The sequence below is a fragment of the Gorilla gorilla genome, chromosome 4 (genome assembly GCF_029281585.2).
Source record: "Gorilla gorilla gorilla isolate KB3781 chromosome 4, NHGRI_mGorGor1-v2.1_pri, whole genome shotgun sequence".
Lineage (NCBI taxonomy): Eukaryota > Metazoa > Chordata > Mammalia > Primates > Hominidae > Gorilla > Gorilla gorilla.
This window is the reverse complement of record NC_073228.2, coordinates 155,503,094-155,646,407: the sequence shown is the minus strand read 5'-3', so window position 1 is coordinate 155,646,407 and position 143,314 is coordinate 155,503,094. Positions and strand designations below refer to the sequence as shown.

At 44.4% G+C, this 143,314-nt stretch overlaps 3 protein-coding genes, 3 long non-coding RNA genes and 1 pseudogene across 13 annotated transcripts in view; 4 read left to right on the top strand and 3 right to left on the bottom strand.

Annotated features, from left to right (window-relative positions):
* Positions 1 to 25,072, bottom strand: part of G3BP1 (G3BP stress granule assembly factor 1) — a 33,370-nt gene extending 8,298 nt beyond the window's left edge. Inside the window, exons 1-6 of one of the 6 annotated variants that reach the window (XM_019027503.4) lie at positions 24,904 to 25,072; positions 10,249 to 10,392; positions 6,611 to 6,692; positions 5,960 to 6,133; positions 2,788 to 2,878; positions 1,467 to 1,563 (exon numbers count right to left, since the gene is read on the bottom strand). In XM_019027503.4, coding sequence (XP_018883048.1) covers positions 1,467 to 1,563; positions 2,788 to 2,878; positions 5,960 to 6,133; positions 6,611 to 6,692; positions 10,249 to 10,343 — 539 coding nt within the window. In that variant the 5' untranslated portion in view covers positions 10,344 to 10,392; positions 24,904 to 25,072. Of the gene's footprint in view, positions 1 to 1,466; positions 1,564 to 2,787; positions 2,879 to 5,959; positions 6,134 to 6,610; positions 6,693 to 10,248; positions 10,393 to 24,277 lie in introns of all 6 variants that reach the window. The other 5 variants (XM_019027500.4, XM_055386260.2, XM_055386259.2 and 2 more) reach the window with 5 other exon arrangements.
* Positions 25,073 to 25,430: 358 nt separating this feature from the next.
* On the top strand, positions 25,431 to 31,981 carry LOC101140892 (large ribosomal subunit protein P1-like; annotated as a pseudogene). Its single transcript, XR_010133640.1, has 3 exons — positions 25,431 to 25,626; positions 26,168 to 27,592; positions 30,585 to 31,981. The product of XR_010133640.1 is annotated as a large ribosomal subunit protein P1-like (transcript).
* Positions 31,982 to 38,222: 6,241 nt separating this feature from the next.
* Positions 38,223 to 54,110, top strand: ATOX1 (antioxidant 1 copper chaperone). The gene is made up of 4 exons (XM_004042855.5): positions 38,223 to 38,358; positions 45,157 to 45,232; positions 50,490 to 50,660; positions 53,973 to 54,110. The coding sequence occupies exons 1-3, from the start codon at positions 38,353 to 38,355 to the stop codon at positions 50,612 to 50,614; spliced, it is 207 nt and encodes a 68-aa protein (XP_004042903.1). The 5' UTR covers positions 38,223 to 38,352; the 3' UTR covers positions 50,615 to 50,660; positions 53,973 to 54,110.
* Positions 54,111 to 71,309: 17,199 nt separating this feature from the next.
* Positions 71,310 to 85,851, bottom strand: LOC134758605 (uncharacterized). Its single transcript, XR_010133969.1, has 2 exons — positions 85,645 to 85,851; positions 71,310 to 72,220 (listed from the first exon to the last, which is right to left on the bottom strand). It is a non-coding gene; the product is annotated as an uncharacterized lncRNA (long non-coding RNA).
* Positions 85,852 to 86,596: 745 nt separating this feature from the next.
* Positions 86,597 to 102,331, top strand: LOC109026925 (uncharacterized). Its single transcript, XR_002005978.4, has 4 exons — positions 86,597 to 86,673; positions 94,831 to 94,992; positions 101,814 to 101,960; positions 102,189 to 102,331. It is a non-coding gene; the product is annotated as an uncharacterized lncRNA (long non-coding RNA).
* Positions 102,332 to 106,690: 4,359 nt separating this feature from the next.
* SPARC (secreted protein acidic and cysteine rich) lies at positions 106,691 to 131,702 on the top strand. 2 transcript variants are annotated; one of them, XM_004042854.5, is made up of 10 exons: positions 106,790 to 107,179; positions 117,928 to 117,997; positions 119,456 to 119,518; positions 120,893 to 120,980; positions 122,415 to 122,536; positions 124,322 to 124,442; positions 126,532 to 126,665; positions 127,625 to 127,773; positions 129,902 to 130,050; positions 130,539 to 131,702. In XM_004042854.5, the coding sequence occupies exons 2-10, from the start codon at positions 117,941 to 117,943 to the stop codon at positions 130,565 to 130,567; spliced, it is 912 nt and encodes a 303-aa protein (XP_004042902.1). In that variant the 5' UTR covers positions 106,790 to 107,179; positions 117,928 to 117,940; the 3' UTR covers positions 130,568 to 131,702. The 2 variants fall into 2 exon arrangements, with proteins under 2 accessions (XP_063562000.1, XP_004042902.1); XM_063705930.1 differs by having other exon boundaries at positions 106,691 to 107,179; positions 129,902 to 131,702.
* A 7,007-nt stretch (positions 131,703 to 138,709) lies between these two features.
* LOC129533394 (uncharacterized) lies at positions 138,710 to 141,859 on the bottom strand. The gene is made up of 2 exons (XR_008679605.2): positions 141,729 to 141,859; positions 138,710 to 140,125 (listed from the first exon to the last, which is right to left on the bottom strand). It is a non-coding gene; the product is annotated as an uncharacterized lncRNA (long non-coding RNA).
* Between the last annotated feature and the right edge of the window lie 1,455 nt (positions 141,860 to 143,314).

Sequence of the window (143,314 nt, the reverse complement as noted above, 5' to 3'; positions counted from 1 at the left end):
CTTAACTGGAATCCATTTGTTTGGCAAATTCTGATAAGCAAATGAATCAGGACATCAAAATGAACCAAACCACTTTATGGCTGGAATCCCACAACTATTACAATTCACTTAGCATACAACATCAGAAAAACTCTCAAAATAGGCTGGGGGAGGGGGGAAAAGAAAGTTGCCGTTCAATGGGTATAGTCTGTTTATAAGGTATATAAAGTTATCTTCAATAAAATTTGTAAGGTGAAAAGTCCTAGAGATCTGTCATAGAACCACATCTATACAGTTAACACTACTGTACTTTACACTTAAAAATGGTTAAGATGAAAAAAAGGTTAAGATGGCAAATTTCATGATATGTGGCTTTTAACACAAACACACAAAAACTCTTTCAAGCACATAAGGAATTTGGGGGAGAAAATATATTAGTTATGATTCAGAATACAATTCTTAAAATTCCACATAAATCAACCAGGAATGCTGTTAAAACTGCAGAGGGGGCTGGGCACACACCTGTAATCCCAGCACTTTGCAAGGCCAAGGTGGGCAGATCACCTGAGGTTAGGAGTTCCAGACCAGCCTGGCCAATATGGCGAAACCCCATCTCTACAAAAACACAAAACTTAGCCGGGCATGGTGGCGTGCGCCTGTAGTCCCAGCTACTCAGGAGGCTGAGGCAGGGGGATTGCTTGAATCCAGGAAGCGGAGGTTGCAGTCAGCCAAGATCGCGCCACTGCACTCCAGCCTGGGTAATAGAGCGAGACTCTGTCTCAATAGAACAAAAACAAACAAAACTGCAGATGTTTTGCCTCCTGAAAGTCTAATTCGGTAGGTTTGCAGTGGGATCATGAATCTTCGTTTTCAACCAGCAACCCAAGTGAGTAACCTGATTAGTTCATCACACCTTAAGAAACACTGGAAAACACCCTTCAGGCACTGAATATTAACATTTAGTATCACATGGTAACAAGTAAATATGGATTTCTATTGCTATCAAACACATTTCTGTTCCAATCACAAGGGGGAAAAAACCCAAAGGTATAATGATGCACTTACTAAGGTAATGAAATTCTTTATTGCTACTTAACTCACATATTGGTATTTATATCAATTTATGCCCGATCTCTAATTAAATAGGTCTCTGTCCACTTCATATTCCCTCAAAGCATTTAATACCTCAATACATTCAACTCTTGATAAACAATATGCAAGTTTTCACTTAACACCAAGAAAAAACCAAAAAGAAACTGATACTATTTAAACTAAGCAATAGTAGATTGCCTTCATAGTACAATTTACTATTAACAAACAAGTTACATATTTTTGTTTAGTCAAAATTACCAGAAACAAAACCATTCTTCTGAGAAATTATTATTTTGAGGTAATTCTCAGAATATGTAAATGCCCTCCAACAAAGGGAAAGACTAGACAATGCAAGTTCTTATGCAGCCCCGGACATGTGAACAAAATCTTCTTACCTGACAACTGCCTGATCATAGAAAGTTCCAGAATCATCAGGTACCACCTCAGGTGTTTGCTGTCTTTCTTCAGGTTCCTCTACTTCTTCTTCAGACTCTAAGTGAGAAAAAGATATTTAAAGTAATTTGTACTTACTGAATTCACATATACATTCACTTTCGCAATGTTCACAAAACAGTGAAGAAAAACATATATAAATAAACAAAGTGGGACAATTTGGTAAAATCATGGCACTGACTTTAAGGACAGAACTAAGGCTTTTAAGAACAGACTTTTTTTGTTTTTTGTTTTTTGAGACGGAGTCTCGCTCTGTCGCCCAGGCTAGAGAGTGCAGTGGCGTGATCTCAGCTCATTGAAAGCCCCACCTCCTGGGTTCACGCCATTCTCCTGCCTCAGTCTCCCGAATAGCTAGGACTACAGGCGCCTGCCACCACGCCTGGCTAATTTTTTGTATTTAGTAGAGATGGGGTTTCACCGTGTTAGCCAGGATGGCCTCGATTTCCTGACCTCGTGGTCTGCCCGCCTCGGCCTCCCAAAGTGCTGGGATTACAGGCGTGAGCCACTGCGCCCAGCCTGAAGAATAGACTTTAAGGCTACTGTAGTGTCTTGGTTTTTAAGAGCATGGAGCCTGATGCAGGCTCTGTCACCTTACTGGCTACGTGACATTAGCCAAATTACATTAGGCAATTATATAATGCAGGCTCTACCACTTTACTAGGCAAATGATTGCTTACCTGTAAAACTGTATTACAAAATAAATATACTCTCAGCCATATAAACAACACTCAATTCTACTATTTTGGAGAAAATTTTCCTTAAGTCTCTGTGTCTACACATCTTCCATGCCTACCCTTTCTTCTAGACTGTCTTTCAAGAACATTTATATAGCAAAGAGCTTTGGAAGAGTATCTCCCTCCAGCACAAAGAGTAGTCATGTTTACTGCCTGTTGTAATAGATCTGGGTTCCCTAAACTCAGTGTCCCATGCCTTTAACACAACCCACTGCAGTAGAAGTATCACCTAGCCTTCTCCATGATATCCTATTGGTAAATGTGGCAAAAATACTACTACTGTCCCTGTGAGTTAGCCTGTCTCCTTCTGACCTAAGAGTCTTATGTCTTCTACTAACATCCATGATATAAGCTAACCTGTTAGCAGCTTCAAGTAGGGTAAAACCTCAGACTCTTCATATACCATAATCAGTTATTAATGAAGAACAGAGTGTAATGAAAACAGCAAAGAAACCTATAGTCTCTTAAGGGCAATCGGATGCCATTAAAAAAAATTTAGACAAGTAATTTAAAGTATTTCACTACTTACCCTCCTGAGGCTCAGTGACAAACCCACCAAAGACCTCATCTTGGTATCTGAAGATATCATTGTGAACATAGAATTTATTTGCAACAGACCCCTGCAATGCCAACAGAAAGTTTTAATTTATTCAACAGACTTTTAGAAAGTCAAATCACTCTACACCATTGGTGACTGGGACAAGTCTGCCTCCATGAGACATCTGGCAATGTCTGGAGACATTTCAGTTTTTGTTGTTGTGGGGTTCTGAGACAGGGTCTTGCTGTCAGCCAGGTGGGAATGCAGTGGGCCACCACAGCTCACTGCAGCCTTGACATCCCAGGCTCAAGCAATCCTCCTGCCTCAGCCTCCTAAGTAGCTAGGACTACACGGGTGTGCCACCATGCAAGGCTAATTTCTCTTTTCTTTTTTTTTGAGTAGAGACGGGATCTTGTTATATTGCCCGGATTGGTCTTTAATTCCTGGGCTCAAGTGGTCCTCCCGCCTCAGCATCCCGAAGTTCTGAATTATGGGTATGAGCCAGCATGCCCTGCTGACATTTCAGTATTCTCTACATGGAATGCTACTGACAACTTATAAGGTTAGGGATGCTGCTAAATTCCCACAATGCACAGGACAGGCTCCTACAACAAAGAATTAGTTGATCCAAAATGTCAACAGTGCCAAGACTGAAAATGCCCACTCTACAATAGCCGGTAAAAAGACTACACTCACATACATTTTGTTTGCTCAGAACACTTTACCTCACCACAAGATAAAAATCCAAAAACTGACAAAGCTCTAAGTATGTAAATGCCACAGCCCACACCTCAAAACATTATAAGGCAATCATATCCCAGATGGGCACAGTGGCTCATGCCTGCAATCCCAGCACTTTGGGAGGCCGAGGCGGGCAGATCACCTAAGGTCAGCAGTTCAAGACCAGCCTAGCCAATATGGTGAAACCCCATCTCTACTAAAAATACAAAAATGAGACAGGCATAATGGCCCACACCTGTAGTCCCAGCTGCTAGGGAGGCTGAGGCAGGAGGATCGCTTGAACCCGGGAGGTGGAGGGTGCAGTAAGCCCAGACTGCACCTCTGCACTCCAGCCTGGGCGACAGAGTAAGACCTTGTCTCAAAAAAAAAGGCAATCATATTCCTAACTTCAGCAGATACTTAAAATTCCCCAAGTCTGTTTCCAAAAATATTGATATAAACACTCAAGGGTAGTGCAGCCTGAAAAAGATTGCTCGCAGTAGGTATAAGACACACCTGAGTGCAGATCCAATTATATAATTCATGAGTTATTCAGTTTCTAAGGCTGTTACTCCTCTGTAAAAAGAGAGGTACCAGCTAGGCACAGTGGCTCACTCCTGAAATCCCAACACTTTGGAGAGCTGAGGTAGGAGAACTGCTTAAGCCCAGGAGTTTGAGACTAGCCTGGGCAACAGTGAGTTTTTTGTAGAGTGAGTCTCTACAAAAGCAGAAACAAAAATCAGCCAGGAATGGTGGCCTGCACTTGCGGTCCCAGCTACTTAGGAGGCTCGGGTGGGATTATCATTTCAGCCCAGGCAGTCAAGGCTGCAGTAAGTCATGATCCTACCACTGCACTCCAGCCTGGGTAACACAGGGAGACTCTTATCTCAAAAAACAAAAAAGAAAGATATCAACATATACCTCAATACTCTCTGTATTAAATGAGACAGTTTATATAATAGTGTATTATACTAAGAAGTTAGATACTTCCTTTAAAAGAAAAAAACTGTAATTAAACCTGTAATTGACAATCATACTCCATGTGATTCTTTGCATATTTAGAAGTCTACCACATCTTTACATTTTAATCTAAGCCTTCCTCTAAAAATTATGACTATAATGGCTTCATGTAATTTTGCACAGACAAAAAGTTATCTCATATTCAAAGGTTAAAAGATTTTAGGCGTTTCAGGTTTGCTATCCTAAAAAGAAAACTTAAGATTAATGCTAGAGAAAACAATGATTTAATCAACAATTTCTTACTATGCCATTTCTATATACATGCTTAAGCAGACAGGATTCCTAACCTTGTTCAGTCTAGACCAATCCAGAAGAAAACACAAATGCAATCATTCAACATAAACCTGTCATCCTTTCATAAGTATAACTAAAAAGAACCAGGCCTCCTTGAAGGAACAGCTGATTCAGGAATAGGGACTGGGCCAGGAACAGTGCAAGATGAACCTGGAAGATATTATGCCATAAGTGTTCAAGAAAGATAAAAAGATAGAGAATCTCCCATCCTTCATTTACAAATCAAAAAGAGAAAAAATAAGGCTGGGCATGGTGGCTCACACCTGTAATCCCACTTTCGGAGGCTGAGGCAGGCAGATCACTTGAGGTCAGGAGTTAGAGACCAGCCTGACGAATATGGTGAAACCCCATTACTACTAAAAATACTAAAATCAGCCGAGTGTGGTAGCACACGCCTATAGTCCCAGCTACTCGGGTGGCTGAGTCAGGAGAACAGCCTGAAACCAGGAGGCGGAGGTTGCAGTGGGCAGAGATGGAGCCACTGCACTCCAGCCTAGACGATAGAGCGAGACTCCGTCTCAAAAAAAAAAGAGAGAGAGGAAAGATATTTAACTTTACAGTGGCAAAACCTAACTAATCAAAATTCATATCACAACTAAATGACATAATATGCCTAATGTGAAGCACTGAATGACACCCATAAAGCATCCTACAAAAAAAGTGTGCTCTTCAAAAATGTCAATGCAATAAAAAAAACAAAAGATTAAGGAACAAGTGCAGATTAGAAGAGACTAGAGACATGATAGCTAAATGCAATGTGTAATTACAGATTCCATGTTGGACAAGGAAAAAAAATTACTGTAAGACATTATTGAGATAATTTCCAAATTTTAAAAATGGATTATAGATTATATTGCATCAACATTTCCTGAATTTGATAACTGTACTACAGAATGGAAGAGAATTATTCTTAGGAAATGCCCACTAAACTATTTTAGAGAAAGAATTATACACATGTGGGCAAGTGGTGACAGCTGCTCTAGGTAAGGAGTATATAGGAGTTACTGTACTATTATTCCAAGTTTTCTGTAAGTCTGAAATTTCAAGTGTTTTTAAAGATATACACAACAGTTCATTGTTTCTTTTTTCATGTATTGGATCACTACAAAATAATCCTTCCTACACATACCTCAGGAGCAAGGACAAACGTTTGCATGAATCTCCTCAAAGCCTGGTTGTTGTTAGAGAGAAGCCCCATCACCTGGACTACCACACCATCATTTAGCGTGGCATGAGCATCAACATGGCGAATCTTGGTGTGGCAGTTGGTGAAGTTTTGTGACATCACTTTCCTGTGGATTTCCTTAAAAAAAAATAATAATAATAATAATCAACTGTGAATGCCTTAAAATTTAAATAACCTCCAACTAAAAAAACACTTCCAACACAAGAGAAGGTGCATATTTAAATTACAGGATACGCAGACTGAATTTTGATGTTTCTTTGTATACTCTATTCCCAGTGACCGCGCTTGAGTTTTTTAAATAACTGTCCTGAATTAACACACTTTTCAAAGTTTAGAAAAGATGATCCCCATGCTAAAGCCAATTATCTTCCAACACACAAAAGCTTTAGAATATATCATACAAAATTAACAAATCTGACATCACATAAGTATTTCAACAAATATATTAATCAAATAGTAATAAAACACATCAACTTTTACTAAAAAGTTGAGAAACTGGATCTTTATCAGCAAATCTATTAAGTATGATCCACTTCAATTTTATGAGTTATTTTCTACCTGCTTAACAGCCTAAATAAAGCTTGAAATGCTTACTTTCTGTCCGTAGACTGCATCTGCTGGCTTTCCATTTGAATCCAATCCCCCATGGACATAAGAAGAGTTCTTTCCATAAAATCTGTAAAATGGGAAGATGATTTACTTGTCATCTTCAAGTATCTTAAGTTTATTTTTCACGTCTGATACTGGCAAACTTTTTTTTTTTTTTTTTTTTGCAACGGGGTCTCATTCTGTCACCCAGGCTGGAGTGCAGTGATGCAAACATAGCTCACTGCAGCTTTGATGTGCCGGGGCTATGATCTTTGATGTGCACAATTTTTTTTTTTTTTTTGCTCTTGCTGACCAGGCTGGAGTGCAATGGCACCTCAGCTTCCCAAAGTAGCTGGAACTACAGTCACATGCCACCATGCCTGGCTGATTATTTTTATTTAAGTAGAGATAAGGTCAACTATGTTGCCCAGGCTGGTCTCAAACTCAAACTCAAGCAATTCTACCTGCCTTGGCCTCCCAAAGTGCTGGAATTATAGGTGTGAGTCACCGCGCCTGGCCCTGGCAGAAACGTTTTCTTTTTCATCTTTGTATGCAATCATCTTTCTATCCCCTACATGCCACTTGATCAACATTTGCTGAATGGGAATGGATTTGGTTCCAGGTTTCAGTGTAGGATGATACTGTTGGGAAGGATCTTGTAGTTTCATGTCAAGATGGCCACCAATACATAAGTTCCTATTTTCACTCAGGAAGAAAATGTGCGGTAAGGCTGGAACAGCTATCTTCTTCATAGACTTCAAGTGTCCTTTTATTAATGTATCTGAGAATAAGCGTGAGCAGTTCCCCTTAGACACCTAGCTCATGCAAGTGTTTTAGAAGTACTTTTTAACCATTTCTGCTGATGCAATTAAGAATGTCAAAGTCAATTCCTCATGGTTTTCACCCATCTATGTCCTCCTTTGATCCATTTTCATTAAAACAATATTCCACCAGGAAAGCAACACACCAAAATGCTCTAATCCAGGGATAACCACTATTAAGATTTGACATTTGTCTTCCAGATAAATACATTTTTTTTTTTTTAAGACAGAGTATTGTGCTGTCGCTCAGGCTGGAGTGCCATGGCATAATCTTAGCTCACTGCAACCTCCGCCTTTTTTTGTATTTTTAGTATAGAGAGAAGGCTTTGCCATATTGGCCAGGCTGGTCTTGAACTCCTGACCTCAAGTGATCTGCCTACCTCAGCCTCTCAAAGTGCTAGAATTACAGGCATAAGCCACCATGCCTGGCCTATGCTTTTTTCTTTTTGTTATGTTTTATGTCAGTTTTATTCTATGGGGTAGAAAGAAATTAACCAAATATAAAAATACAAAAAAAGGCTGGGCACGGTGGCTCACACCTGTAATCCCAACACTTTGGGAGGCCAAGGTGGGCAGATCACCTGAAGTCGGAAGTTCGAGACCAGCCTGACCAACACAGGGAAACCGTCTCCACCAAAAACACAAAATTAGCCAGGCGTGGTGGCGCATGCCTGTAATCCCAGCTACTCGGGAGACTAAGGCAGGAGAACCACTTGAACCTGGGAGACAGAGGTTGTGGTGAGCCGAGATAGCGCCACTGCACTCCAGCCTGGTCAACAAGAGCAAAACTCTGTCTCCAGAAAAAAAAAGAGCCAGGCATGGTGGTGGTGCGCACCCATAGTCCCAGCTACTCAGGAGGCTGAGGCAGGAGGATCACCAGAACCCGGGAGGCAGAGGCTGCAGTGAGCTCTCACCACTGCATTCCAGGCTGGGTGACAGAGTGAGACTCCACCTACTAAAAATAAATAAATAAATAAATAAATAAAATATACACACACATATACACACACACATATAAACTTAGCTGGGCATGGTAGTGCATGCCTGTAGTCCTAGCTATGTAGCAAGCTGAGGCAGGAGGATCACTTGAGCCCTGGAGGTCAAGGCTGCAGTAAGCTATGATCTCACCACTGCACTCCAGCCTGGGCAACAGAGTAAGACTGTCTCAAAAAAAAAGAAAGAAAGAAAGGGTAAAAACAGCTTTGAGACTTGTTTTATCACTTAATAGTCACGTGCATATGTACCTGCAAATTTTTAACCCCTCTGAGTGTATCTGCAAAATGAAGTTAACTCTCTTACAATGCCCTACCTTTCAGTAAAGATTTTTGTAATGATCAGGAGGAAATGAGAAAAAATGTTCTGGAAATTTTAAAGCCTTAAAAAAAAAAACCCAATTACACCTGTAATCCCAGTATTTTGGAAGGCTGAAGCAGGCGAATTGCTTGAGCCCAGAAGTTCAAGATCAGCCTGGGCAACATGGTAAAACTGTCTCTACAAAAAATTAGCTGGGCATGGTGGATTGCACCTCAGTCCCAGCTACTCAGGAGGCTGAGGTGGGAGGATCGTCTGAGCCCAAGAGTTCAAGGCTGCAGTGAGCTGTGACCTTGCCACTGCACTCCAGCCCGGGAGACAGCTGAGACTTAACTCTCTCTCTCTCTCTCACACACACACACACAAGATATATTCCATTGTCAGAGCAATGTCAAAACCAGTATTGAAAACATTCATAAATTTTATTTTATACCTGATAATCATGTGGTATCCAATATGCAAGCTGGTCAAGGTGTACAGGAAAAAATAGTTCTGGTCCAGCAAATACACATTTTGAAACTTCTATGAAATTATTCTAACAAGTCCACATAAATAGACAGTTTTGTATAAAGCGACATTGTAAGAGAAAATAATAGAAGCAATCTATAGATCCATCATTAGGAGATTAAAGTACACTACCTCTCTATAAAAAGCCGTGTAGCCACTAAAATTAATGGGATACAAGTATTACCCTGAAAGATGACTCCAGATTATCAAGTAAGAAAGTTAAGACAGTATATTAAAACATGTTTCTATATATGTATATAGAAAAATTGTTTCTGTGGTTTTACTACTTTCATAATTTATCTGTGTTCTAATTTTCAATAAGCATGCATCATTTCTACTAAAGACACTAATTTTTTAAAGCACATCAACACAAAAGTATGGTATTACAGGAACAGTCATGGATTGCCTTCAATACATTCTTATTTTTTACATACACCTCAGCTCCAGCAATCTTTAATACATTCTTAGTAAATAATGCATGACTATACCTTTACATTTCAATTGTTATTTTCCAATAATGTACAAGTTTGGATAACTTAGTTTAACTTTCAAAAATTATTTTTTGGGGCTAGGCGCAGTGGCTCACGCCTGTAATCCCAGGACTTTGGGAGGCCAAGGCGGATCAATCACCTGAGGTTAGGAGTTTGAGACCAGCCTGGCCAACATGGTGAAACCCCATCTCTACTAAAAAAAAAAAAAAAAATACAAAAATTAGCCGGGCATGGTTGTGGGCGCCTGCGGTCCCAGCTACTCAGGAGGCTGGGGCAGAAGAATCACTTAAACTGGGGAGGTGGACGTTGCAGTCAGTCCAGATCGCACCACTGCACTCCAGTCTGGACAACAGGGCGAGACTCTGTCTCAAACAAAAAATTGGGGGATATTTATATGTAAATAAGTATTATGCAACAACCCTACAAAGCATAAGATGATGAGTGGGAGAATCTCAAAGATAAGTACCACATACTAAAAGACAGCATTAGATGATGCAGGAGAAAAACGTCTTACCTATGCAGCATGTCTGGGGCCTGGTTCAGCAGTGTGTAATACTGTCTCACAAATTCCCGCCCGACCAGCAGGGGACTAGGCTTCTCCATCACCATTGCTTTGGTCAATTCAACCTGGGGGGAAAAGAGTCAAATATGTCCAAACCTGAAGGATCAAACACAGGGGAAAAGACCGAATCATTTAGCTGAAACCAACTCAGAGACAAGATCATTTCAGCAAGTCGTTTAAAACATGAACAAACATCATAAAAACAAACAGAGCCCATACAGACCAGATGAGATTTTATACAAATGTATTGCAATCATATGAATACAAAAGGGGGAATTCATTACGAAGAATTCATCATTATCCCAAATATTCAAGACGTAAGAACCTCAAAGGTATATATTTCCAACATACCTCCCACCATAATTTTCTTGTTTTGTTTTTGAGACAGAGTCTCTCTGTTGCCCAGGCTGGAGTGCAGTGGTGCGATCTCGGCTCACCACAACCTCCACCTCCCAGGTTCAAGCGATTCTCCTGCCTCAGCCTCCCTAGTAGCTGGGACTACAGGCAAGCGCCACCATGCCCGGCTAATTTCTGTATTTTTTAGCACGGGATTTCACTATGTTAGCCAGGCTGGTCTCAAACTCCTGACCTCATGATCTGCCCGCCTCAGCCTCCCAAAGTGCTGGGATTACAGGCGTGAGCCACAGCACCTGGTAATTTTCTTAAGTTATTAAACCCAATTAAGAGTGTTCCAGTTGTAAAGTTACAAGCACATTCTTATTTGAGGCAATATTAGATTCAAAGGCAATAATCTTAAACAACATAGTTTTGACATCCAGGGACAAACTATCACATTTTCTGGCCCATCTAAATCAGATAAACTTTTAGTATAGCATCTTTTAAAAGCAAACTACAAGACTAAAAATTCTAAATATGCTTACTACTTCATTCTATCATGTAATAAAAAAATTTCAAAATAAAATGGGGAAAGTTAACAAACAAGATGTTTATACTCAAAATAATTCCTACTGTATCAAAATTGTGATAATGTAAAATTAACACCTTTGAATGCCAAGAAAGGCACCTGTCCCATAAGAAGTCCAGTTATTGTAAGCTATTACCAAAAAACACTTTCTGAATAAAAAACCTGCAATAAGATCATCCCAGCATTTCATTCACGGGGGAAGAGATAAAATTATCCCAAACTTAAACATACAGGCAAACAGAGAATATATACAGATTTAACTACCGCAGAAAAGAAAGAAAAATTTTAGCTGTTTTTTTTTAAACAGGGGTAGACAAAATAGATTGACTTTGGTTGATCCATTTCTAAACAAGCAATTTGTGAAGATATATTTACTCTCATCTAGTTCCATCTTTGCATTATTCTTGAATACCCCAATTAGTATTTATTTCACCAATGCCTGTTATTGTCCCCAAAACTACAGCCACTAAGATCAATATGAAGAAGCTTCCCAGTCATACTAGGAGTATTTTGCCTTCAGGCATGTGTATTGAGCATATCAGTAACAATCTAGATCCTAAGTCTTAGACTAATGTACTTTAAAAGTTGGCTGGTCACGGTGGCTCACGCCTGTAATCCCAGCACCTTGGGAGGCTGAGGCAGGTGGATCGTTTCGTCATTAGTTTAACATTTTAACAGTTTACAACATTTTGCAAATTAGGGTCTCAATTAGCATTTAATTTTCCAAACATTCTACTTTGAGTTGAGACTGTCAACTTCAGAAACATGCAACAGCTGTTAGTCAAACCAAATTTTCAACACTCTTGTACTGAAGTTAAGTTTCAACATTAGATTTGCCTCAAATACGCTTATAGTTTCCCATTTACACTATAAACAGTTCCATTTAAGTGGCAGCTGGCTCCTAAAGTCACTCCTTTAATGTAAATAAATATATTATCTATTGATAATAAATATCCAAAGAGCTCAAGGGAAACAGTAGCAGTACTTTTTTTAAATTCCACATGACTAAATATGTACTTCCTTTTAGTAAAAAAATGAAAGTATATTGCTTCACTATTTTAAAAAAATCTAAGTCCTAAATTAAAATAATCAAAGGCTTCACAAATTCTACATTAGTTATGGTCAGATAAAACATACTGAATGAAGAATACAAACTTTTTCCCAAATATTAAGTTTTTTAAGAGCAGAGACCATTTCTTACCCAACGTTTTAGCCCCAAAACTTAATGTCTGACACATAACAGACACAATTTTTTTTATTCAACCTTCTCACACAAAGGGAAGAGGTTAGAATTTTATACTAGCAGAGCTGATTTCTGACCATCTAACTATCAAAACTGACTTAGCAGGTTTTCCAGCATTTAGATTAAGATAGCAGACATAACACTGTTTAATTACTAAAAAATGTTGTTTGAGATTAGTCTGGGCAACAACAAAGCAAGACCCTATCTCTGAAAAAATGAAGAAAAAAAAATTAGCTAAGTGTAGTGGCACATTCCTGAAAGTCTCAGCTACTCAGGTGGCTGGGGCAGGAGGAATGCTAGGGCCCAGAAGTTTCAGGCTGCAGTGAGCTATCATCATGCCACTGCACTTCGGCCTGGGTGCCAGAGCAAGACCCCATCTCAAAAAAATAAAGTATAAAAATAAATATAAATATAAATAAATTAAAAAATGCTGGCCAGGTGTGGTGGCTCACACCTGTTAATTCCAGCACTTTAGGAGGCCGAGGCGAGCGGATCGCGGAATCAAGAGATCGAGACCATCCTGGCCAACATGGTGAAGCCCCATTTCTACTAAATATACAAAAATTAGCTGGCCGTGGTGGCACGCGCCTGTAATCCCAGCTATTCGGGAGGCTGAGGGAGGAGAACTGCTTGAACCCGGGAGGCGGAGGTTGCAGTTAGCTGAGATAGCACTACTGCACTCCAGCCTGGGCGACAGAGCGTGACTCCATCTCCAGAAAAAAAAGAATGTTTAGGTAAGTTCTTCACTGATCAAAGATCACACACTGAAAGTTTAGCGAGTAATTTTGTTATTCTCAGTTAAAAAAAAAAATTGGGGCTGGCGCCTGTAATCCCAGCACTTTGGGAGGCCAACAGGGACAGATCACTTGAGGCCAGGAGTTTGAGATGAGCCTGGCCAACATGGTGAAACCCTGTCTCTCCTAAAAATACAAAAAATTAGCCAGGCATGGTGGCAAACTCAGGAGGCTGAAGCATGAGAATCACTTGAACCTGGGAGGCAGAGGTTGCAGTGAGCCAAGATTACACCACTGCACTCCACCTTGGGTGACAGAGCAAGACTCTGCCTTATAAAAAAAAAAAAAATCTGTTTATTTGATCATTCACAGCAAAAAAAAGAAAGAAAATGTAAATTTTGGCAATTTGAATCTATATAGTGTAGTAAACCCTAAAAAATTGTCATCTCTCTGAAATCTTCATCTTTTCTGGACCAAAAATAAAACACAAGCTATGAGAAATGTGAACATAATACCTCTTGAGAAAGAATTCTCACTCTCTCAATTCTATCAAATCTAAAAATAATTAAAGTAAGCAAATTTAAACAGATTAGTCACAGAAAGGCTGGGTGCAGTGGCTCAGGCTTGTAACCCCAGCACTTTGGGACACCAAGGCAGGCGGATCACGAGGTCAGGAGTTCAACACCAGCCTGACTAACATGGCGAAACCCCGCCTCTAATAAAAATACAAAAAATTAGCCAAGCATGGTGGCATGCGCCTGTAATCCCAGCTACTCAGGAGGCTGAGGCAGGAGAATCGCTTGAACCTAGCAGACAGAGGTTGCAGTGAGCCGAGATCACGCCACTGCACTCCAGCCTGGGCGACAGAGCGAGAGTCCATCTCAAAAAAAAAAAATGACTCACAGAAAAGACAGTGTTTTTGCCAGTTACTAATCCACTGTGACAGATATTTTATGAAATCTATGAATTACCTCTGCGGGGGAATAATTTTTTTTAAAAATGTATGCATTATCAATGAAAACACATGCTAATATCAGAGGGGAAAAAAAAGAAAATATATGCTAAAAATTTCCAAGATTCTCCCTCATTTATAAACATTCTCAGCACACTAAGTCCTTTTCTAAAGATGTTTTGAACATTTCTACAACTATGGACTTTGGCTGTTCCTAATATAACAGCATACACCAATGGATGTTGAAATATAAATAATATTCTTAAGAATGATATACACTGATACCAGTAAGATCTAGAAAGATCATATTATTAAACATGACCTTGAGTTTACCAGTTCTAACTGAACCATCCAAATTTAAGACAAAGTTTAAGAGTTGTCAAAGGCTACCTTTAACATGAGTAAAATATGACAAATGAACTTTAAAACTGAGTGTTATTTTTAAATAGTGAATAAACATTTCAAAGACAACAAAAGGAAACCCCCAAAATTTATTTAACCAATTCTCACTAGGGAAAATTCTCCAACACCATTCACTTGCTGTGACCTTAAGCTAGTAACTTAATCTCTCTCACCTCAATTCTTCTGTCTGTAAAATTAAAATCAGAATTATAACAATTAAGTGCCTGACAGCAGGAAATAAATGTTAGCTATTATTACTATCAGTATCAAAATTATTAACTATAAAGAAGAAAACCATTTCTACATCCCACTCTCTTGTGTCACCTGGATGGATATTTTCCTTATTTTCCTAGAGATTAAAATGGTTAATTTCCTAAAGTAGTTTAAAAAAAAAATCCCAAGCATTTAACATAAAACTGTATCTACCTTTTGGATGAACTACAGTTGCGCCTTCAACAAGGTGAGAATTAGGGGCATGGATAGCCCAGAGTTGAAAATCTGTGTATAACTTGACTCCTCAAAATTTTAACTACTAATAGCACACTGGTGATCAGAAGCTTTACCAATAATATAACCAATCATTTAACTATTTGTAGGTTATATTATATACTGTATTCTTACAATAAAGCTAAAGAAAATAAGAAAATCATTTGCAAAATACATTTTCAGTATTGTATATGTTTATGCTGTCTGTTTAAAAGACAAATCGTCTCTCTGAAATGACAGGTAACCACAGCTGCACACCTCAACCTATGGTACAGATCAAGCAATTTAATATTTCCTTGTAATGTCATAACTTTTCTGTTTCTTGGGAGTGCTTTCAGCATCATTAGTGATACTTCATATGGGTCCCATGGTGTTATTCAAGGCTTTCAGTATTGTACTAAACATGATGAAAACTACTCATTGAAGAGAAATCACTTTTTACTGCATCCAAATTTACTGGAGAGAAGAACTGCTCACATAAAGATGATTAGCATCACACAGTGTTGTAAGCAGATACTTGCAACACAAGCACATTGCAATATTTACAGGAGGTGGCTAGGAAAAAAATTATAGTACAGTATATACTAAAGTTCATTTTATGCAGTTATAACTTAATACTGTATCTTTACATTTGTTTACATTTCTCTTGACTTCAAATGGTGCCCTGAATGGTCTCAAAGTGTTTGTGTGGGTTCATTTTGATAAATTTTAACTCTGTAATAGACTTGTGTATATTTTACAGTAGTAAATAACAGTATCCACATACATTTTATGCATTCATGAAATACCTTTCTCTTAATTTTTTTTATTATTTCTAGGCTATTCAGTTGGTGAGCTTTTTCAAATTGTTACAAATCTCCAAAAAAAATTTTCCAATATATTCATTGAAAAAAATCTGCAAGTGGACCTGAGCAGTTCATACCCATGTTTGTTCATGGTTCAACTGTACTACATTAACTTTCAAATTTTCCACTTGATCTCAAGTTTCCAGATTGCAAAGCAACTCCAAAGAAACTCCCCGTCAATAATTGTGCTGAAGTTAACAGAAAAACGTTAAGGGTCTAAAGAACTATGAGCATTATCAGCCGGGCGCGGTGGCTCACACCTGTAATCCCAGCACTTTAGGAAGCCAAGGTGGGCGATCATGAGGCCAGGAGATAGAGACCATCCTGGCTAACGCGGTAAAACCCCGTCTCTACTAAAAATACAAAAAAACTGGCCAGACATGGTGGTGGGCGCCTGTAGTCCCAGCAACTCAGGAGGCTGAGGCAGGAGAACAGAGTGAACCCGGGAGGCGGAGCTCTTGCAATGAGCCAAGATCGCACCACTGCACTCCAGCCTAGGCGAATGAGCAAGACTCCATCAGCTGGTGGCGGAGGGGGAAATAACTATGAGCATTATCCTCCAATTTTTAACAGACGGGCAGGGAAACATAAAGGCAGACCATACTCCACCTGCATTTTTAATGGCAAAGCTCACTCCAACAAAATAAAAAGTAGCCAAATGCCTTCACAGCCCATTTTCAGTGCCAGTTTTATAATAAGAAAATATAATATCATATAATAAAAGATTAGTAGAATGTATATAAACCTGCATACAAATCACTAAAAGAGTAACCCAAGAGAAAAACAGGCAAATGAAATGGAGCAGCCAATTCTCAGAAAGTACTAAATGGACAGCAAACAAAACAGAGTAAGTAACCAGGAAAATGCAATTAATAAAATCACCTCTCACAGGAGATACCTTACAAGGGATGCGCCAAAGTATTAAAATCTCAGTCAACACCAAACATTGGCAACCAAGTAAAAAAAAAGAGCCTACAGGATTGCTGAAGATGAAGTCTCAACTGGTACAACCACAGTGGAGAACAATTTTGCATTATCTAATAAAATCAAAAACACTCTGATGAAAATCTAGCAGTTCTCTTCTAGGTACATATACAAAAGAAACTCACCCAAGACAAAACAAACTCACACAAGACAAAAACAAATAACTGCCACCTTATCTGTAAAGTATAACACTGATAACAATCTACATGTCCATCAAATAAGGAATGGATATTAAGTTGTGGTTTATTCGCATTAGGGAAACCTCTATACCTAAGACAACCATATGAGAGCACTTTTAAGATTGAAAACAACTACTATTAATAGTGTCAGCTTAACTGAAGTGAATCAGGACTGTCCCTGGCAAACCAAAACATATGTCACCCTATTTATGCCTGCCAGAAAGCGAGCACATAACTCAAAAACATTATTAAAAAGAAAAATCAGTTGCCAAATATGTACTGTGTGATAACATTACATATATTTAAAGGTGTTTTTAGTATACACAAATACCAGATACCGTACATAGATACACAGGCTGGACATAAAGAGACAAATGGATCCATGAAACAGAATGGAGTTCACTAACATATCCACACGGACAACTATATATTTCCAAGAAAAGTGCGAAGACAATTCAGTGGAAAAAGTATACTCTCTTCAACAACTGGTACTGAAACAATTAGATATCATACGGAAAAAACAAAAAAAAACCAGAACCTCAATTCATGTCTCACACCACATACAAAATTTAACTCAAAATGATTCAGTGTAATCAAAGTGTAAAACCCAAAACTGAACTTCTAAGGAAAACTTGCATGACACTAAGCAAAGATTTTAGACACACCAAAAGCAAATGAAGAAGAAAGCGAATTGATCACGTAGACTGCCTCAAAATCAAAACCATCTGCCCTGCAAAGACACCATCAAAAGAATGAAAAGGCAAGCAGGCAAGCCACAGATTAGGAGTAAATATTTGCGAGGCATTTACCTGATTGACTGACTGACTGATTTTTTTTTTTTTAGAGGGAATCTTCCACTGTCGCCCAGGCTGGAGTGCAGTGGCGCTCACCGCAACCTCCACCTCCCAGGTTCAAGCAATTCTCATGCCTCAGTTTCTCAAGCAGCTGGGATTACAAGCACACACCACCACCCCCGACTAATTTTTGTATTTTTCGTAGAGATAAGGGTTCACCATGTTGCCCAGGCTGGTCTCGAACCCCTGGCCTCAAGTGATCCACCTGCCTCGGCCTCCCAAAGTGCTGGGATTACAGGTGTGAGCCACTGCACCCGACCCATATCTCTAATTTTTAAAATACCTCTATCCAGAATATATAAAGTACTCTCATGCCTGTAATCCCAGCACTTTGGGAGGCCGAGGAGGGCAGATCACCCGAAGTCAGTAGTTCGAGACTAGCTTGGCCAACATGGTGAAACCCCATCTCTACTAAAAATACAAAAATTAGCCGGGTGTGGTGGTGGATACCTGTAATCCCAGCTACGCAGGAGGCTGAGACAGGAGAATCACCTAAACCCAGGAGGCAGAGGTTGCAGTGAGCAGAGATGGCGCCACTGCACTCCAGCCTGGGCAACAAGAGCGAAACACTGTCTCAAAACAAAAAAATTAATAATTAAGTAACCAATCCCATAAAATATGAGCAAAAGACTTAAAGATATTTTGCCAAAGAAATTATATGAATGCCAAATGAAAAATGCTGATCACTAGCAATTACAGAAATACAAATTAAAACCTGTGAGGTACCACTAAACACCTGTCACAATGACTAAAATTAAAAAGACTGACCATACACAGTTAGCCAACATACTGGCAGAACTGGAACCCCCCAAACATCGCTGGTGGCAATGTAAAATGGTAAAACCACTGTGGAAAACAGGGAGTTTCTTTAAAAGTTAGGCATACATCTACTACATGATCTAAACATTCCCCTATTAAGTATTTACCCAAGAGAAATAAAGGCGTATACCCATACAAAGACTTGTACACAAAGTTCAGAAGCTTTATTTGTAACAGTCAAAAAGCTGGAAACACACAGCTTTTGCCGTGTTTCAATGCCCACCAACAGGTAAACCAAAAAATTGTGATATGCCTACACAACAGACTAGCACTGAGCAATTAAAAAAAGAACATAATGTATTTACAAAAAAATTCTAAGAAACGCAAAGTAATCTACAGTGATAAAAAGATCAAGGATTTCCTGCAGGGAGAAGGGTGGGAGGAACAAGCAAGAAAGAGGGAAAAGGGACATGAGAAAACTTTTGGGGGTAATGGATAGGTTCACAACCTTGATTGTGGTGATGGTTTCGTAGGTATACCTTTTTTTAAGAGTCTCCTGTGTCGCCCAGGCTGGAGTGCAGTAGCATGACCATAGGTCACTGCAGCCTCAAACATCTGGGCTCAAGTAATCCTCTCTGCTGCCTCAGTCCTTTGAGAAGCTGGGATTACAAAAGGTGTCTGAAATTATCAGGCAGTACATTTTAAAAACATGCAGTTTATTGTCAATTATACCTCAATAAAGCTATTTTTAAAAATTCCCCATCAATAAAACAGCCTGGAAAGATGTGAAAAAGATCCCTGGAAGGAAGGGAATGGAAGCCCGTATAGAAAAAAAGGAGTCTTAAAGGGCAATGCAAAATGTCAAATGTTAATTCTGAGTACAATAGTATTTAAGTGGTCTTTTTACTTTAATAAAGTTGTCAAAAACACCAAGGAAAAACAGCAAGTGTTTGTGTGTACTAACTTGAGAATATATTAAATTTTTGTAAATTTTGTTTCAGGATTATGTTATGTATTCAAACATTTGATATCTGGTTCTCTAAATCGTGGGAATTTAGAAACAAAATCTTTTCCCAGAACTGGAGTAACAAGAATACAGAAGCCAACATCTGTGCTTAGAGCAAGAAAAGTATCAACATCACTGGGCCTACTGTCAATCTATTTTTCCAAACTCTTTGCATTCACCACCTGTCACCTCCCTTCAAAATTCTTCCTGACGCCTCCTTGGAGAAATGGTTGATTCTGGACCTGAGACAGGCAAAATACAAGATAAGCCTGAAATACCTGGTAATTAATGAAAGAAAAAACATGCTTTTAAAAAACAGAAAAGATAGGGAAGTGTCAAAAGGACAAAGGAGCCAGAAAAAAAAAAAAAAAAAAAAAGCTGGAACAACATGAACAACAAAATAATCTGTGGCCAGCACAGTGGCTAACACCTGTAATCCCAGCACTTTGAGAGGCCAAGAGGATTGCTTGAGCCCAGGAGTGTGAGACAGCCTGGACGATATTTTATAAAAATGTAAAATAAATAATAATCAAAAATAAGTAAACATCAGCAAGGATAATTGTGGATTACAACCCAAAGAATAAAATTAATATCCGTGGTCTATAGTGATATAAATGAAAAAAAGAAAAAACATGAAGAATACACAAATCTTCCTCACAGAAAATTTATACTGTAGAAGGAATGAGGGAAATAAAAAAAATCACCATTAGAACCCCAAAGTAATAATAGCTGCAGACGAGATCCATTAAAATGCTAAAATTAAGGAGGGGAACTTTACTTGCATGGCTTCGAAGCATCTCCCCCAAAATAATAACAGTAGCTTTAATATACGTCCACAAATTCACATTCTCCTCCCTCTAGAAAGTAGAGCCTAATTCCCCTCTCTCCTTGAGTGTGAGCTGGACTTGGTGACTAGCATCTAAGGAATCGTATGTAAAGGGGAAAAAAACACTAACCTGACAGATACCACCTGAACCAAATCATCAGGTTAAATTCAACCAGTTATATATTATGGACCCCGAATCTGATGTGATAAGGGTAATTTCTGTGGTATTCTTCCCCCAAAAATCCGTAACTTCAGTCTAATCCTTAACATCAAATCCAAATGAGATCAAGTGTCATGGTCACGCAAGACAAAAGGAAAGACAGAAACTGACACAGATCAGGAGACTACATACAATGTGGCATCTTGGACTGGATCCTAGAACAGAAAAAGGACATTAGTAGAAAAACTAAGGAAATCCAAATAGTCTTTCATTAACAGTATTTTATCGATGTTAATTTCTCAGCTCTGTTAAATGTACTTCGATTACATAAGATGTTAACAGTGGATAATGGGTATTCAAGACCTCTCTATTGCAACTCTTCCACAAATCTTACTTTATCTCAAAAATACCGTTTTCCTGAAAGAAAAAAAACTTCAGGAATCAGAATACTTAACAACTATCTTTTATCTTAGTGTATCCCTTCCCCACTCCAAAGTTAAAACCTACTCAGGTTCACAATTTAAAAAAATCTTTGTTCTTTCTCATCACGTGAAAAGACATGTTACAGGTAATACTAATGCTCATCCGCAAAATTCTTAAACAGATCAAGACAGGTGGATACACTCCAGGGAAATCTAGGCAACCTCAGTGCAGAAACAAGGGTGTACTTAAGGCACAGCCTATGGCTTTGCATAAACAGCATATGGGAGAAGCCTGCAAGGGCAGGCAGGTGTCACATTCATACATTCCAGATTCAAAATCCCTCTAAGATTTTTTAATTAAGGAAATAAGCTGGCTATAGTACGCTATTAGGTACCACATGCTTTTCAAAATAGTTTTGACAATTCGGTTTCAGAGCTCCAATTCACTTTTTAGTAAAAGTATGGTAATACCAAAGATGTGTGAAACCACTCTCTAAATATGCAGAGGGTTACACAAATACATAATGATGCTTTATATAGCCAGTGAAGTTAACAGCCACCAAAGATTACATCCCTACTAAGCAGATGTGTATACCATCCAGGAAGCCAAATTTCTGTCAATCATCTTTAAACTTTACTTTTGATTAAGTACCTAAGATACAACACACATACCAAGAACTTATTACATGACAGACTGGCCACCTGACAGAAGAGGGACTCTATCACAAAGTTGCCTAAAGACCTTATTTACTAAGCTACAGGCTGTGAGGGCAATTTTTTTGAAATTGCTTTCCACCTTGTAAGACAGAATATTAAGACAATATTCGTGTGTGTGAATTATTCCTACTCTTAACCCTATCACCTGGCTTGCAACTTGACCTTCCCAACTAAAGACAGACAGGATGTCCAAGAATACTTTAAAAAAAAAAAGTAAATAGCTGATTTCTGAGATATAAAATTATAAACCTAGTGTGCCACCACATTGTGATCACCAACTACATGTAAGATAATAGTTGCTGAATCTAAATTCAACTCCAGGACTTGTACTGGAGTACTGGAAGGGCAGTACTGCACTACCAGAGATTTTTCCCACTTGCTTTTGACAAATTACTGGGGGCCGGCGAGGCTTTCCTTTTTTTTTTTTTTTTTTTTTTTTTTTTTGACCTACCTACTTCCACAATTACCCATTCTTCTTTGTAAAGTCAGTAATAGTTTCGTCCAAGGAGGCCAAAGCACAATATAATTAAACAAACATACAATGCCTATTTAAATTCTGAAAGTTAAAAAAAAAATCAATTTGCAAAATGTTAAAAGACCAAGTGGGCAGTTTTATCAGACTGACAAAAATAAAGAAAAAAATATAAAATTGGCTTTAGTCACAAATGTAAGCTTTATGTTAAATTTTATCTTTTAACACTAGCCCCATCAGTCCTAAGGACGATATAAAATTCACAAACTTTTACAAAAACTTAAAACTGCCTTCTGCCGTTCACTTTCTATGCAAAATACTAGAACGAGTGGGAAAAAAAAAACCATAAGTTACAAAAGAAAAACTGCTCTAAGTAGGTCACAAACATTACCAAAATCTCCTAATGTTCCCCTGGTGCAGTGTCAGCTCAGGAACAGCAAACTGAGTTAAACAAAGAACTGTCTACTTTTCCACCTGTAAGAGGTACAAAAGCTTAGACTTTTGTACCGGTAAGCAGCTCCAACAAAACTGACGTATGACTTGGTAGGGATGTAGGGCAGCCTTGCCAAGCCTTACATTACCACAATTTGCTTCAATTCACTTGTTCCTGATAAATGCACAAGTAATCAGTTAGAGCACCAGTTTGTGAAATAATCACGTAATTTTCATGTTCCTGCCCAAGTGATAACCATTTGCCTGAGGCCAAGAACTGTATTTTTTTTAATATTTTAAGTAGAAACTAACGAAATTTTCCCTCAATAATGCGTAAGGTAATTTCATTCTATTTTGCCTCAAGCAGTAATAAAATTAGCTGGACTCAAGCTTAAACAGTTTAAATGTAGGTCATTCTAGTGTTTTTCCATTTGACAACTTAAATTGCTCAACTTTAAGTCTAAGTTAAAATGCTAATTCCATAGTTAACCAGTCTTGTAAGGGCAAGTAACCGGAATCGCCACACCAGGAAAGTTCCAAGTAAATGTTACTTGGAACATTGTTATAATACTGTTATAGAAACATGTTTATAGAAAGGGTTTCTAGAACACGATTATAGAAATGTTTATGTTTATAGAAGTGTTTCTATAACATAGAAGATTTATTTCACTAAGCCAAGGAGTGTGTTGGCTTTTAAATAATCTAAAAGATGGTAACTACTAGAAAAATATAAGCTCTAGTCCCTGAAGAAAAGCATCTTGTTTCTGCATATACACAAGAACCCAGCAGAGTAAATGCTAAATAAACGGAGTGTACACAAACTTTCATCCACAGATCTCGACTGTCACAGTTGTTTTTTTCCAACACATCTCCAACACCAGTAATTCATCCAGCATGACACGCTCCACAGAGGTCAAATGTATACTGTAACTGGGCGCCAACCTTTCTATTCCAATTCCGTATTTTAACCCACAGATGCTAGTGAGATCTTAAACTCGTCGCTTTGCACCTCATTCCCTTCAACTATAAAGTGAATCTTCTCAAAGTCTTTCTGCAAAAGTCTCCTCCAATTAAAAAAAACGTAGAGAAAAAAAAATTCAACGTCTAAAACCGGAGCCTAACTTCCCGCTGGCGGGAATTTCCCATCAGCAATCTGAGTTTCAAACTCGATGAGGAACACAGTCCATGTTCATTTGCACTTACTCATCGTTTTCCCTACCTTTTTCCAGAAGCTACGGTGGCGGCACATCTACCCAGGGCCTGTACAAGTACACGTAGAAAGGAAGCCCAAACCCTTTTCCTTTGTCACATTCCCACTTCCAACCCTTGTCTCCCTGGAAGCCCAGAACTAGCCCAAGTACAAATGCCGCTGCAGCCTTCTCGGCAGGTGGCCTTTTGAGGCTGATGCTGCCCCGAGGAACAAGTGCTCTGGGGGCAAAGACTAAAAACAGGCTTGGGAAAAGGGGAGCTCGGAGTCAGAGGGCCCGGCGTCAACAAATCCCCGCCCTTCCCGTGCGTGCCTGTGACCCCGCTCTCCAGACCCGTGCCTTGGGCCGCTAAGGAAGGAGGATAGCCGTACCCACCTCGCCAGCTCACTGCAAGAATCAAATGAAAGGCAGAAAAGTGGCTCCACACAGTGCCGGACACACAGTGAGGGCGTGGAAAGAATACTGGTTGTTACTACCACTCCGTGCACTCGCTGCTCCCTCTTTGCTCTCTGCAAAACCGAAGGCACTTCTGCGACGCGCGGACCGCAAGACTACAATCAGACTTTAGTACTGCCCACACCCTAAACGAAAGCCGCCTCCTGGTCCGAACCGACTGGATCCCTTGGCCAGGGGAGGAAAAGACGCCGCGGGCGCGTGGCGGAGAGGGTGGCGGGCGGGAATCGCTGGGCGCGGGACCCCTGGCCTCAGAGACCGCCCTGGGGCCCAGGCGGCGGCCGCGGCTTACTCCTGCCCCACGAGGCCGTTGGACGCAGCACGCGCACGCGGCGGACACGGCCACGCGCCCCAGCCGGGAGGGGAGGGGGAGCGAGGAGCCGCCGCGCGCCCGTCCGTCCGCTGAGCGCGCCTGCTGCCGTTGGGGTGGGGGTGGGGGACGCGACTGGCGCGGCCGCCGCAAGCGCCACTCAGACTTCTCCCTCTCACAAGTGCTGCGGCTCGGCTTAGTCCTCTGGCCTCCCTGCCCCGCCCACACCCCGGCGTACCTACGCGGCTGAGCTGGAGAGGAACTAGCTCTGCACCACAGCACCAAGGATGGCACAAACCCCTCACGCAACTGCGTCCGCACACACGCGTGCTCCGCCGCCGGTCTATATAACTGCCACTCACCCTAACTTGTTGCGGCCAGGTCGGGCGACGGGATGACCAATCCCGACCGCGTCCTCCGGGCTCTTCGAACAGTAATTGGGCACTGACTCGGGGATGAAGGCGTGGCTCTTGATTGGCTTTGACTCATGCCTATGAGACTGTGAGGATCTCGTTTCCCTAGTAACAGATCGGCACTAAGAGAGACCAATAACCGAAAAGTACAATAGAAAGGCGAGTGAGCAGTTCTTTGACTGATACTCAAAGTAGCCAATAAATGTGTGGGGCTGCTCTTATTCGTTAACACGTCTTCCCCTGGGCGGAGATCCGTTTTCCATGCAGGAGCGGTTGCGCCACAAGGTGGGGCCCGTGTACTTTGGGGAAGTAAACCCCTAGCAACTAGGAGGCGGGCGTCCGAGAGGCCAAGACAGCCTGTGGCCAATCGCAACGCCGGAAGGAGCTGATAGACACGGAGGTTGCTCTGCTCGGAAGAGACCGAGCCCCAGGGCCGCCGTGTCCTCTGGGCGGTTGTGAGGCTGTGCAGCCTGCGGCTTCTGCCCTCTTTCTTTCCCTGACTGGTTGGGTCCGGCCTCCGAGGCCTGTACCCCGCCTTTTCCGAATAGGTTTGTACCTGGCGAACCAAGTAGTAAAGTTTCCCGGGTTATTTTCTTTTTATTACAACTTTTTTCTTACGTGCGGCGGCCAAGGGCCTTGCTGCTCTCACCATTACTCAGCACTGCTGCGGGGCAGAGGAAGGAGGGTCGTTCCTGCGCCGCCCGCAGGCTCCCGCCGGAAGGTCGCCGGTGGAAGGCCTGAGAGTGCGCCCTTCCGCTAGGCGCTTCTGGGCGGGCGCTGCGAGGCGGCCGCGGGCGTGTGGCGAGGCTCCCTTTGTGGCAGCTGAGGCACGGTGGTCCGCGCGTGCTCCAGTGGAGTGTGGGCCCTCGCACCACGTCCCGAGCTGCACCACTATTGTTCAGCCTCGAATTGCCGCGGGTGGGGGCTTATTCTCGTCGCTACGCCTTTAAAAGGCAACTCGTCCTCTCCTCCTGGCGTTTCAGGCACTGGCGGGGCTACAACTCAAGGCTGGCCGGCCCTATTTCTATGGAAATAGCTTTGGTTCCCAGCCGTCCGGCACAGACACGCCCCGGTTTGTTCTCGTTCCAGGCATGTGACCAGGGTCTCCCGCGGAGTTTTGCTGAGAATTTTGGAAATGAAGCATGTGGAGCGCCTGTGTCGGGTGAAAGAGGCCGAGCTGAAGGAGCACGGGCGCCGGCCTCGGCCTCTGGGGAGCCGTGCCCGCTTGCCTCCCTGCGCGGGGCTAGCCCGAGCCTGGAACTCGGGAGGCCCAGGAGCGAAGTGAAAGCCCCTTCTGGTCCCCTAGGGCTCCACTCCCGCAGCAGCCCGGCTCCGTCGGCGTCAGTGGAGCCCCAGGCCCGGGTCCGAGATGAGCGAGACGCTGCTCTGGCTCGCGGTCGCCCGAGCGCTCCCAAAACCAGGGAACAGGCCCCAGGAGAGAAGCCCCTAGAAGTTTCCTGGAGCAGGGAGTCTCCTGTTTCCTGTTAGCTCTGCAAAGGAATCTGGACTTTATTCTGAGGGCCTTGGAGAACCCCTGCAAAGTTTTTTAAAAGGTGGACTAAGAGATTGGCATTTCACAACATGACTCTCCGAATTGAAACACTAATAAGAGAAGATTGGCGAAATTTAACATTTACAGATTAGTAATTTAACCCAGGTGACTCGCGATGAGGGACATGGCTACCCTTCACTTTTGGAGGGAGTTTTAAGTGATACAGATCTTTTTGCCAAGCAATTTTTTTTTTTTTTTTTTTTGAGGCGGAGCCTCGCTCTGTCGCCCTGGCTGGAGTGCAATGACGTGATCTCGGCTCACTGCAACCTCCGCCTCCTGAGTTCAAGCGATTCTCCTGCCTCAGCCTCCCTAGTAGCTGGGATTACAGGCGCGCGCCATCAGGCCCGGCTAATTTTTTTGTATTTTTAGTAGAGACGGGGTTTCACCATGTTGGCCAGGCTGGTCTCGAACTCCTGACCTCAGGTGATCCGCCTGCCTCGACCTCGCAAAGTGCTGAGATTAACAGGCGTGAGCCACCGCGCCCAGCAGCAATTTAAAAATCTAATAAAATTGTGTATATCCCCCAAAACAATAATGTCACTTGGTTGATAACCACATTTGTTTACAAAGGGATGTGCCAAGACTTTCACTGCAGCTTTGTCAGCATTGCTAGAAGATTTAAAACCCGAACACTTAATGTTCATCAATTGATAAGCTGTTTAACAGTGATATACACGTAATATAGAATATTATGCAGCATGCCGAGCGCGGTAGCTCACGCATGTAATCCCAGCATTTTGGGAGGCCGAGGTGGGTGGATCACCTGAGGTCAGGAGTTTGCGCGACCAGCCTGAGCAACATGCGAAACCCCGTCTCTACAAAACAAATTCAAAAACTAGCCGGGCGTGGTGGCACACGCCTGTAATCCCAGCACTTTGGGAGGCTGAGGTGGGAAAATCACTTGAGCTCAGAAGGCAGAGGTTGCGGCAAGTGGAGATCTGCACTCCAGCTTGGGCACCGAAGTAAGACTCTGTCTCAAAAAAAAAAAGAAAGAAAAGAAAAAGAATTTCGTCTTTAAAAAAAAACTCTGCAGAGTTACTAATAGTCATTGCAGAATTGTTTGTAGTAGAAAGAGCCAGAAAACAACCGAAATATCTGGCTGAATGAAACTGGTTAGATAGAGCACTACAAAACAGTATACTTACAGTAGACTGTCATGCAGCCATACAGAAAATGGGGTAGATCTACTTGTATAGTTATAGAGCAGTCGCCAAGAGATATCAGTAAATGAAGGAAGCAAAGTGCAGAATAATGGGAAAAGTATTCCTGGGTTTGTATAATAGAGGAAGAGGGATAGCATGGGGTGATTATGTCCATTAAGACATATGTATTGCTTTAGTTATCTGCACTACACATTTGTTCCCATATGTTTTTGCTGTTATACATGCATAGGTTATGTCTGGAAGGAGTCACAAGAAAATGTTAATGAATATTAATGATTGCTAAGGGAGACGAACTTTGTCTAGGACAGCAGAGAGTCTTAGTTTTCACTGTGTACCCTATAGTACTGTGTGATTTTTTTTTTTTTTTTTTGAGACAGGGTCTCACTCTGTCACCCAGCAGGAGTTCAGTGGCACAATCATAGCTCACTGTGACCCCGAGCTGCTGGGCTCAAGCAATTCTCTCGCTTCAGCCTCCCCAGTAGCTACAGGCCTGCATCATTGTACGTAGCTAATTTTTTTTTTTTGTAGAGACAGGGTCTCAGTTTGTTGCCCAGGTTGATGTCAAATTCCTGGCCTCAAGTAGTGCTCCTGCCTTAGCCTCCCAAAGTGCTGGGATTATAGGTGTGAGCCACCATGCCTGGCTGTGTGATTTAAAAAAAAAAAAAAATGCCCATATTATTATTTTAATTAGTGTTAGGTATAGATTTTAATAGTGATATGAGGAACTATAATATAGAAATTTTGATCTTTAAAACAAAAGGGATGTAATACATTAGGCCTTGTAGGTAGGTATATGAGAGGGGTGTTTTGGGGGGGGGGTTTCTTGTTTTTGAGACAAGGTCTCGCTCTGTCACCCAGGCTGGAGTGCACTAGCAAGATCACAGTTTACTTCAGTCTCAACCTCCTGGGTTCAAGTGATCCTCCTACCTCAGCTTCCCAAGTAGCTGGGACCACAGATATGTATCACCAAGCCCACCTAATTTTTTAAATTTTTGTAGCGATAAGGTATCACTGTGTTGCCCAGACTGGTCTTGAACTCCTGGGCTCAAGCAATCCTCCAACCTCAACCTCCCAAAGTGCTGGGATTACAGGCGTGAGCCACTTCACCCAGCCTTACAAGAGGTTTTGAAAATGAGGTATCCACGTTTTAATTCACCTCCCCAAAAACTGCTAACCTCTTTGCCTTTTGCTCCTTACCATGCAAAGATCATACAAAGATCCAAGCCAGGTGTGGTGGCTCACGCCTGTAATCCCAGCACTTTGGGGGGCTGACGCGGATGGATCATTTGAGGCCAGGAGTTTGAGACCAGCCTGCCCAACATGGTGAAACCCCACTTCTACTAAAAATACAAAAATTAGCCAGGTGCCTGTAATTAGTTGCAGCTACTCGGGAGGCTGAGGCAGGAGAATTGCTAGAACCTGGGAGGCAGAGGTTGCAGTGAGCCAAGATTGTGCCACTGCACTCCAGCCTGGGCGACAGAGCAAGACTCCACCTCAAAAAATAAATAAATAAAATAAAAATAAATAAAATAAAATCATACAAAGATCCAAAGAGGCCCTTTACTGGCTTAGAAAGGCATGCCTAATTGCATTCCTCCCTTCTTTGGCATTGTCTCTTGGCAAATACATCACCTCCTCAGACTCTGTGGAGCACTGACCGTGCGCCAGGTACCTTGCTAATATTCTTTCCAAGAACGATCTCATTTAATATTCACAACATCCCTATTTCCTATTTCTCAAGTATGAAAACAGGCTCAGAGAGGGAAACAACTTGCCCTTGGTCACATAGCTAGGGCTAGAAGCTGGGACTCTCTGACTTCAAGTCCATGTTCTTTTACCCACTCTCAATACTGCCCAGAGAAGGAAGATACAGTTATGAATGCAGAAAAGGGGCATAGTCTTCTCAGAAACCCCTGAAAGGCTGGGGCTTTTCCTTCAATATCTCAGGCATGACACCAGATAATGCGGCATAGACAAATTTCGAAGTGATTTGAGAGTTCTGGAGTCCATGGCAAATCTTGATCATCTGCAGCCAAAGCTCTTTGCAGAAGGTTCTTTGCTGCACACTCTGGTACCGCATATTAGAAGTCCTCACTTTCTGTGGCTTAGAAGAGGAATAAATAGCATATATATCAAGCACCTATTATGTGACAGTCACAGTGCTAGTTACAGTTTTTCAAGTCATCCTTACAAAAACTCTGAAGTATTAACTCTTTTACAGACGTAGAAACTATGGCTCAGAAAGGCTAAATGACTGGCCTATAGCTGGAAGGGGGCAGAGCTCAGAATCAGACTCAGGTTTATGTCACTTGGAATTCAAAGCCCAATAAGGAAAAAAGAAACAAGAATAAAATATACATAAGACCTCATCTAAGGCCAGGCCCAGTGGCTCAGGCCTGTAATCCCAGCACTTTGGGAGGCCGAGTTGGGCAGATCACTTGAGGCCAGGAGTTCAACACTAGCCTGGCCAACATGGTACAACCCCGTCTCTACTAAAAATACAAAAAATACCGGATGTGGTGATACATGCCTGTAATCCCAGCTACTCAGGAGGCTGAGGCAGGAGAATCACTTGAACCCAGGGGGTGAAGGTTGCAGTGAGCTGAGATTGTGCTGCTGCACTCCAGCCTGGGTGACACAGTGAATGAGACTGTCTTAAAAAAAAAAAAAAAAAAAACTAATCTAATCTTCAAACAGCTCATTTCAACAGATAGGGAAACCAAAGCAAAAAGAAGTTAAATAATTGTTCAATCATGACATTGTGAAAAATGATACTTTGCCCTTTCCTCAGTTGCCACCAAGGTGCTTGGTCCTTCCGACGAAGCTAAGGCCACATTGGGGTGAGGCCGTCACTTCATCCAGCGACTAGCACCACCTCTGGCAATGTCAGCCCCACACTCGCCCGCGCCATGGCCTCCATCTCCGAGCTTGCCTGCGTCTACTTGGCCCTCATTCTGCACGATGATGAGGTGATCATCATGGAGGTTAATATCAATACCCTCATTAAAGCAGCCAGTGTAAATGTTGAACCTTTTGGCCTGGCTTGTTTGCAAAGGCCCTGGCCAACGTCAACATTGGAAGCCTCATCTGCAATGTAAGGGCTGGTGGACCTGCTCTAGCAGCTGGTGCTGCACCAGCAGGAGGTCCTGCCCCCTCCATTGCTGCTGCTTCCGCTGAGGAGAAGAAAATGGAAGCAAAGAAAGAAGAATCTGAGGAGTCTGATGATGACATGGGCTTTGGTCTTTTTGACTGAACCTGTTTTATAATGTGTTCAATAAAAAGCTGACTTTACTGCTGTTGGTCTTGCCCATAGTTTGGGAATGTGCTCTGCAAAAATGGTCTCAGTTTTGTAATGTTGGCTTTTAACCTATTCTGCCATGACACAGGCTGGTTTTGCCTGCCGCCGTTGCCTGATGTGAGATCTTGGACAATCCTGATGCCAACAAGAAGGCACCTCATGGTACAGTGTTGAAAGCTGAAGTGGGGTGGCAGGAGGAAGGATCAGAGCAGATCCTTTGTCCAAGTTACGTATAAACTTGATAATTATCAAGTATTATAAACTTAATAGAGTCACCATGCCCAATTTTTAATTGTGGTAAAACATACAGAACATAAAATTCCTCTTTCTAACCATTTTTAAGTGTATAATTCAGTGGCATTAAGTATATTCACAATGTTGTACAAGCATACTCAGAGTTCTTAACTGTTGTCAACTAATCAAAAAATATTTTGAATACTTTAGGAACTGAAGTTATCAAGTTTATAATACTTGATATAAATATCAAGTTTATAATAAGTGATAAACTACACTCTTTATACTGATAGACTACACTGGAGGTGGAGGGTAATACAGACTTCAGCTTTAGAAAGCCTCCTGGGTAATTACCCTATACAACCCTGCCTAAGAATTTTGACCTATGCTGAATGTTGACTGCTACATCCCAAGGTTGTAAAGCAACAAGACCTAGCTATGTAGTGTCTCAACAAATGCTTGGAAGTTTTACAGTAACACTGAAGGAGTACAGAAGCTAAACCATTAAGGTCCCCAGTTACACAAAGTGGATAAAACAAGATTCAAACCTGTGTTCCAAAAACTAAGAGCTTTTTTTGTTTGCCAATTAATAATAGCATGAATGGAAATTTTGACTTTTCAGGCTTGGATTTATATAATAAACTGTGGGTATTGTGTGTTCAGAGTAGCTATTATGTGCCAGGCACTTGGCATATGAATGAGTCTTATCCTTACCTCCATCAGCATTTAATAGATAGACATTCAGTGATGAAAAAAAAAGAAAAAGAAAAATGATACTTTGCCAATACCAAATGTTGGCAAGGGTGTGAGAAATAATTACTCTCATATACTGCTAGTACAAAATATAAATTAGCATAGCCTTTCTGAGGGTAGTTTGCTAGCATCTAGTAAAATTTAAAATCCACACACCCTATGATGCAGAAATTCTACTTTTTGGTATCTACTTTGAAGAAACACTCCCACATGTATACAGAAAGCAAAAATGTTATTATAGCATTGTTTATAATATGGCAAAATAGTCTGTTTTTTATGGAATAGCTAAATTTACTGTAATATATCCATACTAGAAAAATTTTTGTAGCAATTTAAAAGATTGAGCTAGTTCATGTATGTGCATATATGTGTGTGTTTATATTCAAATATTTTTAAAATATTTATATATAAAAAACACAAATTTCCAAAGCAGATTGATAATTTTAAAAAGTGTCTTGCAAATTATGTATAGTATATCATATATGCTTTAAAAATACCAACAACTGGCCAGGTGCGGTGGCTCACGCCTGTAATCCCAGCACTTTTGGGAGGCTGAGGCGGGTGGATCACAAGGTCAGGAGTTCAAGACCAGCCTGGGCAACATGGTGAAGCCCCATTTCTACTAAAAATACAAAAATTAGCCAGCCATGGTGGTACATGCCTGTAGTCCCAGCTACTCAGGAGGCTGAGGCAGAAGAATTGCTTGAACCCGGGAGGCAGAGGTTACAGCGAGCCAAGATCGCACCACTGCACTCCCGCTTGGGCAACAGGGCAAAACTCCATCTCAAAAAAAAAAAAAAAAAATATATATATATATATATATACCAACTATCCATTCAAGTATGTTTATTAATGTTTGTAAATGCATTAAAAAAGTCAGGATGGATATACAGCAATCTGATAGCATTGCTACTTCTGTGGAAGAGAGTGATATAAGGGTTTTTAAGAGATTTTCATTTTATATGTATCGTTTTGAAAGTTTTTTACATTAAGAAATTTTCCCCAGATGTGGTAGCTCATGCCTGTAATCCCAGCACTTTGGGAGGCCAAAGTGGGTGGATCATTTGAGGTCAGGAGTTTGAGAGCAGCCTGACCACCATGGTGAAACCCCATCTCTACTAAAAATACAAAAAAAAAAAAAAAAAAAAAATTAGCTGGGCCTGGTGGCGCATGCCTGTAATCTTAGCTTCTCAGGACGCTGAGGCAGGAGAATAACTTGAACTCAGGAGATGGTAGTTGCAGTGAGCCAAGATCATGCCAATACACTCCAGCCTGGGCAACAGAGCAAGACTCCATCTCAAAAAAAAAAAAAAAAAAAAAGAAAGTTTTCATACTGCTCACCACAGCACGATGAGCTACGTCTAATTATTATCTTTATTTTACAAGAGAAGAGACAGAGTCAGAGAGATTAAATGCCTGAAACAGCAAGGAACTGAACGCAGGTTTGTCTGGGTTGTCTCATTAAACACATCTTTAGAAACCTGAAGCCCCAGGGGTACAGAGAACAAAGGAGGAAGAGGACAGCATGGCAGATGTTCCCTGACCATTGGCTGCTATGTTGGGAGTCCACTAAAGAGTGCTGGGGACTATGATGGCTTCTAAGATGATCACTGTCCCCTCACATGGCAGAAGGGCAAAAAAGGCTTACGGTACTCCCTTCAACATCTTTTATAAATTCTCTAATCCCTTCCATGAGGGTTCTTCCCTCATTACTTAATCACTTCCCGAAGGCCCCACTCCTTAATACTATCACATTGGCAATTAGGTTTCAACATACGAATTTTGGTGGGACACTTTCAGATCAGTGCCATTCTATATGGTGACTCTTCCTCAAACCAGGTGCTTGAGCAAAACTAATTTGCACAGAGCCACTCCTCCAGCTTCAACCCACTCAGCCAGTTATGGGCATATCACAGGAGAAATAAATCTTCGTCGTTTTAAGCCATTGAGGCTTTGGGATTGTTTGTTACTACAATATTACTTGGCCTATCCTGTCAGTTATAGACATGTTTCCAGATCTTTCAGTTTTTCAGGAAATATTAAAACTCTAGGTTATGTGACTCAGTGTTCTTTTTTTAAAACATTTACTAATAGTACGAAAACTTTCGGTCTTGCTTAAAAAATACAATGGAAATATTCTGAGGACTTTAACTGAATAGGTTTCACCCTTTTTATTATCATTATTATTATTGAGACAGAGTTTCGCTCTGTTGCCCAGGCTTGAGTGCAGTAGCGCGATCTCGGCTCACTGCAACCTCCACCTCTGGGGTTCAAGCGATTCTCCTGCCTCAGCCTCCCAAGTAGCTGGGATCACAGGCACCCACCACAATGCCCAGCTAATTTTTGTACTTTTAGTAGAGACGGGGTTTCGCCATGTTGGCCAGGTTGGTCTTGAACTCCTGACCTCAAGTAATCCGCCTGCCTCTGCCTCCCAAAGTGCTGGGATTACAGGTGTGAGCCACTGCACCCGCCCATCACCCTTTTTAAAAACTTCTTTAGGCCAGGTGCAATGGCTCATGCCTGTAATCCCAGCACTTTGAGAGGCCGAGGCAGGAGGATTGCTTATGAGAGCAACCTGGTCAACATGCCAAGACCCCATCTCTACAAAAACATCCAAAAAAATAGCTGGGTGTGGGGACATGCTCCTGTGGTCCCAGCTACTCAGGAGGCTGAGGTCAGGGGATCCCCTGAGCCCAGGAGGTCACAGCTGCAGTGTGCCATGTTCACGCTACTGCACTCCAGCCTAGGTGACACAGCAATACCCTTTCTCAAAAAATAAAAATTAAAAACTATTTAGAATTTTTATTTTTAAAAATGTTTTTCCTAGTCTTGTAATAAGAAAGCAACTAATTTTACATGTCAGTCTAGAAATAAATAAATTATTTATTTTTATTTTGAGACAGGGTCTTGCTGTCACACAGGCTGGAGTGTGGTGGCACGATCACGGCTCAGTGCAGCCTTGACCTCCTGGGCTCAAGTGATCTTCCCACCTCCGCCTCCCAAGTAGCTGGGAGTACAGGTGCACAACACCATGTCCAACTAATTTTTAAATTTTTTGTAGAGACGAAATCTCGCTATATTGCCAGGCTGGACTTGAAGCAATTCTCCTGCCTGGGACTCCTAAAGTGTTGGGATTACAAGCATGAGCCACCATGCTCTATTTTTTAATTGTGGTAAAACATACAGAATATAAAATTCCTCTTTCTAACCATTTTTAAGTGTATAATTCAGTGGCATTAAATATATTCACAATGTTGTACAAGCATACTCAGAGTCCTTAACTGTTGTCAACTAATCAAAAAATATTTTGAATACTTTAGGGACTGAATAAAATGTGTCTGTAGACCCAGTTCTGCCAGCATGCGGCTCTGCAGGACACCATGCTCCCTCTCCCAAGCCTGCAGTCCACGCTCCCTCAGCTTCCACTTCATAGCCCTTCTCTTCTCATGCATGCCTTGGCTGCTCTGAGGGCCCTTTCAGCTCAGAATCTTTGGTCCCAGATAAAGGGTCCGTTGGTGGATAAAGCAGTGAGGCAAGTAGTGTATACCTGTGTTATGATACAAAAAAACAGACACTTGGTTTCCTGCGGTGGGGATATCGGGGAGCAGGCAGCAGCTACAAAACCTTTCTTTGCAAAGAATTAAACTCCTCAGCATCTGTCAAAGAAAGGGTCATCCCAGGAGGCTGGGTCTAGAAGTAGATTATACCAGGAAGAACCCACCATCTATACATGCCTACAGTGTGCACATTCCTGTCCTTGCAACAACACTGTCAGCCAGAAAGCAGGGATTCTATATGCCCATTTCCCAGGCTCACTGGCTTAGTGATGGCTCATTGCCTATAATCCCAGCACTTTGGGAGGCCAAAGTGGGCGGATCACGAGGTCAGGAATTCGAGACCAGCCTGGCCAACATGGTGAAACCCTGTCTCTACTAAAAATACTAAAAATACAAAAATTAGCCGGGCATGGTGGTGGGCGCCTATAATCCCAGCTACTTGGGAGGCTGAGGCAGGAGAGTTGCTTGAACCCAGGAGGCAGACGTTGCAGTGAGCCAAGATCGCGTCACTGCACTCCAGCCTGGGCGACAGAGCAAGACTCCATCTCGGGCAAAAAAAAAAAAAAAAAAAAAGCAAAGAAAGAAAAGGATTGATATGTACTATTAAGGAATAATCTTTTTTTTTTTTTTAAATACAGGGTCATATTCTGTCACCCAGGCTGGAGTGCAGTGGTGTACTTATGGCTCAATGCAGCCTTGACCTCCTGAGCTCAAGTGATGCTCCCACCTCAGTCTCCTGAGTAGCTGGGACCACAGGCATATGCCACCACACCCGGCTAATTTTTGTATTTTTTGTAGAGCCAGGGTTTCACCATGTTTCTTAGTCTGGTCTCAAACTCCTGGGCTCAAGTGATCCTCCCACTTAGGCCTCTCAAAGCAATGGGATTACAGGTATGAGCCACTGCATCTGGACCAGGAATAATCTCTAAGATATTTTATAAAGTGAGAAAAGCAGGATGCAAAACTGCGTATAGTATGCCTTTTGTTTAAGAAGGAGAGGTCAAGGTAGGAGGAAGACCTACTTTTCACTGTACGCTACTTTGTGTTATTTGAAAATTAAACAGTAGGCACATTGGGATTCCACCTGCAAATCCTACACTTATCCAAGATAACTTATAGTAACATTGGCTGTGGTTCATTTCATGCTTATTTTAATGTAAATACACGGAATGTATGTATGTATTTATGCAGGAACTACAGTCTGGCATATTTTCTTCTCCTCTTTAATAGGTCTTTATTTGTGATCTTTAACAGATCTTTATAAAGCTGTCTTCTCTTTAAATTGCTGTCTCTAGGCTTAGCCATACCCCAAACCCATACCCCTAATTCTCTAAAACATGCCATGGGTGGTTCGCCCTGTGCACTGTTGCCTTTGGGAAGGATTTCCTTCCCTCATGTCCACTCTCCGCCTTCCCTCATGGCAATCTAGCTATCCCTAGCCCCAGGGCACAGTTGTACCCAGGACTACCAAGATGCTAAGCCTTGCCCGTACGGGACCTAATGTGCCAGTACCGTCTTTCCCTCTCCTCCTCGCCCCCTTCCCTTCCATCTTTAGGGAATTCCTGGCAGGTTGGGTAGGGGATGAATGGTTCAGGAGTATCTTGTGAGCAGCGGAAGACCCAGTGCCAGGGAGGCCAACAGAGGGCCTAGCAATTAGAGAATACTTATATATATTTTTGGTGCCTACCATGTGCCAAGCAATGTGCTAATAAGTTTGCATACATTACATGTATTCCAACAATACTGCAAAGTAGGTTTCTTGGAGGGAACCATGTGTCCTTGTTTGCCTGAAACAGTCATGGTGTTTGCCTGTTGTCCTGGCAAAATTATTAATAGCATCTCCTTTCTCTAGCAAAAGGTTAAGATAAAAAATTGTATAGTGACCTTAACTGTCCCCATCTTATACGTGAGGATATTGAGGCTTAGAGAGGTAAGTTCATCTGCCCAGGGTCACATGGCTAATAAATGATAGGGCTGAGATTAAAACTCTAGTCAGTATGGCTCTGCTAGGGACTGAACTCTGACATGGACATGAATTGTGTCCCCGCAAATTCCTATGTTGATACCCTAACCCCCAATGCGACTGTATTTAGAGACAAAGCCTGTAACAGGGCGATAAAGGCTAACCGAGGTCCAGATTATTGCCTTCTCCCCAGGCCGCCTCTCTTCCACAACCGCCCCCACCCCACTGCAGTCAGGGCCCTTCCTCCTCTGTCACGACAGCTCTGCTAACCCTGCACTATCACTGCCTGCGTCCTTCGCAGCCTCCTGCTGCTGCTTCTCCCCCGCTGCGTCCTCGTTGGCTGGCGCTCAATAAAAATTGACTCGGTGAATAAATGAGCGAAACTGTCCTTTTAGGGATGGATGGATGTCCTGTTCAAGGCGGTGCCCTTCTCTGGCATTCCCTAACACAAGCTTGACCCGAAGTAGGCGTTCTGAAAAAGGCCGACAGTCGATGGAGGCCAACGCAGCGCCCCTCTCACCTCCTCTCTTCGTCCAGGCCGGGTGACTACGGGCCCGGCCCGCGGCAAGGAGGCGGCGCGGCCGGCCGGGATCAGGACTGGACGGGGCGGGGCCTCCCTCGCGGCCCGGCCCGGAGTGGGAGGGGCCTCCGGGACCAGGCCTCTAGCGCGCACTCTCGGAAGCGCAGCCGAACCCGCCCTCCGAATCCAGAGAGGCGCGGCTGCCACCGCCGCCACACCGCCGCTGCCTCAGTCATGCCGGTGAGTGGTTGCGCCGTCCCCGCCACGCAGACTTGCAGTCCCGGGTTGCTTCTCGGCTGCACAGCCGCTTGACCGGATGCTGATCTTGAAGGGCTCAGGCGGCGGCCGGAGCCGCTGTTGTCCCCTAGCTTACCCCACCCAGCCCCCAGCTTTTGCGACCCTTCAGAAAATGGGATCCGAAGGGAGTTTAATCTGGGAGCCAGGCTTCAAAACGTCGGAGCTGGAAGGCCTCCAGGGGCGACAAGCCCACACCTTCCCTGCGTACACGGAGAAACAGAACCAGAGAGGGGGCAGGGGGTGGGGGAGTTGGTGGCCAGCGGGAACTGAGACGCCTAGTCCCTGAGCCTTCTTCCTGGCTGCCCTGCCCGCGGAGCTGGCCTGAAGGAGGGCGGTGGGGGAGGCTCTGGACAAGGGAGTGGACCCGGTTATTTCCTCACGGACCGGGCAGGTTTTCAGAGGTTCATGCTTTTCTTCATTTCCCTGCCCACTCTGGCCTACTTTTCAGATCAACTCTGGGCGACACTGAATGGAGACACTTTCTCAGCCTGAACCCATAAGCCCCAGAGAGGTTCAGGAACCGCCCCCCCGCACAGTCACCAGTTGCTCAGTGGCTGTGTCTGGGAAGTCAGTCTTAGCCTGCCTTTGCAGATCACTCAGTCTTATCACATATATTGTTGCTCGTGGCCTCGTTTTTTATATAAAGAATTGAGGCCTTTGGCAGATAAAAATATAAAAAGCCCAGTAACTTATTCCAGGTCGTGTTGAAGTTGGCAGAGCCAGGATTCAGCTCCTTATCCTTAGGCTCCCCATCTCTCCAGGCCTGACCACATGGGAGGTGCCAGGCAAAAGCAGTCACACCGGCTTGGGAAGATGCTCTGATCTCAGTTGCATCTTGGTTAGGGTCATGTGGTGTTTAGCATTTTCTTCAGGGTGCCTAATTCATGGTTCTGGGCCAGGTGGATACCCAGAGGTATCCCACAGTTGCCATGTGTCTTTGCATCCTGTCTTTAGGGAGCTGGCAGGTGAGCCAGAGGCCCCCCTGGGCAGAGCCACTGACATCTCAGGTGTCATTTCCCATGGGTCTTGCCAGGTGCCTTGAGACAAATCCTCCAACAACAAAGTATGGATAAGGAATATGATAGAATCAGCCCTACCAGTTGAGCAAGTCAGCCTGTGGCAATGGTAGAAGACAGTATTAATTGCCCTGGGGCTTGGGGAGTGAAGGCCACCAGGATTTTTTGTGGGGGGTGGCAATGAGGAAAAGGCTAGCTTGATCATCACTGTATTCTGTATCTTCTGGGGATTTAGACAAAAAACCCTCTGGAGCAGATGATGGGAATGAGGAGGGCACTTGGCACCATGTACCACAAGATAACAGCTGAAGGAAGGAGGGTGTTAGTCAAGGGATTTCCTCAAAACTGGAAAGGGAAGAAAAAAATATATCTATATACACATACTGGAAGGGGAAGAGTGTGTTACCTGAGAGTTTTCTCAGACAAATGCCCGAGAGCACAGGGTTTGGAATCCCAGAAACCTCTGAAAATCTGTGCCCCAGCTTGCCAACTGGGTGACCTCAGGCAAGTTACTTTATCTCACTGCCTTGATTTCCTCATCTGTAAAATAGGGACAAAAACTTTGACCTCACAGGACTGTTGTTAGTATTAACTGGAAAAATGCCAGTAAAATATGTCACACAGCCACTGATATATCTAGTCCCCAAGAAATGGTAGCTCCTGTGTAGACGTAGGACAAGTGGGCTAGAGCTATAGGCAGGTGAGGCCGGGCATGGTGGCTCACGCCTGTAATCCCAGCACTTTGGGAGGCCCAGGCAGGCAGATCACTTTAATGCAGGAGCAGGCAGATCACTTTAATGCAGGAGCTTGAGACCAACTTTGGCAACATGACGAAACCCTGGCTCTACAAAAAATACAAAAAATTAGCCAGACGTGGTGTCCCGTGCCTATAGTCCCAGCTACTTGGGAGGCTGAGGTGGGAGGATTGCTGGAGCCTGGGAGGTTGAGGCTGCAGTGAGCCGTGATCATGCCACTGCATTCCAGCTTGGGTGACAGAGTGAAAGTGAAACCCTGTCTCAAAAGAAAAAAAAAAAAGAAAAGGAAGGAAGGAGAGAGAAATAAAAGAAAGAAAGAAAGAAGAGAAGAGAAGAGAAAACTATAGGCAGGCAGCTTTCAATCCCATTTTAACAAGATCTCAGTGGTTAAGCATTGAGGTTTTTTAGGCTGACTATGTTCAATTCAGGCCCTACTCAGCCGAATCACCGTGAGTGTGTGAACTAACCCCTAAATCTCAGTTTCCTCATCGGTCAAGAAGGGATAATAATAGGCCAGGTGCAGCGGCTAATGCCTGTAATCCCAGCACTTTGGGAGGCTAAGGCAGGCAGATCACGAAGTCAGGACTTCGAGACCAGCCTGGCCAACATGGTGAAACCCCGTCTCTACTAAAAATACAAAAAAATTAGCCGGGCATGGTGGCGGACGCCTGTAGTCCCAGCTACTCGGGAGTCTGAGGCAGGAGAATCGCTTGAACCCAGGAGGCGGAGGTTGCAGTGAGCTGAGATCGTGCCACTGCACTGCAGCCTGGGTGACACTGTGAGACTCAGTCTCAAAAAAAAAAAAAAAAAAGAATCATCCCACTTACTGACTTTGAAAACCTACTTTAAACCTACTGGCTTTTAAAATCTACCCATTTTATAAGTGTTTATAAAAGACCCCAGAGGCCATGAGGAACTAGAACTACCCAGTTATGCATCTGGTGGTAGAGCCAATCTTGAGATTCTCGTATAAAGAAGTGATTACTCTGTCCATGAAATAAATTTTCCATCACCCTCAAATTTATTTTTGCCCCTCAGAGGTGGAGGAGGAGAGCACTGAACTGTAATGTTTATACCCAGAAGCTGGTTTCTGGCTTCTGACCTTTATACTGTGGGGGATGGGACCTACTCCCTGTAGTCAGCGACAGAAAGTTTCAGGTATCTGTTGACTTTAGGTCCTTGGGCAGCAAAAAAACTGTGCTCCCTAAAAATGTGTTTCTAGTTTCAGAGCTTCTGCTGAGAGTCAGGGTTATGAGGGCTGGCGGTGTACTTTGCTTTTCCAGAACCAGCAAGATTTCCCTGGAGCGAAGAAAGCCTAGGTTCATATTCCATACTCAGTAGTTATTTGCCACATGACTGCAAGCTACCTAGTGAACTCTTGGGAACTTCACTTTCCTCCTGAGTGAAATAAGATAAATAGCTCTCTTTCCAGGCTCAGTGAGGACTAACTTAGATACTGTATAAAGAGAATTTGACATGTAATAGACAATCAGTAGATTTAGCTCTTATGTTGATCTTGCAAACCCTTCAAAGCTTTGGCTCAGTATATGAGTACAAACCATAGATGAACTGATTTTCTGCTGGTTATCCTAGAGCAACACTCAGCAAACTTTTTTTTTTACATGGCCCAGATAGTAAACATTTTAGTCTTCACAAACCATAGGGTCTCTGGTACAGCTACTGAACTCTGCCATTCTAGTGCAAAAGTAAACAAATGAGTTTGGCTGTAGTTTTTTGTTTTTGTGTTTCTTTTTTTTTTTTTTTTTTTTGGACAGAGTCTCGCTCTCTCGCCAGGCTGGAGTGCAATGGCATGGTCTTGGCTCACTGCAACCTCCGCCTCCTGGGTCAAGCAATTCTCCTGCCTCAGCCTCTTGAGTAGCTGGGACTACAGGCGCATGCCACCACTACCAGCTAATTTTTGTATTTTTAGTAGAGACGGGGTTTCACCATGTTGGCCAGAATGGTCTCCATCTCTTGACCTCGTGATCCTCCCGCCTCGGCCTCCCAAAAGTGCTGGGATTACAGGCATGAGCCACCACACCTGGCCCGATTTGGGCTATGTTTTAACAAAACTCTTTGTAAAACAGGTAGCTTGTAGTGTGCCAATCCATGTTCCAGAGCATCATCATTTTTTTTTCCAAAACAATTTTTTTCTTTTAAATTAAATGGAGCCATGATCTCATTGTATTGCCCAGGCTAGTCTCAAACTCCTGGGTTCAAGTGATTTTCCTGCCTCAGCCTCCTAAGTAGCTGGGATTACAGGCACCTGCCACCATGCCTGGCTAATTTTTTTTCTATTTTTAGTAGAGAAACAGGTTTTGCCATGTTGGCCAGACTGGTCTCAAACTTCTGACCTCAGGTGATCCGCCTGCCACAGCCTCCCAAAGTGTTGAGATTATAGGCATGAGCCACATTGCCCAGCCTAAAAAAACTTTTTAATAGAGGAGAGCATCATCTCAGACTGTAATGTGGGGAGGAATGACTTGGGTGTCTTGTTAAAATGAGGATTCTGATTCCGGACTTCTGGGAAGGGACCTGAGATTCTGCATTTCTGACAGGCTCTCAGGTGATGCTCATATTGTTGGGCTGAGGACCACATTTTAAAGACAAGATTTTGTAATACCTACTACAAATCCTTCTTTCCAGAATTTGTTATTGTTGCTGTCTGTGAATAGTCAGGAAACAAGATGAAAAAATCAGAGATGTTTAGAAGAAAGGAAAGACTGACTATTTTCTTTAAGGCAGATTTTGCAGATTTGGCCGTAATAAAAGGAGTGGTTTACTAGTCACAAAGTTCAAACAGTCTGCACTGGAAAATCGAGCTGCTTAATTCTTGGTCTTCGTTTCCTCTGTAGAGCACAGTGACAATCCAGACTCAGCGGTGTTTAGAGACTTGGAAAGAGTTTGAGAAGCCACTTAGCCACTTTATTTTCAGGTTTGTAGTTTTGCCTCCCGGTCTCTCCCCAGTAGGTTAAAAATGGGGAGTGGCAGGGCCCACTCCACATCCACAGAGTCAGTTGAGGCAGGTGTCTGGGAGTTGCACTTTCCACAAGGTCCCCAGATTCTTCCTATGCACACTAAAGTTGAAAAAAATTGAGTTAGCTAATACCCTTTTGGTATAGATTAGGGAACTGGAGCCCTTCTGGAGCAGAGATTTTGCCTGTGGTTTTCTAGCAAGATATATCACTACACCCAGGATTCCAACTGAGGTAATAGACTTGAAATATTTTGAAGTGCTCCATGAAAAATGTAGCCATTGATTTTTGAAGGGAAACAGGAGAGACAAATGGAAGAAATTAATGATCCAATAGCTAACCTTTTACCCAACGGAACCTAGTACTAGGCTCTAATTTCCTTAATGTGTTAGTTATCTATTGCTCCTTAGTAATTATCCCAAAACTTTGTAGTATAAAACAACAAATATATTTATAGTAACTCACACAGTTTCTGAGAGTCAGGAATTTGGGAACAGCTTGGCCTAGTGGCTCCAGCTCAGAGGCTCTCATAAAGTTGCAGTGAGATGTTGGCTGGAGCTGCATTCATCTGAAGGCTTGACTGGAGCTGGAGAATCCACTTCCAAGATGGCTCACCTCACATGCTTGTTAGCTCGAGGGTTCAGTCTCTCACTTTGTGGACCTCTCCTTGTGGTTGCTTGAATATCTTTGTAATTTAGTAGCTGACTTCCTCTAGTGCAAGTGACCCCAGAAATGGAGCAAGACAGAAGTCACAGTGTCTTTTATGACATTGTGATAGCTTCAGAAGCCACATAACCTCACTTCAAGCCATATTCTATAAGACACACAGACCAACCCAAGACATTTGGAATGGGATTACTCAAGGGCATAAATACCAGAGGCAGAGATCATTGAGGCCATCTTGGATGCTGGCTACCGCACTTAAAATCCTGTGTTCATCCCATTCACAAATCTAGAGAGGGACTCTTACCCTCAATTTTCAGATGTGGAAACTAAGGCACAGAGAAGTAACATATTGATGATCATGCAACTAGTAGTGCCAGAGCTGGTATCTGAAGCCATATTTATCTGATTTCAGATGGTCTCATTTCCAGAGATTTTAAAATAAAGTATTGGTATAAGTAATCCTTGTGCAAAAGCAAAGCAAAAGATCCAGAAGTTCAAACCAGCCATGTCAATTATCCATTGACTCAAAAATATGTTTTAAGCACCTACTCTGTCCAGGCACTGTTCCAAGTATTAGGAATCCAGTAGTGAACTGAACAAAACCTCTGTCTTCTGGGAGCTTACCTTCAGACCCTTGATCTGTTAGATATCCTAGAGACTGTAGAATGTAGAGCTTACATGAAGACTAGGAGCCGGGGATCCCTTCCTGCCTGGCCTCCAACCCACTGGGGAACCCAGGCAATCCTTTCTTTCCCTGGACCCAGATGCTGCCTCTGAGAATGCAGCCCTTGGATGAAAGCAGAATCACCTGGGGTAATGAGTAGACATAACAGATTCCCCAGCCCAGACTTGCTGACCAGAACCTGTAGTTTTTGCAAGCTGTAGGTGACTCTAGTGCAGAAAATAATTTTCTGGTTCATAAGTGGGCCCACCAGATGAGCATTGCTCAGAGTATGGGGGCCCATCCCTGTCAGAGTTATTGGTGGCCCTGAGACAAAGCTCATAGCTCAAGAATCAGTGTTTTGAAGGTAGGACTAGGAAAAAGCATTTTAAACTAGATCTCCAGGTGATTCTATTCACTATGTGCCAGACACTGCTAAAGGATTTATAGGGATGATTCCATTGACTACAACTTGTGAGGTAGAAACTCTTAGCTACTCTATAGTTGAAGAGACGGGCTCAGAAACAGGCTTCTGATGAGTCTGATGCCAACCAGGTCCTGCCCAGTCTCTCTGTCTTGTGTCTTGACCCTGAGTGGGCCTGTCTGCTGGCACTGTGTGGGGGTCACTCTACAGGGCTCGGGTCATGGTCCCCCTGTGTTTGTTTCAGAAGCACGAGTTCTCTGTGGACATGACCTGTGGAGGCTGTGCTGAAGCTGTCTCTCGGGTCCTCAATAAGCTTGGAGGTGAGTGAGTGGCCCTGAGTTGGGTGCACTTATGCCATGTTCAGATGCATGCAGATGTTGCAGGAGAGACTTAGGGTTAAGCTGATCATAACAGTAAAACTAAAATATATTGAGTACTTAGCATGTGCCAACTACTCTTGTTATTTTCTTAGTGGCTTATGTGGATCACATCATTTAATCCTCACCACGGCCATTTCAGATAGTTTTTTTTGACTAGCTCCATGTTAAACAGGAGACAGCTGAAGTTCAGAAACATTAAGTAACTTATCTGGGATCACATGGTCAGTAAATAGCAGAGCTGGGATTTAGCCAAATTAACTAGTACTGCCAGGAGTAGTTCTGGAGCCATGGCAGTATTAGTTAATATGTTGGTCATCTCCAGTGTGTACTGCATGACACATCTGAGTGTCATTTTCTATTGATTTTTTTTTTTTTTTTTTTTTTTGAGACAGAGTTTCGCTCTTCTTGCTCAGCCTGGAGTGCAATGGTGCAATCTCGGCTTGTCGCAACCTCCGCCTCCCAGGTTCAAGCAATTCTCTTGCCTCAGCCTTCCAAGTAGCTGGGATTACAGGCATGCACCACCACGCCTGGCTCATTTTGTATTTTCAGTACAGACGGGGTTTCTCCATGTTGGTCAGGCTGGTCTCGAATGCCTGACCTCAGGTGATCTGCCCGCCTTGGCCTCCCAAAGTGCTGGGATTACAGGCGCGAGCCACCCTGCGCAGCCTCTATTAAGATTTTTTAAATGGGGCTGGGCACGGTGGCTCACACCTGTGATCCCAGCATTTCGGAAGGCTGAGGCGGGCGGATTGCCTGAGCTCAGGAGTTCCCGAGACCAGCCTGGGCAACATGGTAAAATGCCATCTCTACAAAAAATACCAAAAAAATTAGCCAGGCATGGTGTTACATGCCTGTACTCCCAGCTAATTTGGGGGGCTGAGGTGGGAAGATCGCTTGAGCCCGGGAGGTTAAGGCCGCAGTGAGCCTAGATCGTGCCACTGCACTGCAGTGGGGGCAACAGAGCAAGACCCTGTCTCCAAAAAAAAAAAAAGAAAGAAAAAAAGGAAAGATTTAAAAAAAGGTAAAAATTTTTTAAATTTTGTCTTTTTCTGTTTCTTTACTTCAAAAAAAAATTTTTAATTAATTTTGAATCACTCACATGCAGATTTTTTTTTTTTTTTGAGATGAAGTCTCACTCTGTTTGTTGCCCAGGCTGGAGTGCAGTGGCATGATCTCAGCTCATTGCAGCCTCTGCCTCCTGGGTTCAGGCGATTTCCAGTGAATTTTTGTACTTTTCATAGATACGGGGTTTCACCATGTTGGCCAGGCTGGTCTTGAACTCTTGACCTCAAGTAATCCGCCCGCTTTGGTCTCCCAAAGTGCTAGGGTTACAGGCATGAGCCACCGCACCTGGCCACATGCAGATATTCTTAAAGCACCTCTTTTGAACAATCAGTCTCATCCAGCCTTGTCATTTTACAGCTGGGGAAACTGAGGCCCAGAGAGGACTGGGATCTGGTCCTGGGACTGAGTGAGGTAATAACTGAGTTGTGATCAGAGTTTTGGCAATGCCAGTGCTCAGTCAGCCTTCTAAGATTTTTTCTTTTCTTTTTCTTCCACATGAACTATCACACAATCTTCTAAAATTTTCTTTTTTAAAACCCTAAATAATAATGACATTAAGTTTTCAAATGGCTTCCACATGGATGTGATCTCATTAGCAGTCCTCTGAGCTGTACTTTCCATCTTTGGAATGGGGATGTTGATGCCAGTGTCCAGGAGGTTAAGTGACTTGCCCATAGTCCCGCAGCAAGTCAGTGGCTGGCCTCTAGCCCTGTAAACTGGGATCTTAATCTGAAAGAAACTGAAACAGTGGAAAGAACCTAGCTGCTGACTTGTCATGTGACTGTGGGCCCTTCTTTCTCGGGCCTAGGTTTCCCCAGCTGTGGTATGGGAATGTATATCTTGTATGTCTGTATCAGCTTTTGCCGTTGATGATGCCTTTTTTTTTTTTTTTGGAGATGGAGTTTTGCTCTTTCACCCAGGCTAGAGTGAAGTGGCATGATCTCTGCTCACTGCAACCTGCTCCACTCTGCCCCGGGTTCAAGCGATTCTCCTGCCTCAGCCTCCCAAGTAGCTGGGATTATAGGTGCCTGCCACCACGCCTGGCTAATTTTTTTTTTTTTTTTTTTTTTTTCTGAGGCAGAATTTCGCTCTTGTTGCCCAGGCTAGAGTGCAATGGCGTGATCTCAGCCCACTGCAACCTCCACCTCCCGGGTTCAAGCGATTCTCCTGCCTCAGCCTCCTGAGTAGCTGGGATTACAGGCGCAGGCCACCATGCCCGGCTAATTTTGTATTTTTAGTAGAGACGGGGTTTCTCCATCTTGGCCAGGCTGGTCTCAAACTCCTGACCTCAGGTGACCTGCCCACCTTGGTCCCCCAAAGTGCTGGGATTACAGGCGTGAGCCACCGCGCCCAGCCTGTTGATGCTTTAAAAATGAAACTGTACAGGAGCTCCTCAAATACAAAGCAGCAGGCTCTGGATGAAGTGGGGATGGGCCTAATTTCGTCTGACAGCTCAAAGACACCTACCCATCCCGGGAACTTCATCCAGGCTGGAGTGCAGTGGCGCAGTCTTGGCTCACTGCAGCCTCAACTTCCCAGGCTCAAGCCATCCTCCCACCTCAGCCTCCTGAGTAGCTGGGACTACAGGACCACACCTGGCTATTTTTTTGTTTTTGTTTTTGTTTTTTGTAGAGACAGGGTCTTGCTTTGTTATGCAGGCTGGGAAACCATATGTTTTGTTTGTTTGTTTGTTTGTTTGTTTGTTTTGAGAGGGAGTCTCACTCTGTCTCCCAGGCTGGAGTGCAGTGGCGTGATCTTGGCTCACTGCAACCTCTGCCTCCCAGGTTCAAGTGATTCTCCTGCCCCAGCCTCCCGAGAAGCTGGGATTACAGGCACATGCCACCATACTGAGCTAATTTTTGTATTTTTAGTAGAGATGGGGTTTTGCCACGTTAGCCAGGCTGGTTTTGAACTCCTGACCTCAAGTGATCCACTCGCCTCAGCCTCCCAAAGTGCTGGGATTACAGGCATGAGCCACCACGCCTGGCCAACCATATGATTTTTAAGGCCCCTTGCTGGAAGATCTGCCTTTGAGGTTCGGCAGGTTTCTCCCCATCTTTTCCTACTGTCCCTACTTGGGTGGCCTCTTGAGAAGGGTCAGGAGGGTTTTTTGAGTTGCTTATGGCCCTAAAAGAACAGTGGTAGGGCTGAGGAATCACAGACTAATGGCATCCTTGAGCTGGAAAGGCCACAGGAGCTGGCCAGCCCTGACTCCTTCATGTACAGATGAGGTAGCTGAGGCCTGTGAGAAGCAGGACCCTCCTCCCACCAACTCCCCGCCCATGGTCACCCAGCAAGTCAATGGTGAGGCCAGGCCTAGAACCTATCAAGAGTTTTCCTTTCTTTTTGCACTCTTTTGTCAGAGTAAAACTCTGGGTCCTCCCATGTGCTGCTGGGGAGCTGTAAATTGGCATAGCCATTTAGGAGGGTGATTTTGCAATGTCTATTAAACATTCAAAATGTGCCAAATATCTGTTGCCCCACAATTTCCATTCTGTGAATTCATGGTATAACAATATTTTTATAAGTGTTTTAAGACAAGTTCAAATATGTTTACTATAACATTGTGATAGTGGTGAAAAATTAGAAGCATCCTCAATGACCTTTAACAGTGGATTAATTAAGTGGATGTGTGGTACGTCCACACTGTGGAAGATTGTAGCTTTTAAAAAAAGAATAGGGCTGGGCACTGTGGCTCACGCCTATAGTCCCAACACTTTGGGAGGCCAGCGCAGGTGGATCACCTGAGATCAGGAATTCAAGACCAACCTGGCCAACATGGCGAAACCCCATCTCTACTAAAAATACAAAAATTAGCTCAGTGTGGTGGCTCATGCCTGTAATCCCAGCTACTCGGGAGGCTGGCTGAGGCAGAAGAATCGCTTGAACCCGGGAGGCAGAGGCTACAATAAGCTGAGATCGTGCCACTGCACTCCAGCCTGGGTGACACAGCAAGACTCTGTGTCCAAAAAAAAAAAAAAAAAAAAAAAAAGGACCGGGTGCAGTGGCTCACACCTGTAGTCCCAGCACTTTGGGAAGCCAAGGCAGGCAGATCGCTTGAGCCCAGAAGTTCAAGACCAGCCTGGGCAATATGCGAAACTCTGTCTCTACATAAAATACAAAACTTAACCAGGCGTAGTGGCATGTGCCTGTAGTCACAACAACTTGGGAGGCTGAGAAGGGAGGATCACCTGAGCCCGGGTATTCAAGGATACAGTGATTTGTGATTGTGCCACTGCACTCCAGCCTGTATAACACAGTGAGACCCTGTCTCTAAATAAATACATAAATAAATAAATAAAAATGAATAAAAGAGAAAAGTAAAATATTAGCAAGACCTGTTTATATAGTGTGATGCGATTTGGAGGAATTATTTTTCATTTGTCTATCTGGGACAAAGTCTAGATAGAAGCCAGACTATTCACAGTGATCTCTAGGGGCAGGATCAGTAGGGGGCCTTACTGCTTCTACTTTTATTTAGAAATGTTTGCTTTTTTGAAGAAAAAAAAAAAGGTGTCTATATTACTTTTGCAATTAAAAAAAAAAGGTGGCTGGGCACGGTGGCTCATGCCTATAATCCCAGCACTTTGGGAGGCCAAGGCGGGCAGATCACTTGAGATCAGGAGTTTGAGACCAGCCTGGGCAACATGACAAAACCCTGTCTCTACTAAAAATACAAAAATTAACCAGGTGTGGTGGCATACGCCTGTAATCCCAGCTGCTCCAAAGGCTGAGGCATGAGAATCACTTGAACCCAGGAGGTGGAGGTTGCAGTGAGCTGAGATCATGCCACTGCACTCCAGCCTGGGCAACAGAGTGAGTCTCTGTCTCAGAAAGCCCTAGTATAGAACAGAGATCAGCACATGGGCCAAATCCTGCTCACAGCCTGTTTTTGTATGTTCAGGAATAGAGTTATAAAAAAATACACAGAATATACAACAGAGTCTATATGTGACCCACAATGCCTAAAACATTTGCTTTCTGGCCCGTTACAGAAGAAGTTTGCCAATCCCTGCTCTAGAGGAAAGGGCAAGGGTGGTTGTGAGTAGTAATTTAGAGCCTGAACTCTTCCTTGCTGTAACTGGGAGGGTCTGTGCTTCCTCTCCCCATACCCCATTTCCTCTTCCTGCAGGAGTTAAGTATGACATTGACCTGCCCAACAAGAAGGTCTGCATTGAATCTGAGCACAGCATGGACACTCTGCTTGCAACCCTGAAGAAAACAGGAAAGACTGTTTCCTACCTTGGCCTTGAGTAGCAGGGGCCTGGTCCCCACAGCCCACAGGATGGACCAAAGGGGGCAGGTGAGTAAGGCCCCAGCACTTGCTGAACAAACCTACAGCTCACACCTCTCATCAGAGTGAACACCTTGGCCTTTGAGAGCTTGAATGGAGTGGGAGAGCCCTCTGGGTTCTTTCAATCCACTGTCCACCTTCTTTGGAGTGGTTACAAATATTTTATTATTGTCTAATGCAAATCACAAGTTCAGGAAATTCTTACAGACCCTGTGAGTGGACAGAGCACTGTGTAATGTCTCCCAGAGTCCTCTTTTGGACTTGAGGGTTGCAGTTCATGGTTAGCAGGGTTTAAGTTTACAGTATATGACCCTAAGCAGTGCATCTTTGACTTCTTTATTTGTTCATTGGTTTGAGACAGTGTTTCACTATGTGGCCCAGGCTGGAGGGTAGTAACTCTTCATAGGTGTGATCATAGTGCACTATAGCCTTTAACTCCTGGGCTCAAGTGATCCTCCTGCCTCAGCCTTCTAAGTAACTGGAACTATAGGTACATATCACCACACATGGCTCTGGCTTTGATAAACTGACTGTCTCATCAGAGTTGACACTTATGCCTTGGGCCTTGTTCTCCTGTGCCCTGACCAAGTGAGTTAATTCAGACTGTGCCGCTCTCTCTACTTGAAACTGTTGTCAGCTTCCTGAGCATGCCCTCTGTCCAGACTGGTACAAAAACAATAGCATGTTTGAGCTAGATGTTCCCTTCACTTTTATGTAATCCAGTGATGCAGTAAGGGGCACTGTGCCAGCACTCTTCGCTCTGGAACCAGGCAGACCTTACTCATTGATCCAGCCACAGTCTCAGCAGGGCACTCCTGGCTGCCACTGCCCATGTAGTGCATTTGACTCGTGAATTACAATGATCGCCACACCTCTGATGTGGTTTGGTGCCCTGACGTGACTGAGAAAAATGAGGCCAAGAGAGGGGAAGTGATTCAACCAAAGTCCCACCCTGGTGAGTAGCAGAGGCAGGAAGAAAGTCAGATATCCTGAATCGGAGTTCTGTAACTGTTACTGGTGGCATTGTCCCTGTGAATGGGCCCACAGAGACCCCCCGGACAGAGGCTAGCCACAACTGACTGGTAGGTCCTCTTTGAGGATAGCCTCCTTCCCAAAGGCATACATTTGGAACCTGAGTCATAGCAGTGTTCTGTGTATGTGGTAACATCACATGCAAGTCACAAGATGTCAGATGCATCTGTTTTCGTCATGCACTTTCCATCCATAGTTAGAACCCATATTCAGGAATGAACCCAGGATGAATAATGAGGAATCTAGGATTCTAATTCCAACTCTCCTCATTTCACACTGACTTTGGGGACTTTTTACATTACAGAGATTTGGTCTTCCCATCGGTAAAATGGGGCTAAAACCTCCAACCTGCTTTCCTGTCTTGTGGGGACTGCTGTGCAATCTCTCCACATATGAAAGCTTATCCTCTAGGGAAGTAAAACATCAGCGGTTTCCAGCATGTTGAAGAACAGTGTTTCTTACATCATTCCTCCACCCCTAGGGTTTTGTAGGGAGGGTGAGTGGATGGGGCTTTGGACCCTCCATAGCTCCCAAACAGTCCTGTGTCATATTGGGCTTCCTGTAAGACTGTATTTTATAAAAACGCTCTGTAACAAGAAGGAATGGAGGCAGAGAAGGAAAAAAATACTCTTCCTGAACTAGCTATATACATGGGGGAGCCCTAATGCACACATCTTGGATTAGAAACTCCAGGCCTGGGCATATGAATTTTTTTAACTAAAAAAGTAATATCTGTTGGATGTAAACCATGTGTAGCTTAATGTGTTTTTCTCATAGAAAACATGTTTTCTCATGTTATTTTATTGAGATGAAATTCACAAGACATAATAACTATTTTAACCCATTTATGCTGAATATTGCAGAGTTTTTTATGTGAAAAATCAAACCTTGGTGATGAACAGTAGGATATAAATAACTCCTGCAAGCTTAGCGTTCCAATAATGGAACACTAGGCATAAATGGGTTAAAGTCTATCATTCAGTGGCATTTGGTGTGTTCACAATGTTGTATGACCACCATCTCTCTCTAGTTTCAAAATTTTTTCATCATCTCAGAAACACACCCTGTATCCATTAAGAAGTCACTCCCCACTACCCATCTCTCCATCGCCTGGCAGCCATTAATTTGCTTTCTGCTACTCTGGATTTGCCTACCCTGGACATGTCATATAAAAAGAATTACATTATATGTGACCTTTTTGTGTCTGCCTTTTTCCATGTAGCATAATGTTTTCAAGATTCAGTCAAGTCATAGCATGTGTTGTAAATCATTCCTTCCAATACTTAATAATTTTCATGGTACTTTTAATCTATTTTAGATTTTTTATGATAGGAAGTTTCAAACATGTGTAAGTAGAGTAATAGAATGAATCCCCAAGTACCCGTCACTCAGATCCAACAGTTAGTATTTATTTCACCAAGGCCTGTTATTTTTTGATAAAAGTGCTCTGTGACAAGAAGGAATGAAGGAAGAGAAGGAAAAAAACTCTTCCAGAGCTATCTGTATCCACGTGGGGGAGCCCTAATGCACACATCTTGGATTAGAAACTCCACTGTCCTCATTGTTTCATCTGGGTGATGAAACACCCATATTATTTTGAAGCAAATTCTAGACATCATGCCCACTCCCTCCTGCCCAGATTATTCTGAAGCAAATTCTAGACATCATGCAATCTTACCTGTACATATTTCAGTAACCATGTATTGTTTGGAAAGGCTCCTGGAAATTCAGATGCACAGTGCTCAGTAAGAATCACCCAATAAGCCAGCTTTAGTCCACATGCTCAGGCAGCATGTCTTTGAAGTCTGTTTTAAGAGGCTCCTCAGTGACCGATTTGAAGCCAGGCTTGGGAACCTCAAAGATAGAGTGTTTATTGGTTTTGAAGTCACCTTGATCATCTGACTCTTGGCAGATTTATTTGCCATGATTTTGTTCATTGCCTTTCCAACCTGTAACAGGATAGAGAGTGCTGTTGACTGGGTATCCTGGCAGCCCTGGAAATTCCCCAGAAGAGGGCTTTGGCAGTGATTGGCTTAGCAAGGTTAATGCGTTCCAGCCAACCTAAGTATAACAGACTTCATGGGAGCAGTGTGCAGGGCTGGACACTGGGTCTCTAGTCCTGCTCCTGCATCTGCACCCTGCGTTTTCCACCTCACCCCTGCCTTTTAGTGCAAGACTCTTAGTGCACCCCTGCGTCACCCGTCTGTTAGTGCATTTATTGCCTTTGCAATATCGCTATGTCCACACCAGATGGCACCTTTGTTCCACCTAACTTTCCATCTTTCCTAGGATGTTGATCCTCCCGCTGGCTTCCAGACAGACCTGGGACTTGGCGGTCATGCCGAGTGATGGTGTTCCTGCGGAGACCCTCAGTTGTCCTATTCCTTCCTAGCTTCCCTGCAATAAAATCAAGCTGCTTTTGTTGGAGATGTTGTCTTGCCTGGTCTTGGTGTTGCTTGCTCACATGTAAGTGGTTATGCTTACTTGGGTTGGAGTTTTGAGAGTTCCCACCTGGGAGTCAGACACCCTGTAGATTCTGATTCTTTGCTGTGTGATCTTTAGGAAATCACTTCCCCTCTCTGGGCCTCATTTTTTCCTCACCTATAAAGTAGAGGCATTGACCCAGAACAGTGATCCCCTTTCTTTTCACCAGTTTCATAGACTCTATATTTTGAAAAAATTTGTCTATCAAGTGAATTGCACAAGAGATTATCAAATGTTAAACAAGTGGAATAATAGGAAGAGGCTGTGGAGACAAACTGCCTGGGATAGAGTTCAAGCTCCAGTACCTCCTAGCTGGGCCACTTAACCTCTCAGTGTCCACAGACAAAATGTGATGATAGCATCTACTGCAAATGGTGGTTGTGGGGATTAAATGAAATGAAACATGTAAATTAATTACAGCTGTGATTGCTGGTTAAAAAATCACTCAGAAAATATTAGTGATTCATTTTTGGCTTTTTGTTTGTTTGTTTTGAGATGGGGTTTCACTCTGTCACCCAGTCTGGAGTGCACTGGCGCAATCAGGGCTCACTGCAGTTTTGACCTCCCAGGCTCAAGCAATACTCCCACCTTAGCCTCTCAAGTAGCTGGCACTACAGGCACATGTCATCATGCCCAGTTAACCTTGTTTTTTTTTGAGTTTTTTTCTAGAAATGGGGTTTTGCTATGTTGCCCAGGTTGGTCTTGAACTCCTGAGCTCAAGCAATCCTCCTGCCTTGGCCTCCCAAAGTGGCCTTGAACTCCTGCCCTCAGGTGATCCACCTGCCTCGGCCTCCCAAAGTTCTGGGATTACAGGCATGAGCCACTGCACCTGGCTGCCACTCATTTTTAAAATATTTCATTAGTCAAAAATCTGTCAAAATGGCCATTTGAATTCCAGTCAGGCTAAGTCAGGCTGAGACTAGTCAGGTTGGAATGCAGTGGCATGATCATAGCTCACTGTAACCTCTAACTTCCGGGATCAAGTAATCCTCCTGCTTCAGCCTCCTGAGTAGATCTTATGTACTCTTAAAAATTTTTTGAGGATCTCGGCTGGGTGCAGTGGCTCACATCTGTAATCCTAGCACTTTGGGAGGCCTAGGTGGGTGGATTACCTGAAGTCAAGAGTTTGGGACCAGCCTGGCCAACATGGTGAAACCCCGTCTCTACTAAAAATACAAAAATTAGTCGGGCGTGGTGGCACATGCCTGTAATCACATGTACTCGGGAGGCTGAGGCAGGAGAATCACTTGAACCCAGGGGGTGGAGGTTGCAGTGAGCCAAGAATGCACCACTTCACTGCAGCCTGGGTGAAAGAGTGAAACTGTGTCTCAAAAAAAATTAAAAAATTATTATCAAACAGTTTTGGTTATGTGGGTTATACTACATTAGAAATTAAAACAGGAATTTTTAAAACAAAAATACCCAGGCACACATCCCATTAGTCATTAGGACTAGATGAAGTCACTGCATTCCTTTAGACTCTAGAAAACTTTACTGTACAATTGTTAAGGAGGAAAAGGCATCTTACAGAAGCTTTTAAATTGAACCTCTTGTGCCTTCTGAAAGGCTCTTGGGGGTCACATGTTGAGAATCACCACTTTAGCCATTTATTGGGCACTTACTGGGGACCCAGGGCTGCTGGAGACTGGAATAAGATCTGGCTCTGCACTTGACCAGCTCAGACATGGAAGCAGCCACCTCATCTATCTCATGGACAGTTTCCTCATCTGCCCAATGCATAATGCCTGCACCTCGGGGAACTGAGTAGCCAGAAATAACACTTTATTTCAACTCTAAACTGGTTGCAAGCATAATTTCCATCCCTTTCTATCCCATTATGAAAGTACTAAACAAATCTCAGGGCCATTTCTGCCTTCGTGGCCCCTCCGGGGTGCAGGGATCCTTCCCAGCCCACCAGGTAAATGTGTTTCTTGACCACCAGATGGCAGTGTCTCCTGGACTTGACCATCCACAGAGACGTTTAAGACAGTTTCTTCTAAAAAAAAAAGTTTCTCTGGGCTCTGAGAGAACAAACTTGAGGATTTTTTCCATTTTCAATTGCCCTAGGAGGTCTGGCTGGCCCACTGGGAACGCCCAAGAGTTGAGACACTGGTGTCTCTTACAGTGAGTGCTTCTCAGAGGGGTTCATTTCCTTTGAGTTCTCTCTATACCACCACCCCCAGCTGAAATCCAAGTTTCTAGCTGAGGCACTTGGCTCTGTTCTTCCAAGGCCACAGAGGCATTAGGGAAGCTCCCACGCCTGCCATCAGCCCAGCTGGCTGTCCACGGAATGAATGAATCACACAGCGGAGCTCAGGCTTCTGCAGGAGTGGGGGTGGGGAGCAGACGTGGCCACATATTTCTCTGGGGCTTCCCCGTGCACTTGGCCCCAGCCCACCCTTCGAGGCTTTCTCACTCCTCGCTGCAGCCAGCCAGCCCGCTCCTCAGGTGCCTTGCTTTTGTTCATGCTGCCCCCTGTAAGCGGAATGATCTCCTCCACCAGCCTCCCTTGTCTCCATATACAAATTCCTTTCCCTCCCTTACATACCATAGCCTCCATGAAACCTCTCCACAGCTGGAAGTAATTTATTTCTCCTCTTGGCCCTCGAAGCATTTATCTCGCAAATTTCAGTGTTGTGGCAAAGCTTTCTGTCCACGTATCTTTCCTGGCCTCGAGGATCAGCCCAAGTGTCTGTTCCCTCTGCACACAGAGCGAGCACTTAGGGGATATTTGATAGATGAGTAACGGCTACTATTTGGGGGATGCCTATTTAGTGTGTCATGCCCTTGCATTTATCTCATTCCATCCTTACCTAGACTCCATAAGATAGTGAGCTAGGACAGACCCTCACACATGGTAGATGCTCAGTAGGTGTTGGTCCAGATAATTTGACAAAGGAAGAGATTGTCTCTTCTAATCTTTCTAGCAGGTTTATATTTTTGTCAAAGATTCCTGGTTGTGAGTACAGCCTCCCCTAGGGTGTTCCCAGTAAACAGCCCTTGTTTCTGGGCTTGATGGGGTGAAGCTCCCACCAACTTTGCCTTGTTGACCTACCCATTTGCCTGGTGGCCAGAGCCCGGGCTTGTCCAGTACCCACATTACCATGACTGGAGAGAAACCACCTGGCCCTCAGTACAGGGTGAAGCCTGGGGGCTGTATTTGGGGGAGGCTTCCTTCCTCACAGTGGTGTGAGCCACAGGGGGAGCTCTGGCCTGGCCTGGCTCCCCATCAGCGTGCTGAGTGAGCTTGAGCAAATCTTTTGAATTTTGAAGTGGTGTGTGTGTGTGTGTGTGTGTTATTGTTGTTGTTTTTCTTTTTCTGAGACAGGGTCTCTGTTACTCAGGCTGGAATGCAGTGGCACAATCTCCATTCCCTGCAACCTCCGCCTCCCGGGCTCAAGCAATCGTCCCACCTTAGCCTCCCAAGTAGCTGGGACCACAGGCACACACCACCATGCCCAACTAATTTATATATATGTATTTTTAGAGACGAGGTTTCACCATGTTGCCCAGGCTGGTCTCAAACTCATGTGCTCAAGCGATCTGCCCACCTCAGCCTCCCAAAGTATTGGGATTACAGGCATGAGCCACCACATCCAGCTGAAGTTTTTTTTTTAACTGCTTTTTTGAGGTGTAATTTCATTCAATAAACTGCACATATTTAAAGTGTAAACTTTTTTTTTTGGCTATCTCCTACCTAAAGAATAAAGTGTATAATTAAGATACATACATATCTAACACACACAAACACACACACTCTCGAAACCATCACCACAATCAAGATAGTGACCATATTAATCACCTAAAAAGTTTCCTGGCACCTCTTGGTAATCCCTCCCACCCTCTCCTTGCCCCCAAGTAAGCACTGATCTGCTTACTGTCACTATTGATTAGTTTGCATTTTCTAGAGTTTTATATAAATGCAATCACACGGTATGCTCCATTTTTGTCTAGCTTTTTCATTCAGCATAATTATTTTGAAATGTTATCTTTTTATCACTGAGTAGTAAGTATTCCGTTGAATGAATATACCAGAAGGTGTGATTCATTCCTCTGTTGAAGGACATTTGTTTCCAGTTTTTTTAACTGCTCTGGTGCTATCAAGCTTTCCAAGGGCCCTACAGGGCACAAGGGGAAGTCTCAGTGAGCTGGCCTCTTCCAAACCAACACACCCAGACCCAAACCAAGGCAGCTTAACTCATCATTTTATTTGTATCTTTTAATTTATTTTTATTTTTTAGAGATGGGGCCTTGCTCTTTGGCCCAGGCTGGAATGCAGTGGTGCAATTACGGCTCACTGCAGCCTTAAACTCCTGGGTTCAAGTGATCATCCCGCCTTGGCCTCCCGAAGTGCTGGGATTACAGACGTGAGCCACTGTGCCTGGCCCAACTCACAGTTTTATCTACTGGGCTTCCTCCTACAGCCCCAGTGGTACTAAGCCAGGTTCTGGACTTCAGCAGATCCGGATTTAAATTCCTTCACCACTTAAAAACTGTGTGACCTTGGGAAAGTTCCTGATTCTTTTGTGCAACTCAGTTTCCTTATCTGGAAAATGGAGGTCATAACAGTACTCTGACCATGGTGAGAATTAAAGATCTTCATGTGCCTCATTCTTGATAATGACATTCCACAAATAAAACTTTCTGTTTGGCCAAAAAGTCACAATTATACAACTAGAAGTTTGAAAACTGAAGTCTGAAAAATTTCAGATCTAGATTCTTTCAACCCTGGCAGATTAAGAAAAGTAAAATGGAACCTCAAGATTGTGCCGTGTGGGAGGTGAATGGTTGTTCAGGTCACCGCCCTCTCCATGACTTTCGCCTTTAATTAGTGCCAGTCTTTAAAAGACCCAAGTCTGTAATTTCTTGGGAGTGCCCATCAGAGCTTTTAGATTTCCATGTCTTTAAGGGCTGTGGCCACTTAGTTTAAGAAGACAAGTTTTCTAATCTGCTTCTTCGGAGAAGGAAAGTCTTCATGTCCCTAGGTAAATCTCATGACTGCTGACTAGGGCCTTGCAATAAAATCAAAGCCTCTAAAAATAAGGATGTCACCTCCCATTGGTCTGTTTATCATGGACTCCAAGGATCTAAATCCCCGGATGCCTAGAAGTAGGCTGTATGTTGCATAAGAATGCTGGCTCTGCAGATAAACAGACTGTTTACCAGATGTGTGAGCTTGAGCAAATAGCTTAACTGTCCAGGACAAATTAGCTGGGCATGGTGGTAGGTGCCTATAGTCTCAGCTGCTAGGGAGGCTGAGGCAGGAGGAACACTTGAGCCCAGGAGGTGACAGCTGCAGTGAAGTATGATCACACCACTGCACTCCAGCCTGTGTGACAGAGCAAGACACCATCTCTGAAAAATAAATAAATAGAACTGTCCAGGACCTCGGTTTTCACACCTGTAAGGTGAGAGTAATACCTTCTTAGGGTGAAGTGAGATGACGTGTGCACATAGAAGGAGCTCAGTTTCGCTATTGTTATTATCATTGTTGGATCTTAGGAACAGGTGTCCCCATGCCCTCCTTCTGATGGGTGGTCCTTGAGCCTTCCTTCACCTGCACAGCAGCCCTCACCCTGAAAGGGAGCACTGCGAGCTGCTGGCTCTGCTCTGGACAGCTCTGTCAGGGGAAGTTCTGATGTTGAACCCACCCTTATCTATCTCCCTGGCAGTTCTCTGGACTGGGGCTGGGTTTGTCTTGATATGTGGGGCATCAGCCTAGCCCTTCCCTATGGTGGTTCCTCAGAGGCAGGTCTTTCCCTTTGTCCTCACTACTACTCCCTTTCTGCTCTACCTCCCAAGGCAGATCCCAAATTCCCTCCCTCAGCCATTCCTTGGAGACAGAGTTTTGAATGAGCATGACCACCTGGTCACTAGTCCCTTTGTTGATGCCTTTTTGAGAGTGGAAGCTGAGAAAACATGGAAAAACCAAACCATTCTGGGCCTCCACTGATCCTGTGCCAGCTCACAGGGTTCCTGCCTTAGTAAGGCGAGAGCTTACCGAGGGAAGTTACTGAAGGATGGCTGGAGGTGAAAGGTTAAGGCTGGGAGCACAACCTGGAATCACACAGAGGGAACCCAGGTGGGCTATACCCTCTCTTCTTATCTGGGGAATGTGGCTCTGGATGGTACCTACATTGGAAGTAACGCAAATAAAGCACCCATCGTGGTAGGAGCTCAACAAAGCCTGTCTTCTCTGTTATGTTTTTGTTTTGAGACAGGGTCCCACTCTGTCACCCAGGCTGGAGTGCAGTGGTGGGATCATGGCTCACTCATTACATCCTTTACCTCCTGGGCTCAAGTGATCTTCCTATCTCAACCTCCCAAATAGCTGGGACCATAGGTGCATGCCATCACACCTGGCTAATTTTAAATTTTTTTTATGGAGATGTGGTCTTACTTATGTTATCCAGGCTGGTCTCAAACTCCTGGGCTCAAGCAATCCTCCCACCTCAGCTTCTCAAAGTGCTAGGATTACAGGCGTCAGCCACCGCACCTGGCCTGGCTTCTCCATTTTACACCTTTGAGAACGTGTCCCTGGATCTTACAACTTTGTAAAAGGACTGAGCCTGCTAGGGCAGGCTACTTCCAACATCAAGCCTGGCTCCTACGCTTTCCTCAGTCACTGCCCCTTCCAGAGTCCAGTTTGGTGACAACCCTCATTGAAGCACTGGTTTGTGGGTATGTGACTTCTTTTTTACCAAAACAAAAGCTGTGCCTCTCCCTATGTTCCTACTAATTAGAGAGGCCACTAAAGCCATTGAGATGGCAAGGAGGGCTGGAGGTGGAAGGTTAAGGCTAGAAGAACAGCCCAGAGTCTCCAAAAGCTCAAATTCACCACGCCCCACCACCCACTACCCTGAGAGCTGAGAAACCCTCCTACTGCCACCTCAAGCCTCTGCCTCTGCCTCTGACCAAACCTCCAGAGATGTCAGGGGCCTTGGGAATTCCAGAGTGTTAGAACTGGACAGTCCTTTTGAAATCAAAAGTCCTACTGCCTCATTTTTTTGTTGTTATTAATGCAAATACCTAATTTACTATGATATTACAGGATAACTGTAAAAAAATAATTTTATTTGTGTGACACCCTCCCCCATGGTCTCCATATGACAAAGAAAATTCTCTCTTACAATTTGGAGTATATCCTTTTTAGGCTTCTGTAAATAAATACAATATAAGTAAAGCTAAATGGTGATATATGGTAGTGTTTCATATAACTCAGGTTCCAGAGTTAGTCTAGCTCCATATTTTATTGACAAGTTATGTAACCCATCTAGCCCATTGTTTCCTTAACAGTAAATTGAGGATAATAGCATTTACATCATAGGGTAGTTCTCAGAATTAAATGAGATAATCCAGGGAAATCATTTTGCACAGAGGGTAGCATGCTGTAAGCACTCAATAAGTGCTAACTAACCATTTTATTAGTATCAATGTTTTATTACCCGCTTCTTTCACTAACTGAATAGTTAATGGACACATTTTCATATCAAATTTTATTTCATTTCAGAGCAACATTGATCCCATTTTTAAAAAAAAGACTTTTAATTTTTTTTTTTTTTTTTGTAGAGATGAGGGGTCTCACCATGTTACCCAGGCCAGTCTTGAACTCCTGGGCTCAGGCAATTCTCCCACCGTGTCCTCCCAAAGTGCTGGGATTACAGGTGTGAGCCACTGCACTCAGCAAATTTTATTTTGGAATAATCTTAGATTTACAGAAAACTTGGAAAGATAGTACAGAGAGTTTCCATATATCCTTCACTTAGCTTCCTCTGATGTTAATGTGTTATATAACTATGACATATTTGTCAAAACTAAGATCTAATTGGTACATTGGTACCAAAGCTCCTTGGCACATTGGTTTTTGTTTTGTTTGAGATGGAGTCTCACTCTGTTGCCCAGGCTGGAGCGCAGTAGAGTGATCTTGGCTCAACTGCAACCTCTGCCTCCCAGGTTCAAGCAATTCTCCTGCCTCAGCCTGCCTGGCTAATTTTTTTTTCTTTTTTTAAGACGGAGTCTTGCTCTGTCACCAGGCTGGAGTACAGTGGCACTATCTCGGCTCACTGCAACTTCCGCCTCCCTGGTTCAGGCTATTCTCCTGCCTTAGCCTCCTGAGTAGATGGAATTACAGGCATGCACCACCATGCTCAGCTAATTTTTGTATTTTTAGTAGAGACAGGGTTTCACCATGTTGGACAGGATGGTCTTGATCTCCTGACCTTGTGATCCACCCACCTCGGCCTCCCAAAGTGCTGGGATTACAGCCGGGAGCCACCGTGCCCGATCTAATTTTTGTATTTTTAGTAGAGATGAGGCTTTGCCATGTTGGCCAGGCTGGAATCGAATTCGTGACCTCAGGTGATCTGCCCATCTCGGCCTCCCAAAGTGCTGGGATGACAGGTGTGAGCAATTGCTTGGCCGGTACAGTGTCAACTGGACTCCAGATGTTATTTGGATTTTACCAGCTTTCTCATAAGTGCTCTCTTTCTGGACACAGATCTAATCCAGGGTACCACATTGCCTTTAGTCATCGGGTCTCCTTCATCTCCTCTGACCTTTGAGAGTTTAGCAATCATTTCTTGTTTTTCATGACTTTAATAGTTGTGAAGACTATTGGCCAAGTATTATATAGCCTGTCCCTCTAATTTGGTTTGTCTGGCATGTTTCTCACGATTAAACTGGAGTTGGGGGAGGAATATACACAGAGGTAAAGTCTCCATCTTATTTCATTGTCTCAGGGGGTGTATAGATACCGACATGATCTATTACTGATGATGTTAGGGTTCCTGGAAAACTCTCAAAGATCAGAGAAGACTAAGAAGACCTGATGACTAAACCCGATGTGGTACACTGGATTGGATCTGTGTCCAGAAACTTACCACTTTTCCCTTTTCATTCTCTATTCTCAGGAAGCAAGTCACTAAGTCCAGCCATATTCAAGGGTGCATATGGAAATAAACTCCACTCCCTGAAGGGAGAAATATGTTGTCTGGAATTCTAAGAAGATTTGTCCCTTCTTGCCCATTTAAGTGACTGGAAAATATTTATTGCCCACAAAAATACTGATTTTAGTGGCTGGAAAGCATTCCACTGTGCAAATGCACCTTAATTTGTTTAGCTAATTTATACAGAGTGGTGCATGTATATAGTTCACCGGCACTACACATCAATTCCAACCTCTTTCCTGTGTGCTTTCCCACATATGAGGCTGGAAGGCCAAGCCCCACGTGAACCTAATTTCCTGGTAGTTAAGTTTCTCATTAAAATTAGGTTTTACTGGCTGGGCGCAGTGGTTCACACCTGCAATCCTAGCACTTTGGGAGGCCGAGGCAGGTGGATTGCCTGAGTTCAGGAGTTCGAGACCAGCCCGGGCAACACAGTGAAATCCTGTCTTTACTAAAATACAAGAAATTAGCTGGGCATGGGGGCATAAGCCTGTAATCCCAGCTACTCGGGAGGCTGAGACAGGAGAATCGCTTGAACCCAGGAGACGGAGATTGCAGTGAGCTGAGATCGTGCCACTGCATTCCAACCTGGGTGACAGAGCGGAACTCCATCTCAAAAAAAAAAAAAAAAAATTAAGTTTCATTGATTAGGTTCACTCCTGCTAGATTTGGAAGGTGGAAATCAGGAAAAGCCATTGTCCCACAGATTTTGGCTGTTCCAGCCCAGCATGGAGACATTGGTTATTTGGCAGCAGTGTTCCCGTGTCTAGTCACTAGTTTCGTACGTGTTGAGAGGTGCTGGTGGCTGTGGCTTCCTGACCCCTTGGATCACAGCCATGGCAGTGCCTACTTGAACTTCATAGTCCAGCAGCCACCCTCTGCTTCCCTGCCCTCTGATGGGGCAATGTGGCTGCCCCTCTGGTAGCCAGTTCACCTATACTGCTCTGAGAGTCATAATGCTGGAAGCTCAGCCTCAGCCCCTTCCTCCTGCCCTTCCAATCCTTTTGTAAGCACCTGATGAAGTCCCTTTCTGAGCTCAGGTCGTGCCTGTGCCCCACAACTGAACTCAGATGGATAGAATGACCTATTAACAGGTTGTTTCCAGAACTTATTAAAGTGTATATGGTCTGGTATCAGGTAACTCAGTATTTCCTAGGAATAAAATCCTACAAGTGGAACTGTTAGAGCCCTTTCACTGTGCATATGGCTAAAGTAAAGCAACAGAGAAGTGCCAGGTACTTGTCTGAGTTCACATAGGGAAATGGGAGCAGCTTGGGGTGCTCTTTCCATTAATTCGTGCTGCTTTGTCATGGTCATTAAACACCCCAGGCCTGGAGTTTTTCAGGTGAAAAGGACCAACTCAGTTTATTCAAATAACTTGTGAGAGAGACTGCTAATTTTCTATTCAAAAGTCTTTCGGCCGGGCACAGTGGCTCATGCCTGTAATCGCAGCACTTTGGGAGGCCGAGGCTGGCGGATCACCTGAGGTCAGGAGTTTGAGACCACCCTGACCAACATGGAGAAACCCTGTTTCTACTAAAAATACAAAATTAGCTGGGTGTGGTGGCGCATGCCTATAATCCCTGCTACTTGGGAGGTAAGGCAGGAGAATCGCTTGAACCTGGGAGGTGGAGGTTGTGGTGAGCTGAGATCGCGCCATTGCACTCCAGCCTGGGCAACAAGAGCAAGACTCCATCTCAAGAAGAAAGAGAGAGGGAGGGAGGTAGGGAGGGAGGGAGAGAGAGAGAGAAAAAAGAAAGAAAGAAAGAAAAGCAAGCAAGCAAGCAAGCAAGCAAGCAAGCAAGCCTTTCATCCCCTTTTCCTTAGTAATTTATGGCTGGGCACATTGGAACCTAAAATAAAGACGACATTCCCTAGGTTCCTGTTCCCCTAAGTGTAACGTATAACTAAGTTCTGGCTAATGCGATGCAAATAAATTCCAGAAAGACTCCTTAAAATGAGCTGATGCAATTAGAAGGCCCTCACCATTCTTTATTCTTCCTCCTGCCTGAAATAAGGATGTAATCTAGTAGCCGTATCGGGCCATGATGTCACCTTCCTTAGCACTTGAAGCCATGGCCTAAGGATAGTACCTGGGTCTCCAAAGATTATTCTTCTTATTATTATTAATTTATTATTTTTTAGAGATGGGGGTCTCACTCTGTTGCCCAGGCCAAAGTGCAGTGCTGAGGGCATAGCTCACTGCAACCTCAAACTCTTGGGCTCAAGCGATCCTCCTGCCTCAGCCTTTAGAGTAGCTGAGACTACAGGTATGCACCATGGCACTTAGCTAGAAGATGATGGATTCTATACATAAGCCTTAAACTATTTCCAGATTTTGTTTCTATGTGAGAATGAAATAATCTTCATTTTTGTTACAGCTACTGTTACTTTGAGCTTACTGGTATATACATACAGCTGAACCTAACACTAACTGATACATAAGCTTGTGCTTCCCTGATTTCTTCCACCCACCTGCCATATGCTTGCTTTCATTTGCCCATAATACCAAGATACGCAGGCCTAAAGTCAAGACTGGGATCTGCAGCAGTTGCTTTCACAAGGTCCTGGTTTTTTTGGGGTGTGTGTGTGTGTGTGTGTGTGTGTGTGTGTTTGTGTGTGTGATCTTGAGCCACTTTAACCCCCTGGGTCTCAGTTTCCACAACTTTAAAAGGAAGGGGTTAGGCTGGACATGATGACTGACGCCTGTAATCCCAACACTTTGGGAGGCCAAGGCAGAAGGATTGCTTGAGGCCAGGAGTTCAAGACCAGCCTGGGCAACATAGTGAGACCCCCAACTCTAAAAAAATTTTAAAAATTAGCCAGGTGGTGGCACCTGCCTGTAGTCCTAGCTACTCAGGAGGCTGAGGTGAGAGGATTGCTTGAACCCAGGAGACTGAGACTGCAGGAAGCTATGATCACACCACGGCACTCAGCCTGGGTGACAGACTGAGACCTTGTCTCAATAATAATAATAATAAAACAAATAAAAGGAAGGGGTTGGTCTAGATCAAAGATTGGCACATGACAGCCTGCAGGCCAAATCAAGCCACCATCTGTTTTTGTAAATAAAGTTTTATTGAAACACAGTCATATTCATTTATGTATTATCTATGGCTGCTTCCACACTATAACAGCTGAGTTGGAGAATGGCAACGAAGACCATATGGCCCACATAGCCTAGACCGTTTACTATTTTGCCCTTTTCAGAAGAAAATTTGTCTATCCATTGTTGCGGGAAGTCACAGACCCTGAATGGAGAGACCGGCTGAAGCCGCGGCAGAAGAACATAAATTGTGAAGATTTAATGGACATTTATCAGTTCCCAAAATTAATACTTTTATAATTTCTTACACCTGTTTTTACTGCAGTCTCTGAACATAAAGTGTGAAGATTTCATGGACATTTATCACTTCCCCAATCAATACCCTTGTGATTTCCTATGCCCGTCTTTAATCTCTTAATCCTGTCATCTTTGTAAGCTGAGGATGTATGTCACTTCAGGACCCTGTGATGACTGCGTTAACTGTACCAATTGTTTGTAAAGCATGTGTGTTTGAACAATATGAAATCAGTGCACCCTGAAAAAGAACAGAATAACAGCAATTTTCAGGGAACAAGGGAGATAACCATAAGGTCTGACTGCCTGCGGGGTTGGGCAGAATAGAGCCATATTTTTCTTCTCACAGAAAGCCTATATAGATGGATGTGCAAGTAGGAGAAATATCACTGAATTCTTTTCCCAACAAGGAATATTAATAATTGATAGCCCTGGGGAAGGAATGCATTCCTGGGGGGAGGTCTATGAATGGCTGCTCTGGGAATGTCTGTCTTATGCGGTAGAGATAAGGACTGAAATATGCCCTGGTCTCCTGCAGTGCCCTCAGGCTTGCTAGGATTGGGAAATTCCAGCCTGGTGAATTCTAGTCAGACTGGTTGTCTGCTCTTGAACCCTGTTTCCTGTTAAGATGTTTATCAAGACAATGCATGCACAGCGGGACACAGACTCTTATCAGTAATTCTAATTTTGCCCTTGACTTGTGATCTTTTATTGCCCTTTGAAGCATGTGATCCTTGTGACCTACTCCCTGTTCGTACATCCCCTCCCCTTCTAAAATCCCTAATAAAAACTTGCTGGTTTTGTGGCTTGGGGTCTCCATCACAGTCCTACCAATATGCGATGACACCCCCAGAGGCCCAGCTATAAAATTTCTCTCTTTGTACTCTTTCTCTTTATTTCTCAGACTGGCCGACACTTAGGGAAAATATAAAGAACCGAAACTGAAATATTGGGGGCTGGTTCCCCCAATAATCCATGGTCTAGATCAGTGATTTCAAACTGTTCTACAGAGACCTAAGGCTCTGTGAAGGTACCTCAGGGAAAAGGGAGGAACTGAGAGTGGGGCTCCAACCCCTGGCATCTTCCTACCAAGACTACACCTCTTATTTGTTGAAATTAACTAGTTGAGGCCAGGCACAGTGGCTCACGCCTGTAATCGCAGCACTTTGGGAGGCCGCGGCGGTGGATCACCTGAGGTCAAGAATTCAAGACCAGCCTGGCCAACATGGTGAAACCCCGTCTCTACTAAAAATACAAAAATTAGCCTGGCATGGTGGCATGCACCTATAATCCCAGCTACTCCAAAGGCTGAGACAGGAGAATAGCTTGAACCCGGGAAGCAGAGGATGCAGTGAGCCAAGATCACATCACTGCACTCCAGCCTGGGCAACAAAGAGTGAAACTCCGTCTCAAAAAAAAAAAAAAGAAAGAAAGAAATTAACTAGCTGGATTTTATTTAAATATTTTATTATGGAAGTTTCCAAAAATATCTGAAAGTAAAGTGAATAATATCATGAACCCCATACACTCATCTCCCAGCTTGAAGAATTACCAAGTCATAGCCGGTTTCAGTGCATCTTCCACTGCCTGCCCCCACCCCACACAGGGTTATTCTGAAACAAACACCAGCATCATTTAATTTTATTATTGTATTTCTTTTTTCTTTTCTTTCCTTTCTTTCTTTCTTTTTTTTTTTTTTTGAGATGGAGTCTTGCTCTGTTGCTCAGGCTGGAGTGCAATGGCGCAACCTTGGCTGACTGCAACCTCTGCCTTCTGGGTTCAAGCAATTCTCTTGCCTCAACCTCCTGAGTAGCTGGGGCTACTGGCGCACACCACCACACCCGGCTAATTTTTGTATTATTGTATTTCTTCTGAGAGATAGGATTTAAAAAAAAAACCTATCCATCATGACACCTAAAAGTTAATACAAATTTCTTAATATCATAAAATATCCAGTGCTCAAATTTCCTCTATTGTTATTTATTTATTCTTTTCTTAAGCCCTTGGTTTGGTTTGTTCAAATCAGGATGCAAACAAAGTGCATACATTGCATTTGGTTGATGTTTCTTAAGTCTTTTAGTCTGTAGCAACCCTACTCCTGCCCTTTTTTTGTTTTTCTCCTTGCAAATTATCTGTTGAGGAAGTTGGGTCTTCTGTGCAGGAGGGTCTTCTGTAATTCTGGATTTTACTGAGTGCACCCCATAATGCAATGTGTTCCTTAGTCCCCTCAAGTTCCTGTAAAATGGCGGTTAGGTTTATACTTCATCAGAACCACCTTTGATTTTTTGCTGACAATCTTTCATAGACGGTGCTATGAAATCCTCTTATATCATATCAGGCAGCACATAATATCTGCTTGTCTTTCTGTGTGTAATATTAAGATGGATGGATGGATTCAGATGTTGTCAGCCTAGTCCACCCATTATAAACTCCCCATCAGCTCTTCAACTCATGGTTTTAGCAAACATTGATGATTATTGTTGCACCCATTATTTTTTTAATCACAAAAGTCATACATGTAGGCTGAGAATGGTGGCTCACGCCTGTAATCCCAGCACTTTGAGAGGCTGAGATGGGTGGATCACTTGAGGCCAGGAGTTCGAGACCAGCCTGGTCAACATGGTGAAACCCCATCTCTACTAAAACTACAAAAATTAGCTGGGTGTGGTGGCACACGCCTGTAATCCCAGCTACTCAAGAGGCTGAGGCACAAGAATCTCTTGAACCTGCGAGGCAGAGGCTGCAGTGAGCCAAGACTGTGCCATTGCACTCCAGCCTGGGTGACACAGCAAGCCTCTGTCTCAAAAAAAAAAAAAAAAAAAAAGTCACACATTTAAAATTGTAAAAAAAAACCCCCAAATATCCATCCAAAGGAGACTGAAAAGATAAAAGCAGTAATTATATCACACTATATTTATACATCAGGCAATATAGCAGTCAGAATTTAAAATCTAAATATATCATTTGGGGAGGCATACATATGTGTTAAAAGTACAAAAATATGTATAGGAATGATAAACTCCAAATGTAAGGTATTGTTTACTTCTTTTTGTATGGGAGAATGAGGAATAGGACTGGGTTTCAATTATATATATGATTCAATCATATATATGTATACACACACACACACACACATATTTTGTTTATTAACAGAAGTCTGTCTGAACTATTTATTGCAAAATGTTAAGATTTGTCAAAGCCAGAAGGTGTTAACTTTATCTCTACAGTTTCTTTGTATGTTTAAAATATAATTTTTTAAAAAAGGACTTGACTTATAAACGTGGCAAATATTGCCAACTCAAAAGGATGCATAATAAAAAATACATTCTGTTCATTTCAGAACCATGGTTCTCCTCCTCGGAGACACTGATTATTACCCATTTCGTATGCATCTTTCAGGAATTGTCTATGTAAATGAAAGACTTAATACCCAAAAGAGCTGCTCCTTTCAGAAAAACCACTTTAAAACATTTTTCATTTTTCGGGACTTGCTCTATTTCCTAGGTGCAGTGATACGATCATAGCTCACTGCAGCCTCAAACTCCTGGGCTTGAGCAATCCTCCCACCTCACCCTCCTGCATATTTGGGACTACAGGTACATACCATGCCCAGCCAATTCAGAAAAACCATGAGCCATCTTTACACACATGGACATCTGACTGCACCCACCCATGTGGGAGGCAGCCTATAGACTGCGGCCTTCCATTTGGAGAGTCCACTTTGTGAGCTTTTATTTTGGAGACTCACTGGAAACCAGTCTTTGTTTTCCCTGTCAATGGACCTGAAGCTATCTGGTTAGCCTTTTCTTTTTTTTCTTTTTTCTTTTCTTTTCTTGTTTGAGATGGAGTCTTGCTGTCACTCAGGCTGGAGTGCAGTGGTGCGATCTTGGCTCACTGCAACCTCTACCTCCTGGGTTCAAGTCTCCCAAATAGCTGGGATTACAGGTGCCTGCCACCATGCTTGGCTAATTTTTTTTTTTTTTTAGTAGAGACAGGGTTTCACCATGTTAGCCAGACTGGTCTCGAACTCCTGACCTCAGGTGATCTGCCCGCCTCAGCCTCCCAAAGTACTAGGATTACAGGCATGAGCCACCATGTCCGGCCTGGTTAGTCTTTTCTGATTGGTGATCTCATAGGCCTTGTCTGTTAAACTAGCGTCAGCTTTGGGGAGTGGCTGCTTATCTCTTCAAGTTTCCTCTCCAGGAGGAAGGGTTACTAGGATCAATTTTCATATGCCAAACTATCTGTATTTAAGTCAGACCACCCCAAGTATATCCTCCCAAGTTTGGTGAAAATCAGCCCAGCTATTTTCTTATGATGGAGTAGACAAGTCACAAACTTCATTTTATTATGTGGACAAATCCCCCCCTGCTCTGACCTTTGGGGGTGGGGGAAAGAGAGAGTAAAGAACTTAAAAAAATGAGAGCACACTCAGTTCACTGTTCTGTACTTGCCTTTCCCCCCGGCTTTTTACTGCACCTTGAGATAGTTTCATGTTTCGTATCAGTTCATATGGTTTTGCCCTCGTATTTAAAGTACAAATACTGGCCGGGTGTGGTAGCTCATGCCTGTAATCCCAGCACTTTAGGAGGCCGAGGTGGGCAGATCATGAGGTCAGGAGTTCGAGACCAGCCTGACCAACATGGTGAAACCCCCATCTCTACTAAAAATATAAAAATTAGCTGGGCCTGGTGGCGCATGCCTGTAATCCCAGCTACTCGGGAGGCTGAGGCAGGAGAATCGCTTGAACCTGGGAGGCGGAGGTTGCAGTAAGCCGAGATCCCACCATTGCACTCCAGTCTGGGCAACAGAGTGTGACTCTGTTTCAAAAAAATTAAATAAAAATAAATAAATAAGTAAAGTACAAATACTGGTTGTTTTATTTGTGAATATATTGGCTTATTAACATGGGCTAAAATTAGTAATAATAATCTACCTATTCTTTCTAAAATAACATGTTGACTTCTGTTAAGTATAGGGTGACCAACTCATTCCTTTGCCTGGAATTTTCCATTTTAGCACTTAAAGTCCTATATCCCAGGAAACCCTTCAGTTCTAAGCAAACTGGGATATTTGGTCACCATATTTAAGTTCCAAATAAACATTAGACAAGTTTGAATAGGAGGTGGCACATTTTAACAAAACAATTAGTAATCTTGGTCTTTGCCCTAAAATGGAACTGTTAACCAAATACTGTCCATATAAAGTAAAGATTTTCTCAGAACTTGTGCTATTATTGTTGGGAGGTGCCTCATGCTTTTAGACAGCAGAATAGTATTCCATTGTATGATTTCACCATCATCTTATTAAATCTGTTCCTTACTGATGGACTTTTCATGTCTTTCCAGTGTTGTGCTACAATAAACAAGTCTGCCATAAATGTCTTTATTCATCTGTTCTGTAAACTGGCAAATTCTGTGTAACAATTTGTTTTGAAAATAAGGTCTTCCTGCTAAAAACAAAACTCAAAAAGCCACAGGATTAAAGAGTCTTTCATCTTGGGCCTTCTGTGAGTCTCCTTTTCTTCAGGTGACTGACTGGGCTTCGCATGGGTGTAAAATGGGTTGGCAGCTAAGGCCTTGGGAAGAAAGCCCAGGCAAAGAGGAGAGGCTTCCTGGGGTGCATGAGGGAGAAAAACAGCCCACTGCTGTGGTTCCCAGCATGAGGGGGTTGTTTATCAAGGCGCTGGAAGAGGAGTTGGCTAGACTTTGAGAGGTCCAGTGTTGGCCAGGAGCGGGACTGAAAGACTGGAACCATTCAGCTGTCTTCTAAAAGGAGGAGAGAAAGGAAGGAAAAACAAGTCAAGACACACACTGGGTGGTTGCCGGCTGGCCAGGGCTCTTGGTACAATAAGTCTGGTGCCAGGCTGTAGGGCCCAGCCAGCTCTCCCTGGGGAACCCACCCCAGACTGGTTTAGATCATTTCTGCAGTGGCTTCTTGGGGCTATTAGAAATGGATTTTTACAGAGTCAGAGATAATGCAGTACTTTTCCAGAGGGATGGCTACCTGGGCCAGAAAGGTGATTTTCCAGCCATGTTGTCTATCCTATATGTATTAATACATCCTTTATCCATCAAAGAGGCGGCTAGTATCATTTGCCAAACTGTTTCGTGCAGAATGCTATTAGTGAAACATGAGGTCTCAAAGCCAAAAAAGTTTGAAAAATGCCAGGCCCATCAAAATCAAGCAAAATAATTTACTGTAGAAATGTGCAGATCCTTCAACGTACTAATACTGTAATTGAGACTTTTCAAAAAGGAGATAAAGTATGAACCTGTTTCCCAAGTTTTTAGTCCTTGGAACACCTTTTTCTCCCCCACAGAACACACAGTCAGATCTTTGCTAATGTTGTCTGCTAATTATAACCTATAGGAAAAGGAAGAAGCCAATAGGCCTGACCCAAAAACTTTCAAGAATCTGAGACAAAGAAGGCTATGGAATCTGGCCAGTGAGCTATCTTGGACACTGCCATGTCCTACACAAAAGCATGACGGGCATCTGTCATAATATAAAATAAATGACTTTTGGCCGGGCGTGGTGACTCACGCCTGTAATCCCAGCACTTTGGGAGGCCAAGGGGGATGGATCACTTGAGGACAGGAGTTTGAGACCAGCCTAGCGAATATGGCCAAACCCCATCTCTACTAAAAATACAAAAAAATTAGCCAGGCATGGTGGCTGGCACCTATAGTCCCAGCTACTCAGAGGCTGAGGTGGGTGAATCGCTTGAACCTGGGAGCTGGAGGCTGCAGTGAGCTGAGATTGTGTCACTGCACTCCAGCCTAGGCAGTAGAGCAAGACTCTGTCTTAAAAATAAATAAATAATTGACTTTCATGAGCATGAAGGATTCTCCAGAAATTGAGTTAGGTGCAGCCGCATGCTGGTCAGAACAGTTTAGCAAAGATGGCAAAGAGAGCTGGGGCTCGCCTGCATCTCTGCATTTCACACCTCTGATCTCGAGACTCAGCATCACCCTTGGCCACAGTGATCTCCAAGGGCCTCTGCGTGTCAGGCTCAGTGCACACAGTAGCTATGGGGGAGATGTCCTGGTGCAGGGTTCTGAGGAGGCCTACAAAGATCACTTCATCCAATCGGCATCCCCACTGTGTCACTCTGTGACTGACTCCATCTTTGCTGATGTGTTTGTGTTAAAATGCAAAGCCATCTGGGAAGAACCATTGTCAGAATCCTTGGTAGCATCCTTCCCCTGAGATTTGGGTGGAAAGAGGCAGGTTTTGTGTTTGTTGAAGATAAAATGTCCTGTACTAGAGACTGTATTTGCAAGTCTTTCCCATCCTTGAGCCATTGCACAAGGCTGGTACCTTGTATCTAGGATTGCTTCCCCTGAAATGGATTGGAAAATAAAATGTTAAAATGTTAAAAAGTCAGAAAGAACATGAGTTCTAGTCCACTCTACCTCTAATTTGCTGGTTGACATTAGAAAATCCTTTTGCATATATACATACATCAAAACATCATGTTGTACACCATAAATATATACAATTTTTATTTGTCAGTTTTAAAATAAGGAAGTTCTTTCCCCTCTCTGACTTCATGTTCTTCCTCTGTAAAATGAAGGGGTCAGACTATTTCAGTTATTGGCCAACTTTTTTATTAGAAGAAGCCTTCTGTCAAGCAAAGTCTTAAGGAGCATCTCAAATAAAACAGATAAAAGTAGTCTCTGACCAAAATGTTTTTAAGGAAATGTTATGTCATTACTGTATAACAGGATATGTTTACTATACAAATTGGGACAGAGGTTGCTTTTAGAAGCAAGGAGGTAGTTGTGATTGGGACAGGGCACACAGAGAGCTTCTGGGGTGGCTGCAAAATGTTATTTTTTGACCTAAGTGGTTTCCTTGACCTGAGTGGTTTTCCTTAGGGTTATTCAGTAAGCTATTTTTATATTTATATTATGAATGCATTATAAAGTCAATTACTGAGAACACAAATGTGTCCATTAGATTTAGCTGCAAAAGGCAGAAAACCCCAAATAGAAGTGGCCTCAATAAGACAGAATTGTATGTCTCTTTTATGTAAATGAAATCTGGAGGTGAGCAGTCCAGGGCACTCACTGTAGGAAAGTGAGTCAGCAAGGTAACTCAGTGATCATCAGGACCAAGCCTCCTTCTCTCTATCAATTCAAAGTCCAAGATGACTGATTGAGTTCCGCCATCATGTCCATATTAGAGCTAGCTAGAAGAGGAATGAGAAGAGCATTCCCATTCACTTGAAGAAAACTCCCATAAGTCACACTCACAACCTTTGCTTACAACCCATTGACTAAAGCTTAACTGCACTGCCTTACCTATCTGCAAGGAAGGCTGGGAGATGTAGTTTAATCAGGGGACTATGGCCCCACTCAAGTGTAGTTTCTACAACAAAGGGAAAGGGGACCACTAGCAAAATCTGCCACAATGTATAAATGAATGTTGGTCTCTGATGTGTTCACATTTGACAGATGACTGATTTAGGTGTCTTTGTTGTTTTGCAGCCACGATTTTAAATGCAGTTTCTGGTATACAAAATAAGGTGAATATTAGTAGTTTGTGCAACTGCAGAAGTACAGAATGTGACTTGAAACCCCTGAACTAGAAACTCCCTGAGAGCTTTTCCAGCTTTGACATTCCAGAATTCTGTGGAAGTCCTGCCCACACATATGAGCTTACAGAGGGTTTTCTCTCTGGAGATTGGCAAGGGTGTTCTTGTTACCTTCAGGACCGAGAACTGTGCTCATTGTTTAAGTTAGCACAGCCCTAGCCAAGTATCATGAAAAGCACTCTGTCATTCAGCAGTCTTCCCCCTTGGGCTGGGAGTTCCCCAGAGGTGGTATAGTTTACTGAGGCATTGAAAACTCAGGCATCCAAGCAGTAACAGCTTCTTAGTGGGGAGTGGCTCAGACTTTCCCTCCACAGTGTTCAGAGATTGTTGTAGTAGAAGAGTCTACCCTTGATTCAACCCCTTTCATTTTTCAAAGGAGGAAGCATGGATCCAGAGAGGCTGAGAGATTTACTTGACGTGACCAGCAACTTATAGCAGGACTGGGCCTAGTACTAACTTGTTCCGATACTTTTTTTTTTGTCATTTTACAGATGAAACTGCAACCTAGAAAGGTAGCTTGCCCAGAGCCACATTGTTACTCAGAATAGATCAGAATTTGAATGCATACAATGCACTGCAGAGACTACACTTTAGCCTCTATGCTAAGAACTACTGCCTCCCACTGTGTGAGGACAGACTTTACTATGGCAGCAGGAACACTTCATCACACCACTTAGATGTCACATCCCTTCAGATCACCCTTTGCTCCAATTCTGTACTCCTTCATCAACCTCTTGATGTCTAATTCAACACCTTGGCATAGGGAATAATATGGCTTTAGGTGTAGAAACAAACTTTCTGCTAGTGCAAAAGCTCATCCTCCAGATGAGGGGGATGGGACATGTTGGTATTTTCCAGGAGCATCTGTCTTTCTCTGTGCAGCAATCCCCCAACACTGCAAACTGATCAGACGGAGCTTCAAAACCTGCAAAGGTTATGACCCTAGGTAGTGGGGACCACAACCTGTGGAGTCCTAATTAGGGAAAAGGAGTCAGGCTGGTGGGAGCAGGGGAAAGAAAAAAGAAAAAGCAGATAAGCTATACATCTGCCTTTCTTCGTGGTCCAGGACACATAACCCTCCTGTGCAAATAACTCACAATCTTCCTGTGCCCAACTATCACCAGACACCTCGGCTGATAGAGTAATGTACATTAGCTCACTGCAACCTTGGCATTATCTGTACTGTACAAAGCCCTCTTCAGCACACAGCACAAGCACCATCCTAAAAAATCCCCAGCAAGCCTTTGTCTCCTTGCAGTCAGCTACTCTCTTGCTGACTTAACCATTGCACCCTTGCAACATACTTTCATACTTCCTCTAACAAATCTGCTTTGCTGACCTACAACTGTCTTGGTAAATTCTTTCTACCACCTGCATAGCACTGGCCCAAATAGTCACTACCTGAGACACAGCTTCCCTGAAAAGCAGTGCCATCTCTGGGAGCTGCCCGAGCAACCTACAACAAGTCTCTCTTTGCTGCAGCTTTCTAGGTTGTGCACAGTGGCACTACAGTAGCAAGGCCTTCCTGCCTGCTATCACTTACTTTTCCCTAGGCAAAGGGGCTGGGGGAAACATCCACTGGGCCTCCTGGACAACAGGAAAGTCTCAGGATAAGAGGCACTTTGGAGAATCACTGGAGCAACTCTAGCAGTTCAGCTAGTTGGCTCTTCAGGATTCTCCTTGTCCTCCAGCACAGAAGGCTTTTAATCCAGCCAGAGGTGGAGGGAGGGTGGGATGAGCTAATGGGCCGGAGAGGAGACTTTGTATCTTAGAAGACATTCCAGAAGGACCTAGAGACAGAGGGTGTTGTTTTTGTCCTTATTCCGACAACTCTTCTGAGAGGATAGCTGGGGCTGGAGGATGCTGTGCAGCCTGTTTAGAGGGCAGGGAAGTTGGAACAGTGTGAGGGAACCAGTAGAGCTGACCTCCTGCCTCTGTAAAGAACATGACCCTGGGAAATCCCAAAGCTTCACATGGCCCAGTCTGTGAAGAGCCACATTGAAGAAAACAAAGTGTTACAGTTACAAATCATTTAAAAGTGCTACAATCTTCATTTTTGTATCTCTAAGAGTATTAAAAGGGATCTAATTAATAATTCATAGAAAACTCCATTTCAGGCTGGGTGTAGAGGTTCACGCCTATAATCCCAGCACTTTGGGAGGCCAAGGCAGGAGGATTGCTTGAGCCCAGGAGTTAGAGACCAGCCTGGGCAAAAGGCTCTATTAAAAAAATTTAAAACTTAACTGGCATGGTGGTGCACACCTATAGTCCCAGCCACTAGGGGGAGCTGAGGTGGAAGAATCACTTGACCCTGGGAGGTTGAGGCTGCAGTGAGCCATGTTCGTGCCACTGCACTTCAGCCTCGGCAACAGAACGAGACCCCTGTCTCAAAAACAAAACAAAAAACTCCATTTTGACCAGACACTGGTTCATGCCCATAATCTCAGCACTTTGGGAGGCCAAGACAGGAGGATGGCTTGTGACCAGGAGTTCAAAACCAGCCCTGGCAAGATAGTGAGACCCTGTCTCTACAAAAAATTTAAAAACTAGCTGAGCGTGGTGACATGTGCCTGTAGTCCCACCTACTTGGGAGGCTGAGGCGGGACGATCACTTAAGCCCAGGAGTTCAAAGTTATAGTGAGCTATGATTGTGCCACTGCATTCCAGCCTGGGTGATAGAGCAAGACTCTGTCTCAAAAAACAAAAAAAAACTGAGATCTTACTGATTCCAGAATTTGCTCATGCTCACATTGATCCTTAGTCTTTCCCCCACTCACCTCCCTGGCCCTCTCCAGGAAAGAGAAAAAGTCTTGAAGAGGCCCAGCCCCTTGAAGAATGTAGTTCTTCACATGCCTCAAAAGAGTAAGGGCCAACTACAGTTTGCTAAAAGTTGGAGGAGCTTCCCCTACATAGTTTGGCCACAGAGTCATCAAAATTATTTTTGTGACCAAGACAGCAGCCCCAGACACTGCATCAGCTCCGTTCTGAAGCCAGAAGAAACTTTCTGCTCTCCGTAAGGCTCCTCTTCACCCCATTACATTCCTTTTCTCTCTCTACCTGCTGCTTTAATGTTCCCCCGCAGCCACACGTAAGGAATATCATCTTCTTTCTCTTAAAGGGACAATTATCGTTCACCTTGTCTCATAGATGTGAGATATTACCTGTTGAGTAAACAGGATGTCTCCTCCGAGTCAGAAATGGATTTCTTCTGTTGAAAGGGATAGAAAACCCAACCCAAACCAGTATAAGCAAAAAGGGGATGTATTGGCTCATGGAAAGAAAAAGTCCAGGAGCAGGGCTGTATATTACATAGGATTGCACTCTGCTGTGTGTCACAGAAACCTGATTCCAGCAGCTTTTATACCACTTTGCAAGCAATCTGGCCATCTGAGGATGACGCTGGGTCCATGCCATCATCAGGCTGCAGTTCCTTCTTTCAGCCTTTCCTTGTGGATTCCATTCTCCTGTGGCTCCACTTTGTCTTACATATGCCATCCAAGAAGGAAGAAGAGGGACAAAAAGCAAAGTCTGCCTCTTTCACAAGCTTCCCCAGAAGCTCCATGCACTGATTTCTGCTTACAAGTTCATTGGTGAGAAGCATGTCCCATGGCCTCTCTGCACTGCAAAGGAGTCTAGAAAGATTAGTATTTTGAGATGGACACAGAGCTCCCTAAGCAGAATTGAGGGTCTGTTGATTAGGCAGAAGAGGAGAATGGATGTTGAGCAGACAAATAACAGTGTCTGCCCCAGGCTAGCTTAGGGGCTTGGACCAGTGTCCCATGAGTATGTTTCTGTGTCTCTGTCTCTTTGTCTTTCTTTCTCTCTCTCTCTTAGTATCTCTTTCTCTGTCTCTCTTTGTCTGTCTGCCCTTTTCTGTCTGGCTCTGTTTCTCTCTGTTTCTCTGTCTCTTTCTCTCTCTCTCTTTCTGTTTCTCTGCTGTCTCTTTCTCTCTGTCTGTCTGTCTGTCTGTCTGTCTGTCTGTCTGTCTGTCTCTCCACTCTATTCTCTTTCCTGTTGGCTTCATGTTCATGCAGCCTCCCCCTGTGGTCTCAGGGAGGCTCCTGTTACTTGGGATCTCACATGCATTCCTAGTCAAGCCCAGGAGAAGGCCAGATTCTCTGTTGCAGTCCTATATCCCATCTCATGTCCGTCCCTGAAAGAGTTACTGTGGCCCTGGGGAATGGCATGGCGTAGGCTAGTCACATGCCCTTTTTCTAAGTGGGGCTAAGAGTGCAGGAGAGGGTACTGCCCAAGAGGAAAATCAAGGCACAATTCCCGAGAAGGGGAAATGGATGCTGGTGGCCCCAAATAAAACTCAATAAATCATAAACAAACATCTACTGCAGAATCTTAGACATCATCCTATTAAGAGATGTTTAAATCACTGAAAGTGTATCAGAGCTTCCCTAAACATTTGGTTAAAATAATGTTGGGTTTTTTTTTTTTGTTTTTTGAGACACAGCTTTGCTCTTATTGCCCAGGCTGGAATGCAATGGCACAATCTTGGCCCACTGCAACCTCCACCTCCCGGGTTCCAGCAATTCTCCTGCCTCAGCCTCCCAATTAGCTGGGATTACAGACACCTGCCACCATGCCCAGCTAATTTTTTTGTATTTTTAGTAGAGACGGGGTTTCACCAGGTTGGCCAGGCTGGTCTTGAACACCCAACCTCAGGTGATCCACCCGCCTCGGCCTCCCGAAGTGCTGGGATTACAAGCGTGAGACGCTGTGCCCAGCCTTGTTTTTGTTTTGAGACGGAGTCTCATTCTGTTGCCCAGGCTGGAATGCAGTGGTGCAATCTTAGCTCACTGCAACCTCCACCTCCTGGGTTCAAGCGATTCTCCTGCCTCAGCTTCCCAAGTGGCTGGGACTACAGGCGTGCACCACCATGCCTGGCTAATTTTTGTATTTTTAGTAGAGATGGGGTTTTACTGTGTTGGCCAGGATAGTCTCGATCTCCTGACCTCGTGATCCTCCCGCCTCGGCCTCCCAAAGTGCTGGGATTACAGACATGAGCCACTGCGCCTGGACTTATTCTCTGTTTAATTGCCAATGCATTAAATATTGACAGATTAAAAACTACTAAATATAAGTTTATTGGAATTAATAATAATTTTTAAGGAAATAAAGGGACCCTGAGACCACAAGTTTAAGAACTACAGTTTTAGATACAAGGCTTGCTTGGAAATCTTAAATAAGGAGCTACAGACACACTTATAAATGTTACATATCAAATTTTAACATACTCGCCTAGACGAGGTGGCTCATGCCTGTAATCCCAGCACTTTGGGAGGCCAAGGTGGGAGGATTGCTTCATACCAGAAGTTCAAGACCAGTCTCGTCAACATAGTGAGAGCCTGTCTCCATAAAAAATAAAAAATAGTAGGTATGGTGACACAAGCCTGTAGTCCCAGCTACTCAGGAAGGTGAAGCAAGAGGACCACTTGAGCTCAGGAGTTCGAGGCTGCAGTGAGCTATGATCACCCTTGCACTCCAGTGTAGGCAACGGAGTGAGACTCTTAAAAAAAAAAAAGTATCTGAAGGCTTCATCAGTTTAGCTTTTCTATCAGTCAGGTTCAGCTGTAAGTGACAGAAAACAAAACAGCAATGTCTTCAACAATACAAAAATTTGTTTTGGCCTCACACAAATAAAATTTAGATGCAAATAATCAAGGGCTGAGATTGTGGTTCTGGGTTCATGAGAGATCTAGACTGATTATATTTTGTGGCTCTGCCACATTCAACATGGGGTTTAAACCTCATGTTCCAAATGGCTACTCAAACTCCAACCGTCTCAGTTGCATTCTGTCAGCAGGACATTTCCCAGAAATTGCACATAACACTACTGCTTATATTCTTTTGGCCAGACTTAGTTAAATGACCATACCTAACTGCAAAGCAGATTGGGGAATGCTATTTTAAAATTATGTTTTTCATGCACCTAATTAAAAATCAGGATTTCTATTGCTGGGAAAGAAACGTGTATAAAATGTGAGAGGTTGGGGGTCAACTACTCTGTCATCTTTGTGCTATCAGGTTAACACATGTTTGTGCAGATCCTGGAATAAAGCTTCTCTTTTATTCTCTGCTTAAATGCAATATGCTGTGTTGCAAGGTGAGCTATTTGTAAACAGTGGCCATTTACAACTGCATATCTATAAGTTGGTATTTTCTCAGTATCATCTGATAAAATAATTGTTGTGTAATAAATTGGCTGCTGAGCCTGATTCAAGCTATAATTGTCATCCAAACTCTGGTTTCAATTCAAGTTTTTGTGATCATTCTTCTTATTGACTGGTTTTTAAAAATATATAAAATCATATGTTTTTGGCCAGGTGCAGTGGCTCACACCTGTAATCTAAGGATTTTGGGATGCCAAGGTGGGAGGATCACTTGAGGCGAGGAGTTTGAAACCAGGCTGGCCAACATGGTGAAACCCTGTCTCTACTAAAATATACAAAAATTAGCCAGGTATGGTAGCGCACCCCTGTAATCCCAGCTATTCGAGAGGCTGAGGCAGGAGAATCACTTGAACCTGGGAGGCAGAGGTTGCAGTGAGCAGAGATCACACCACTGCACTCCAGTCTGGGTGACAGAGTGAGACTCTGCCTCAAAAACAAAAACAAAAAACTAGAAAAGCAAGAGCAAACCAAATCCAAAATTAGTAGAAGAAGAGAAATAATAAAGATCAGAACATAAGTAAATAAAATTGAAATGAAGAAAACAATACAAACGATCAACAAAACAAAAAGCTGGCTTTTTGAAAAGATAAACAACATTGATAAACCTTTAGCCAGACTAAGAAAAGAAAAGAGAAGACTCAAATAAATAAAATCAAAGATGAAAAAGGCTACATTACAACTATTACTACAGAAATTCAAGGGATCATTAGTGGTTACTATTAGCAACAATTCACCAATAAATTGGAAAATCTAGAAGAAATGGATAAATTCATAGACACATACAACTTACCAAGATTGAACCATGAAGAAATCCAAAACCTGAATAGACCAATAACAAGTAACGAGATCAATGCCATAATAAAATGTCTCCCGACAAAGAAAAGCCCAAGATCTGAAGACTTCACTGCTGAATTCTACCAACCATTTAAAGAACTAATAACAATCCTACTCAAACTATTCCAAAAAACAGGGGAAGAGGGAATACCTCCAAACTCATTCTGAGGCCAGTATGATCCTGATAGCAAAACCAGACAAAGACATAGCAAAAAAGAAAAGTAGGGCCCAATATTCCTGATGAATATTAATGCAAACATCCTCAACAAAATACTAGCAAACTAAATTCAGCAACGCATTTAAAAGATCATTCATTATGACCTAGTGAGATTTATCCCGGGGATGCAAAGATGGTTCAGTATATGCAAATCAATCAATGTGATACATTATATCAAGAAAATGAAGGACAAAAACAATATAATCATTTTATGAATTTCAACATTTCTTCGTGATAAACACCCTCAAAAAATTGGGTATAGAAGGAACAAACCTCAAAATAACAAAAGCCATATATGACAGACCCACAACTAATATACTGAATGGGGAAAAACTGAAAGCTTTTTCTGTAAGATTTGGAACACGACAAGGATGTCCACTGTCACTACTGTTATTCAACATAGTACTGGAAAGTCCTAGCTAGAGCAATCAGACAAAAGAAATAGAGGGTATCCAAATTGGAAAGGAAGAAGTCAAATTATCCTCGTTTGCAGATGATATGATCTTGTATTTGGAAAAACATAAAAACTCCACAAAAAAACTATTAAAGCTGATAAATTCAATGAAGATGCAGGACACAAAATCAACATACAAAAGTCAGCAGCATTTCTATATGCCAGCAGTGAACGATCTGAAAAGAAATCAATAAAGTAATGACATTTACAGTAGCTACAAATAAAATATAATACCTGGGAATTAACCAATAAAGTGAAAAATCTCTACAATGAAAACTATAAAACACTGATCCAAGAAATTGAAGAGGATACCAAAAAAATTGAAAGATATTCCATGTTCATGGATTAGGAGAATCAATATTGTTAAGATGTCCATACTATGCAAAGCAATCTAGAGATTTAATGCAATTCCTATCAAAATACCAATGACATTCTTCACAGAAATAGAAAAAAAGTCCTAAAATTTATATGCAACTACAAGAGACCCAGAATAGCCAAAGCTATCCTAAGAAAACGAACAAAACTGGAGCTCTACAGTATAATTATAGTAAAACTATAACTCTATAGTATACTTCAAACTGACTTTAAATTATACTATAGAGCTATAGTTACCAAAATGACACAGTAACAGCATCAAAACAGACATATAGACCAATGGAATAAAACAAAGAATCCAGAAATAAATCCATACATCTACAGCAAATTCATTTTCAATGAAGGTACCAAAAACATACATTGCGGAAAGGACAGTCTCTTCAATAAATGGTGCTGGGAAAACGGGATATCCACATGCAGAAAAATGAAACTAGACCCCTATCTCCCACATTATACAAAAGTCAAATCTAAATAGATTAAAAACTTAAATTTAAGACCTCAAACTATGAAACTACTACAAGAAAATATTGAGAGGCCAAGGCAGGCGGATCATGAGGTCAGGAGTTTGAGACCAGCCTGACCAACATGGTGAAACCCCATCTCTACTAAAAATACAAAAAAATTAGTCAGGCGTGGTGGCAGGTGCCTGTAATCACAGCTACTCAGGAGGCTGAGGCAGGAGAATCGCTTCAACATGGGAGGCGGAGGTTGTGGTGAGCCGAGATCGTTCCACTGCACTCCAGCCTGGGCGACAGGGTGAGACTCCGTCTCAAAAAAACAAAAAATAAAAAATTAAAAAATAAAAGATCTGAATAGACATTTCTCAAAAGATGACATACAAATGGCAAACAAGTACATGAAAAGGTGCTCAGCATCACTGCACATCAGAGAAATGCAAATCAAAACCACAATGAGATATCATCTCACCCCAGTTAAAATGACTTTCATCCAAAAGACAGACGATAATAAATGCTGGTAAGGATATGAAGAAAAGGGAACCCTCATATAGTGTTGAAGGAAATGTAAATTAATATAAACCACTATGGAGAACAGTTTGGAGGCTCCTCAAAAAATTAAAACTAGAACTACCATAAGATTCAGCAATCCTACTCCTAGGTATATACCCAAAAGAAAGGACATTAGTATATGGAGGAGATATCTGCACTCCCATGTTTACTGCAACACTATTCACAATAGCCAAGATTTGGAAGCAACCTAAATGCCCATCAACAGACATGGGGATATTTAAAAGTGTGGTACATATACACAACGGAGTACTATTCATCTATAACAAAGAATGAGATCCTGTCATTTGCAGCAACACAGATGGAACTGAAGGTCATTATGTTATGTGAAATAAGCAAAGCACAGAAAGACAAACTTTGCATGTTGTTACTTATTTGTGGGAGCTAAAAATTAAAACAACTGAACTCACTGAGATACAGAAGGATGGTTACCAGAAGCTGGGAAGGGTAGTGAGGGAATTAGGGGGAAGTGGAGATGGTTAACGGGTTTAAAAAAAAAAAGTCAGAATGAATGAATAAGGCATATCTGCTAGCACAACAGGGTGACTAGTAAAAAATAATACAATCGTACATTTGAAAATGGCTAAAAGAGTATAATTGGATTGTTGTAACACAAAGGATGAATGTTTAAGGTGACGGATACCCCAGGTACACTGATGTGATTATTATGTATTGTGTACCTGTATCAAAATATTTCATGTAACCCATAAATATATACACCTACTATGTACCCACAAAAATTAACAATTAAAAAAACCTCTCCTTTCTACTATTTTGTGTCCTGGTGGTCTTTTGGACGGCAATATAAACATATATACACTTACGTACATTTTAAGTAAATTTTAAAACACATAAAATAATATTTTAGAAAGCATATAAACATAACAAAATAAATTTAAATTGATAAAATATGACTACTTTTAAAAATGGGATTCTGTGTATAATTTCATTTGGAATTGGGAAACTATTATTAAAGAGTTTGATAGCTGTGATCTTCTTCAGGTCCCAGACTAATAGATGTGTTTTGTTTGGATATCACTTTATTGTTAAACATTCTGAATTTGAATGTCTGTAGACAGGGCTGCTACTCTTCAGTTTACCACAGGCTCTACCTTACCCTTTTTGTTCTTTCCCTTTTATTGATACATAATAATTTCCATATTTGTGAGGTACAAGTGAGTGTTTCTTACATGCAAAGAATGTGTAATGATCAACTCAGGGTAACTGGGGTCTCATCACCTTGTGTGTTTATCATTTTTATGTGTTGGTATTATTTCAAGTCCTTTCTTCTAGTTCCTTTGAAATATACATAATATTGTTGCCAAGTATAGAAGTATAGTCACCCTAAGTCTGCTGTCAAACATTACAACTTGTCTCTTCCATCTAACTCTGTTTGCACCCAGAACCAACTTCCATTTATCCCCCACCCCCCGCCACCCCCACTCTTCCCAGTCTCTGGTGTCTATCTTCCCCACCTTCTTGTGTTAAACTGGGTTACCTTACCAAATCTTAATGAAGTGGCATCGTTTGTCTTGGGTAAACACCTGAGGTTCATCATCTCACGCCAAGGAAATTGAGTACATGGACACACAAGAAGTAGGTTTAGGAGCTGAGATGTAATAGGCAAAAGTAAGAGAAAGGAGAATAGCTCTCTATCCTGCGAAGGAGAGAGGTGCCCCAGCGGGACTTCAGCTGCGAGGAGTGCACCAGATTTTATAGACTGGCTTGAGGAGGCAGTCCCTGATTTACATATTGCCCACAGATTGGTTGGATTCGGTATGACGTTTACAAAGCGCCAGGAAGCTGTCCACCCGACCCTAATCTTGCTTATTACGCAAATGAGCTTGCCACTTTGTGGGCGCCATGTTGTCTGCTCCTTACCGCGTACGTGGTTGGCAAGGAAAAGGAAAGATGGTGCTGTCATTTTGAACATGCCTAGTCCCCAAGTAGCCCTTTCTTGCTGGCACAACTGCTGGCATTCACTCGTGCAAGCTTCTAGCTTGCCTTTGAATGTCTGCAGCTCGATTTTATAGGCTGCTCTTTGTTAGAAAAGAGAATGATTTGTGGGCTGCTTTTCATTAAAAGGATGAGGAGGACTTCCATATCCTCGCTATCTGCTTAAAATAATTTATTCTTAACTCCTATATCATTAACATCTGCCTGATCCCTGGAGACACCTGAAATTTCTATCAAATTATACAGAGAGGAAAAAAACTTGTCTAAAGCCCAACAAGTATTTGTTAACCTGAAAAAAACCAAGGTGGCTACGTGCTCTTATAGGGAATAATCAGTAAAGTGAGAATCAAGTACAGGCTGATCGTGGCGGGAGTTGAGGTCAGATGTTAGAGGGTCTTGGAGGTGAGCTGAGAATTCTGGCTTTGACCCCATGGGGAATGGGAAACCACTGAATGTTGAATTGTAAAGGATTTAGAATTGTTAGGGAGGTTCTAGGAAGTGCCTCTTTAAAACCAAAGGTAAAATAATTTGTTCTAGATGAGATTAGGAGAACTAGGACAGGTTAAAGCAAGGCAGGTAAGTATGCCCTATGGTTAGTATTAATGGAGAGAAGCACTGGGTGTGTCTGCCAAGGGAATTTGGGAAAGTCTTCAAGAAAAACTATGGGTTAGATCCATTCTAGCATGTTAGCTGTGTTTTTTGTTGTTGTTGTTTGTTTTTTTAGTGGTCATTAGTATTGCAAAGAACATCCATAAACAAGAATTTAATTGGTTTCTTGGGAGCCCCAAGCAAGCCCCAAGCATGGGCCATTCAACCCAGAGAATGACTCATAGGCCATAAGCTAAATGACCAGGGGCCAAGGTTGGGTTTGCTGGGTTCTATGGGGAGGATAAAAGCAGGAGCCACAGAGAATCAACAGGAAGGTCACACTCCAGGATGCCTGGGCAAGCCAGGAAGTTGCTTAATTGGGTTGAGTGGACAAGAGGTAATAAAATCACTGGTATTTATTGAGGCTTTTTTTATGTGCCAGGCATTGTGCTAAACCTTTTATAGGAATTTCTCTTCCTGAATCTTCTCACTACTGTATAAGTATAGGCACCATTGTGCCCATTCTAAGAAGGAGAAAACTGGGATAGAGCAGTTAAAACCATTTGTTCTTTGAACTGATTCCTGTTGATGGGATGAATTGAAAAGTATAATTGGATTTTTAATGCTTTCTCTCCTCAGAGGAAATGAGAAAGTTTGGTATCTTTATTCTAGTACACACTTGCAGTGAGATAGTGAGATAAGAAAGGTAGTGGGCTGGTGCCTTTTGTCCCTTGGCATCCATTGATCCTTCCTCCAGTAACAGCACCTGGGTTTCCCTCTGCAGGACCACTCCTCCCATGCTCAGGGCCTGTGTTTGTCTCAAATGACTCTACCCCCAGCTTCAGGGATAAGAACTTCCTGCAGCCTGGACAGTTCGTGCATTGCATTCTCTGTCCCAGGGAGGCAACAGCTGTTCCTCCCAGCTGTTCTAAAACACAGATGGCCTGTGGAGGAAGAGTCAGGACAATTAAATAGGCACGAGATCTGGGAGAAAACAGCTCCATATTTTTTCCAAACTGTGCTACTAGGCCAGTATCTATTTTTCTGAATAGCTAACATTCTCTTAGAAATGGTACATTTATTGTAATCTCCCAGCACTTTGGGAAGCTGAGGTGGGTGGATCACTTGAGGTCAGGAGTTCAAGACCATCCTGGCCAACATGGTGAAACCCTGTCTCTACTAAAAATACAAAAATTAGCTGGGTGTGGTGGTGCATGCCTGTAGTCCCAGCTACTTGGGAGGCTGAGGCAGGAGAATCGCTTGAACCTGGGAGGCGAAGGTTGCAGTGAGCCGAGATCATGCCACTGCACTCCAGCCTGGCAACAGAGTGAGACTCTATCTCAGAAAAAAAAAAAAAAAAAGAGAAATGGTACATTTATAGCTAGACCATAAGCTCTGTGTAGGCAGGGAGGTTGCCCTGCTGCATCCCAGCACCCAGTACAGTAAATGGTAGGTGTTTCATAAATGATTGTTGGATAATTGAATGAGTCAGACACTTATTCATTATTTACTGAATCACAGCTTCAGAGAGGGGGACCTAGAGGTCTTTTAGTCTAACTTCTCCCACTTTACAGAAGAAGGAACCAGGGCAAGGTGACTCCTAGTGAGATCATAACTGAGTGAGAATTAAATTCCATGTCTCCCCTCCCCAATCCCTGGGTTTACTTTACAATACCAGGCTTCCCAAGGTAGAATGCTTAGCATATTTTTGTTGTGAAGATTATTTCAGCTTTAAATAACACTGAATCCACATAGTAAGCAAATTGTTTCCTTTTAAAGTCTTTTTCTTTTCTTTTTTTTTTTTTTTGAGACAGAGTCTCACTCTTTTGCCCAGGCTGGAGTGCAGTGGCACGTTCTTGGCTCACTGCAACCTCCACCTCCCAGGTTCAAGCAGTTCTCTGCCACAGCCTCCCAAGTAGCTGGGATTACAGGCGCCCACCACCACGCCCAGCTAATTTTTGTATTTTTCAGTAGAGACGGGGTTTCACCATGTTGGCCAGGCTGGTCTTGAACTCCTGACCTTGTGATCCATGTCTCTCGGCCTCCCAAAGTGTTAGGATTACAGGCGTGAGCCACTGTGCCTGGCCAAGTCTTTTTTTTTTTTTTAGACAAGGTCTTGCTCTGTCACCCAGGCTGGAGTGCAGTGAATGGCTCATTGCAGCCTCCAACTCCTGAGCTTAAGGGATTCTCCTACCAGATCCTCCACAGTAGCTGGGACTACAGGTGGGCACCACCAGACTTAGCTAATTTTCTTATTTTTTTGCAGAGACAGGGTCTCACTGTGTTGCCCAGGCTGGTCTTGAACTCCTGAGATCAAGCAATCCTCCTGCCTTGGCCTCCCAAAGTGCTAGGATTAGAGGGGTGAGCCACCATGCCTGGCCTGCACTTGCACTTGACTAGTCTTAAAAAAAAAAAAAAGAATAAAGAATAGTCTTTTCCAAGGCTTCTGATCATAAAGAGGAGAAAGTCTTAGTTTGGAGCTAATAAGTTGCTAACACCTTTCTAGCACTTGCTAATCTTTCCTAGAGCCCTCACAACTAACAGCATTAATTAATTTATTTTATTTTATTTTATTTTATTTTATTTTATTTTATTTTATTTTATTTTTAGATGGAATCTCGTTCTTTTGCCCAGGCTGGAGTGCAGTGGGTGTGATCTCAGCTCACTGCAACCTCCACCTCCCAGGTTCCAGGGATTCTCCTGTCTCAGCCTCCTGAGTAGCTGGGATTACAGTCGCCTGTCACCACGCCCAGCTAATTTTTTGTATTTTTAGTAGAGACGGGGTTTTGCCCTGTTGGCCAGGCTAGTCTCAAACTCCTGACCTCAAGTGATCCGCCCGCCTCAGCCTACCAAACTGCTAGAATTACAGGCATAAGCCACCATGACTGGCCCTAATAGCATTAATTTAATTTGATATTGTTATATTGTTTTATAAATATTTTCAAGCACACCCCAAAGAGAATAATATAATTAAGCTTCCATGGACCATCACCTAGCTTGAATTACTATCAACCTTCTATCAGTTTATTTTACATACCCACCCCCATCACATACTTTTTCCCAGGAGTAATTCAAAATAAATCCCATATATTATATCATGATACCCATAAATATTTCAGTATCTATAGCTAATAGATAAGGTCTTTCTTTTCAACATAGCCACATCGCCCTCATCTCATCTAAAAAAATTAAAGTAGTTCCTTAATTAGCCATCTGTGGTGCTGCACGCCTGTAGTCCTAGCTATGGAAGGCTGAGACGGGAGGATTGCTTGAGCCCAAGAGTTTGAGGTCAGCCTGGGCGACATTGCAAGGCAAGGTCTCTAAAAAAATAGGAGAAAAAAGTAATCCCCTAGTATCATTCAATACTCAGTCTGTGTTCAAATTTTCTGTTTTCTGAAAAATGCCTATTTAAATTTAGTTGCTTTGAATCAGGCTACAAAGAAGCTTGTGCTTTACACTGTATTCTTTTTTTTTTTTTTGAGACAGAGTTTCACTCTTGTTGCCCAGGCTGGAGTGCAATGGTGCGATCTCGGCTCACTGCAACCTCTGCCTCCCGGGTTCAAGGGATTCTCCTGCCTCAGCCTCCCGAGTAGGTGGGATTACAGGTGCCAGCCACCACACACAGCTAATTTTTGTATTTTTTAGTAGAGACGGGGTTTCACCATGTTGGTCAGGCTGGTCTTGAACTCCTGACCTCAGGTGATCCACCTGAAGTGCTCCCAAAGTGCTGGGATTACAGGCTTGAGCCACCACCGCGCCCAGCCTACACTTTATTCTTATGGTTCATTTAATCTATTAGAGTTCCTCCCTTCACTCCCCACCTTTTGTCATGCCATTCATTTATTGAAGAAATCATGTTATTTGTCTTGCAAAATTCACCATATTCTGGTTTGGCTGATTTAATTCTTGTGTTTTTAGACACATTTCTCTATTCCTTTGTATTTCCCATAAACTGGTAGTTACACTCAGGTTAATTTCTTTTGCCATAAGTACTTCCTATGTCATGGTGTGCACATTTTATTACATCACACCATGAAGAACAAGATGTCTCTTTGTCCCACGCTTAGTGATGTTAAGATTATTGAATTCGGATGTGCGGACGATCTGGCTACGATATGTGTCACCTCATTGACTGCCAGGGTTGATTTGGCTGCTCTGGCTGGCTAGGCAGGTGTCCCTGTCCTTCCTCACCGCTCCATGCACGTCCCCCTGAAGCTGAGTGCTAGGTCTGAGAGGATGACCATCCCAGACAGAGCTGGACTGGTCTTCAGTCAAGGGTGTACAAACAGCTGCACTCCTCTGCTAGAACCTCCAAACAAGCTATCAAGATTATTGAACTGGTTCAAGTACTGTTGTCCTGACCCATCCATTACATGGTTCCTCATCGACCTCTCATTCCTTAATCGTTACTTTGACCCATTACTCTTAGGGGCTGCAAAATGTTGGTCTTCAATTTCTAACAATGCTTCCTCAATGTTTTAAGGAAGAACTTCCCCTTGAGAAAGAAAAGTAGCTCAGAGCTGTCCAAAGAATGTGAAGTATGCAAAATTTATCAGGCCCCGAGAGACAATGAGTATGAGACAGTCTTGACACCCACCCCCTTCCACTCCCATTTTCCAGGGACAATTGTTTAAAGGCATTTTTTTCTTTCTTTCCTTCACCAAAGCTTCCAGACTAGTTGATAAATAACCTAAACTGTTACCATAAGTTGCACTATGTGACCTTTACCCATTATCTTCATGTTCCTGGAATTTGTGGTGCAAAAGAACGTTGTATAGCCAATCAATAACTTATGTTATTTTAATGTAAATTTAATTATATAAAACACTTAATAGTTCCAAAGTTAAAACTATATAACAAAGTAATCAGAGAACTCTAGCTTTTTATCAACAACGTTTTCTCTCTCCCTAAGGTAACCATCTCTATTAATTTTTAGTTTTACCTTTCAGTTGCTTCTTTTTGGGTATGTGAGCAAATGCACATGTGCATGTTTTTATTTTTCTCTCTCTTGCAGTCTAAACATTGCTCTGCACTTTGTTTTTTATGGTTTGTTCACTTTTTACTAATATTCCCTGAAGCTCATTCTATAGCATTATATAAAAATTATTCATCCCTTTTTACATTTGGTTAGAATGTAATAGCATAATTGTATTATCACTGTCAATTACTTTCTCTTTATGACAAGTGTATCAGCCAGGTTCCTGGCAGAAAACAGATGGCACTTTCAAAATGGGTAATCTGAGAATTTCATCAAGGGACTATTTATAAAGATGTGGGCCCTGTGTATGTAAATCACAAGGACAGTGCAGTCCTCTAGGGACAGCTGCAGCAAGGTGCCTGAGGGGTAAGGGAGAGTGGGTACTAGAACCACAGAGAGGGCCAAGGAACAGGAGCTCAGCCCTTGGGTTGAAGAACACAGCCAGTCTGCTGTGATCCCCTAGGGAAGGGGATGGGGAAAGAAAGATTCTAACTTCACTCTTGTTTCTCCCTCTTCCCAGTCGCCTACTGATGCTCCCCACTGGCCAATCCCAGATGGAAACAGAGGCCATGGGAGCTCATGGGTGTGGGCCATAAGGTCAGCCCCTCTGGCCTAGAGAGCAGATGGGGAGAGGCACAGAGTGGATCTGAAGGGATAGGTGGACACACTTGGCAAATTATACTCTTTTTTCAGTGTTATGATACAAGGTTTTCTTTAAGTTAAATTTATTTAGATTAAAAAAAGTTGAAATAAAGTAAGTAATTCTGTAGGTGTTATGAGGATATGGCAACTAAGGTGAAGATGGTACCAGATGACTGAAGTCTCAGAAGTCCTGCTCTGGACCACTACTCCTTCTATTTTAGATATTGGCCTCCCCTCCCTCCTGCCCCCTCCCTGGCTGCCTTTCCCGTGGCCCTTTGAGGGCCTCTGAGAAACATTACGGAATGATATTTTTAATTGGAAAGCACAGGAGAGGCCCAGAAGAGTCCTTGGGTGAAGGGGTTGGTGAGCCTCTGAAATGGATCTATATACTCCCGGGCATCCCACAGCACCGGGCCCCACCCAGACCCACTCCCGTGGCTGCCCTCCCATGAGCACAAGGTGGCTTTCTTATTTTTTGGCCAGCTGAGCAGCTGAGGGAAGCTGGATGCCGCCTGCCTTTGGGGCCAAAACTCTGGGCTGGAAACTGAAAAGGACCTTAAGGTGTAAAAAATCCCAGGCCTGGATTCAGTCCAAGCTGCACTTGGCCCTCACAAGCCAGTCATATAGCCTGAGGGGCTAAGAATGATCTCAGAGAGCCGAGTGCAGTGGCTCACGCCTGTAATTCCAGCACTTTGGGAGGCTCAGGCAGGCAGATCACGAGGTAAGGAGTTCGAGACCAGCCTGGCCAACATGGTGAAACCCCATCTCTACTAAAAATACAAAAAAAAAATTAGCTGAGCGTGGTGGCACTCACCTGTAGTCCTGGCTACTCGGGAGGCTGAGGCAGGAGAATCGCTTGAACCCGGGAGGTGGAGGTTGCAGTGAGCCAAGATCGTGCCACTGGACTCCACCTGGGCAACAGAGCGAGACTCCATCTGAGAAAAAAAAAATTGTCTTGTGTGTTTCTTTATGGGCCTGTTCTTTATTGCCTTCTCCCCAGAATGTAAGTGCCACGAAAGCAGGGACCTCGTCTGTCTTTGTCACCACTGTAGCTCTTGTGCCACACACAATGCCTGCATTTGTTTCACAGTGATGATGTTTCCATTATCAATAACTCACCATACGCATTTTATATTTGTTTTACCATAATTTTAAAAATCAGCCTTAATAGTTACAAAAATTAGAAAGTTTGAGAAATAATGTTACAGTTAATTTTCAAGAATTTTACTGACTCTCACAGCGCTTGGATTACAGGTGCCTGCCAGTGTCCCTGTCCTTGCTTTCTTGATGTTTTCGCTCTCTAGTGGTTTTGCTTCTTTCACAGTCTCTCTTTGCCTTTCCCTCTATGCCTATTTTAAAAATGTAAAATGGGCTGGGCATGGTGGCTCACACCTGTAATCCCAGCACTTTGGGGGACGGAGATAGGAGGTTTGCTTGAGCCCAGGAGTTCAAGAGCAGCCTACGCAACATAGTGAGACCCCCTCCCCCGCATCTCTATAAAAGTAAAAAAATAGCTGGGCCTAGTGGTGTGCATCTGTAGTCCTAGCCACTCTGGAGGCTGAGGAAGGAGGATCACTTGAGCCTGAGAAGTCAAGGCTGCAGTGAGCCATGATCGCACCACTGCTCTCTAGCCTGGGCAACAGAGTGAGACTCTGTCTCAAAAAGATAAAAATTAAAATAAAAAATAAAAGTATAAAATAACACATGATTATATTCTCATAAGAAATTGAAGTGCCTGCACAGTGGCTCACGCCTATAATCCCAGCAATTTGGGAGGTCGCAGCAAGAGCATCACTTGAGCCCAGGAGTTCAAGACCAACCTGGGCAACATAGAGAGACTCTGTCTCTAAATGAAAAAGAAAAGAAAAGAAAGAAAGAAATTCAAGATAGAAGTATAAATAAATAAATATAAAAGTCCCTCCCCTTCACCTCCATTTTCACTCCAATGTATCCCTTCCCCAGAGGCTAACATTACTTCTGGTGTTTTGTGCATGCATGGGTGACCTTGATCTCTGCTGCTAGCCTTTCTGTCTGTCTGTCTCTCTCTCTCTCTCTCTCTCTCTGACTCGGTGCATGGGTTCACTGGGTCTCATTCCCTCTAACCTTTGTTTCTTCTGTTTCTCTGTGTGTCTCTTTCTGTGGCCTCTCTCAGTATCCCTATGTCTCTTTCCCTTTCTATCTCTGCCTCTGCCTCTCACTCTCTCTCTTTCTTCATCTCTGTCTCATTCCATTTCTGCCTTTCTTATCAGAATACAGTTTTTAATAGTTAAAAACATGACTCATAAAAAATGAATAAAAATGAATAAAAAATGAGCACATGTTAATGATTTTTTTAACCCATTAATGAGGGAATAAGCAGCATGGTAAAGTTGGTTCAAAGAGAATTCAAAAAGAGATTATACAGCTATTGCATTGAAAGAATGCTGGGAAAAGGCTGCTGGGTAATATACAAAACCGGTTAATGCCCTGCAAGGCAATTGCACTGTCACCTCTGGGGTTCTTTTTTTTTTTTTTCTAATGGACAGAAACCTGCAAGTTAACATGTAACTTCAAAGTCAGAGCCCTCATCAATAGTAAGTAGCACATACCCTAGAGAAGATGATCCCTGGATGGACTTGTCAGACCGTGTTCCAGTCTAACACTGAGAGGACATGCAGTCACCCTTTTGCTTTGTTGCTAAGTTTCAGGTAAGTTTTCTTTGCATTTGTTTCTGTGTCTGTCTCATCTCTCTGTCTCTCTGTCTCCCACCTCTGTCTCTCTCTCTTTTTTTTTTTTTTTTTGAGACGGAGTCTTACTCTGTCACCAGACTGGAGTGCAGTGGCGGGATCTCCACTCACTGCGACCTCCACCTCCCGGGTTCAAGTGATTCTCCTGCCTCAGCCTCCCGAGTAGCTGGGGCTACAGGCACGCACCACCACGCCCAGCTAGATTTTTTTTTTTTTATTTTTAGTAGAGATGGGATTTCACCATGTTGGCCAGGATAGTCTCGGTCTCTTGACCTCGTGATCTGCCCACCTCGGCCTCCCAAAGTGCGTGAGCCACTGTGCCCGGCCATTCTTTTCTTTTTTCTTTTTTTTTTTGAGATGGAGTCTCTCTCTTTCACCCAGGCTGGAGTACAGTGGCATGGTCTGGGATCACTGAAACCTCCGGCCCTCAGGTTAAAGCGATTCTCATGCCTTAGCCTCCCGAGTAGCTGGGATTACAGGCGCGTGCCACCACACCCAGCTAAGTTTTATATTTTTAGTAGAGACGGGGTTTCGACATGTTGGCGTGGCTTGTCTCAAACTCCTGACCTCAGATGATCCACCCGCCTTGGCCTCCCCAAGTGCTAGGATTACAGGCATGAGCCACCATGCCTGGCCTCTGTCTCTCTCTTAATCATGGCAGACTCTCAGTGTCTGTCTCTCCCTTCCACTGTCTGACTCTGTCTGTCTTCCTTTGTCTCCTTTCTCTGTCTTGATTTAACAAACTTATTTTAATCACTTTCCCTTAGGGGTTGATCATGAGCCAGGACCTGCACCAGGAGCTACAGGGAGAGGACAGAGCTGAATCCAACATGCCCTTGACACTCTTTGTTTCTTTGCAGAATTGAAAGGAAATCAAATGGAAGTTCTGAGTGCTGGGAGGAGAGGAGCTGAGGGTGTGGGGACGTGGCAGGGAAAGGGAGGGCCAGCAAGCTGCAGTGGGCCGGAGTGAGCTCCCAGCTTCGGCTGGCTGGGCGGAGATGATTTCACACCACAAAAATGTCTGAATCAGGAGAATAACCTAACTTGGGATGGGGCTGGGAAGCGAGCCGTTCAGTGGGAGACGGGGGAGCTGGAGAGCTCAGCATTGGGCCAGATGGGGTGGCTGGCTATGATTTGTCCTGACCCTTGGGTCTCCCTCATTGTTCTGTGATCTTAGGAAAGAAACAATTCTTCTCCCATGCTGCAAGTGAAAGGGCAGAGTCCAGCCTCTAGAGAGATAGCAAGATAGACTTAGGGCTGCAACCCTGAAGAATCATGAAGTCTCTGCCAGCAAACTCAGGGATTTGAGTAAGGAATTCAGGGGAGGGAGAGAAGCAGGAGACAGAAAGAGGAGGAAAACACTGAATTTAATGGTCAAAAGGCCTTTAAGTTACATGGCTTCGTGAGTTTCAAGCATTTTATTAGCTGCAGAATCCTCGTTTACAATTAACATAGCAAAACAACAGCTGTCTCTAAGGGGTTCTCAGGAGGATCTGAACCCCATCATCTTGGTTCTCATCACCCACTGCCTGGAAACTATGACTTAACCCAATAGCCTCATTTTACAAATGAGCAAAATGGCCGGGCACAGCGGCTCACGTCTGTAATCCCAGCACTTTGGGAGGCTGGGGCAGGTGGATCACTTGAGGTCAGGAGTTCGAGACCAGTCTGGCCAACATGGTGAAACCCCGTCTCTACTAAAAATACAAAAATTAACTGGGCGTGGTGGCGGGTGCCTGTAATCCCAGCTACCCGGGAAGCTGAGACAGGAGAATTGCTTGAATCCGGGAGGCAGAGGTTGCAGTGAGCCGAGATCGCACCATTGCACTCCAGCCTGGGCAACCAAGTGAGACTCCATCTCAAAAAAAAAAAAAAAAAAAAAAAAAATGAGCAAAGTAAGGCCCAGAACGAGAAAAGGATTTGCCCATATCATTTAATGATTGGGTGAGGAGCCCAGGTCTCTCGAATCCTTGTCCGGTGCTCATTTTGTTTATTTATTTATCTATCTATCTATTTATTTATTTATTTTTGAGACAGGGTCTCGCTCTGTTGCCCAGGCTGGAGTACAGTGGCATGATCTCAGCTCACTGCAACCTCCACCTCCTGGGTTCAAGTGATTCTCATGCCTCAGCCTCTTGAGTAGCTGGGATTAAAGGCATGCACTACCACATCTGGCTAATTTTATATTTTTAGTAGAGAAGGGGTTTCACCATGTTGGCCAGGCTGGTCTTGAACTCCTGACCTCAGGTGATCCCTCTGCCTTGGCCTCCCAAAGTACTGGGATTACAGGCATGAGCCACCACGCCTGGCAGTTTTTTTTTTCTTTCAAATAGGGTTTCACTTTGTTGCCCAGGCTAGAGTACAGTGGCAGGATCACACCTCACTGCAGCCTTGACCTCCTTGGGCTCAAGTGATCCTGCCACCTCACCCTCCTGACTAGCTGGGATCTCAGGCCCACGCCACGCCAGGCTAATTTTTGTATTTTTTGTAGAGCCAGGCCTCCCTGTGTTGCCCAGGCTGGTCTTGAACTCCTGGGCTCAAGTGATCTGCCTGCCTTGGCCTCGCAAAGTGCTCGGATTACAGGCGTGAGCCACAGCACCTGGCCTCTGGTTTTTCCTTTCGGGGAGATGCCGGGCTAATAGATGGAGTCTCTTCCTCCAGCTTCAGGGTGGACATAGGGACTGCCAGCTGCCTGCCTGCCCAGAGTGACCAAACTGAAAGCTTCCAGCAAGCAGGCTTGAGTCTTCCGTGGCTTCTGCTTGGATCTTGGAACTCTCCCCCTTCCCACAGAGCCCTGGAGAGCTTGCGATGCTCTGGGTCTTTGGATAGATCACCCCCTCTCTCCAGGGTTCATTTTTCTTCACCTGGAGAGCCAGTGGGCTGAAAATAAATCAGTGCATTCCAAACTTTTTTTTGTTTTTTGATTACTGAAACCGCCTTTGGAAATGAAATCTTACAAGACTATACTTTCAGGGATTATTTGTATAGTTCGTTACTAGAGAAGTTTCTCTGAAACGTAAATTAAAATTTTATTAAAAATTAAAAAATAAAAACAAAGTACAAATAAAAATAAAAAAGAAATGAAATTTTAGACAAAAGCCCAATACTTCAAACAGACAAAAGCAGTTCTGCTGTGGTTGAAGCAAGGACGGACGAGGGGTCTGAAGATCTGCCTCCTTGGCCTTCTTTCTGTCCTCTTAAGACTGCTGCATGAAACTCCCAGAGCTCCACAGAATGCAGTCGGAAACTGACATGGGAAATCTCGAAGAATCATGACAAGAAGCTCCTGTCTGAGGAAAGGTACAGGAGCCAGGAGTGGGGAGAGATGACATGAAGCCACAGTGCTGGATCAGCCTCAGATGACAGTGAGGGCCGCCTTGTCTCAGGCAGTGGAGAAGAAGAGACAGGGGTGGGGGAAGGGGATGGGGCTGAGCTGCTTAGTCCAGATCGCCCTTCGTCGTCAGCCATCTGCCCCAGCCCAGAGACCCCAGAGGACGGAGCGTTCAGGCTACCTCTCAGGCTGGCTGAGTCATGCAGCATAGGCTGCCACGTCTCTGGGCTGGCGGGGCCGTCATTATTCCTGGCCTCACTGCGGCTAAATTGAAGAAACGTTTGGTTTGTGGGCCACGTCAAGGAATGTGTAAGAGCTGCCACGTTGTCGGGTCTGGGTTATTGGGCTTTTCCCCTCCTTCAGAGAAGATTTCCAGGCGTGTGGGTGGGGTTTCAGAAGAAAATTGATGCCTGCGTGTGAGTGTTCCCTGGACCTGGACCAGCAGCGGCAATATTACAGACCCGGGGGTTGGGGCAGACTGAGCCAATCTGCTGCCGAGCTCCTCCGACCCTCCCCAGAGCAGCAGGGAGCCCCGCACCGTCAAAGTTATGGATACAGAGCCCTGGAAAAAGGCTGAAGGGCTGTGAAACCAATAATACAAATCTTTAACCTTTGGAGAGTGATTGGCCACATCAACAGCCGAAGGTGTTTTCTCAGTGTGGTTTAATAAAAAGAGCAATAGGTCGAAGAGTTACTTAGCTTGAGTCAAGCCCCAGCTCTGCTATTTATTGGCCGGGAGACCCAGGCCTGCTCACTTTACCTTTCTGAACCTCAGTTTCTTCTTCAAACGAAGGTGTTGGAGCAAATAAACATTCCCCCAAAGAGTTTGTTAGGAAACGAAGTTCTGTGGAATGCATTAAAAATTCATGAAAAAGAGGACTCTGTGATAGCTTTAACAGAGTTCAACAGGTAGCTCACGCCTGTAATCCCAGCACTTTGGGAGGCTGAGGTGGGCAGATCACTAGGTCAGGAGTTCAAGACCAGCCTGGCCAACTTGGTGAAACCCTGCCTCTACTAAAAAATACAAAAAATTAGCCAGGCCTGGTGGCACACGCCTGTAATCCTAGCTACTCAGGAGGCTGAGGCAGGAGAATTGCTTGAACCCAGGAGGTGGAGGACGCAGTGAGCCAAGATTGTGCGACTATGCTCCAGCCTGGGTGACAGAACGAGACTCCGTCTCAGAAAAAAAAAAAAAAGTCCTTTGTGAGCTACAAAGAGCTAAAGGAGAAACCTTCAACTGCTCAGTGGGTGTGTTGCAAGTGGGGAGGGTGCTGAGGTTAAATTTCATCTTCCTCTGTTTGGCCTTGGCCTGGTTGGTGGATGCTCTGCTTCGGGGACCCAGGGCCAGATGACAATGGGTTCTTTGTGCCCTTCAGACAATGGGAAGGCCTGCCTGGAGAAAGATACAATAACAAGGCAACAGGCTGAGTCAGCCTCCAATGTGCTTGAACCTTCTTAGCTTGGCAGCCTTGACATTCAGCCAGCCACACAAAGGGTATATTTGAGAGTTCTGATACATAATCCCCATCCCAAAGAGGTCAGCCTGCCCAGTCCTTCCCTCCGGAGATTTGGATCAGGCCAGAGCTGGCTTCAGCCTGGGAGAGAGAGGCCCCAGGCCTAGCTGTCCACACTGTAACCTTGGGCTCTTTAAACCTCAATTTTCCCAGCCACACATGGAAAATCTGGGATTGAATAGGGCTAAAGGGCCCTATCAGTTCTAAGCTTTGAAAAAATAGGAGCGATCCAATCTGAGCTTGAAGGATGAATGGGTTTGGGTTTGGGGCCAGTGGGGGAAGGGAGGCAGCCATGGCCAGAAGGGCAGAATGGGCAGTTGAGTGCATGGGGAAGTCATGGAGAGAGGGCTCTGGAGTGGAGCTACCTGTGTGTATTCCTGGCTTCTCCACTGTGGGACCTTGACCAAGTGATTTAGTTCTCAGAACTTTTCTTTACTCATCTTTAAAATGAGAATGGTAATTGTACCCACCTATGGTAGACAAAATAATGGCCCCTCCAAAGATGGACGCACCCTAATCCTCAGAACCTATAAACAGGCTATCTTACATGGCAAAGGGGGCTTTGCAGATTAATTTAAGGATTTAAAGGTGGGAAGATTGTTTTAGATTATTTAGGTGGGCCCAATGTGTAATGACAAGTGTTCTTAAAAGTTGAAGGCCAGAGGGTCAAAGTCAGGAAAAGATGTCAAGGCAGAAGCAGAGTTGGAGTTATGTGCTTAGAAGACAGAGTGAGGGTTCACAAGCCAAGGAATGAGGGTGGCCTCTAGAAACTGAAAAAGGTAAGAAAATAGGCAGGGCACAGTGGCTTATGCCTGTAATCCCAGCACTTTGGGAGGCCCAGGCAGGCGGATCACCTGAGGTCAGGAGTTTGAGACCAGCCTGACCAAAATGGAGAAACCCCGTCTCTACTAAAAATACAAAATTAGCCAGATGTGGTGGCACATGCCTGTAATCCCAGCTACTCTCGAGGCTGAGGCAGGAGAATTGCTTGAACCCGGGAGGTGGAGGTGGCGGTGAGGCGAGATTGCACCATTGCACTCTAGCATGGGCATCAAGAGTGAAACTCTGTCTCAAAAAACAAAACAACAACAACAAAAAGGTAAGGAAACAGATTATTTCCTCAACAGATTCATCCTTCCTCTGGAAGGAACCCAATGACACCTTGATTTTAGGACTTCTGACCTCCAAAACTATAAGACAATAAATGTGTGTTGTTTTTAAGTCACCAAATTTGTGGTAATTTACTATAGTAATGATAGAAAACAAATATTCTGCGTAAGTGTTGTTGAGTTAAATGAGATAATGGACATAAAGTGTTTTGCCCACCATCTGCTTTGTAATATTGAATATGATTGTCGGTCTTCTCAGTTTAGTAACAATTGCTCCAATGAAACCTGGTCCCTCATGGGTCCTCAAGTTCTCGTATGTAAGTTTTGTTGAGTTTTTTTAACCCGAAAGGCTCACTCAGGAGTTATGACCTGGAGATCTGAACTGCTGAGATCCCGATGCTGTTTTTAATGCATGGCCTTAGGGGATGTTTCTTTGTCCTGCTTTTATTTGTTTAACTTTATGCTTGGTTGCTTTCCTCCTTGCCAGAAGCCAAATCCACAGAGCCTTCCTGATCTATTTCCAGAGTTCAGACCTCTTGCTCCCTGTGCAAGTATTCCTGTCCCTGTGTAGGAATAGTTTACCTGGCCCCAGTCCAGCTCCCAGAGATGGTTCATCAGGTGGTCCATAGGCTGGTCTCAGAGCTAGTGACAGAGTCTCTGGAGTCAGTGAGCAGAAAGACAAGCAGGTTCTTGGTGTGGTTAAGAATCTGGGTTTTAGCCAGGAGTCAGGAGACCTAGTTTTGAGCCCCAGCTTCCCTGAGTGATAGAGGCCTCAGTTTCTCCATATCTACACTATAGGTTCTAATCCCTACCCTAACTCTTTCACAGGACTGCTGTGGCATTCACTGAAATAGTGGACAAGAAAGTATGTTGAAATGGCTAAAAGGGTATAAAAAGGGTACGAATGAACAACAGGAAAATGGAGGAGAAAAGGACGAGGAATAACAGGAGGAGAAGGGAAATCTCCCCCAGTAGGTAATTCTAGCCACACTTTCAGTTACTTGAAAAAGCCAAGCTCTCCTCACATCAGGGTTTTGGTGCTTGTTCTCCCCTCTCCTGGAGTACTCTTCTCTCAGCCCTTTTCATTGACTCATGCTTCAACATCTTCCTCATCTTGCCTCCTCCAAGATGCCTATGCTAATGACCCTATCTAAAGTCATCCTCCATTGCTTTTTCATTTCATCTTCCTTATTTCTTCCACAGAACTGATCACAACCTGAAATGAGCTCACAGCCTGCCTTCACCTATTGGAATGTAAAGTGCAAGAGGGCAGAGCCTTGTCTGTCCTATTTATTGCTATATCCCCAGTGCCTGATGCAAAGCACAATAAAGATTGAATGAACGAACGAGGTAGCTGATGTACTGGGGGTGTACGGAGCCTGGATGGCAGGCACATGTGGACATTTCCCAGGCAGTCCCTTGAGTTCTAAGACTGTGGCTGGGGTGCTAGGTCAGGAGGGCAGGATCAGGGTAAAGTGAGAAGTGCCTAGAAGAGCACAGCTGGAGAGTGGTTGGAGAGGGCAGTGGGCAGGCAGCAGGGACCCCAATATACTGACGGATTGCTTTACAAGATGAAAAGCTGATTCAGCCTAATGTTGAATCAGCAACATTCTTGACTCGGGAGAGGGCTGTATGGTCTGAAGTCCACATATGTCAAAGCTGGAGAGGAATTGAGGGGGAAGTAGCGTGCAGTAGTCAAGCACTTGGGCTCTGGTGTCCCTTAAACCTGGATTTGAATCTCTGATTTACCATATACTTGGTGCATAAGCTTGAGCAAATTATTGATATGAACTTCATTTTCCACATTTATAAAATGGGAATAATAACAGTTCCAGATTTATAAGAGTTAAGTCAGACAATATATGCAAAGAGCTTAGCTGGTGCTTGGCACATAGTAGTGTTTAATAAATGCTAGCTCTTATTACTACTATTCTGCTGTCCAACCTATTTTATAAATGAAAAGGTGTAGGGTCAGGTACAATGGCTCATGCTTGTAATACTAGCACATTGGGAGGCCAAGGCAGGAGGATTGCTTGAGGCCAGGAGTTCAAGACCAGCCTGGGCAACCTAGCAAGACCTTGCCTCTATTAACACAATTAAAAAGAAAGAAAGAAAAGATGTAGTTCAGAGAGGGGCAGGGATGAGCCCAAAGTCACTCAGTGACTCAATAGCAGAGCGGGACTCACACCCAGGTCTATCACACCTGGCTGGGTTGTGCTTCTCTCCCTTCCTATAAAGCCCTTGGCAGGTGGCAGGAAGACCAGCCTTAGTCCTAGTGGTCTTCCTTTCTAGGTCAGAGTCATCCTTGTTTCAGAGGCTCCTGTTGCCCCAGGATGCTTTTTTTTTTTTTTTTTTTTTTTGCCTTTTGAGGTGGAGTTTCACTCTTGTTGCCCAGGCTGGAGTGCAATGGTGCTATCTCAGCTCACTGCAACCTCCGCCTCCTGAGTTCAAGCAGTTCTGCCTCAGCTTCCCAAGTAGCTGGGATTACAGGCATGAGCCACCACGCCTGGCTAATTTTGTATTTTTAGTAGAGACGGGGTTTCACTACGTTGGTCAGGCTGGTCGCCGAACTCCTGACCTCAGGTGATCCACCCACCTCTGCCTCCCAAAGTGTTGGGATTACAGGTGTGAGCCACTGCACCCAGCCATGTGCTCTTATCCTTAGATATAAAACCTACCAAGTTTTCCTTCTGGGAGTGATTCTGGCTCAGGGTGTCCCCACAGAGACCTGGAAGTAGTCCTCAGGAGGGATCTCTCTTCCAGAGCTTCAGCCCAGCCCCAACCAGACTTCCACTTCCTGAACCAAAAGCCACATGGGAACACCAGCCAAAAACTGGGAAGAGTTTCACTGGTTCATCCTCATCAGAATCATCATTTTAGTTTATGAATAAAAATACAAAGCTTCTGCTAATTTTAGTCCCCATAATGCCTGGGAGCCATAGCAACCAATCCTATAAAAATATACATCTGTCCGGATGGCAAAACAGATATCTGGAGAGTCCACCAGCACCCTGTATTCAGCAGCCAAAAGCTCTTGCCTTTTGAACCAGGGTGAGAGGCCTTGGGGGTCTTTATTTATTTATTTAGAGACGGAGTCTTGCTCTGTCTCCAAGGCCAGAGTGCAATGGTGCCATCTCGGCTCACTGCAACCTCTGCCTCTTGGGTTCAAGCGATTCTCCTGCCTCAGCCTCCCATGTAGCTGGGATTACAGGCATGTGCCATGATGCCCAACTAATTTCTTTTGTATTTCTAGTAGAGACAGGGTTTTGCCATGTTGGCCAGGCTGGTGTCGAACTCCTGACCGCAGGTGATCTACCTGCCTCAGCCTCCCAAAGGGCTGGAATTACAGGAGTGAGCCACCATGCCTGGCCTTATTATTATTATTTTATTATTATTACAGACAGCATCTTGCTCTGTCACCGAGGCTAGTCTCAGGCTTCTGGCCTTAAGCAATCCTCCTGCTTCAGCCTCAGAGTAGCTGGGACTCCAGGAACATACTACTGCACCCAGCCCTTGGGGGTCATCTGGAGAAGACTCCTTCTTGGGTGTTTGTGGATTTTTCTGCAGAGAAAGTTCATCGCTTCCTTTAGGTTCTCAAAAGGACCAAACACCCTAACTTTTATATTCCACTTTAGTGGTTTGAGGGTCTCTTGGGTGTGGGGCACTGTTCCAGGCTGGAACCCTAGTAAAAGACAACCCTCTCTTTTTTCAGATGGGCAAGTTGGAAGTTCACATATTTATTGAATAAAATATTGCAAGCCAGCTTTGTGTGGGGCACTGGTCAACATGCTGGGCACAAAGCAGTAAACAGACATGTGAAGTCCCTGCTCTCACCAAGCTTCTGTCTAGTGGGGGAAACAAATGGTTTCTGAGGATGACAGGTGATGGGGAGGAAATAAAACAGTGTAAGGCGATGAACTGTGCCTGTGAGAGAGGCAAGTAGATTGAGTGGCCAGGGAGGGCCTCTCTAAGGAGGTGATGTTAGAATAGGCACAGGAAAATCAGGTGGAAGAGTGTCTCTGGCAGAGGTAAGAGCAAGTGCAAAGATTCTGGGCATGGTGGCTCAGACTTGTAATCCCAACACTTTGAGAGGCTAAGGCGGGCGGATCACTTGTGGTCAGGAGTTCGAGACCAGTCTGGCCAACATGGTGAAACCCTGTCTCTACTAAAAATACAAAAATTAGCCTAGTGTGGTGGTGCATGCCTGTAATCCCAGCTTCTTGAGAGGCTCAGGCAGCAGAATCACTTGAACCCAGGAGGTGGAGGTTGCAGTGAGTTGAGATTGCGCCACTGCCCTCCAGCCTGGGCAACAAAGTGAGAGTCTGTCTCAAAAAAAAAAAAAAAAAAAAATCCTGGGGTGGGAGAAGCTATGGGGTAGTTGAAGGACTGGAAGGAAGTTGGCATGGCTGGAGCAGCGTGGGCACAGAGGACAGTGGTAGGAGGAGAGAATGGCAAGAGAGACAGGGGCCACAGCGGATGGAAGTGTATCATGAGGGTGTTCTCTGCCTTCTTCCTTTCCATGGTATTCAAACCCAACCCATGCTTCAAGGTCCACTTCTTTCAGGAATTCACCAATCTGAAGCCCTGGGATAAGCCTTAGAGTCTGTACCACTCATGTAAGTGGGTGTATGTGTAAGGCACAACCTTTCAGCAAGATCCAAAGCTCCTTGAATAGTGAGTTATCTCGATTGATTGATTGTTCACAGTCAGTTACAGATTGAATTCCTTGTACTTTTTCTCCCTTCTCAGTTCTGCACTTAACTAGTCTAAAAAAATTAAAAAACAATTTAAGAAACCACAAAGCTAAGTTGGGTGCGGTGGCTCACGCCTGTAATCCTAGCACTTTGGGAAGCCAAGGCATTCGGATTGCCCGAGCTCAGGAGTTCGAGACCAGCCTGGGCAACATGTTGAAACCCCATTTCTACTAAAAATACAATAAATTAGCTGGGTGTTGTGGCATGTGCGCCTGTAATCCCAGCTACTCTGGAGGCTGAGGCATGATAATTGCTTGAACCCGGGAGGCAGAGGTTACAGTGGGCCGAAATTATACCACTGAACTCCAGCCTGGGCGACAGAGTGAGTGAGACTCTGTCTCAGAACAAAACAAAACAAACCAAAAAAAAAACAAACCAGAAACCACAAAACTTTTTGAGGACAAGGACCAGGTATTTATTAATTCTCATACCTCCCTGAGTGTTAGGCACGAAATAAACATTCAACCAAGACCTGCTGCACTGAGCAGTTCATATATAACAGGAGTGACCCAAGTTGAAACGTAGAATCAGCCCTCTCATACCACTTTTTGCCAGGTGATCATAGGCAAGTTACTTAGCATCTATGTTTCCTTATTATTAAAATGGTCATAATTACAATGCCTAAGATAAGGGGTTGCTGTGAAGATTATTAAATCCTCAGTAAACTTTGGCTATTGTTACTCCTATGATTATCATCAATATCATCAATTACCTTATCTGTTCAATACTGGTGGCACAGGTCCACCAGCTAGATGTCTAATCCCTTATGTGTCTATCAATGGTACAAGTGGAGTTTGAGTGGGATTTTTTTTTTTTTAAGACCAGTTCCAAATCATCAAGGATGATACCACTAGTAGCAGCTTGTCTTGTCTGTACAGTGGTAAGTCCTGGCCTTGCCTTTGTGTGCAAACACAACCCCCTTGAATTGCTTGGCCCTTCTCAGCGTTGCCTAATATTAGGGAGGACTCCTGTAAAGCTCACTGGTTAGAAGATCAAGACACTTGGGCCTGGTTCTGCCCCTGGGGGCCATTGGGTAATTCCTTGCAGTCTCCAGGCCTCACTTGCCCTCTGAACAAGAAAGAGGCTGTTCTGGGTCATCCCTCCAGGCCTGTCCAGCCCTGGCACTCTGTGAGTCGGTTTAGGCAGCAGCCCCGGAACAGATGAGGCAGGCAGGGTTGGGACGTTTGGTCAGGACAGCCCACCGCAAAAAGAGGAGGAAAGAAATGAAAGACAGAGACAGCTTTGGCTATGGGAGAAGGAGGAGGCCGGGGGAAGGAGGAGACAGGAGGAGGAGGGACCACGGGGTGGAGGGGAGATAGACCCAGCCCAGAGCTCTGAGTGGTTTCCTGTTGCCTGTCTCTAAACCCCTCCACATTCCCGCAGTCCTTCAGACTGCCCGGAGAGCGCGCTCTGCCTGCCGCCTGCCTGCCTGCCACTGAGGTATGTGTGACCCCCGCCCAGCCTTTCCCTTCTATAGTTGCACCAACCCCGACACCCTCGTTCACGCCGTCAGCTCGTGTGCAAGGGAGGGAAGCTCTGCTGAGGATGCGCCTCTCCTCCCGGCTCCATCACGGCTCCCCTTAAGAGCATGGTCCTCGGTCCTGTCTGCCTGTTGCTTTTCAGAAGGTGGACTCACTGTGTAACTTTGTCTTCCCTTACAGGTTTACAGAAAATAATCTCACTATGTCTTCGGGGGAGCATTTTCTCACTCTCTGTTTCTCTCTGTGTCTGTCTCTGGTTTCAGAGGCTGCCTGCCTGTCCTCTTTGCTCCCTTTGCAAATGTGGCAGCCTCCTCCTTTCCTGGGAATCTGATCCCATCACAGCTGCCACGGGGACCTGGCCAGCAACCGGAGTCTGTCCTCCAGATCTCGGTCAGGGGTTCTGTTTTCCAAAAGGGACTTTGCACGAACAATCAGTTGATCTCTGAAAGGCAAAGGGGGAGGCTTCACCATTAATCCACACCTCTGGGAAGCCTTCTGTTTTCCTCGAATTCTCCTCACTCCCAAACACCACCTTCCGTCCCCCCAGTACACAAATTTCAGCACCATTCTGCCTGAAATGGCACCATCACAACCTCAGTCTTAGGTTAGGTGTTGTTCCTGTCCTGAGTTCCTTGGGATGGTAAACACAGGCAGTAGCCCTTAGTTTATCTAGATCTGAAGAACCCAGACATCAGATATCGTCAACCAAGACATGGGTGTAACGGGAGGTGGAGTGTGCTGGGGCATATGTTCTCAGAAGGGGGAAAGGGGGAAGGGAAGAGGGAGAGAATTCCAGGGTCCCCTTCCGTAATCCACCCAAGACTGGTGTCCAGCCTGTCAGGGTGTCAGTTCTTCTTCAGACAAATCCACTACCTTTCTTCGCTGCCACTGGCTCCGTGAACTGGCTGTCAAGTGGACTTCCTTAGGGAAAGGGACTCCAAGGACTCCAAGGGAAAGGGGGCACTGGGATGAGTTATGTCTTCCAGGATTCCCAGTCTGCCCAAAAGGGAACAGAGAGGCATGCATTTTCCTCAGGAAAGGACAGCATTTTTTTCATTAGAGAAAATGTTTTCTCTAGTAATGCTTTAGAGTTAAATTTCTATACGCCCCAAGTGCTGGTGGTTTAGTGAGAAGCAAAGCAGAAGTAGGACACAGGCTTCGGGCATGCATTTTATGTGTGATCTTAGGTAAGTGTCTCCCCTGGATTTAGTGCCCCATCTGTAATGAAAGAAGGCTGAAACTGAAGGCTCTTTGGGGTGCTTTGTGTCCTCTAAAATATTCAAAGGAAGATTTCTTAACCAGGGTCTATGGAGTGGTCTTTGAATGGGCCTCAAGCCATCTCTAAGCCCCTAAAAATTGTATGCACTCTGTGTGTGTGTGTGTGTGTGTGTGTGTGTGTGTGTGAGAGAGAGAGAGAGGATGAATATGGGTGGCCACAGCTTTCAGCTTTAAGATATTCTCAAATGGATTAGAGGGCATGACGTGGGGATGGAGTGAGGACTGGTAACAAATGTGTGTATTTGCTGGAGGATGAAGCCTTTTGAAAAGGGAGTGGTTGAGGAAAGAGAGTTAACTCGCAGCTATCAGCTGCCACATCGACAAAGCCTAGAGCAAAGAGGGGGAGGGAGGGGAAGAAGGGGGTTGCCTGGAGAAGGAATCAACTTTTGAAACTTTCTCCAAGTCCCACCCACCAGAAGGCTCTTCTCTGCCTGACTCACTCTCCGAGGAATGCGAGTTGCCACGGTAACCTTTTTTCCAGGGTCTCTGCCTGCTGGCTGGGAGGGGACGCTCGAAACCCTCTAAGAACATCAGTCTGAACGTACCCCACCCCCAAATTCAAGGACTGCAGCAAATTCCAGGCCCTGCCCTTGTGATCTTTCAGGATTCTGGGGAAGCCTTGGGCCGTGATAATCTCCTTGCAAGGGTGTTTGAAGACCTGGGTTTTAGCTCTGGCTGTGCCCTGAAGGTACCATTTGACCTTGAACTAATACTTCTTTCTGGGCCCCATTCCCTCTACAGTTAAAGAACAGTAACAGCAGCCACCTCTAGGGCGTAGATAGTGTGTAGAAGAAATCGGATAATGCACAGGGAAGCACTTTGCGAATTGTGGCATTCCCTCATAATGCAAAGGGTTTTAGAACTGATGGATTAATGGCATCCAAAGACCTAGTGAAATCATTCTCAGCTTTTTTTTTTTTTTTTTCCTGGCAGCTCCATCATCTTGGGGTTTGTATAGAACTTCCCTTTACTATAAGTACTGACAGGAAAAATTTCAAAATCATAATATTGTTTACCTTCATTTTGATTTGGGGACCTTCTTGTGTATTTCCCAAGACTGTTGTGCCCTCTATGTAGGAAAAGCATTGGCCAAGGGTGAAAAAAAAAAAAAGTGTGTTCTAACTCACAGTGCCTGACATTGGGAAAGACACTTCCTCTCTTGAGGCTGCAGTTTCCCAAACTGTTAAATAGAGGTTCTAAGCTAGATGATTTCCCAGGCACCCTTCTAACTCTGAAGTCCTGTAAACCTAAATCCCAGATACCGCTTTTATTCAAAGGAATAGCTGGCCTGCATTTTTAACACCCCCTTACTGTACCCCCAGTTGAAAAGAAAACAAGAAAGGATGGGCTAGGGAATCTTGAGTTGCATAACCATCATGCTGTAATCCTTATCCATCTGTAGAGATTTGTCAACCAACAGTGTGGCTGGGGTTTGCTATTCATGAGAGCAGCTTTCCTTGCTGAAAACAAGCTATAAATAAGAAAGAATGGTGAAGGAAAGGAAAGAGCTGAGGATGTGAGGTAAACAGTAGAATATTTGGGTTTTGAAGTTGTTTATGTAGGTTGATAAATATGCAGAGATAAACAGGGACAGGTACAAACCCATAGGGATGAAGAATATAAACATCGATTTTATCAACAGGCACCCACTGGCTCAGCTAAAAATAAGTGCCTCATTACAGGAGCAGACACAGAAAGTCATTCACTCACACACCTCTTCCTGGATGACAATGATTTACAGACAAGTTCCAGGAATATATCTCAATGAATGTGAAAATTCTGACCCTCGCCTATTACAGGCTGAAACAGACAGATGCTAAGTCAGGCTGTATGTAACTTACACAGACATGCCATCAGGTATACAAACACACACCGCCACTTGCAGCCACACATGGATGGATGTGCACAGTCAGACATAATATGGATCATGACAATGAGACAGACGTGTAACCTACATTTATCACCAACCACCTCTATGTCTCAGACAGAGAGAAACTGAGGCTCAGGAAGAGAAAATAACTCACTGGAGGTCACATAGCAAGCTGGCATCTGAGCCAAACTTCCAGGTGTTTGGAGCCATTTCGATGTTCACCTTGCCTTCCCCCCCAATCCCCATTTGTTCAGTTTGGAAACACACTTATGCACACAAGCCCCATGGATACTAAGTGGTGAGCAGCACTTTGTCTTTCCCGTTGGCTGGCCTGCAATGCCTATTGCAGCCCTCATGGCTTTGTCATTAGGCCCAAAGGCCCTGCGTGATGTGCCTGTAGGCGGCTGCTCCCTTGCTTCTAGCTGGCTCCCTCCCAAACGTCAGTTTCAAAGGAGAGAAGGGAAAACCAGCCTTGAGCTTTCAACAACCCTGAGGACCTTGTTTCTACAGCACAGAACCTGATGCCTCCCTCCCTCCCTCCCTCCCAACCTCAATCCTGAACCCAGGGACAGATGGGCTGTGCAGGGCCAGGGCCAGCAAGTAGTGGCTTGACGGAATTATTTAGAAAAACAGCCTCTCCTCAACTGGCAGCTTAGACAGGAAATCATCTCTGCTCTCACCCATCAAGCTATAGAGCTTTATGTCTGCAAGGAAAACATGAACATAGACAACAATTGTTTTCAGAGCTGGTTTCTTTCAGAAACTTGGTATTAACTTCTCTCATCTGGGGATCACTCTGGGTCATCTTGATGTTAGTCATGGCATTAGGATTTCAGACCTATCAGATAAAAAAAGCAAAGCAAACATCTGGATGTTTTTGAACATCTGGAAATTTGGCTCAGACACCAGCTTGCCATGTGACCTCCAGTGAGGTATTTTCCTTCTCTAAGCCTCAATTTCTCTACCTCTACAATAAGAGGCAGCACACAGAGGTTTCATGTGACCTGACAACATCACTAATTCGTCGGTGGTGGCTGTCAGAAGAACTGTGTTCAGGATTCTGATGACTCTCTAAGCTTTAGGAGAAGAGGTCAAGCGATTGATTAGTAATGTCTGCCACATGTGCAGGAGAGGTAGGTGGAGGCCACGTGTTTGTCACATATGCCACATATTTGCTATCTTTGGGATCTCGGAGGCCTTTCCAGATGCAATAGCCTGGACACTTTGATGTTATTTCTCATCCTTTCATTTGTGGTCACCACAATGCAGCAGCGGTGCCCTAGAGGAAGCCAAGGAGGAAGCCTGAAGCTCCACCCCAGCCTCTGCTAGCCACAGTGAAACGTGGCATCTCAGATGTCTTTATGGAATCTCAGGCTGATTCTGGCCCCAAACTCTGGAGCCACCTCTGAGTTGCCCCAGAAGCTCTCCAGTCCTGAGTTTTAGCTACCACACCTTAGAAGTTTCCTTTAGCGTCTTTCCTTCCAGCAGGAAATAGAAGTGGAAGCAGGGAGTCAAGGGGCAAGTGGAGAGAGGTAATGCTCTAAAAAGCTCCTGCCCAAGTTGATCCGGAAAATCAGAGCTGAAAAGAACCTAAAGGACCACCTTGCCTAAGGGTTCCATATTGTGTTCCTAGGAGAAAGTACAGATGTTCCAAGGTATCTTAGGGAATGTCCCTGTGTGTAGGACTCCCACTCCTCAGCTCCACTCCACTTTTATCTGCTTTTCTGTTTTGTGGATTTTTTTGAGAGGGAGTTTCACTCTTGTTGCCCAGGCCAGAGTGCAATGGTGCAATCTTGGCTCACTGCAACCTCTGCCTCCTGGGTTCAAGTGACTCTCCTGCCTCAGCCTCCCGATTAGCTGGGATTACAGGCGCCCGCCACCACGCCCGGCTAATTTTTTGTATTTTTAGTGGAGACGGGGTTTCACCATGTTGGCCAGGCTGGTCTCGAACTGCTGACCTCAGGTGATCTACCCTCCTCGGCCTCCCAAAGTGCTGGGATTACAGGTGTGAGCCATTGTGCCCAGCCTGCTCTTGTTTTTTAATTTCACACTTATTGATTAACTAGATAATACTCATTCACATGTTTCAATACATGCTAAAAGATTTCAGCTGTTTGAAATATTGGACTCTGCAGAAGACTTCATTGAAATAAAGGATTTTCTGGCTTACATAATTTTGAGCACTGACCTTATACAGACAAGCTGGGGGTGTTAGTTCTGGAGAGCAGAGGAGACTCCCCTAAGTTCGCACAGTGAGCTGGGAGACATGCTGACTTGCTCTCAGCTCTCCTGACTTCCACGTCATGGGGCCACCTCTGAGCTGCTGTGTCTGCTCCCAGGGGTGTGAGCAGGAGTGCCATTGTAGCTGCATGTGGCCACCTCTCTGGCCTGCCTGGCTCAGTCCGCATGTCAGCAGACCCCAGGCTCCTTCCGAGTCCCAACTCCCTGGAGGGCCTGGCTGTTGGCTTCCTTTATTAGCCTCTAGGCTTGTTTTCCTCCCTTTGGGCTTGTTTACCAGTAACATGTGTTTTTGGAGCCCTTGTTTCCAAGCCAAATAGTGAGAGTGAGATGCTTGGCTGGTATCAGCTGCCCAAGTAAGAGGCCAGCCCTGGGCCTGATCTTCGGCACTGTATCCTCTGGAGGCTGGACTTACCCAGACCAACAGGGGCAATATGTCCTTTGTTCCACCCAAACACCCCTTTCTCCCTGGGCTTATAAAGCACTGGAATTTTGCACTGAATTCTTTCGGGGGATGGAGATTCTGGGAACCTCGGACTTTATAAGATGCTCTTCCCAACGACGACATTGCTTACCTCTTTATTTGGATTCTCTTGTGTAAATCACCTATGAGCCTTTCAAGATTGCTATGTTATTGTTTCCATTTTACACATTGGGGAACAAATTGAGGCCCCAAGAGGTAAAGTTGATTTCTAAAGGTCATACAATTGCTAAGTGGTGAGCCAGGATTTGAACCTGTATATTCTGGCTCCAGAGCCTATGAGCTTACCTTTATGCTATACTGCCTCATAGTTTATTATCACTCTGTCTACCATGGTAGCCACTAGCCACATGTGGCTATTTAGATTTAAGTTGATTAAAATAGATGGGCATGGTGGCTCACGCCTATAATCCCACCTCTTTGGAAGGCTGAGGCGGGCGGATGGCTTGAGGTCAGGAGTTCGAGACCAGCCTGGGCAACATAATGAAGCCCCATCTCTACAAAAAAGAAAAGAAAAGAAAAGAAAAATTCGCTGGGTGTAGTCACATGTGCCTGTGATCTCAGCTACTCGGGAGGCTGAGGTGGGAGAATCACTTGAGCCCAGGAGGCAGAGGTTGCAGTGAGCTGAGACTGCGCCAACTGCACTCCAGTCTGGGTGACAGAGGGAAACCCTGTCTCAAAAAAAAAAAAAAAAAGATGTTTTCCACTATTCTCTATTGCAGTATTTCAACAAGGTATGGGTTAAGTAAGATATTTTGGATTGGCCTCAGTCCTTTTGCATAAAATTTTTAAATAAAAAAATTGGTTAAAATGAAATACAATTTAAAACTCAGTTCTTCATTTGCACTGGCAACATTTCAAGCATTCAGTAACCACTTGTAACCAGTAGCTATCATAGTGGACCACGTAGATATAGAATGTGTTCATCATCTTGGGAAGTCCTGTTGGGTTGCATTACTCCATAAGTTCTTTCCACCCAAATAAGATTTAATGATGGCAACTCAGTTTCTTTGCTTCACATCCTAAGTCTATCATTCTGAGACCCACAGTCCGTGATTCTATGATTCTGAGGTATCCCCCCTGTTCTAACGTTCAGTGGCTTTTTAACATCCAAGGAGAGCCCAAAGGAGGCCCTTTATGTTTTGAGGGACAAACCTGGGGGCTGGCTGTACTTTTCCATCCTCAGAGTCTTTCCAGAGAGAGAAGTGACCTCAGCTTCAGGTCCTGCTGGCAGCCAAGGATGGGTTTTCAGCAGTCTCCAGAGCAAATAAAGGCAAAAGGAAGGGACTCGATGTACGGAACAGGAGGCAGTGGCGGCTGGGAGGGGGCTAAGACTGTCTGCATTTGATGGCCACCATGCCAAGGGAAATATGCCTTCTCTTCCTCCCCTGGCCCTGGGCATTTTCCTTCCCAGGAACTCAGGCCAGTTCAAGGCCCAACTGAGCCCCATTCAGGTGACCACCTGGGAGCGGGTAGCTGCCAAGGGAAATAGTGTGCGGAGGTAGAGACATACCAGTGGCGGGGTAGGGTTGCACGGGTTCTCACCCTAGCCCTGCCACTCAGTCACTCACTCACTGCTATTAGCCGTTGGCAGTTTTCTCCTTTCCTCTAGGCCTTGGTCTTCTCATCTGTACTATTGGGCAGAAATATGTGACTTGAGCCCCCAGTGGGGTGCTGGATTATGAAAACACCCTGAACATTTTCATCACAGACTAAAGAAATACAAAGGAGGGAGTTTTCGTTTAATATTGGTCATTTATATGAAGGGAATTTAAATTTTCACCAGGTACGCTACACCTAGGTTTGATTGGCAAAGGATCACAGCTGTGAGTTCTGAATGCTGGGGTTTGATACTGTGTTCTGACCTTGCTGGGGTGACTGTTATACTCCATTAGCTTTGCAGGATGGACACAGGGCTCTTTGGTCAGTGGTAGTTTAGAGAGCCTCAGAGAGGTATCTCGTGGGGAGGCAGGGAGTATGGCTGTGCATCTGGAATAGTTCAGCCGCTTCCCTTCCCTCCCATCTCATCATCTGGGGGAAAAGCGCTCTTGGACAGGTGGTATAGCACCGGGTACTGGGCAGGACCCAGATTTTGTGTTTGTTTTTACAGTTTTCTTCCAAAACTTTGAAGGTGTATTCCAAGATTTTGCATTCTGTTCTTAACAGTCTCTCTGCATTTCTCCCCCACTCCCACTTGTCTGAGCGTAATTCCTATTAGGCTCACCCCAACTCCATGAGTGAGAACGCTTGCCTATTTGGAGAGGGCCTGAATTGTTGCATGACTTTGGACAAGTGCTTCCTCCCTCTCAACCTCAGATTCCCCATTAGGACAGTGGGACTAAGAACCCTTCCATGCCTGTCTGCCTACTTCCCAGCATTGTCAGAAGGCTCTAGGAGACAGTGTTATGTGACAGTGCTATGTGACAGTGCTTTAGAAACTATGAAGCAGCACTATAAGACTTAGAGTTATTTTTCTCTTCTGGCTGCAACAGCAGGGATGGGGGTGGCAGGGAGGGTGAGTGTGCAGCTGGAAAAGGAATTCAGGAAGATGAGGAGGCAGGACAGACAGAAGAGCCGCCCAGCAAAACCTTCCCCTGGTCACAGAGGGGAGCGTGGTTACTCTGCTCAAATGAAGGACACAGACTCAGGGAAATGTCTGTCTTCCTGTCTTTCTAATCTGAAGCTTACTACATTTCCAGTCCTAGCTGGGCTATTTCTTCAATAACATGACTTTCCTGTCATTGTAGCTCAGACAGGGTAACTTTTTGTTTTGTTTTGTTTTAGCTGCCATTTCACTTTGATCCTTCAACCTCAAACTATCTCAGACAAGTCCTTCCTTGATGTTTTCTTTTCTGTTCCATTTGTCCCAAGCCACACGCAGGAGTTATTTATCTTGTGTCTTCCAAAAGCGGAAGCAAGAAGGGAGATTTTTCCACTTAAGCCTGGAGAACAAGTGAACAACTGTGTGAGGGGAGGAACATTCCACAAGCTGCCTCAAAAGGGAAGACTAGACTCCTCTGGAAGTTGGGGTCATTGTGAAGCAATACCAAACCCCCAGGTCCTTTACATTTCTGGCTGCAACAGCAGGGATGGGGGTGGCAGGGAGGGTGAGTGTGCAGCTGGAAAAGGAATTCAGGAAGATGAGGAGGCAGGACAGACAGAAGAGCCGCCCAGCAAAACCTTCCCCTGGTCACAGAGGGGAGCGTGGTTTTATTTCATTCACCCTGTGCAATAGGGGGTGAGGTTTTGTGTCTCTTTAAGCCCAAGAAAGGACCATTATGAAGTGGGCTCTTCCTCTGCCTGTTTCTGCTTCCCAAATGCTATAATACAAGTGAAGACATATGATCCCAGAGGAGACCATATGTGTCAAGACCAGAATGTGCTTGGGGTGTCTTAAGAGCATTTTAAGGACCGAGGCTGCCACCTCAGAGTTCACCTAGTCTACCCCTTTCAACTGATAGATGGGGGAACCAAGGTCTAGAGAGACCAAAAGACTTGATACTACTGTGGTAGAACAAGACCCCCTGGCATTTAATTTCAAGCTGAGTATTTTTCTCCATGATGCCAGGTTACCTCCCACCACCATTTGGTCAGTTGAGAAGTCTTGGAAGAAATAAGGGATGATGAGCCTGACAGGGAGGTTTTGGGAGAAGAAAGAGGGAAGACATGGCCACTGTTGCTCCTGATGGAAGTTTATTTGTGGGTAGAGAGAGCAGGTTTGTTCTTTGTGGCTGCAGGGGAGACGGGGTAGACAGATCAGAAAGTTTGAGGGAGGCACATTTAGATCAGTAAAAGAAAGAACTTTCTAAAGTCACTTGAGAATGAAAAGCCATTTAGTTAGTGCAAGAAATGAAATGTCTCCACCACAGAGCCTCTGTTAGGAATAGCATTTTGGTTTTGAATCCTCAGAGGAGATACTGCTCCAAAATCCCTTATAGTCATGAGAGTATTAGAGTCTAGAGCTTGGCATTTAGAGAATGAGGCCTTAATAGTTACCAGAACAGAGGTATTTTCTAGATCTCAGCTAACATCCCCTCTGCAACACATGGAAGCATCTGGATGGTTTCCGTACAGGACCTAAAGAAATGCTGTCTCTTCTGGGTAGAATGGAGAAAAATGTGGCCACCCTCAAGTTTCCATGGGTTACATTCCAAGACTATTGTTCTTTGTTTTAGAATGTGGATCTCATTGTCCCAAATTGGCAAGAAGTTCCTGCCTATTAACTTCTCCCATTGCAGAGGGAGTAGGAAGGAGGGGGAGGAGGCGACAGAGGAGGAAGGGGAGAGATTGGGTTTAGGGAAAAAAATAATTCTAGAATATCAGGGATTGAAGGGACCTTGAAGATGATCTGGTTTGGCATTGCCCAAACTTAACTAATTAGCCCATCACCTTAGTTGAATCACTTTGCAAAAACTTTAATAAATGTATTACAAAAGCAGATTTTATATCATTACCATAAATGGAAAACTCTGTGTACCTTTGTCATAAATAGAAGGAAACTGTAAAAACAAACACATAAAAAAAACAAAACAACTTTATTCAGTTCCAGCTGGATATAACTTCCTGTGGAAGCTCTGAGCTGGAGGCTTATTCTCTTTTTGTTAAAAAAGGAGATAGATGAGTATAAAGGAGGTGTTTAAGACATCTTGGCACCAAACTGAGACTTTCTTCTCATATAAGCAGAATTGAAAGAATATTAAATGGAACCAACCTCCTCATGTTTTTCACTATCATTTAACTTGTACCATCTAACATTATCTTGCACGTATCAGGAATTCAGAAGGAAATCTCCATAAGGAAGTCTCACCCTCACTGAACTCTCAATCTCTCCTCCCCATAGGGTTCCCAGCACCATGAGGGCCTGGATCTTCTTTCTCCTTTGCCTGGCCGGGAGGGCCTTGGCAGCCCCTGTAAGTACCTAAATATCATATCTTCTTGTTTTCATTCCTACCGCTAGCACCAGAGGTTCTGAGCCTGCCAGCCCTGGATGCTGAAAGGGAACAGGGACTTCCCCATTTCAAGTTAGTGGTCTTTTTTTTTTTCTTAAGTTAGTAAGCTCAGGAGAAAAACTGGGATGAGGACCATTGGGTGGAGGTATCAGAGAAGAGAGAGTTCCATGTAATGTTAGATAAACTTCTTAGTAGTCAGAGCCTCCCAGCAATGAACTAGGATTGCTTTAGAAGGAAATGACCTCTTTGTCATATGAGGAATTCAAGCAGGCAGGAGACAGGATGTGGGGGATTTCTGGTAGGGGTGGTATTAGAAGAGATTCAAGCTATAGAGAGAGGAATGTGTTGGCTTCTGAAACAGTGAGGGTTGTTTGGTTGTAAGCAACAGTTCAATCTGACTAAATTGGGGGAGGAGGGGAAGATACAGAGGTAGATTATAATATTAAAGGCCTTGGGGAGGACTGGAAAAGGGCAGCTCTAGGCTTTGGGAGTTAAGAACTAATGGACAGTCTCTGAGATGTTGCTGTCTGAATGAATCAACTCCAGCAATTTTCACATCCTGAGACAATGTGCCAAGAAGGTTTTTATAAATTCAAAAAATGAGAGCCAATCTGGCTGAGCTTGGGTCCTGAGCCAGCTTCTTGGCCAGGTGAGAGTGGGGCCCCTTGATTGACAGACAGTTCCTCGAAGCATTGCATGCAGGGACAGGAGTAGTTATCCACAGCTCATCTGGAAGCCTTCACAAGGAGAGGAGGAAGAAACAGGGCAGGCAAAAAGTGCAATTTCTTTCAACCTGTGATCCCCTCATCCTCTCTTTACTAAGAAGTGGGAGTGATGGCAGACCCTGGCAATCTTGATCAGGCTGGTAGATGGAGGCAAAAGTTTCTCAAAGTTGGCATTAAGTTTTGAAGCAGCTCCAGCCAGCTAAGGGCCTCAAAGTTGTTTGTTTTCTTGCTTCCTCCTACTCCAAGGTGAAATGGCAAGAAAAATTGCCTAATAATACTAATAATAATATCACACTGTGAGGAAGATGATGACATCTGTTAAAATTCACAGTGTCATCCCCTCTGGATGTCAATTTTCCTATCTGTAAAGTGAGAGAATTGGTCTGGATCAGTGATTTTCAGACTTTATAAGAATTCAAAGCAGCAGAAATACTTTTCCAAGCTAAATCTTAGGTAGACACCTAGGATATAAAATATATAAAATGGGAGCTGCTTGAGTGTTCCACGGTGCTCACATGACTGGCTTCTTCTTTGTTCTGTCCCTCACCATGGCACTCCATGAGGCACAACTTTGGGGATCTCCGGTAAGCTGCTCTCCAAGCTCCCCTAGCCTGTATCCCAGGCCACAGGCACTTTGGAGGTGAAGCTGGCCTTATTCCTGACCCCTCTGAATGCTACTTTCTCTTTCCAACAGCAGCAAGAAGCCCTGCCTGATGAGACAGAGGTGGTGGAAGAAACTGTGGCAGAGGTGACTGAGGTATGTTGGCAGTGACCACAGCCCCTTAGCCCCTCTCTACCCGTATCTGTGCCCTGAGAAATTAGGGCGGATGCTGTGGATCTCAATGCTAGAGTGGGGCATTCGTCTCCCTGTACACACACAGCATAGATGCAAACCCTGAGTTATCCCACATCCTGACACACTCCTGAATGCTTCCTAAACCTTCAACGGAACCCTACGTTTGGGACCAGGACCTTAAAATTTTTGTTTTTTAAGCTATGCAACAGTTGTTCTTCCATGATTACCCACAGTTTTTGCAAACGTAAAACAGAGGAGGCCGGGTGCGGTGGCTCATGCCTGTAATCCCTGTAATCCTTTGGGAGGCCGAGGCAGGCAATTCACGAGGTCAGGAGTTCGAGACCAGTGTGGCCAACATGGTGAAACCCTGTCTCTACTAAAAATACAAAAAATTAGCTGGGCGTGGTGGCGGGCGCCTGTAATCCCAGCTACTCGGGAGGCTGAGGTAGGAGAATTGCTTGAACCCGGGAGGTGAAGGTTGCAGTTAGCCAAGATCTCGCCACTGTACTCTACCCTGGGTGACAGCATGAGACTCCATCTCAAACACAAACAAACAAACAAACAAACACACACACACACACACAGAGGAAAGGGGAGATGCTTGGGTGTGGCTGGCAGGGGTGAAGGCTTGACACCCTCTTGTGAGCATAGGTCTCAGTCAATTTAGAAAGTTTACTTTGCCAAGGTTAAGGATGTGCCTGTGACACAGCCTCAGGAAGTTCTGAGACATGTGTCCAAGGTGGTCGGGAGTACAATTTGCTTTCATACATTTTAGGGAGACATGAGACTTCAATCAACATGTCTAAATTGTGCATTGGTTGAGTTCGCTAAGGCAAGACAACTTGAGAAGTGAGGGCTTCCAGGTTAGAAGTAGATAAGAGACAAATGGTTGCATTCCTTTGAGTCCTTGATCAGCCTTCCCCTGAATACACAATTTAATCTGGCTCAGTGAATCTGCATTTTTACATAAACAATAGGGGAGAGGAAGCAATCAGATAAGCATTTGTCTCAGGTGAGCCTCAGAGGGATGACTGCATAGAATAGGAGGCAGGTTTCTCCTATGCAGTTCTCAGCTTGACTTTTCCCCTTAGCTTAGTGATTTTGGGGTCCAAGGTATATTTTCCTTTCACACTCTCTTTCCCTAACACCCCTGGTGACCTCTAAGGCAGCTCAACAGAATCCCAGGCATACTGCAAAACACAGCAGGCCTATAGATTAAATCTGGATTCCCAACCCTGTGTTTGTGCTTTCTGTGACCTGGAACCCTTCAGCTACCCTTATGGGTCTGGGATGGGAGTGGGGACCATTTCACCCATTCTTCTCCCTCAATTCCAGGTATCTGTGGGAGCTAATCCTGTCCAGGTGGATGTAGGAGAATTTGATGATGGTGCAGAGGAAACCGAAGAGGAGGTGGTGGCGGAAAGTACGTCCCTTCCCTGTAACTTGGCACATCCAAGCTGCCCTTGGCTGCCTGGGCTGGGGCACGAGGACAGCCTACATGAGGCTCCTTCCAGCAGAAATGCAGGGTGGGGTCCTCAGTGGGCTATGGAGAAAACACGGCTTTGACTTAACAACTGGGAAACTGTGGCACTCAGTCCCCTGGGATCCGGGCAAGATCGGTTTCCAGGCCATCCATGTGTGTGGTAGGAAGGAGAGTTCTCCAGCTGGAAATGGGCTTCTCCCCTCATAGCTCTTTGCCCTGAGTCCAAAGCTGAGTTTCCCAGTCCCACGGAGGTCGCTGATCACATCTGGTCACCGAAATCCCCCATTGCTTCTGTATCAGCCCATGCCCCACAGAGGAGTAGAACTGAGAGAAGAGATCAGGAACTTGCACACTCATAAGCTCATTCTATTTCACACAGTCCAAGGAAACGAGGTCCTGAGGAAATGTAACCTGACATAATCCGTACCATGCTATCCATGCGTTAGTGCCCTGGGAGAGAAATGACCTAGGGGCTCTGGCTCCAGCCCTAGGCGCAAGGCATTTGTACTCAAGGGGTTAAGAGCAAGGACTTTGGAAGCGGTCCAACCAAGCTTTGAACCTAGGCTTCTCCACGCCAGCTTGCTTAGCATCTCGGAGCCTCAGTTTCTCATCTCTCATATGGGGCTGATGAAGATGGCAGACCCTTGTCCCAGGGCTGCCGGGAAGTTTTCAGACAAGCTGAGTAGGCATCCGCTAAAGGATTATTAAAACACCCAAAATAAAGCATTGCGAGGAAAAGCCTCATTAAGCTCTCATCCTGAGGGGATAGCTAATGGTATTTGATCTAGCTGGGCACAGGGTTTCTGTTGAACAGAGGGACGTCTACTGAGTCATGTTCCTTCCTGTCTCCACGCCCACCTCATCCGGTGTTTACCAGGCTCTATTGTCCAGCATGGACCTTGAGGCTCTTCTCCCTTTTCCTTTACTGCCACTTAAGTCTGTTTTGTTGGGCCTCACAGCTCCCTGGTTCAGTGTCAACAGCTGACTTTCTAAGCCATTCTAGAAAGCTTATTCTGGAATCCAGAAATGCCCCACTGTGATTGTTCAATGGAGACCCAGGAACACAATGGTTGCTTCAATCTTCAGGAAAGCCATATGGTATCTAGTGTTTCTGGGTCCCAGACTGAGCCTCCAGCCCCCGAGAAGTGCCTGACCTCTATCTCAAGCTAAACCTCTAATCCCCAGGCTGAACCAGCTGCTGCCCTAAATGTTGACTGTGAGGCTCAGTGCAAGAGCAGGCAGGACTCAGGGCTGTCCAAAGCCCAGAGTGGGGGCCACAGTCAAGGACTGTCAGCCCTGAGATCTGTCCAGGTAGGATGGGGGTGGATGTGCTAGTCCAGGTGATGCTAACTCCCTTGTCTTTCTGCCCTACAGATCCCTGCCAGAACCACCACTGCAAACACGGCAAGGTGTGCGAGCTGGATGAGAACAACACACCCATGTGCGTGTGCCAGGACCCCACCAGCTGCCCGGCCCCCATTGGCGAGTTTGAGAAGGTGAGGGCTGAGAGACAGGGGCAGGGGGAAGGGATTGGGCACTTCGGAATACAGGATGTCTGCTCAGGAAACTGTTGGCTTGGTGGTTCTATGGGGCAGTGCCAGTCTCAGAAGTCCCCTTGCTAGACCTAGTCCCAGCAGGAAAGAGGGGACGAGTCAGAGTGCTCTGCCTGGCACTGGATCTTTTCAGCAACCAGCAAGACTTTAAACAGCACCATCAGGTTCCAAGCCCTGTGCCAGACTCTTAGAGCTAAGAGTATAACAGCATCAGCAAAGAATCAGGTCCACAAATATGGGTTCTGGGGCCAAACTGAAGGTTGACTTCAAACCTCATCTCCATCACTTATTAGCTGTGAGATTTCAGCTAAGTTGCCGAACCTTTTCAGGTCTCAGTTTTCTCACATCCAAAGAGAGGATAAAAATAGTCCTTAACTCAGAACTGTTGTGGAGATGTGTCAGAAATGTTTGGTACATAACAAGTATCCAATAAATGCTACTTAATTTTAAATTATCTCTCAAATATGTCCCTTCTCTCCAATAGGATCCATCCATCCGTCCAAGTAAATATTTTTTGAGTGCCTGCTCCTGCCCACCATCATGCTAGTGGCAGTCTAGCTCATGGCAGCAAATCTGGGGCCAGCACTATTCCTACAGCCTCCCATCTGGCTCCTCCATCTTCAGTTTCTCCAGAGACTACATAGCCTCTGGGCTCCACATTTTAATATCATTGTTAACATTTTCCTCCTCCTCACCCCTCCCCACTCCCAATGCCCAGTCACCAGTGCCCATCAGTTCTCCCTCTGCAGTGACATATAAGCTATACTAAATAAGTACGGACAGGATGTTCAACACAGGCTCCCCTCCTCCTAACGCAGGTACTTATGGCCACTGCATGTCCAGCCCTCAACATCTCTGCTTGGCCACCCCTATGTTCAGAGATAGAATAGGACTCCATTGGCTCAGCATACAGTTGTACTCACAGCTAAGGTTTAGTACAGCGACATATTGAGGATATACAGCTGGATTGTAAGGGAAAAAGACACTAGCAGAGTCTGGAGGAATCTGGGTGGAGACTGACTTACTCCCACGAGGGGTCATCAGAGTGCATTCTTACCCCAGCTACAAAGATGCAGCCACATGTGAGTGATGTTTCTGTCCAGGGAAGCTCATTAGAGACTCAGCACCCAAAGTTTTAACTGGAGGCTGGTCACATAGGTACCCTTTGCCTAGCATGCACCAGAATTTCACACTTCCAGAAGGAAAGCAGATGTTCAGCATAAACCAGATTGTTTGTACAAACAGTCCAGGCATAGTGAGCCACTCTTATCAGTTAGGGAAAGATTTACAACAGTGCAGGGAACTGTTTCCCAGCTAAGTTCCCAGACACCAGCCACAGGCTGACCTTACAAGCAGGCCTTTCTAAGGATAACAATTCCAGGCCTGCTATGTTAACTCTTCTTTGAACACTCTTGTTTCTCTCCCATTCCTGTCTTTAACTTTCTCTTCAAATATCTTCCAGGATTTTTTTCCCTATATCTCAGAACTGACTCAGTCATGCCTCTGCTCAGAGACCATCGATGGCTCTCAGCCTGGGCTGAGCATTGACCTGGGAACCCAAAAAGTGGATTTGTGGCCCAGCCCTATCACTAACTCACTATATGACCTCAAGCTAATGACATTCCTTGCTTAACCCTCAGTGTCCCCATCTCTGAAATGGACAGGGATAGTGGTATCAGCGAAGGGCTTTGGGAATGAAGGAGGGGGTACTCTGTGCTTTGCCAACAGGTGTGCAGCAATGACAACAAGACCTTCGACTCTTCCTGCCACTTCTTTGCCACAAAGTGCACCCTGGAGGGCACCAAGAAGGGCCACAAGCTCCACCTGGACTACATCGGGCCTTGCAAATGTGAGTGTCCTTGGGCCCTTCCAGACTCCTGTCTTGGGGAGAGAGCTCTGAGCTGGCACTGATGCTGGCTCTGCCACCCCCATGCTGGGTGATCTTGGGCAAATCTCTCTCCCTTTCTGAGTCTCAGCATCCCCGTTTATAAAATGAGGTAATTGTCTATGAGTCGGCTCCTCTCAACTCTGAGTTCAGGGCACTTTCTGGGGAAGGACTGAGCGATTATGGAAGGTCAACATCAGGGAAGATTTCTGGAGTCTCTCACTAGCATCTGAGACAACTGCATTTCATTTCTCTAATGAGGAAGAATTTCTTCTCTCAGGCTAAGTTGAATCTTTCTTGCTTCAACACTGTAAAGCAAAAATGATGTTTGACCTGGGCCTACAAAATATTTTGAAAATATCTGAATTTGAATGCTTTAAAATAAGGGCATGCCTGTCAGTTTGCTTTGGGCCCTGTTACTTGGTTCTGTCATATCTTCACCCTTTTACTCCATTACATTCCTATCTGCCCTCCGAAGAGAGAGGATAAGCACTCTCTTCCGGAAACCTGGGAGTCAGCTGTCTGGGGAGGGATGCCAGGGTGTGGTCTGATCTTTGGTTAGTGACCCCAGCTGCAAACTCAGTGGGGCCAAGTGCCTTGTTCAGTATCCTCCCTATCATGGGAGACCCCCCAAGACCACACCTGCTCCCCCTTCCAAGGCAACATCCACGCTGTAGGTCTTGTGTATTCTGGCACCCGATGGCAATGAGGAGAGCCACTCACCTACCTCAGGTGTACAGGGTGCAGAAAAGTATGTAGGGGGTGGGAAACAAAGTTCTCCTCGTGGGACCCCAGGTATGAAATTGAGAAGGTACAGAGTAGAAAAGGAGGGTTGGGGGAAGAAGCATGGGTAGGAAGTCCCTGGGCAGCGAGACTAGAGAGCCTGTCTTAAGGAGTCTTTATGAAGTGGCTTTGCTTTCCCTGAGGCATGTTGCCCACTCACTTCAACTCCTAAGGTTTTTATCACCAGATATTCTCTCCCAGACCCCAGCTGATGATGAAGGTAGCCTCACAGAGGGGCCTTTCCCTGGTTCAATGATGAGGGAAGAACAGACCCCTAAGCCCCCAGGTGACCACACTGCCCTGGATGCTGGATGAGGCTCTGACAATGTGGCCTTGAGCAAGTCCCTTCTCTCCATGCTGACCTCTAATAAGTCCAGTACAAAGTGTGAACCTGGGTCAGGCGCGGTGGCTCACGCCTGTAATCCCAGCACTTTGGGAGGCCGAGTAGGGAGGATCACTTGAGCTCAGGAGTTCGAGACCAGTCTGGGCAACGTGGCAAAACCTTGTCTCTGGAAAATATACAAAAATTAGCTGGGTATGGTGGCACTTGCCTGTGGTCCCAGCTACTCAGGAGGCTGAGGAGGGAGGATTGGTTGAGTCCAGGAGGCTGAGGCTGCAGTGAGCCGTGATTGTGCCACTGCACTCCAGCCTGGGCAACAGAGTGAGACCCTGTCTAAAAAAAAAAAAAAAAAAAAAAAGAAGAAGAAAAAAAGAAAAAAGAAAAGAAAAGGAAAAGAAAAGTGTGGACTTGGATGAAATCTTCAGGTCCGACATCTGGGATTCTAAGTTCCAAAGACCAGGTTGGAATCATTTCTAAGAAGGTTCTGGTGGTTACACATTCCTGAGTCCTCTACTTCCCACTCCCTGCCAAGCTGGGCCTGTGGATAGATGTGATCCCTCAGCCTCCCAGCTTCAAACACCTGCCAGTGGTTGACGTGAACAACATGGGCTCAGTCTCAGCTAGGATCACACCCAAAGCCCAGCACCCAGTAAGGTGCAGGAGCCATCAGGAGCCATCCATTTCCCTGAGCAGAGCAGATTAGGCTGAGGAAAGCAGCAGCAATGCCTTTGCACAATGCATTTCTAGGGCATTCTTCCCACACATAATCTCCTTTGCTCATTGTCCTGTGAAGCAACTGTGGCCTGGAGAGGTTGAGCCACTGTGGCAAGGCCACCAATGCAGGTGGTATGTGGGGGGGGGGCGGGGCCTGGGGTGGGGAGCACGGCCCAGGCAGGGTCTGTGCTGACCGCCCTTGTGTTTGGAACCTAGACATCCCCCCTTGCCTGGACTCTGAGCTGACCGAATTCCCCCTGCGCATGCGGGACTGGCTCAAGAATGTCCTGGTCACCCTGTATGAGAGGGATGAGGACAACAACCTTCTGACTGAGAAGCAGAAGCTGCGGGTAAGTGGTCTCTCTGGCCTTGCTGGCCCCGTGCTGGTGAAGATCCAGTCCCATTCCTAGAACTGGGCCCCCAGCTGCAGGGCGGCATCCTGCTCCGGAGCGTGCATTTACCCCTGAGCACCAGGACACGTACCTCCCTTCCTGCCTTTGGAAGCTGTGGTGCACATTAACATCTTAGAGGCTCTGAGAAGTCCTGCAGCAGAGACCTGCTCCCTTTGCTTAACCTAACGTTAAACAAAAGAGACACAAACAGCCCTATTCCTTTTTCCTTTGGAGTCTGTGGATCTTAAGATTTAACGAGCATATTACCTACCCCAAGAAGCTGATAAAATGCAGATTCCTTGGCCCCATCTCTGGCCACTGAAACAGTGTCTCTAGAAAGCAAGGCCCAGGAAGCTGCATTCTAAATACTCCCCAGGTGATTTATATGTTTATTTTATTTTTTTGAGACAAAGTCTCACTCTGTTGCCAGGCTGGAGTGCAGTGGTGCGATCTCGGTTCACTGCAACCTCCACCTCCTGGGTTCAAGTGATTCCCCTGCCTCAGCCTCCTGAGTAGCTGGGACTGCAGGCATGCTACCATGCCTGGCTAATTTTTGTATTTTTAGTAGAGATGGAGTTTCACTGTGTTGGCCAGGCTGGTCTCAAAACTCCTGGCCTCAGGTGATCTGCCTGCCTCAGCCTCCCAAAGCGCTGGGATTACAGGCGTGAGAGTGTGCCCGGCCTTCTCCAGGTGATTTTGATGTGGGTAGCTATATGGAGAATTCTTTGAGGTCATCCCAGGCTTCTATTTTTGTGAATGAGATGCTGGTACCCATCTATGACACCTCCTTCCCCTCGCTGTGAGCTTTGGTCTGGCTAGTCTCTGCCTGCTCTGGCCTTCTGGCAGGGGTGGGAGGGCCCAACTGGTCCAGACAATCTCCATGGACCTCTTGTCACACACAGTCTCTACTCCCTCAGGTGAAGAAGATCCATGAGAATGAGAAGCGCCTGGAGGCAGGAGACCACCCCGTGGAGCTGCTGGCCCGGGACTTCGAGAAGAACTACAACATGTACATCTTTCCTGTCCACTGGCAGTTCGGCCAGCTGGACCAGCACCCCATTGATGGGTAAGACCCCAGACCCTAGAGTGAACAGAGCTCAAGGCTGGCAGTGCACTAGCTATGGCCAGAAAGCCTCTCAGCAGCCTATACTGCTCCAAGCCCCGGCATCCACAGTTTGCCTGGGGATTGGAGCAGAAGGATGAGGCATCTGGAGAAAAGATGTGGACCTGGGAGAAAGAAACCAATAAGACACTCTCATGCTGAGGTGAAAGTCAGTAGGAGCTCAAAATAGCTCCATAATCCTGCAAGTACTAGGCGTGGATATCTGGATAATGAAGGAGTGTGAATTAAGAAGGAGTACCAGGCTCCAAGGGGTGGCAGGGGACAGGGTTGGGTCAGCCACATGCCTCCTGTCCTTCAGCAGAACATCCAGGGGCAGAGCAGCCACCTGGCACTGTCTAAGCCCCCTCCTAAGGCCCAGCCCCAATAGGGCCCAACTGACCCTGGAAGTTATCCAAAAAAGCCTGTCTATTTTGCAAGCCCCCAGTCTGAGGGCTCTTGTCCCTTGTCCAAATGAGTTATGAGGCCCTGTGCAACTGCACTGCCGAACAGGCAGGCAGCTGGCCAGTTAGCAAATGGTTATGGAGTGTGCATTTTGTGCCCTGCACTATTCTAGGCAGGGGATTGAACAGCAGTCAGAGCTGGCATGGTCCTTGCCCTCATGGACTCATACTCTGTTCGTAGCCCTGTCACTACCTTCTGAACTTCTCTTGTGGTGATGAAGTGAGAGCCCCTGCTCAGCCTCAGATGGAGCAAGCTACACCTGCACCTTCCCAGAGTGGTTTTTTCTTCGTCTTTGGGTTGTGGAAGCAGAGCATCACACAGAGGGGAAAGGAAGGGCTGCCCTACTCACATACCCAGGGAACCTCCTCCCTAGGATGTTCACCCCTCGCTCTTTGTCCAGCCTGTGTGCCTGGAGTCTGCCAACCCTGCCAGTGATCCTGAGGGCTGGGGTCTCCTGAGCTCTGGGAATCTCCCGGCCACTTCTCTCCCAGGCTTTTGCCATGGCTGGGATCCAACTGAGTCACTCATTATGGCAGGGAGGGGAAAAGTCAAAGGGGAACATCTGGAGCTCAGGCAAAGCAATTTGATCCCACTGCAGAGGGCCTGGAGGGAGGCTTTCAGATGGGGTGCAAGAACAGCACATCTGGGAAAGGGGTCCAGCTTGGGCAAGGGGACCCGCTTCCTCCTCCTCCCATCCCAGGGCTGTAGGTGACCTTGCCTGCATCCCTGCCCCTCCCTGGGCCTCAGTTTTCCACCAGTACAATGAAGGGGAGGAGAATGTTCCTATCAGTTCAAACATTGTGTGATTTCTTTGGTGAGCTGGGTGGGGCTGGGAGGTCTAGGGGTTAAGAAGACAACTGGAGTCACATTGTTCCCTGGAGATCCTTTGTGGGGAGAGTGTTTTAGGGACAAGTAGTTGGGGGCTCTGGGGAACAAAGAAAAAAATTATACACATGCTCTGGAGTCTAAGGCCAGCAGGGAGAATAGGGAGGGAGGACAGTGGGAGAGACATCCAAAGGGCCTCCCTCTCAGACATTACAGGATACACAAGCAAAGCTCTATGAAGATGGTTAGAGCTCCCGTTGACCCTCACTGCCAATCCCAGTCCCTTTCCACATTCCTCCCCAGAAGGCAGCACTGTCACCAGATTGGTGTGTCATTTTTAGACCCTTTACTAGGCATTTATAGATGTATAAATGTGTGTCCATAGACGATATACAGTGCTGTGTCATGCTAGATTTTGATCTACCCATAGCAGAAGTGCTGAATTTTGATTTTAAGTTTCTGTGTCCCCAGTTCTCAGCCAATTAGGAAACAATCAAATACACCAAACAGACCTTTGTTTTTGAGCCCCTGAAACCTTAGAGCTGGAAGGGCCGTTAGTAATTATGGCCAACTCCTCCTCTTTGCTAGAAGGAGAAACTGAGGTTCCGAATGGGGCACTGCTGTTCTCTGAGTCTCAGAGCAGTCAGTGGCAGAGCTAGGGGTAGACCTGGGAATCTGGCTTTTTGTCCTGCTTTAAATATCCTTTCCTCCATGCTCTGGGGCAGGCTAACTCCCCGGTTGCCTCCCAAGGCTGGGTGTGGAGCTTTTCCATGCCTCAGGCCCTCCCCTGCCTCCTTCCCTGCAGGTACCTCTCCCACACTGAGCTGGCTCCACTGCGTGCTCCCCTCATCCCCATGGAGCATTGCACCACCCGCTTTTTCGAGACCTGTGACCTGGACAATGACAAGTACATCGCCCTGGATGAGTGGGCCGGCTGCTTCGGCATCAAGCAGAGTGAGTGTCTGAACAAAGAAGCAAGGGGCATGGGCAGAAACACTGCTCCCAGGGTGCTGGGTTGTCATCCCCCCACTCTCTGCTCTCTTGGTCTGTCTGTTGTCTGTCCTCTCTGCCTGTCTCTGCTCTCTCTGCCTATTTGACTCCTGTCTCTTGGGCGTCTTCCTGATCCTTCTCTGTCCATCCAACTGTCCCTCTCTCTTTCCCTTCCTCAAGCGTTAGCACTCACCCTGTGCTAGACACTATTTTGGGAACTGGCAGGCACACAGACAGGAAACAGGAAGTGTAACTTGGCAGCATGTGTAAGAGACAGGGACAGGCCAGAGACAGAGAGAGCGAGATTCCTCCATCACTGACTTCCTGGGTGACCTTGGATGGCCACCTAGACCCCTGCCCCTGGGGATGGGTGGGAGTCCACTGACTCCTTGGGAAGTGCGTCATCATCGACACAGCCTTATTTTTAACCGTGCTCTTTTCTTGCTTTGCAGAGGATATCGACAAGGATCTTGTGATCTAAATCCACTCCTTCCGCAGTACCGGATTCTCTCTTTAACCCTCCCCTTCGTGTTTCCCCCAATGTTTAAAATGTTTGGATGGTTTGTTGTTCTGCCTGGGGACAAGGTGCTAACATAGATTTAAGTGAATACATTAACGGTGCTAAAAATGAAAATTCTAACCCAAGACATGACATTCTTAGCTGTAACCTAACTATTAAGGCCTTTTCCACATGCGTTAATAGTCCCATTTTTCTCTTGCCATTTGTAGCTTTGCCCATTGTCTTATTGGCACATGGGTGGACACGGATCTGCTGGGCTCTGCCTTAAACACACATTGCAGCTTCAACTTTTCTCTTTAGTGTTCTGTTTGAAACTAATACTTACCGAGTCAGACTTTGTGTTCATTTCATTTCAGGGTCTTGGCTGCCTGTGGGCTTCCCCAGGTGGCCTGGAGGTGGACAAAGGGAAGTAACAGACACACGATGTTGTCAAGGATGGTTTTGGGACTAGGGGCTCAGTGGTGGGAGAGATCCCTGCAGAACCCACCAACCAGAACGTGGTTTGCCTGAGGCTGTAACTGAGAGAAAGATTCTGGGGCTGTGTTATGAAAATATAGACATTCTCACATAAGCCCAGTTCATCACCATTTGCTCCTTTACCTTTCAGTGCAGTTTCTTTTCACATTAGGCTGTTGGTTCAAACTTTTGGGAGCACGGACTGTCAGTTCTCTGGGAAGTGGTCAGCGCATCCTGCAGGGCTTCTCCTCCTCTGTCTTTTGGAGAACCAGGGCTCTTCTCAGGGGCTCTAGTGACTGCCAGGCTGTTTCAGCCAGGAAGGCCAAAATCAAGAGTGAGATGTAGAAAGTTGTAAAATAGAAAAAGTGGAGTTGGTGAATCGGTTGTTCTTTCCTCACATTTGGATGACTGTCATAAGGTTTTTAGCATGTTCCTCCTTTTCTTCACCCTCCCTTTTTTTCTTCTATTAATCAAGAGAAACTTCAAAGTTAATGGGATGGTCGGATCTCACAGGCTGAGAACTCGTTCACCTCCAAGCATTTCATGAAAAAGCTGCTTCTTATTAATCATACAAACTCTCACCATGATGTGAAGAGTTTCACAAATCTTTCAAAATAAAAAGTAATGACTTAGAAACTGCCTTCCTGGGTGATTTGCATGTGTCTTAGTCTTAGTCACCTTATTATCCTGACACAAAAACACATGAGCATACATGTCTACACATGACTACACAAATGCAAACCTTTGCAAACACATTACTATGCTTTTGCACACACACACCTGTACACACACACCGGCATGTTTATACACAGGGAGTGTATGGTTCCTGTAAGCACTAAGCTAGCTGTTTTCATTTAATGACCTGTGGTTTAACCCTTTTGATCACCACCACCATTATCAGCACCAGACTGAGCAGCTATATCCTTTTATTAATCATGGTCATTCATTCATTCATTCATTCACAAAATATTTATGATGCATTTACTCTGCACCAGGTCCCATGCCAAGCACTGGGGACACAGTTATGGCAAAGTAGACAAAGCATTTGTTCGTTTGGAGCTTAGAGTCCAGGAGGAATACATTAGATAATGACACAATCAAATATAAATTGCAAGATGTCACAGGTGTGATGAAGGGAGAGTAGGAGAGACCATGAGTATGTGTAACAGGGGGACACAGCATTATTCTAGTGCTGTACTGTTCTGTACGGCAGCCACTACCCACATGTAACTTTTTAAGATTTAAATTTAAATTAATTAACATTCAAAACGCAGCTCCCCAATCACACTAGCAACATTTCAAGTGCTTGAGAGCCATGCATGATTAGTGGTTACCCTATTGAATAGGTCAGAAGTAGAATCTTTTCATCATCACAGAAAGTTCTATTGGACAGTGCTCTTCTAGATCATCATAAGACTACAGAGCACTTTTCAAAGCTCATGCATGTTCATCATGTTAGTGTCGTATTTTGAGCTGGGGTTTTGAGACTCCCCTTAGAGATAGAAAAACAGACCCAAGAAATGTGCTCAATTGCAATGGGCCACATACCTAGATCTCCAGATGTCATTTCCCCTCTCTTATTTTAAGTTATGTTAAGATTACTAAAATAATAAAAGCTCCTAAAAAATCAAACTGTATTCTGGTGTTCTCTTCTACACAGTGGGAGGACGAGCAGTAGGAGAGATTGGCCCATTTGGTGCTGGCCATTTGAGGAATGCAAGCCCAGCACTAGTCTCATAATCTCTAGGAATCTGTAGAGAGAGGAATTGAAGTAAATTTCAGCATTGGCTCATTCAGTCATTCGGCGACATTCATCAGGTACCTACAATGTGTTAGGGGATCTTATGAGTAGGCAGCGTGCGTGATCCTTGCTCCCCTGGAGCTTTCTAACATTCTAGCAGGCGACCACACATAAATTTGCAATACTGTTTCTGATAAAAACATGCTGTAAAGGAAATAAAGCAGAGAACTATCATGGAAAATGACTTGGACCGGGTGCTCCTTCAGGTAGGTGGGAGATGTAACATTTGCCCTGTGGACTGAATGATGCAGTCTGTCCCTTGGTCAGCCCGGGGCAGATCATACATGGAATACATGTTACTATCACGGTAGCTCTGCCACCAACTTACTGACGCTCAGGGAGCTTGGGTGACTTGGTCATGTGATGAGGCACTGATAAAGGGGGAGAACTGGAACCTGGAGCTTCCTCCCTCATATCTGGATGTTTCCCTATAGGGAGCTCCAAAGTTTTCAAAAAAAAGTCATCATCAAAGAGCCATGATGTATGAATCAGCTCAGGGCCCCAGGCGGGAGGACAGGGTAGGGCTGCATGCCCTGCTGGCTTCAGCAAAATTCATCAGCTGAGTTAACACAGTCCCTTAGAATCCAGAACCCTTAAGGGCAGAGCTTCTATATCCTCCTTCTATCTGTCCTTCTCCCCACTTCAAATCAATTTTTTTTTAAAAAAACAAAAATTTTAACATTTAAAATACATTGTATCATTACCTTAGATGAAAAATTAGTATCATTTACCATAGAGATAAACCTTAAAGGTAAATATGGTAAAAATGTACATACAATGAAAAAACAATGTTATGCAGTTATAAATGTGCTTTATGCTTCTTTTTTTTTAGACGGAGTCTCACTCTGTCACCAGGCTGGAGTGCAGTGGCGTGATCTTGGCTCACTGCAACCTCCGCCTCCTGGGTTCAAGCGATTCTCCTGCCTCAGGTGTGTGCTACCAGGCCCAGCTAAGATTTGTATTTTTAGTAGAGATGGAGTTTCACCATGTTGGCCAGGATGGTCTCGATCTCTTGACCTCATGATCTGCCCGCCTCGGCCTCTCAAAGTGCTGGGATTACAGGCATGAGCCACCCTGCCTGGCCTTGCCTCATGCTTCTTAAAGAATGCTCTGTTTCTTGTTTCAAGAAGAAATCTTAGAGATGTTCTCCTTGATAGAAAGACCAAAGGATAATTGAACTGTAATTAATTCAATGTTAATGCCAAATTCGTAAGTCTCCTAAAATCATCTCCTAAACTGAAGTGGTGAGCATCCCTTCCTTTAGGCACTGACTCTTCATGGGAAGGTGTGGGTCCTTTGGAGATAATCCTGGCCCCTTGTACCATTCATTGAGGAGGAGTTGGTCAGGCTCTTGATGAAATTGGAGGCACCCAGGTCAAAGGGGCCAGAGAATGGAAGCAGCCCTCCCTCCCACTCCTGCTGCAGAACTGGATGGAGTCTCATTAGTCCAATGACCCAACACTCTGAACTTGTTCCTCATCAGTAAAAATCCTGACGATAATTGATCCTTATCTCATAGGTTGTTGAGTCCCAGCATAGAGAAAGCCAATAAATAATCATTATAGTCACCATAATAATTATCATCATCATCGTCAACTACCACTCCCAACTTAAATGTGAGGGGTCTGCTCTTTCCTCACTGCCTAGACGGGTCCTTTATCCATGAGTCATAATGTTTCCTTCTTCCAGACCACACTCCCTCTGTGAAGGGACGTGGGGCTGTCTCACTCCTGTTTGTTAGGCTCTACTGGGCTGGTTGGGGTCTGCATTGGTTTTGGCTACAGGACTGCAATGGTTAAACACTTCCAGCTGGAAACAGAAAAATAAAGGTACTCTAAAGATGCAAAGGAGTCCTGGACAGGGTGATAGGAATCTAATTTTCAGGACAGATGTGTGAACCTGGAAAAGTGCCTACCCATCTAGGGGTTCAGTCTTCTCTTCTAAATATTGGCAGATGGGGCGCTGGCTGAGATGGTCCTATCTTCAGAGACTCTGATCTCCCCTTCTCTCCTTCTGAATAGGCTGTCCTAGGGATGAGCAAACCTGGACTCTCCCAGGTCTTACAACCTGGTTTCCAGACGGCCCCCCAGAGCCAGCGGGACCCGGCTGCCTCCTGGCTGAGCCATTAGCTGGTGAAGCGGCTGAGGCGGGTTAGGGCTCCCCCTGCTGGGGCTGAGAAGAAAAGCGAGACCTGTGCAATGCATCTTAACCTCTAAGCTGTCATGACCCACAGAGGCCATCTAGTCCAGCCCTCTCATTTCCCAGATGGGGAAACAGGTTCAGAGGTTCAGAGACGCGGAAGACACTCCCTCAAGTAGGATTGCCAGATAGAACAAAAGACTCCTAGTTAAATTTGAATTTCAAATAAACAGCAAATCATTTTGTAGTACACATACGTCGCATGCAACATTTAGGACATACTTCTACTAAAAAATTATTTGTTGGAAATCTGAAATTTGAATTTAAGCAGGCATCCTATTTCTTTGCTAGATCTGCCAACCGTACCTCCAAGTCCACCCACTGAGTTAATGTCTGAGCTCAAACTGCATCCCGGACATAGGTCAGGGCTTCTCCATCATGCCTGACCAATATCTTTCGGTTGCAGCCCTGCCCAGTACTCAGCAGGGGCATAGGAAAGGCTTGTTGACATCCTTCTGGGAGACAGCAAGTGGAAGGACATCTGAATCCTCACTTTGATGATCACCAGGAGTGTTTCAGACAGGAGGTGGGTCCTTCTCTGCCCCAACCTCTGCTACCATTAAAAACCCACCAGCAAGATTTTAATGACAGAGATTCCTAACATCCCTGCCCAGTCTGGTTTACTAGATTAGGAAGGGGCCTGGACATCTGTATTTTAAAAAAATTCCCCAGGGGATTCTCATGCATAGCAAAGACCCCCTGGATTAGCTATAAGGAAGAACTACTTGGATGAGAAGATTGAAAATGGCACTATCAGTAATTGTCAATATTTACTATGTATAAAAACCACTGGCCAGGTGCAGTGGCTCATGCCTGTAATCCCTGAACTTTGGGAGGCTGAGGCAAGTGGATCACCTGAGGTCAGGAGTTTGAGACCAACCTGGCCAACATGGTGTAACCTCATCTCTACTAAAAATACAAAACATTAGCTGAGTGTGGTGGCACGTGCCTGTAATCCCAGCTACTCAGGAGACTGAGGCAGGAGAATCTTTTGAACCCAGGAGGTGGAGGTTGTAGTGAGCCGAGATCACGCCACTGAACTCCAGCCTGGGCAACAAGAACAAAACTCTGTCTCAAAAAACAAAAACAAAAAAAAAACTTTGTGGGTAAGGGAAGGGGAGTGAGGAAGGAATGTAAAATCTGCAAAAATGCATATTCCCAGCTTTACTTCCAGGAATTCTGATTCAGTAGGTCCAGATTGGGACCTTTTGATAAGCACATGTATGTATTTGTAATGTGTTTTGTTTCTTAAAAAATGAAAATAAAACAGAAGCAAATATGGACAAATGGTAAGGGTCTTAGAAGCAGATATTAAGTACATGAATGATCAGTATTCTACTCACCATAATTCAAATATTTCACTAAAAATACTTTTAAAACTTAGGTAGATTTTAGGGGATTGTAATTCAGATGGTCAGAAAGCCATACCTTAAGAAATACTGGCTTGGAGGTAAGAGAGTGAAGAGAGTCACCCACTGCCAAACACATATTAGGTGCCCCCCATACCCAAGAGCTGGGAGAGTTGAGGAAGTTTCTGGGAGGAGATGGGCAGGACCTGGTCTTTAGGAGTGGATAAGATTCAGAGAAGTAGAGGAAATTATGACCACCAGGAAGCAAGCAATCTGTGCAAACAGGAAAATAAGTGCCAGGAGACTCAGGTTGTATCTTGGTCACAGCTGGTGCCCTCCCTGTAAATGACCTCTGGAGTCTGCTATCACTATGCCCTCAGTCAGTACACTGCAGGCATAGTGGCCTCCTTTCTGTTCCTGAAACAGGCCAAAGTCTGTCCTGCCTCCAGGCCTTTGCACTCGCTGTCCCCTCTGGAACTGCACTGTTTCCCCAGCTTTTAGTCCTGCCTTTTCTGCGCCCTCCGCTTCTCAGTTCAGATGCCTCCTTCTCAGAAAGGCTTTGCTGCCTGCCCCTCTCACTCCCATCTCTCCTTCCTATCAATGACCACAAGCTGTAATTATTATCTTGTTTATTTGCTTTCGTTCCCGAACAACTTTCACCCCCTCCCAGTCTGCCCCACCAAACTACAAAATGTAAGTTCCATGAGGACAGAGACCTGGTGTCTTCTGCTCATTGCTGTGTCTCCAGGTCTGAGCACTTGATACGTACTAAATGCTCAGCAAGATGTGTTAAGAAAATGAATTAACTAATGAGAGGTTGGCAAGTCCAGAGTAGAAAAAGCCCTGGAACCTAGGGACAGGACAGATGGACACTGGAGTCTGAGAAACCAAAAAGCTTTCAGAAGAACCCTGATGGGACACAAGAATGGGCATCAGTTTTCTGAATCTGAGAGCACATGGATTTCTGTTCTCATTAGATCAGAGGTCCCAGAGTTATTAGACTCCATACCTCCTTTTAATAATAAATGGAGACATAGATAATGCAGTAGACCTCAAGTTGTAGAGCCATTCGTTGTGATCCTTGATTCATGACTCACTGTCATTAGTTGGTCTTTGCATGACTCTCTTTTGCTTTTATCTATCAGTCGATCAATCAATCTATCTGCTACCTATTTATCTATCAATCATTTATTTACCTATCAATCATCTATATCTGTAATCTATCAATTGTCTATTTATTATCTATATATCTATCAATCTATTTATCATCTAGCCATTATCCATCGTCAACCTATCTATCTATCTATCTATCTATCTATCTATCTATCTATCTATCTTTCAAATAATATATTGAACACCCATGAGCCTGCCTCCCCACGTGAGAACTGGAACAGTGGTGACACCTATGTTCATTCTCTATCCTGTCCGCTCTGTGACCACTTTCCTGAATTTTGTGTTTATCTTTCCCTTATGGTTTTTTTTTTTTTTTTTTTTTTTTTTTTAACGGAGTCTCACTCTTGTTGCCCAGGCTGGAGTGCAATGACACAATCTCGGCTCACCGTAACCTCCGCCTCCTGGGTTCAAGTGATTCTCTTGCCTCAGCCTCCCAAGTAGCTGGGATTACAGGCACGTGCCACCATACCCAGCTAATTTTGTATTTTTAGTAGAGACGGGGTTTCTCCATGTTGGTCAGTCTGGTCTCGAACTCCTGACCTCAGGTGATCCACCTGCCTCGGCCTCCCAAAGTGCTGGGATTACAGGCATGAGCCACTGCGCCTGACCTATCCTTCCCTTATGTTTAACAATTAATATAATTCCCACATTTTCTAGTGATTAGGAAAAAATAATAATAAATATCACAGCAACATAAGCAAAAACACACCCACACATGCACCTGTATATATCTAAGCAATATGTTGTATCATTTTAGGTAATTTTAAAATTTATAACAAATGCTGTGTTTTTACATTGATAAAACACTTATAAATAATGTCCTGAGCCCTGCCCTTTTCACTCAACATTGCATTATGAGTTCAGGCTTATCCATATTGCTGTGTATAGCATATTACATTCATCTGCACTGCTGTATAAGATTTTGTTCTGTTTGTACCACAATTTATTTATTTTCCTATTTATGAGTGGTTGGGTTTTCTTCTGTCATGAATAACTGCTACACATGCATTTATGAGTTTCTCTGGGGCCTATCTCCTAGGTAAATATATATCTAGGAGCGGAAGGAATTGTGGGGTTGTAGGAGTATCAGTCAGGGTCTAATCAGAAAAAACAGAAACCACTCTATGGATTTTCAGATACTTTTAATTTTGAAATAGTAACAGATTCACGAGAAGTTGCAAAAATAGTACAGAAAAGTACATGTACCTTTCCCCCATTTTCTCCTGATAATAATGTCTTAGATAGCTATAATACAGTATCAAAACCAGGTCACTGGTATTGGCACAATCCACAGACCTTATTCAGATTTCACCAGGGTTACATGCATTTGTTTGAGTATGTACATAGTTCTATGCACACATAAAACTTTATTACACGTAGATTTGTATAACCACCACCACAATCAAGATACAGAACTGCCCCATCACCACAAAGATCCCTCTGGCTGCCCCTTTTTAGGTACACTGATTTCTTTCTCCAACCCCAACCCTGTCTTTAACCCTTGGCAACCACTAATCTGTTCTTCACCTCAATAATTTTGTCATTTCTAGAAGGTTATGTAAGTGGAATCATACAGTATGTAACAATGTGAGACTGGCTTTTTTAGTTGGTAAAATTCTCTTGTGGTCCAACAAAGTTGTTGCATGTATCAATAGTTTTTTCCTTTTTATTGCTGAATAGTATGGTAATCAATAGCTGAGAAGCCTCACAGGAGGCAATGAGGCAACCCATAAATTAATAATAGCAGGAAGCTGTTACTACCCCTCCCCAGGACTAGAGAAACAAAGGGTTAGTGTCACCAGAGCCCAGGGCCAGGGTCACCTGGTAGAAGTTAGAATCATGGCTGGCTTTCCTGTGGGAACTGGACCCATCGGAGAGCTGTGGCCACCACAGGGGATGTTACCTGAGAGGAGTAGGGGAGGGTGCTGGTTGAGAAACACCTTGGCTTCTCCCTTCTTTCCACCTTCCATTCTCTCTCTTTTATTAACTGAGCCCAGCTGGAAGCAAGATGACATGGCTGCCGAGATCCTACTGGAAAACTGAGCACATAAGGGCATAGCAAAAAGTGGATCTGAGGGCAAACAGACTCAGGACCTGCACAGCAGCCTATGTGAGTGTTTGATTTTACAAGATAATGCCACACTTTTTCTAAGTGAGTGTCCTATGTCCTAATGCATACCCTTATAAGCGATATGTAAGAGATCCCATGGATCCGTATGTCTCCAATACTTGGATTGTCTAGCTATTAACATTTTGCCATTTTAGTGGACATAAAAGCTTATCTTATTGGGTCTTGATTTACATTTCACATGAGGTTGAACATCTCCATATGTTTGCTGGCCATGAGCATTTCTTCTTTTATAAAATGCTTTTTCTTTTGTCCATTTCTTTCTGTTTTTTTTCTTCTTTCTTGTTGATTTATAAGACTTCTTTATATATTCTTGGTAATAAACCTTTGCCAGTTGTAAATGTTGCAAATATCTCCTCCAGGTGTGCAGATTGTCTTTCCACTTTAAGTGAATACAAATATTTCATACTACTCTGCAATAAAATTCATAGACAAGATAAATTAAATTTAACAAATCAATATGACACCTTAACTGTAAAATGAAAGGAGAAATGCAAGTTGTTATCATAAAACATAACTTTGGCCGGGCGTGGTGATGCACACTTGTGATCCCAGCACTTTGGGAGGCTGAAGCAGGCGGATCACCCGAGGTCAGGGGTTTGAGACAATCCTGGCCAACATGGTGAAACCCCATCTCTACTAAAAATACAAAAAATTAGCCGGGTATGATGGCAGAGGCCTGTAATCCCAGCTACTCGGGACGCTAAGGCAGGAGAATCACTTGAAACCAGGAGGCAGAGGTTGCAGTGAGCCAAGATCGTGCCACTGCACTTCAGCCTGGGTGACAGAGCAAGACTCCATCTAAAAATAAAAATAAAAATAAAAATAAAACAAAACTTTTCAGTATGTAAATGCTGAGGTATGACTTCTTTAGAAGATATAATGAAATTGTCAGATGTGTATGCCTACTTAGAAGAATAAAGTTTAGATTTAAGAGAATAGATGGAGCAGAAGTCATACCCATCTAGGAAGTACAGACAAAAAAAGATCAGAGGTATGCATTAAGGTAAAGAACAGACCTGACTTATTCATGTATACTAACAGAGGAAGGATAATAAGGTTAACTGAGAAGGGAATGGCATACCAAAAGAAATTACGAAGTGTAGAAGAAGGGAAGATGAGGAGAGGTGTGAGCATTGCAAATGAGTTGGGCCTTGTGTATAAGCGTAGGGTCAAAATCTTGAGCTTTAGTGACACTTGAGGACTTGGAGCCACTCATACTGTCGTGGAGGCCCATAGCAACTCCCCACATGTCCAAGATACACTTGGCCTCTGATTCTTCAAAACACTTGGAGACCATATCCTTTAGGAGGTGATGGGGACCACAAGATGATTGAGGGAAAAAAAAAAGAAAAACTACACTATAAGGGGCATAGAGAATTTATGTGGTAGATATCTGGGGACAGTATCAGTCAGGCTGAAAAAAAACAGGCAACCAAAAGATACATAAATAAGTTAAGAACATAATTTTTCACAATATAGCTTTCTTATTGTGCTACCAAAAATTTAAAAACACGAAACATGGCAATAATATATATTTTAAACAGCCTTCATAAATGAAATAAAATGTCTGTATTTCATGTATCTTTGTGCTAATTTAGTAATATTTAGTTCTCCATCTGAAGTCTCAGAGCTCCCTGCTTACATACTCGCAAAGAGTTATGGCTACAAATGCAGATGGACACAAGTGGGTTGAAAAGGTGATTCCCACACAAGTGGCACTGGTGACATGATTTTGTGAGATGGTGAACAACTCTTGCTCTGGACCAAGCTAAGTCCAAGCATCCCTTGATTTACAGGGTCTTTGCAATTCAATATATCTTAAACGCAAAACAACAACAAAAACAAGCCAGGTGTGGTGGCACCAGCCTGTAGTCCCAGGTGCATGGGAGGCTGAGGTGGGTGGATCTCTTGGGCCCGGGAGTTGGAGGCTGCTGTGAGCTATTATCATGCACTCCAGCCTGGGCAACAGAGACCATCTCTAAACACAGCAAAACAACACAAAACAGCACAGACCCAAACCACTTTGTTGATGTTTGTAAAGGGGAGTTCGTTCCAAGCTCAGATCATCTGTTTATTGGAAAGCCATGCAGGAGGTGAGACAATTCTTCACTGTGCACAACTGTCTCACCCACTGCAGGATGTCGAGCTTCTCCACCCCCTGCCCCACCAACGGCCAGTTAGAACACTTTACTGGAAGCTTACCGAGCGCTACTGGCAGAGACCAGCAGGGGGAAGCCTGGTTCAAGGAATGAAAACTCCTGCACCCCATGCTCCCAAGCCTGGAGGAGCAGCAGCATCAGCTAAAAGGTTCTCAGGACATTGAAGGAGTGAGCTTCACTTCACCACCCACACCCACGCTACCACTATGCAGGTGGGGAAACTGAGTCTCAGAAAAGAGAAGGAATTTGTCATTTGCTTATTATCTACTTTTAGTGGCGCAGCCAGAAAAGGAATCCAATAGGCAGAAGCCCAAAAACCTAGAATGTCATCATCCCTGAGCACTGACAGTTTCATACCCCCAGTTCTCAGCCATTGGACAGATGGAAAGGAGGCAGAGCCCTCTCTGCCCTAAGTCTGGTTGTTGAGCTTAGAAGAGAAGGCAGTGCACAAAAGTCAAAAGAGACAAGTCAGGAGACCTGGTCTGGTTCCAGTCCCAAAAGTAACTGGATGACTACATGATCCCAGCCGAGCAACTTCCATCTCAATTTTCTTTTTGCAATGAAAGTAATACACATGTGATAAAAATCTACCAAACAAAAACTTCAAACTGTGCATAAGGGTGTAAAATGAAGTAAATTAACTATGAATATTTCTTGCATATCTTTCTGGAAATATATATATTAAACTATAAAAATAAAATAATACACAAGCATATACACATATTTTTTGTTGCATCAGTGGGATAACACAATATATTTGATGTGCTTTTATTTGTTTGTTTGTTTGTTTGTTTTGAGACATGGTTTCACTCTTTCACCCAGGCTGGAGTGCAGTAGTGCAAACAGGGGCTCACTGAATCCTCGACCTCCTGGGCTCAAGTGATCCTCCTGGCTCAGCCTCCTGAGTAGCTGAGACTACAGGTTGTGTGCCACCACACCAAACTAATTTTTTTCTTGTAGAGATGGGAATCTCACTATGTTGCCCACTCTGGTCTTGAACTCCTAGGGGCAAGGAATCCACCCGCCTTGGCCCCACAAAATGCTGGGATTACAGGAGTGAGCTACCTTGCCCAGCCATGCTTTGTTTTTAATTTTAAATATCACTCATAGGCCGGGCACGGTGGCTCATGCATGTAATCCCAGCATGTTGGGAGGCCAAGGTGGGCGGATCACTTGAGGTCAGGAGTTGAAGACTAGCCTGGCCAATATAGTGAAACCCCTATCTCCACTAAAAATACAAAAATTAATCTGGGCATGGTAGCTCACACCTGTAATCCTGGCACTTTGGGAGGCCAAGTGGGGGTGGATCACCTGAGTTCAGGAGTTGGAGACCAGCCTGGCCAACATGGTGAAACCCTGTCTCGACTAAAAATACAAAAAATTAGCTGAGCGTGATGGCAGGTGCCTATAATCCCAACTACTCGGGAGGCTGAGGCAGAA

Excerpts from the sequence above, each read along its gene's own strand:
- ATOX1 (XM_004042855.5), top strand. Across the intron at positions 45,233-50,489 it reads GGTCCTCAATAAGCTTGGAG|GAGTTAAGTATGACATTGAC; the intron begins GTGAGTGAGTGG and ends CTCTTCCTGCAG.
- SPARC (XM_063705930.1), top strand. The coding sequence starts at position 117,941 with ATGAGGGCCTGGATCTTCTTTCTCCTTTGCCTGGCCGGGAGGGCCTTG. Across the intron at positions 120,981-122,414 it reads AGAGGAGGTGGTGGCGGAAA|ATCCCTGCCAGAACCACCAC; the intron begins GTACGTCCCTTC and ends TCTGCCCTACAG. Across the intron at positions 126,666-127,624 it reads CTGAGAAGCAGAAGCTGCGG|GTGAAGAAGATCCATGAGAA; the intron begins GTAAGTGGTCTC and ends CTACTCCCTCAG.